This window comes from Chelmon rostratus, chromosome 2 (assembly GCF_017976325.1).
Source record: "Chelmon rostratus isolate fCheRos1 chromosome 2, fCheRos1.pri, whole genome shotgun sequence".
NCBI lineage: Eukaryota > Metazoa > Chordata > Actinopteri > Chaetodontiformes > Chaetodontidae > Chelmon > Chelmon rostratus.
This window is the reverse complement of record NC_055659.1, coordinates 23,591,314-23,698,478: the sequence shown is the minus strand read 5'-3', so window position 1 is coordinate 23,698,478 and position 107,165 is coordinate 23,591,314. Positions and strand designations below refer to the sequence as shown.

Here is a 107,165-nt window from a genome sequence, read left to right as displayed (position 1 = left end):
TAAACACCAAGATTCATTAGTACAATGTGGACACACTAAATCAGATACGTGAGGGAGGTGTCCTCATTTTAAAGTCGTTAAACTTAATAACAGGATCTCAGTTTTATGTCTTATTCATGCTAAGTGCCTCATGCAGCAATTCCCAAATGAAAGCAACTCAAAGCAATAAATCCGTAACATACTTTCAGGCAGTTTTGCACAGTTGTTTTCATGTGATTTTTGTTGCAAGTAATAACACATGGTGCTGTAAATAAACTGAAAGACTGGATTATCGATCCAGTTACAGTTTGCACACAGACTGATCGTGACAATTTGACCAATTTCTGCCACAGAGTAATTTAACTCAAATAGGCCATTTCTCTCCTCCTGTCTCTCCTTGACTGTTAACCGGTTTTATAGATAATTGCTAAAGTTATAGGGCTGAATCACACAGAGCAGAGCAATTATCAAGTAATTACTAGTTGAGTCAATTATTTATCTCTGCTTGCCATTGTTAAAGTGAGTGTTCCTACATTGTATTAGAGTCAAACTCAACTTGCATGAAAGAATGGCAACACTTTGAAATATGTGCTAAATACACTTTCTGACCATTAACACGTGAGACAGAAATACAGTCTGATATAATCTGCAGTAGGTATTCCCGGTAGTGGGTTTGCTGTATAGCTGGGCCATACAAAAATAATGGGTAAATGCTGCCACCTGTTAGATCTGTGGTGTACTTGCCGCCTCCAATGCTGCGTTCGGAACAATCGGAAATGTTGTAATTCGGCTAAAACTTCATTGGTAATGCTAGGTTAGCTCACATGCCTTTTATCTTCTGCGGGCAACTAGCACGACACAGCACGTATGTAGTTGTCAAATTAAAACAGCGTTTAAATATTTGCCCTAGGGACTATTTTATTTTATTATTATTGCATGAGAGTGTTTGTATTTACTACTGCTGACTTCGGCATCTGAAGGCAGATTAGTAGCCAAACATGGCGGGCATGGATGAGCCGTAAGTAGCTGCCGAAGAAACAAGAAACACAGTCATTAACTGCCGGAAAGATGCTTTCACATCTCATTAACCTACGAAAGCACAGCATGAATGAACCTTCTTTTATTCCCTCCTTTTAGGGAGAAGAAAAGAAGGAGAGTAGTGGAGCTGACTGAGAAGTTAGTGATGAATTGGTAGAACTGTCGGAAGGTTTGAGGTTACGAGACAGAAGGAAGGTTAACGTTAGCTAGCTGAAGGAGCTAACCTGATATTGATTGCAAACAGAGTACACTGACAGCTAGGCTACGGACAGAACCACTGACCAGTTGGTCGTAACAAGCTAACACGTCTTTACATAAAAGTGATGTATCATTCACCTCTATGCAAAGTTAGAGGTCTTGACTGTACCATGTCGCTGTTGACATGCTACATTAGCTGTTCACCTAGCCTAGCTCCGAGAGCAGGCTAGAGGCAGGAGGGGAACGCCAGATGACCCGTTAAATGTCAGAGGATCAGAAACGCCCACCTGCCAGGAATATGTAGTTTTACTATACGTTCACGTTGTTAGACAACAAAACGTTACACATGTTAAAGCACACGCTGACACAGGGCAGACATCAAAACACAAGGCAATGTTACAGTACTTATCGCATGATCTCCTTGGATTGCAAATAGAACCCTTACTATGTGACATTTAATCACAGTATTGAGTGTAGGTCTTTTTTTTTTCTCTTTTCTTGCATGATCTCAGTAGACGTAGAGGTTTTTGTGTAATATCAAACCATCCAGTGTCACGTTTGCCATCCATCATTAAATACCTTGACAGTGGCAGAGATGCTGCTGATGACACCTCCTAAATGCACATATTGTTGTCTTCAGGATGGTGGTTGATGGAGGCAGTGGACACACCTGTGAGTGGGAGGGACGATGGAGCCATGTGAAAAAGTTTCTGGAAAGGTCTGGGCCCTTCACGCATCCCGACTTTGAACCCAGCACAGAGGTAACAATTACAAGGAGTGGAATGATTTAAGGTTTTTTTTGTTGCATTTGGTCTGTTATGTGTCGTCTTGTATTGCTCTAATAAATGGTGTCTTTATCACCTCTCACCTCAGTCATTGAAGTTTATGTTAGAAACCTGCAAAATCCTGGTCATTGGTGCTGGTGGTCTGGGATGCGAGCTGCTGAAAGACCTGGTATGAGCACTATTATTATGAATATTTAGAAGGTGTAGTTAATGAATGGCTAACACTATGTTGTGTGTTTGTTTTTTTTTCATGCCGTGGCTCAGGCTCTATCAGGCTTTTGCCACATTCATGTTGTCGACATGGACACCATCGATGTCTCGAACTTGAATCGTCAGTTCCTCTTCAGGTCAGTGGAATTGTAATGTAAAAATTTCTACGCCTAATTTCTGACCCGTATTATCAGTTAATGTAATACTTGGAGCAAGTAGATGTGTTTTTTAAATGTGTGTATAATGTTGACCAGGCAAAAAGATGTAGGTCGGCCCAAAGCAGATGTTGCAGCTGATTTTATCAACACCCGCATACCTGGATGCTGCGTCGTCCCGTATCCTTTTGATTGACCAACTATTGCAAGATTTCACATGCTTGATTTAAATGCAGTTGTTTAAAATTCCCGCAATCTACCTAAATAATGTCATAAATCACAATTTAAAAATGTTGGCGTAGACACCATACAGTTTGGTGAAAGTAAGTGAGCATTCTGTCCAAATAAGAAGTTTTCCTAAATTCTTTGTGCAGACATTGTAAGAAAATTCAAGACTTAGATGAAACATTCTACAGACGTAAGTATTTTTAGAATTATTAATTCCAGATTTTCCTAATGCCAGGTTGGAGTATCATGACTTGGTTTGATACACTTTTCACTGAAAATAAACTACTTGAGACCAAAACAAACAGACTAAAAAGCCATTCCAGCAGTTAACAAGAGCCAAATATTCATTCCCTTGCAAATTGCTTGTTATTTTGAAAAACACCGGTTCCATAACTAAAACGCCACTTCACAGCACTCCATCCCCATTCTGCACCTCTCACAAAGCCATTGATAAGATTTATATGATATCGCGTTCCATTTTTCTGCTGTACAATACACACATTAGGTTTTTGCATGATGGCATTTTGTTACACGTCCATTTCTTTGAATGTGTCATTATCAGACATTAGATTTAAATTCATCTTTCTGTTTTCATCTAGAGTTCCATATAATTGTCTGTGGACTAGACTCTATAGTTGCCAGGAGGTGGATGAATGGTATGCTGGTGAGTTATTCGTCTTCACTGCACTCTTTGTCACAGAGAAAGAAGGACTTTCTGCCAACTGTTTCTGCTCTATTTTGTCTGTGAAATACTTGCATTTAGAAATGGTAAAGCCGGAAGATGTTTTGCGTAATCACATGCAACTCCTCTGTCTTTCTGTGCAGCTGTCTTTGCTGGTTTATGAGGATGGTGTCTTGGACCCAGGTTCCATCATTCCTTTAATTGATGGTGGGACTGAAGGCTTTAAAGGCAACGTCAGAGTCATTCTCCCCGGCATGACCGCGTGCATCGACTGCACCCTTGAGCTTTACCCTCCTCAGGTGAGGGGTAGCCTTTTTCTTTTTTTTTTTTTTTAAATAAACTAATGTACAACTTAGTGGCCTTACAAAAAACAGTTCCTGGTCAGCTTGTTGTTAAAATACACCTGTCTTTATAGGTCAACTTCCCCATGTGCACTATAGCCTCCATGCCTCGTTTGCCTGAACATTGTGTTGAGTATGTCCGGATGCTGCTGTGGCCCAAAGAGTCACCCTTTGGAGGTATGAAATCACACTGCAGTTACTATTATTTCTGTTGAGGGGTAATTTGTCTGACATACAATGACTTACAAACCTTTACAAACGAGTAAACTTCAATTATGGTTAAATTCTTGTTTGTGTGTGGATTAGATGGTGTGGACCTAGACGGGGACGACCCAGAGCACATCCAGTGGGTGTACCAGAGATCTCTGGAGAGGGCAGCAGAGTTCAACATAACAGGAGTCACATACAGACTAACCCAGGGTGAGCACACATAACACTGCCACCACTGTCACCACAAGAGCACAGCTAAATTTCTCGCAGCTCTGCTAGGAGACGAGCCAAAGTACATAAAAAACATAGCAAGCTGTTGCTGCCCTACTGACGGCGATGGAAGTTTGGTATCTTAGTCTGTGTCTCTAAAACAGTTTTTTTCTCTGTGTAAGACAAATGGTAAAATAACAACATCTTAAGATGTTTGCTCTGATCAGCAGATTTGTAAAGCTTGTATTTCTATGATCATCCGTTTTTAGAAGTAAGCAAAATATATTTTCTGTATCTTATTTAAATATTGCAGGTGTTGTAAAGAGGATAATTCCAGCTGTAGCGTCTACAAATGCTGTCATAGCTGGTGAGTAGCTAAATGTGCAGGTGCACAGACCTGTGGATTGATGCCCTCATGAAATATATGCCCTGCCATATGAGAGTTGATCAAACAGTTCTGAGTATATTGACTTCAATGTAAACAGACATGTCTACCTGGACATAACAGTTTTTTTCTGTTTCATTTGACCCAGCTGCTTGTGCAACCGAGGTTTTCAAAATAGCATCAAGGTGAGTTTTCAGGTTCTGTTTGGCAGCTATACGCACAAAGTGAAGGTTTGTGCATTTCACCGATTCTCATGAAATTACCATTTGCATCTGCAGTGCCTCTATACCTCTCAACAACTACATGGTCTTCAATGATGTCGATGGCCTATACACATGCACTTTTGAAGCAGAACGGAAGGTTTGTCCCTGAATTTCATTTACCAGTTCATGGCAGACGGCCAGATAAGTTTTCTGCAGTAATAAAATTACCTTTTTGTAAAATATCTTTATGTTCACTTCTAATGCAGGAAAACTGTTCAGCCTGCAGCCAAGTACCTCTGGACTTGCACTTTTCTCCATCTTCCAAACTCCAGGAGGTGTTGGACTACCTAACTGAGAGTGCCTCCCTGTAGGTTTAGCTGCCGTATCTTGATTTATTAGTAGTTACTACACTATACTTAAGGTCTGCTTATGGTCTTATTTATTTGCTGTTGGATTTTTATTTTTGCATTGTTTTTAATAACCAAATATAATGTGTTTTTTAAGACAAATGAAATCACCTGCTATAACAGCAACAGTGGACGGAAAGAACAAAACATTATATTTACAGGTAATTAACCTCTGGTTTCACCCTATTGTGTGTTTTTCAGTCTCATGATAATGACTGTGTCCTGTTGATGTTATGCAATTGTGCAATTTTTGGTTTGGGCTGACGTTCAGTTGGTGTTTTGTTTTACAGTCTGTCGCTTCAATTGAACAGAGGACGCGGCCAAATCTGTCCAAAACGCTGAAGGGTGAGGTGCTTTATTTACCTGAACATGTTTCATAGAAATGGCGATGCCTACACTCTGAATTTGTCAGATGAATACACTGTGAATATACTGACTCACTAATGAACATGTTTTTTCCAGAGCTGAGGCTGGCTGACAGGCAAGAACTGGCTGTAGCTGATGTCACCACACCCCAGACCATGTTGTTCAGACTCTGCTTTACCTCATAGGATGAACTCAGGCACTCCCCCAACCAGTTGTCATTCTTGTTTCTTGGCCAACCATGACTTGATGCAGATACATAATACTAAAAATGGCCTAAACACTAGAACAATTTACAGTCTATTCAGTCACAGTGTAAATGATTGTACTTAATTTAATTGTTTTAATGTACTTATTGACTAAAGCTGATGTTTTCAACTGAAAAGCCAAATCATAATTCAACACCTGTCATCATACTTTGTCTGCATATGTTCAAGATTTCTGCATTAATGTGTTATCTGCACTACAACCTAAAATGTGCTCTGTGCAAAGAGACACGCATTTATTACTCCGGAAAAGATTATTCTGTACTTTTTGTGGTTTTAAATATTTATTTATTCCAACACAATTTTTTAGTTGCAGTAACCACTCAAGTGGTAATCAACAGACACTGATAACGATGTGTGAACTGGAATAAAATGTTTTTCTTATAAAGTTTCTGTTTTCTTTATATGTACATACATGTATTTGTGGAAGTGAAATATTATTTACCCAACAAATTTAGTGTGTTGAATTGAGAGACCTTACTGTATAAGATCTACTTTGCTTTAGAGGCCATTTGGTCACATGTATCAATGCAGGCTGGACGTTTTGTTTTCATGGTATTTAATATCTAAAAGCAAAGGCTCAAAAATAATGTAATAATAGTAATGTGTTCGTATTGGAATTTTGTAGAAATCAATGATCCTCTTGCTGTGAGGTTAAACATTTAAACGGTTTAAAATGCAGACTTGTGTGTTTTGGAGAGCCTTCCTCTGCTGACGAGACTACAGGCTCTCAGGCCGCGGTCAGACCGGATCATGACGTCATGGTGCTACGTGGAAAGGAAGTCGGGAGCAGGCTAATGCTAGTTGGGCTACAAGTTGAAAGCGACCAAAACAAACGATGACGGCCGAGCAAAGGAGCCGAAAAAAAGCCTGGATTAACCATGAGGATGCCTTTGCTTTGAGTGTTGTAGAGTTCTAGATACAGTGTTAGAGGTACCTTTGTTTCTACATGACTGACTTGTTGAGATTACGCGATTTTGAGTGCCAGCTAGCCAGTCTGAGCTGTAGGTTAACTGCATCTGGTATTGATGCGGTTCCTGTACCCTAACGTTATGCGTTGGCTAACTCATAGCTTTGCTAACTAGCGGTGGTAGCTAGCTGTCCGCAAAGCTTTTCTGGACAGAACAATATTTGAAATTGCGAAACATTGCTCGCACCAGGTTATCGTTGACAACGAAAAATGCAGAGACAAAAGTAACTGTACGTCATGCGGCAACACCAAGTTTCCTTTAACATCTGTGTTAACAATTTGTGAACTTGATGATAGCTAGCTAGCCTAATAGTCAAAATGAGTTGGTTCAACGCATCTCATCTGTCTAGCTTCGCTAAACAAGCTTTAACATCAGCACAGAAGTCAATCGACCGAGTTCTCGACATCAAAGAGGAGGACCAATGGGGTGACACAGCTGTAATGCCCTATGATGGTACGTAATGTAACTCAGGATGGTTAACAGCTAGCTAATGTTGTCATATGCAAATGTCGCATAACTGCTATAACTTGTACAAATTCTTTTCTACCAGATGTTACATTACCTGCAAAGCTGTCATTAAGTGGAGGGTGGGGAATGACGCAGTGGGAAGCACCCCCTGAAGAAAAGACCATCACTCCTCCTCCTTCTTCCGAGGCCATCACTACCCCTGTCACCCGCACAGTTGTGGATGAATCCGAAAACTTTTTCAGTGCCTTTCTGTCACCTGGCGATGTACAAGGTGTGACCAAAAGCCAGGTAGTGTCTGTACCCCCTACTAAGTCTCAAAGGCGGCCTCAGGAGAAGGAGAAGAAAAGCAAAGGAGCAGTGGTCCAAAAAGAAGTGGAGACTCAAAAGTCAGCACCTACTGTCAAGAGTCATGAGAATCAGACAGTTCCTGAGAGCCAGCCCCTTGAGCCGGAGTCCACGCTGGCAGCACCTTATCCAGACACTGTCCTCCTGGAGCCAGTTTCTCCTGCTGTGGCTTCTTCCGATGATCTTCCTTGTACCCCTGACAGCAAAACGAGCAGTGTGAAAACAGATGTTGGCTCAACACTCTCCGTAGACTCAAAAACAGAGCAGTCATGCACTCCATCAGAGCACCAAGTTGAACAGGATACCACAGATTCTGCTGAACCTTCTACTGTCACTTCTGAACCCAAGAGCTCTACCCCTTCAGATCCTTCCCCCTCCTCTTCCTCTAAAGAAGTGCTTATAGAGAATAAAGACTCAAAGGTGGAGGACCGTCAAAATGATACCCCCTCTCCCCCAGTCAGTGCTTTTTCCTCAGGAACCTCTACCACCAGTGACATTGAAGTGCTGGACCATGAGTCTGTGTTGAGCGAGAGCTCAGCCAGCTCCAGACAAGAAACTGGGGAGGGTAAGGCTGGCCTTCACCTGATGCAGGGCTCCTTCCAGCTTCTCACTGCCTCCACCTGTGGAGATTTCCCCCGTCTCGAGGACTATTCCAAACTCACGGAGAGCTGCGGCTCCTCCTCAGATGCATTTGAGCGCATAGATTCATTCAGTGTGCAATCACTCGATAGCCGGAGTGTCAGCGAGGTTAACTCAGATGATGAGATCCCTGGCAGTCGGACACTGGCGTCTGTCACTGCAGGCCCTGCTCCTTTAACAGTGTCATCACCTGTCTGTCAGAAACAGGAAGATGGCCTGGTGGAGAAGGTAGGAGAGGAGGAGGAGGAGGAGGAAGAAGAGGGCTTTCCTGAAACAATGAGGGAGCAGTCGCTGGATGAGATGGAGGAGAGTGGACGGAGTGCGACGCCTGTTAATAGTGAGCAGCCTGAAGAGTTGACAGAACAGGAACAGGGTTTTGAGGCTAATGTCACACTGTGCGATCTCACCTCCAAAGCTGAAGAACAGAGCATTCCACCAATCACAGAAGAGATGAAGAGTTTCTCAACAGTTCAGATTTTGGAGCTTCAAAAGGTAGCAGTTGGTTTTGTATTCCTTCTGTACCTGGTAGCATCACTTGTAAGGATTTGTTTTATGGACCTGTTATACAGATGTGTATGAAATCAATGTGTGGATCATGTTGAATACACTTGAGTTTATTGTTCAGCTTCAAATCACCCTAAACCCAGTACATACTGTTTGTCTTTTCCACAACACCTTGATAAACAAATATGAAGGATATTAGTTATAAATTAGTTGTGAATATTGAACCATACGGAAGAAATAGTAGACAAGTAAAGCTGTTTATCTGAGCACAAGTAATTAATTGAAAAATATCTTGCATAACTTTGCAGTAATCACAAAGCAACATTTTATACATTTAATAGGTAACAACAGATGTGTTTAGCACAACTCCGTATTTTACATAGCCTTCCTTAGTATGCAAAACAGAAGTAAATAGCTTAGCTAGACTGACATGTCATATTTCCATACTGTCTTGCAAGTTCTTCAGAGTGTGTTGTCCAGAGAAACACATTGTCTTTCCTGCCTGACAGCTTTAATCCCAACTTTGCCATGTGTTTGAAGACCTTTGCACACTATTGTATTTTAAAAATAACTGCCAATGCATAGTTTTGTGAAGAAGAGTTCGGTCAGGAATCAGTATTTCCCCCATCAGAGAAATTGTTATACTTCATGAAGAATGCTACAGGTATATTTAAATACTACTATCCTGCTTTTTTAGGCTTTCCTGTGCAGCTGCTGTTGTAAACACAAAAAGTGTTGTGAACTTGTTGTAGGTCGTTGATGAGCTGTCAGGCCGCCTTGAGAAGAGAGAGTCTCAGCTGCTGACAGTCAGCAAAGACAAGGCCAGGCTGGAGGAGGAGTGTGACAATCTCAAAGAGTGAGTATATGGCACACACACACACACACACCTTGTTCATGATGGCACTGTAAATAATGTTGATAAGAAAGCTGTTTCGATTAAAGGATAACTTTCGTTTTTTACAACCTGGACTTTATTTGTAGCATTAAATACGGCCATTTACCAGCATATCATGACAAAATATTGGAATATGAACGAGTTTCGCCGCAGATTATGCGTTATATAGAGGCTGCACATGGATGCCCCGAGTACTCGCATTATACGGATATACGCGCCGCTCCTCTGGGGCTAATTTCTTCAAAACGACTCCAAATGCCACCAAAGTTGTCTGGGTGAGTAAATGGGTGTATTTAATGCTACAAATAAAGTCCAGGTTGTAAAAAACAAAAGTTATCCTTTAAGAGACTGATGTCCTTGTTGAGATCCAGGTCAGACAAGGCAAGGTAGTGCCACTGTATTATGTTGCTTCTGTGAAAATAGCAAATGCCATACATTTGTTGGGCTCTTAAGTTCAGCTACAAAAGTGTTTTAAATAGTCTTTTAATAGTTTGAGGCTGTATAGATTTTGACAATTAGCTCTCACACTAATGACTGTGTTCATCCTCTAGTGAAGTGCTAAGCCTGAAGGAGGAGAGCTCCACTGTTCAGTCCCTAAAGGATGAGTTCACCCAGCGCATAGCCGATGCAGAGAGGAAGGCTCAGCTGGCCTGCAAAGAAAGAGACATAGCCAAGAAGGTAAATGAAATATTAGTGATCTGAGCCTCTACTTCTACTGTTAGTATATATTTGCGTTCCAACTACCCCGGATTTATTTACTCTGATGGCAAAATTCAACATCTAACATGTCCGAGGTGTCTGTGTCAAAGACAATATTTTTCTGTGCTGCAGGAAATAAAGGGCTTGCGAGAAGAGCTCTCTACAAGACTTAACTCCAGTGACACAATGGAGATCATCAGAGAGAAGGAAGAGCAGATCCGAGGCCTGCTGGAAGAAGGTAAGACTAATCATTGTAGCAGACTCTTATTCTTCCCCTCAGGAGAGGCTGTTCAGTTGAGACTGTTTGAAGTGCTTTTACTTTGTCCAACTTCACACAAAGTTGCTCAAGTAGCACATGAGGTGTTGAATGAAGAGTCGGCATGATTTGGGGTTGTGGCTCCAAGAAATAACAATAAGAAATAACTGAAATTGCGTAAAACCTCTGAGGGTAAGCCAGAGATCCCTCATTGTGGGACAGCAACAGGAAGACTTGTATTTTGACAAATGTAATGAATGGATGGAAAAGTGTGACCACCATGCCTTCAAAGTTATAGCAAATGATTTATTAGGGCTCAAGAAAGCATGCATAGATTGATGTTGATAGAGTCGAGTGTGGACAAACTGGGTATCGTCTTCGCATCTGTTTTTAACTGGACCTAAGTTGGCTGATTGAGTGTTGATTTTAGGTGAAAAGCTGTCGAAGCAGCAGCTGCAGCACAGTAACATCATCAAGAAACTGCGTGTGAAGGAGAAGGAGAGTGACACCAAGATCACCAAGCAGCAGAAGAAAATCAAGGAGCAGGATGAGGAGCTCAGGCAACTGCAGCAGGTCAGATTGTAGTACAATTTAACAACAGAAATCATCTCTACCCTGCCATTGTGAAATGGCAGACTTTCGAGTTTGCTGATATGGGCGATCTGGTCAGTAGTTGTCATTTTCTTCATCAGTTAATGTCAGGTGTGCGATTAAGGAACTTCTCTAACAAAATGTCTTTTTAGTCTTCTTGTTGTTTCAGTGTTTGACTTTTTGTTGTTGTTGTAGCTTTTCATTTGAAAAGGCAGGATTTAATGTCACCCGATGGGGGTTGATTTAAAAATCAATGTAAGCCAAAAACTGTTTTTCACACAATCACTACACCACTTTCTGAAACGAGTAAGACACGTGTACCATACTTGGTATATGAAAACAATGGTTTGCAAATTGACGCGTAAATTCACAGCTCAGAACTATATTACTGCTGCTAGTGCTGGTTTTCTTCAGGATTATGGAAAACTTTCAGGTTTAACATGAAGATGGGATGAGTAAATGTTGTGTACCTGTGCCTTGTTATTGATTTACCACAATTCATTACTGTTATCTGTTAGTCATAAACCTATGTAAGCCATAATTTGATTCCCCTGCCCCTTCCTTAATTACCTTTCATAATTATAATGTTATAATTAACTTAAATAACTATTTTTAGTATAATCGTGACAACAATCCTGTGCGTGTTTATGTGCTTAGGTTCTAGATGGGAAGGAGGAGGTGGAGAAGCAGCACAGGGAGAACATCAAGAAACTGAACGGCGTGGTGGAGCGGCAGGAGAAGGAACTGAGCAGGCTGCAGACAGACAGCGAGGAGCTGCAGGAGAAGAACAGGAGCCTGCAGGCTGCTCTGGACAACTCTTATAAGTAAACACTGACACACCCTGCTGCTAAGCTCCTGATGTAAATCTAACCCAAGCCAGCTATTGTATTTGTACCACACATTTAATTTTGCTTGACAGAGTATACAGCGCAGGCTAAGTGTTTGGAAAGTGACATATTTATTGTGTGGTACTCCACTGGTTTTTAGATTTCAAATGATGCAGTGAAAAAGAGGTTAAAGTGTCGACTTCCACCTTTAATTTGAGGGTGTTTTCATATACATTGGCTGAGCAGTATAGGAACTGTAACCGTATTTATACGCACTCCACCAGTTTTAAGGGGACAGCTGTCATAGGGTTGGGTGGTGTTGATGGTCTAATTCTACATCTCTGTTGTCAGAGAGCTGGCAGAACTTCACAAGGTGAATGCCAGCAGAGCCAGTGAGGCAGAAGAAGCAGCTCTTAGCAGGGACACACTGGCCAAGGAGCAGCTGAGCCTGGCTCTTGAAAAGGCCCAAGAGGAGGCCAGGATTCAACAGGAGGCCCTGGCCGATCAGGTAACATGGGCTCATGCGGCACACACGCACCATTGAACGATTTGTTTGCTCTGCATCTAAGTAAAGCGTTAGAGGCTCATCAATCAGAAGCACACCTTGCATAAATTAATGTTAAGTTTGCACCGTGGGTGGCTTTAGTGCAGCCTCAATAAACCTTAATCTTCAAATAGGATGCAGCAGTGCAGCTGTTGTTTTCACCATATTTGTATTTCCGCAGTGCAGTGGGTACTTACTCAGGCATGCAGTGACGATGTGTGATTCTTTCACTATAACCAGAGTGCTTTCATTCACAAAATCACCATCTGTGGAGCACCACCAGGGCTGGACGATGTAGTGAATTTTTACCACATGTTCTTGCTAATTTTGTTGAATAAAAAATGCTACAAGAAATAGTCAAGTAGCAGTGTCAATATAACAGTGACGTAAATATGTTTTATGTACACATTTGTGTTATTTAAACATACATGAAAGTAAGCCAGTGTCTAATGTATCGTTCCACCCTTTTCAGCACTAGACGTTCATTGAATCACTGCCAGGTTTAATAGGACATCCTTTATTAACTCTTTCTCATGTTGTGTACAGGTGGCTGACTTGAGACTGGCTCTGCAGAGGGCTGAGCAACAGCAAGCAAGGAAAGAAGATTATTTGAGGGAGGAGATCAGTGAGTTGCAGCAGGTAACATAATATTCTGTTTATAGGGTACCCATGAAGCTGGTTTCCTTTGACAAGAGGCAAATATAACCATCATTTGGACAGGGACAGGATTTATTTTAGGCATTTTCTTGTCATCTTCCACAGCGGCTTCAGGAGGCAGAGACAAGGAACCAGGAACTCAGTCAGAGTGTCACCTCTGCAACACGGCCCCTACTGCGCCAGATCGAGAATTTACAGGCCTCACTCGGCGGCCAGACAGCATCGTGGGAAAAACTGGAGAAGAACATCTCTGACAGGCTCGGTAAGAGGCGGGAGTTTAAGTGTATGTGTAAAGCAACCATCAAAAGACATTGTTGTGCAAAGTGCAAAGCTCTCCCTTTTAATCCTTGTTTTCTTTTCAACAGTGGATGCCCAGGCACAGCTGGCTGTTGCTGTGGAGAAGGAGCGATCAGCAACAGAAGAACTGCTGTCCATCAAGTCACAGCTGGCCTCTCTGGAGTCCCAGAATTCCCTGGTCCGCCAGGAGAAGGCGCGACTCCTGGCACAGGTGGACGCTGAGAAGAGCAAGAGAGAGAAGCTGGAGGATGAGAGCAGCAGGTAACAGATTACAACTTAAAACTCAAGCCTACAGGGTTGGGAGTGATATGGTGCATCCAACTGTCTATTCTCAGTGTATTTCGTTATGACTAGAATTTACAGGGTTGAATAGATAAATTGATGACAGTTAGTTGGTTTATGGCTTTTAATATGCTAATTGCTAACCACGAGACCGCCAACAAAGTGTGCTGCATGAATGCAAAGGAAGGAGCATCAATCATTTTTGTCATTCTTTCCAGAACCTTTATTTTAAATCACTAGTAGATAACACTGTGATATTTACGCTACATTCAGTTTCTTCCTTTTGCCTAGATTGTCACCCTAAATATTTAGTATTCTATACATATGCTGCATATGTGTATGTGAAAATTATTGGCATAGTTTTTCTGGGTATGATAAAACATATGATTTTTGTCACCACATCCCTCTATAATGCTAATGCTTCCTGGGGAGAGTTTTCTTTTCACAACAAACCCATTTGTGAGTCAGAGGGTAAAGCGGAGGCCAGGGGGGACCCCCTCCTGACAGAAGCATTCATGCGTGTGTACATAGCCTTTGTGCCACAGAGTGATCTTCTCTGAAAAGGCCAGGTATTGTGTCTGGGCCAGTGGCGCAATGGATAACGCGTCTGACTACGGATCAGAAGATTCTAGGTTCGACTCCTGGCTGGCTCGGAAGAATTTTTTGCTTTATGCTAAAAGCTATGACTATATGTATGAAGCACTGCGCAGGCAATTTATGACAAGCGAAGAAAAGATATCCTCATACTACAATAAGATTCTTCTACAGTCTCATAACTACATGTGGCTGTAAATAAATGGCAGAAATCTGATCAGTTAAGCTGATGTTGTATATAGCTCTTGACTACTTAAGGAAACATGAAGTTCCTTCATTATATTTCACACGATTATGCTGATTTCATTGAATTATAAGCATGTCAGAGGGGTATTTCACTGGCACTGAGTCTTGGATACTGTTGATTGTAGAGACATATTACTGGTTTTCTCAATGCAGGGAGCACATTGAGCTGGAAAATCTGCGAGGAGAGCACGTACGGATGCTTGAAGATGCCAAGAAAGAAAAGGTACCATAATTCTCTTTCCTACTCTTGTATCTTCTAGAAACAGCTTCCTCATGTGCATCTTTCTGCTTCTTCCACCAGCTGCTGCTGACCAATCAGTTAGAGATGGAGAAGATGAAGGTGGAGCAAGAGAAGAAGAAATGCTACTTGGCACAAGAGGCACTCAGGGAAAAGGTTTATGAGAATTTTAGAGATTATTAACACCAGATTTTATTTTTAGTCTTTTTGTTTAATCCAGATTTCTCTATTTAAGGTGTTCAGATGTTTTCACTTTGCTTGCTAACGGTTTGGATGTGAATTTTTTCTCTATCAGGAGCGAAAGGCCATGACCCACTCTGTAGGAGAGCCCCCAGCCTCGTCCACACCCTCCCTGTCCCGCTCCAGCTCCATCAGTGGGGCAGACAATGCTGGTCTGCACACCTCTATTCTTTCCCAGGTACACGCTGAGGAAACATGTTACAACCTAGAAATAAAGTTCTTACATGCTTGGATTTGTGCAGCTTGACTGGTCTTACACCTCGTTTTACTCGTCCACAGGATGACTCTTTAGACCACTCGCTGAGTACCATGACCATGTCCATGAGCGGAACCAACCTGTACGAGGCCGCCAGGCTGTCTGGAGGCTCCAGCATCATAGAGAACCTCCAGTCTCAGCTCAAACTCCGAGAAGGAGAGATAGCACAGCTGCAGGTAGCAATTCAGAACAAACTCACATAAAGCTGCTTCATTATCATTTTGATGGTGCTGCTACATGTCAGCACCACCTGTCTGCAGACAGAACGCTGGCTAAATCTACAATGTTTTCTTATAATTAAAAATAGGGCTGTACAGCTTTTTGTTTTGCATGTCTATTCATTCTGTTTAAACTGTATTTGTGGACAGTTGCATATAAAAATTAGGTTACACTAATATTATTAGTATCATAGTATTTGTAGAATTGGATTAGAAGCTTCAATCGTAAAAAAAAAAAACACATTCGGTACAGCCCAAATTTTAAAAATAATATATTTAATTGTGAAAAAAAACAGCATTTTGATAGTGCAGGAGATGGCTGTTTTTTTTCTGAGAGGCAGCTGTGTGCCAGTGGTTTATACTACCCTCTTTAATTTCTCCTGCTGTTGCAGCTTGAGATCTCCAATCTAGAGAGGAGTCGTTCTGTGATGGCAGAAGAGCTTGTACGACTCACCAATCAAAATGATGAGATGGAGGAGAAAGTGAAGGAGATCCCCAAGTTGAAAATTCAACTCAAGGTAAGGTTTATATAAGGAAATGGAGGACGCATCACTTATTTATTTGTTCATCAGTTCCTGCTGAGAGGTGCTGTACTTGCAGAGGTTCCTCTAATTTGGGCGGCTGTGCATTTCAGGACCTGGAGCAGAGGCACAACACCATCCTGCAGATGTATGGAGAAAAGGCTGAAGAGGCAGAGGAGCTGAGACTAGACCTTGAAGATGTTAAGAACATGTACAAAACACAGATAGATGAACTGCTGCAGAACCAGAAATAAAGTTTTTATTGCCCTGTGTTACTTCTGGGACACTCACAAACAAATCAGTTGACCCTCAAAGCCACATGTGCATTCACAGAAAAAGACCAGGCAGAGAATCTTAGTTTAATCACTAAAGAAAATTCATTTATCTTATTTTAATTAATTATTACATAATATATTTAAGTGGGGTATTGGGATTATGCATAATGTACGATGTATTATTACAGAACCAGTATGAAGGATAGCCACAGTTTGTGATTCGGGTGTCTATTTGAAATCTTTTGGACTTCCAGTAGTACAAAAATAATTGGTCATGATTGAACCTTTCTCATAGCATTGTATAGACAGTTTATAACTGTAGGAGATGGTGAAGGTTTTTTTTGCACTATACAAATTCATCCTTATTTCTGAATGCATTACAGAATTGAGGAACTATATGACAAAATATTGTACAGAGAAATGTATGTATTGTTATCTCCTTACAAATCACAGAATGTGGCGTAGACCTGAGAGTAGTTTGTGACTGAAATCCTTAAGATTGGATGTTGAGCCGTATAAATATGTAAATGAATAAACATTTATTTGGGTGGTGGAAAATACGATCATTCTTAATTTGAATTGTGTGGAATCACACTTTAGAGAAAAGTAGTTTCACTGCATTCACATTATATACCACATGATCTTAATAATGCACTAAACCCTTTAAATCTCTTTATATGTTCTGAATGATTTCATGAAGATGTTCTATCTATGTTCTTATGCAAGACTAAATGGACTGATTAAATTTAATTAAAACTGACCCATGTTTTATGTGTGAAACATGCTACATAATCTATGTGGGAACAGATGTTATTTTAAAAACATTTAATCACATTGGGATAAAGTTCTATAAAAATATATGAATGGTTGGGAAACTCGTATAATTAATGTTTCTTTGATGACACCATTAACATAAAATTAGCCTTAAAATGAGAGCAGCTGCGGTGATTGGGATTGAGTGGAATGTAGAGAATATGTGGTCCTCAGCGCCACCCTGCGGCTGTCGCCTCATATTACACGCCGGTGAGGTTTCCGGTGTTATGGCGACCACTGGCAACATCGTCGCTTCAGTCTGGAGGGCAGCAGGCTGTGCATTCAGGTAAACTACCGCCTCTCACACAAACTCACACCAACCTTATGTGAACGATCACTGATAGTGAGTTTCTTGACCGTCGGAAGTTTCAGAAATGTGAAATATATCTGTATTTCCAGTTCTTTTGTTATCACATCGGTAACGTTAACGTTGCATCTTCAATTAACGTTAAGTGGTCTCGGCTTTGTCAAGAACTAACGCTACACGTTAGCCACCACCTAAACATGTAAGACATTAGCCTCCAGACAAGTATCCCCATGTTTAACCGCCCACTGAAGAAAAGAGTAAGTAATACGTTGTTACCTCCACATATCCTCAGTCTTCAGATCTATGTGTGAGCGGTCCTGGCGGCTTGTAACGCTATCGTTATCCTTAAGCTCAACTAGTGCGTTAACTAATTGTCACTAGCTAAAAGTTTAACAGTAACTTTACAGTTGATTAGCCGGCTATAGTCAAGTTTGCTTCTTCTCTGAGAGCACACATGTTACAAGAACATGAGTATGTGCCGTAATTTAACGTAGGGGACATACTAGAACTCCCTAAAGAAAACCCTTTGCCGTACAGAAACAATTAAAATTAACCTTACGATAATAATTAGCTACTGCTAGTCCCATCATAAGACGCTGTGCCGCTTTGTGTCTCAGATATGAAGCTGTTTTAAGGCAGCACGGTAGTTTCAGGCACTGTTTTTCACCGTTTTTAACACTCTTGTAGTATCTCCTTGAGAACGTGTGTAATTATTTACTTGTGATACTGTTAAAGACATTTTCTTTTTCGTTACAAGTCGTGTCAGTAGCATCAGCCCCTCTCAGCTCCTTCACATGTGCAGAGACTTGGGAGCCATTGTTAGGCAGCACTATATAACAGCCGTCACACTAATGTGCTTTTATCATTAATTTGGGGAGTGAAGACTGTCAGTGACTTTGGGCTGTGTAAGCACACGCATTCTGAACAAAACTGCATGAATCATGGAAATATGACTGGCCGTGTTGTGTGTTCATACTGGCTTGGCCACCTGGAACTGTACAGGTCATATTATTAGCAGCCAGCAGTTTGCATTTGCCCTTTCAGCCTCGGTTTTGATTGCTCAGACAACAGTCGGAAAAAGGGTCAGTAATACTTCCTGCAGCGGGACCTTTTCCTTATGTGGTGCTTAGATCCGCCTGTAGCCAAGTTCCCACACACTTGCTTGTGCCCACATGCTTGTATACTGTGGTGTTAAGCTTTCAACCAAGATTACAGAGTGCAAGTCTGAGTCTGTGTCTCCGTCTCTCTTCCTCCTCTGCTTTTTTCCTCAGGTTGCTGTGAAGGGAGACGGCTATCTCACATGTCCCTGTGAATCTGACTATGCTGCTCGTGGTAGCGCTGGCCTTAGTTTTTTCTTTCACTGTGGTCACCGCTGAGAGGGCAGAGAACACCAACCACAAACCACCAGCACCGCTGCTCAACTACAGCAGGATCTCCCTGCCACCAGAGCACGTACCCCGCTACCTCTACAACAACAAGAGGGTTGCCAAGCAGTGCCGTCTGGACCCACTCTGCCCTTTTAAAGTAAGATATGCACTCTGTCGTCTTTTCATTGTTCAAATTTGTTTATAGTGTAGCGTCAATGTTAGCTTGTTTCTTTGAGTTTTGCTGTACTGTGAGGAAAAGCTCTAACAAATCCCCAACAGTTAATTGTCTGTCAAGTGTGTTAAGGTTTAGATCATGACTAATACCAACATGAAACAACATAGCAGCATTATGATGAGTGTGAAAAGGCAGCACATCATTTAATGAAGATTGCACTCAGTTGCAGTTTTGAGTGATGTGATTTCTGCACATTGATGAGTGGACACTGCTGTCCTGTGGCTAGTAAGAAGACATCAAAGACTGTTCTGGCCATGCTCCATACAGGATGATTTTTAAAGTTCAGAACTATGGCTTTGGCGCTTCACATAGACAGAACATCAGAATTATTGTTTGACTATAGCTGTTAGCACCCTTGTAACTTGTTAAAAAAGTACTTTGCTTGACTCTAACTGAAGCAATGAATGAGTGGCGTTTGATCTGGGGTTTAATTAACAAGTGCAATTGCAATTGTAGTAACAGAAGTACTAGAGAAAAGCATGTTTTAGATACTTATAGTCCTGTTGTGTATAGGTTATTTTTTGTTCTCCATCAGTTTAGTTGACTCAATAATTGGATTAGCAAATATTCTTGATCTAGTTTTGGTCTGACTTTGCTTTCTTAGCACATGAAAATGATTGTGTGTCCACAGAGTCTGCATTGTGTCCATAGTAAGGCAGGGAACCCCCGCCCTTCCTCACATGCATGTATATATTCACACTTTTTCTTTTACAACAGGATGGACTGCAGGATCTGTCTGCCTGCTGGGGTTATGAGAAGAACTGTGACCCAGAGAAGCGCTTTAGCTATCCAGTCTGTACCAAAGCTGACTCTGGATGGTACTGTTCCTCACTTCACATTCTAACACACTATGTTCTCACCTAAGTTCTCACTCACATCCTTCTCAGAAGTATAATGCGGATTCATAATTTACTTTTCACATTCTCCTAGCAGCCATCCATGATGTGTCAGGTGCTGCATAATCTGAAGTATAACAAATGATAGCAATCTTTTATTCATAGGTATTGGATTTACTGAACCACAGTCTCTGTTATTTTTCCTAAGATAAAGTGTACTCATTCATGGCATGCGTCATTGATGAACCATTATGGTTCTGGCTTTGCCACTCTGCCTAAATCTCTGATCTGTCAGGGCCCGTTCTCTGGAGGCAGCCCAGGAGCTTTTCTGGAAGCAGGCTGATTTTGGCTATGTGAAGGAGCGCCTCTCTGAGCTCAAAACACTCTGCAAGGCCAGCAAGCCAGTAAGTCTGCTCATTTCCTTAGTTCCCACAGGCCTCCCGAGTCAACAGGAAGAAACAGCAGGTAGAAACAGACACAGTTTTAAACAAAAGTCCACAGACAATAGGCCTGAACATAATTTGCAGTTCCAAAGCAGTAGTGTAGGGAGAGTATAGCAAAGAGACGGCTCTTACAATCCCCAAAGGTCCAGACGCTATTCATGTCACCTAATTACTAAATATTTCTGCTTTTCCAGGGGGACTCATCATTAAAATGTAGTAGCTACACACGCTTCTGCAAGGCAACCAACCTTTACCTGGACTTGCGTAAGCCTCGCAGAAGTCATGAGAGGTCGGTATTCTTGAAAGTGACATGGACATGAAAAAAGCACTACACTGACACAGATGCCTGTGTTTTGAAACTCATCCATGTTTATGCTGTAGATACAATGAGGACTTCATTCAGAATGGTGAGATCGGCGGTTGTTGCAGACTGAACAAGCGAGCACTTGCTGCAGAGGGAGAGCACAAGAGCCCCTTACAATCCTGGTGAGGAACTACACACGCATTCACACACCTACTTACTGAGCTTTAGCCAATGACTTTGGTATGAGCTCTTGTGAATTGGTGAAAAAATGGGTTTATGGCTACAGATTGAGGCCAAAAGAATGTTTCCTGACTGGGAATTGAACCCGGGCCGCGGCGGTGAGAGCGCCGAATCCTAACCACTAGACCACCAGGGAGGGGCATCTGTGACAACTGGTTGTCTGAGATTTTTGGGCTGTAGTAACTCAGAATGCCACTAGATGGTGCTTTTCTCTCACACAAGTACTCATTTTGCTGACCATGTGCCTGTAGGTATTAATGTAGCATAAAACTTTATTAATCTCACAATGGAGAAATTTACTCTAACAGAAGCCCTTCAGAACCTGTTTTTTGAGCTGTTTCCTGATTGTCTAGTTGTGCAACATATTAACAATAGTTTTATATTGACATTTGGCAGCAAATTAATGAAGTATTGGCAGTTAATGATGGTTATAAGTGAAAATGGCAAGGACCAATCCCCCTCACAGAAAGCTGATAGACGAGTATTTTACAGACGTGATGTACAGCAGAATTACTGATGCAGTATTAAAAATATGACATTAAGAATTCACCCAATCCGTTAAATACAAATGTACCTTTAATTTGGCCATTTTGTCCACAAACAGCTGTGAAGTAATTCATCAAAATGTATAAAAAATAAAGAGATTCAGTTAATGGAAACAAAGTGCTGCTGCTTACAGGCTAAGTAATCAAACTAATCTAAACAACATCAGGGGTAGTAGGGTACCTTAGAAAACATGAGTGTCTCACAGTTTTTCTTTAGAGTAAATCTCACTGTAAATCTTTAGAAGTATAAGACATTCAATTGCTTTCAAAATGCAAACATGTAAACTGGACATTTTAAACGTGAACTGTAAACTGTCCAAAAGTCACATCAAAGCTTTAGTGCACATGCAGCGACATCACCAAGACATCATGTCCAAGTCCACCGCCGGACCACAACAGAAAAAACTTAAGGAAGCTCTACAACTACCAGCTAGCTCTCTTCTGTTGTGGTCCGGCGGTGGACTTGGACATGATATCTTGGTGATGTCGCTGCATGTGGTTCCTGAGGTTGGTCGTGTTTCCGCAAAATTTTATCTCCATCTGGCATATCTTGCAAATTGCTTTGCTCCTGTCAAGTTCCTTTTTTGCCTCGACATTTCTAAAACCGAAATAGCTTTAAGCTGGTCTTTTCAAATCTGCAGCTCGGCTAACTTCGCTGCTACCGCCCGACGCCATGTTGTTATGAGAAGTATCTTCATGCCGTGCCTGTGCGAGTCACGTCCTTATTTATACAGTCAATGGTCATGTCACTGGTGGGGTTAAAGTTAACCCAGGAAAAAAAAAATTATATATATATATATATGTATAAAAAATTGATCTTAGGACACGAAAATCGATTTTTTTTTAATAAAATGAGAATCGATTTAAAATTGGCGGATCAATTTTTTTCATCCCAGCACTACATTTGAGTTGTACAGTCTGACAGCGGTGGGAATGAAGGACCTGCAGTAGTGCTCCTCCCTGCACTGAGGGTGTCTCAGTCGGCCACTGAAGGTGCTGCTCAGCTCCTCTATAGTCCAGTTCAGTGGGTGAGAGCTGTCCGTGATGGCTGTGAGCTTGGCCAACAGCCTCCTTTCTCCACAGAGTCCATTGGGCAGCCCAGGACAGTTCTGTGCTGCCCAGGGCCCAGCAGACAACAGCATAGAGGATAGCAGAGGCTACAACAGAGTCATAAAAAGTTCTGAACAGGGGTCTGCACACTCCAAAGAACCTCAGTCTCTTCAGGAGGTGGAAGCGACTCTGGCCCCTCTTGTACAGGGCGTCAGTGTTGTGGGACCAGTCCAGTTTATCGTTGAGGTGAACACCCAGGCACTTGAAACTATCCATTGTCGCAATGTCCTCCCCCTGGATGTTCACTGGTGAATGTGGTAGTGTCCTTCTTCTGAACTCAACTACCATCTCCTTTGTCTTACTGGTGTTCAAGCACAGGTGGTTGCACTCACACCAGTCCATAATGACTGACCTGTACTCCAGCCGGTTCCCCTTTGACACACAGCCCATGATGGCAGAGTCATCAGAGAACTTCTGAAGATGGCAGCTGACCGTGTTGTAGGTGAAGTCCGAAGTGTAGATGGTGAAGAGGAAAGGTGAAAGGACGGTGCCCTGGGGTGCTCTGTACTGCAGACTACCACCTCTGACTCACAGCTGCGCATTTGCACGTACTGTGGATGGTCAGTGAGATTGTCGATGGTCCAGGCAGCCAGATATCTATCCACTCTTCTCTGTCCTCCAGCTTCTCCCTCAGCAATGCCGGTCTGTTGGTGTTGAAAGCACTGGAGAAGTCAAAAAACATAACTCTCACAGGGTATCCGGCGGTCTTCAGGTGGGTGAGCGCCCGTTGCAGCTGGCAGATGACGGCGTCCTTTATCCCGGTGTTGGGCCTGTAGGCAAACTGCGGTGGGTCCAGGGTGGAATTGACCACGGAGCAGAGGTGGCTGAGGAGGAGCCTCTCCATGGCCTTCATGAGGTGGGATGTGGCATGTCTGTAGTGGGCTGGTTCCTTGGCGTGAGTTATTTTAGGAAATGTGTGAAGAGGGGGGGAGCAGGAAGGGGGACAGAGGGGGTGGGGGGAGAATCAAATTTGTTGAAGTAACAGTTTAATTCATCCTCCAAGCGCTAGTCTCCATCAGCTGTCCCTCTGGCACTCCAAATCCAGAGATGTTCTTCAGTCTTCTCCACACGTCCCGCGTGCTGTTCTGGCCCAGCTTCTCCTCCAGCTTCTTCCCACAGTCCTTCTTGGCCTGCCTGATCCTCCATTGGAGCTTGCGCTGGACTCTCTTCTGCTCCTCTTTGTCCTCTGAGTTAAAAGCCCTTACCCTTCAGGAGGACTTTAAGCTCAGGGGTGACCCAGGGGTGGTTGTTGGAAAAGCACTGTACCCTCCAAGTTGGCACAGTGCTGTCCACACAGAAGCTTATGTAGTTCGTGATGCAGTGTGTGGCCGTCAATGTCATCTCCGTAAGAGCTGCAGAGCATGCTCCAGTCTGTGGTCTGGAAACAGTCCCTCAGTCTGCCATTAGCCTCCTCCGTCCACACTTTCACAGTCCTCTTCTGCCCAGCTTCCTTTCGCACCCTGGGTGTGTATTGGGGGAGCAGATGGTGAGAAAGTCTCTGATCCAGTGGCACAGTGACGCAGGCAGACCCACTGCGTGTAGCTTCAGCGCCAGCTTGTCTGGGATGACAGTGTTGAAAGCTGAGCTAAAGTCTACAAATAGCATCCTGACGTAAGTGTTGGGCTGCTGCAGGTGGGTCAAGGCTGTGTGCAGGGTGATGGAGACAGCATCCTCTGTGGACCGATTCCCTCTGTAGGCAAACTGAAGGCTGTCTAGGTCCGAGGGGATGAAGCCTCTGATGTACCTGAGAATAATCCGCTCAGAGCACTTCATGATTACCGAGGTCAGAGCAACAGGCCGGTAATCATTCAGGCAGGTGATGGATGTGTTCTTAGTTACGGAATGATGGTGGAGGACTTGAGGCACTCAGGAACCATAGACAGCTGCAGGGACAGATTGAAAATGTCCAGGAACACTCCTGCTAGCTGGTCAGCGCATGTCCTCAAAGTCTTGCCTGACACCTTATCCGGTCCTGTAGCTCTGCGGGTGTTGATCCTCCTCAGGGTGGATGTCACCTGGTGCTGCTGCAGGATGAGGCGCTGGTGCTGCTCCTCCAGCCGGGGTAGGTGTGTAGCTTCTCTGCTGTCTGATGTGTTGAAGCGGACAAAGAAGCTGTTTAAAGTGTCAGGCAGGGTGGGATTGTGGCTGGCGAGTGTTTGGCTTGTAGTCTGTCATGTTTCTGATGCCTCTCCATATGTTCTGTGGGTTGTTGTTCTTGAAGTGATCTTCAATTTTGTTTTTGTACTGGAGCTTGGCCTGCTTGATTAATTTCTTCAGCTCTGTTTGAGCCCTGCTATAAGCCAGCCTGTCACCAGCTCTGTAGGCAGTATCCCGGGCTTTTAGCAGGGACCGTACTGTGCTGTCCAGCCATGGTTTCTGGTTTGGAAACACTGTGATGGTCTTAACAGGGAGGACAGCATCAGTGCAGAACTCAACATAGGACAATACAGAGGATGTATATTCCTCTAGGTCTGCCTCTTCTCTGAACACAATCCAGTCTGTCAGCTCGAAGCAGTCCTGAAGTGCAGAGGAGGCCTCCTCAGTCCATATCTGTACTGTCCTGGTGGTCGGCTTTGTTCTGCAGGCCAGAGGCTTATAGGCAGGAATGAGTTTCACTGAGATGTGGTCTGACATGCCCAGGTGTGGAGCTGCTACAGCCTTGTAAGCAGCAGCGATGTTGCAGTAAACCTGATCCAAAATGTTACTGTCTCTGATAGGAGACTTTATGTATATTTATGTAGTCCCCCGCCACAATCACAGCTGCCTCCGGGTTGTCGTTCATCTGATCATCTGATCAGGCAGTACAGCTCCTCTAATGTGGGATGTAGGCGGCATCAATAACAAGGGACGAGAGTTCTCTAGCCAGCTTGAACGGTCTGCATTTCACCACCAGGTATTCCGAATCAAGAGAGCAGAACATGCTGACGGTGCGTGTGGCTGGACACCAGGCATTGTGTACACACAGCGCCAAACCTCCCCCTCTGCTCTTACCTGAAGCTGCAGTCCTGTCCACCTGAAACAGAGAGTGCCCCGCGACCTCCACCGCTGCGTCCGGGATGTTGTCGTCCAGCAAGGTCTCTGTGACAATGGTAACACAGCTGTCCATCCGGCGAGAGACTATCCTTAAACAGACCTCATCGATTTTGTTGGCGAGAGACCTGGCGTTAGTGAGGAAGGGACTGGGGAGAGCCGGTCTGTGAGGGTTAGCATGTAGCCTAACATGCAAGCCTGCTCACTTGCCCCACTTTTGTTTACGGTGCCTCCTCTGTCTCCTTGGCAGCAGCGGGGGGATGGTGGTGGGCTCTGGGGTCCGTAGCAGCTCCGGTAGAATAAAGTCCAGTTTAGGGGGTGTGTGGAGTCCGAAAGTTCAACAGGTCGGACCTGCTGTACTGTGTTAGAGCTTCCAGAAGAGTGGTGAACGTGAAAAGGAGTAAAAACAAACAAACAAAAACGGAAACACGGGAGCTACGAGCTGCTGCGTCTGCACGCACCGCCATCTCGGTTAATGCGACGTGTCTGCTAAACTAAAACTCTGACTTTAGAGGACAGGCCCTGTCTAGCCCTAGTATTATTTTAGTTGCATTTAGGGATGTAGAGCGGTCGTCCGCTAATCAGAATGTTGGTGGTTCAATGGTTCGGGCACTCTGCATGTCGATGGGTCCTTGGGCAAAAGGCTGAACCCCAAGTTGCTCCCAACAGCTGTGCCGTTGGCACCTTTTGTGGTAGCCTCTGCCACTAGTTTATGAATGTGTGTGAATGAGAGAATGTTTGATTATGTTGTAGGGTACTTACAGTGGTTGGTAGGACTTGAGAAGGACCATATTAATGTAGTCAGTTTAGTAAATAGGCTAAAGGTAAGTTCCCTGACCGGGAATCGAACCCGGGCCGCGGCGGTGAGAGCGCCGAATCCTAGCCACTAGACCACCAGGGACCTGCCTATGTGCTTTTGAGCATGGATTTTTCTAATGTGTGAAGTGCATGAATAGGTCACATGTGCAGGGCTTATGCCGCCTAATGAGGTTCATTTGTACATCGCTTACGTTGAGGCATTAATGACTCTGAATGATCTACCTGAATGTCCACCCTGTATGTTCCTCGATATGTGAATTGAACTGAGAGCGGTAAGTGCTTTAACGTGTCTGCTAAACTAAAACTCTGACTTTTTAGTCTCTGACTCTGTCTAGCCCTAATATTATTTTAGTTGCATTTGGGGACGTAGAGCGGTCGTCCGCTAATCCGAATGTTGGTAGTTCAATGGTAGTTCAATGGTTGCAATGGCTGCACTCTGCATGGACCACCAGGGACCTGCCTATATGCTTTTGAGCATGGATTTTTCGAATGTGTGACGTGCATCAATAGGTCACATGTGCAGGGCTTATGCCGCCTAATGAGGTTCATTTGCGCACCGCTTACGTTGAGGCATTAATGACTCTGAATGATCTACCCGAATGTCCACCCTGTATGTTCCTCGATATGTGAATTGAACCGAGAGCGGTAAGTGCTTTACCGTGTCTGCTAAACTAAAACTCTGACTTTTTAGTCTCTGACTCTGTCTAGCCCTAATATTATTTTAGTTGCATTTGGGGACGTAGAGCGTTCGTCCGCTAATCCGAATGTTGGTGGTTCAATGGTTCCTGCACTCTGCATGTCGATGGGTCCTTGGGCAAAAGACTGAACCCCAGGTCGCTCCCAACAGCTGGGCCTTCAGTACATGCGAATGGTTGTCACACTCAGTGAGCCATTGGCACCTTTTGTGGTAGCCTCTGCCACCAGTATATGAATGTGTGTTAATGGGAGAATGTTGGGTTGCATTGTAAAGCACTTAGAGTTGTTGGTAGGACTTGAGAAGCACCATATTAATGTAGTCAGTTTAGTAAATAGGCTAAAGGTAAGTTCCCTGACCGGGAATCGAACCCGGGCCGCGGCGGTGAGAGCGCCGAATCCTAGCCACTAGACCACCAGGGACCTGCCTATATGCTTTTTAGCATGGATTTTTCGAATGTGTGAAGTGCATGAATAGGTCACATGTGCAGGGCTTATGCCGCCTAATGAGGTTCATTTGTACATCGCTTACGTTGAGGCATTAATGACTCTGAATGATCTACCTGAATGTCCACCCTGTATGTTCCTCGATATGTGAATTGAACTGAGAGCGGTAAGTGCTTTAACGTGTCTGCTAAACTAAAACTCTGACTTTTTAGTCTCTGACTCTGTCTAGCCCTAATATTATTTTAGTTGCATTTGGGGACGTAGAGCGGTCATCCGCTAATCCGAATGTTGGTAGTTCAATGGTTCCTGCACTCTGCATGGACCACCAGGGACCTGCCTATGTGCTTTTGAGCATGGATTTTTCGAATGTGTGACGTGCATCAATAGGTCACATGTGCAGGGTTTATGCCGCCTAATGAGGTTCATTTGTACATCACTTACGTTGAGGCATTAATGACTCTGAATGATCTACCTGAATGTCCACCCTGTATGTTCCTCGATATGTGAATTGAACTGAGAGCGGTAAGTGCTTAAACGTGTCTGCTAAACTAAAACTCTGACTTTTTAGTCTCTGACTCTGTCTAGCCCTAATATTATTTTAGTTGCATTTGGGGACGTAGAGCGGTCGTCCGCTAATCCGAATGTTGGTGGTTCAATGGTTCCTGCACTCTGCATGTCGATGGGTCCTTGGGCAAAAGACTGAACCCCAGGTCGCTCCCAACAGCTGGGCCTTCAGTACATGCGAATGGTTGTCACACTCAGTGAGCCGTTGGCACCTTTTGTGGTAGCCTCTGCCACCAGTATATGATTGTGTGTTAATGGGAGAATGTTGGGTTGCATTGTAAAGCACTTAGAGTGGTTGGTAGGACTTGAGAAGCACCATATTAATGTAGTCAGTTTAGTAAATAGGCTAAAGGTAAGTTCCCTGACCGGGAATCGAACCCGGGCCGCGGCGGTGAGAGCGCCGAATCCTAGCCACTAGACCACCAGGGACCTGCCTATATGCTTTTTAGCATGGATTTTTCGAATGTGTGAAGTGCATGAATAGGTCACATGTGCAGGGCTTATGCCGCCTAATGAGGTTCATTTGTACATCGCTTACGTTGAGGCATTAATGACTCTGAATGATCTACCTGAATGTCCACCCTGTATGTTCCTCGATATGTGAATTGAACTGAGAGCGGTAAGTGCTTTAACGTGTCTGCTAAACTAAAACTCTGACTTTTTAGTCTCTGACTCTGTCTAGCCCTAATATTATTTTAGTTGCATTTGGGGACGTAGAGCGGTCGTCCGCTAATCCGAATGTTGGTAGTTCAATGGTTCCTGCACTCTGCATGGACCACCAGGGACCTGCCTATGTGCTTTTGAGCATGGATTTTTCGAATGTGTGACGTGCATCAATAGGTCACATGTGCAGGGTTTATGCCGCCTAATGAGGTTCATTTGCGCACCGCTTACGTTGAGGCATTAATGACTCTGAATGATCTACCTGAATGTCCACCCTGTATGTTCCTTGATATGTGAATTGAACCGAGAGCGGTAAGTGCTTAAATGTGTTTGCTAAACTAAAACTCTGACTTTTTAGTCTCTGACTCTGTCTAGCCCTAATATTATTTTAGTTGCATTTGGGGACATAAAGCGGTCGTCCGCTAATCCGAATGTTGGTGGTTCAATGGTTCCTGCACTCTGCATGTCGATGGGTCCTTGGGCAAAAGACTGAACCCCAGGTCGCTCCCAACAGCTGGGCCTTCAGTACATGCGAATGGTTGTCGCACTCAGTGAACCGTTGGCACCTTTTGTGGTAGCCTCTGCCACCAGTATATGAATGTGTGTTAATGGGAGAATGTTGGGTTGCATTGTAAAGCACTACCCGGGGACCGACAGACTGGCTCCCCTCCTCCAATCGCCTCTCCCCGTTTCCATCTTTCGCGGGCCAATCGCGCCTCGCCATTTCCATCTTTCGCCGGACGGCCAATCGCGGCTCGCCATTTCCATCTTTTCCCCCGGCCAATCGCGGGCCCTCATTTCCATCTTTCGGCCGGCGGCCAATCGCGGCGCCTCATTTCCATCTTTTCCCCCGGCCAATCCCGGCTCGCCATTTCCATCTTTCGGCCGACGGCCAATCGCGGCGCCTCATTTCCATCTTTTCCCCCGGCCAATCGCGGCTCGCCATTTCCATCTTTCCCCGAGGCCAATCCCTGCCGGCTTCCGGCCAGTACGAAAATAAACCCGGGAACGGGAGCCGGCCGCGGTATTTACGGCTGAAGCCGCTTCAAGTGTCCCGGTCCGCTTCTGCCGCTCTCAGGTTTCATCCGCCGACATAATGAGGTGAGCTGCTGCTGCTGGCGAACTTATTTTACGCTTATTTGGTTTTGACGACGAGCTAGCTAGCTTCTTTACGCTGTTACGCTATATGACGAGCGCTATATCGGCATTAATGCCGTTGCATAACGTTACTGTCTTGGTGCACGTCGGTGCAGAGAGAGTCGCTGTTAATTACTGTCCCTGTCTGTGTAGATTCAGATAAAATCACATAGAGCGACGCATAATTATAACCCTCATATTAGCGTGCGATTTCAGTCAAGTTAAATTTAGACTTTATGCTGGTTTTCCTCAAAGAACAATACATAAACTTAACGTTTTATTAGCCTCAATGTTCTTACAGTAACGTTATAATGTTAGAGCATGTTCTCTTGCAGTTCTTCTTAATATCATTATTGTGCTTATGATGATGATGATGATTATTATTATCATCCTGGAAATAGTGACACAATGAATGTCTTTTAAATGACCAAACACACTAAATTAACCTACAGTTATTGATCACATGGTTACCATCTGAAGGCAACAGCCTGAATCTCCAGCTGTGGCTCCGGAGGGCCTCCATAGATGAACCAGGACTGTTAGGCTGCATCCCTGGTAGTGAAGCCCCCCTCACTGCTTTCAGCCACTCAGGGGACCCTTTTCACTGTGTCAACATCGACAGCGTCAGGGTGCTCGGGAGGAAGCGGGGCCTCTTTTCAGCCGCCTGCTGTTTACTCTGGTCAGTTATCATGATGAGGTTATTTTTCTTATCCAGAAATACAATAATCTGATGCTGTGAGAAGTTACACTCTGACAGATGTGTTATTTGTCTGTCTGTGATATTGTGTGTTTTTGATTTTGCTGTACTCTTATATTTATCAGGGTGTAGATGAGCGCAGTGTCCCAGGGATGGACCGAGTGGACAGCCTGGCAGAGTATTTGCTGGGGCTGAGGACTCAAACTGGACAAACACTGAGCAACCAGCAGGCCACCACCATCAAAGCCCTGTGGCAGAACCTTCTGCGTATGCCACCAGCAGCGAGTGGCATACACTGCATGGCACTGCGTGTGTCTGACAACAGGACACTTCAGGTGTTGTAAAAAAGAAACCTGAATTTAAACCAGGTGTGGAGAGCATGACATGTTGTGTCTGAGCATCAACAGGATCCCCTGCCAAGTGGCCAGACTGTTGTCGTCTCGTAGAGTCCAACTTTGTCAGACTCTGTAACATTAAGAGCCCTAGAAAACAGGCAGTTAACCTCTGACAAGATGGACTCAGATTCTCAGAGACTACAGCAAGATCAGGCAGCTGGTCCTGGGTAATGGTACGGTCATGCACAACACTACTCTGCAGTTGTTTGATGTGAATCAGACGGTGGCACAACAAGCGACTGACGAGGCAAAAATGTAGTATTCTGCTGCGAGGAGTCAACCTGCCCGCTGCCTCTATTCCTGCTGCTCCTGTCCCTCTCCCACCTGTACAGCCATGCCCCATAGCCTGCTTCTTCTATCAGCCCATTGCTGTAATAATTTAATTATCATCCCATGTAACAGGTCTGGTATTTCAGGAAAGTCAGCATTACAGAAATAACATACTGTATATACTGACAAATATTGTGTGTTCCTGGCAAAGTCTGTCGATATTGTGTTTTAGTATATGCAGTATATATATTGTAGAGCAGTGTTTTCTAGCTTTAATTATTATACTTTGTATTCAGTTTATTTATACATTTTCTTTCATTAATTTCTTTGTGTGTGTGTGTGTGTGTTATGGTTACAATTGTGTGCATGAGAGAGAATTAAGGTGTATATTTTCTAATAAAATGTATATTTCTACAGCAGGACTAATAAATCATTTCTACTAAACATATCTGTAAAAACAGGAGTCAGGTAAAGTTTAGCTTTTTGCAAACTCAAGCAGACAATGAAATAACAAGAAAGGAACCAAAAAGTAGTTCCACATTGTACAGTCAGCTAGACAAGGCAGCTGCATTGTTGCAGTGCTTTATTCCATTAGTTGTTAATTAGATTGTATCCTTAAATTGCATCTATTTCTAAAGAAAACGCACAAAGTTACATGTGTGTATGTGTGGTTCTCAAATGTTGCTATTCAAAATAACCCATGTTCCTATTTGCGTTTCATTTTTAAGTGATTTTTGAACGATTCATAACACTTTGTAAGAGTTTGGGTTTGTGGAGATATGGTCCATGTTGGGATTGAACCGGCGACCTTTGGAACCAGAGTCCCCCTACTGTACGCCAGCAAAAATTCACGTTTGGACGTATTTCTCAAACTATCACCATAAAAACTCACTCCTATAACTTCCGGCGGGCAACAGAGTCGATAATCACTGTCATTTCACTTCATTTCCTCCTTTTTTCTCTCTTTTTCTTCCTTTTCCTCCTTCCCCCCTCCTTCCCCCTTCTTCCCCCGGCCATACAGACTATTGTTCCCCAGCTTTGGCGCTTAGAGTGGTTGGTAGGACTTGAGAAGCACCACATTCATGTAGTCAGTTTAGGAAATAGGCTAAAGATAAGTTCCCTGACCGGGAATCGAACCCGGGCCGCGGCGGTGAGAGCGCCGAATCCTAGCCACTAGACCACCAGGGACCTGCCTATGTGCTTTTGAGCATGGATTTTTCGAATGTGTGAAGTGCATGAATAGGTCACATGTGCAGGGTTTATGCCGCCTAATGAGGTTCATTTGTACATCGCTTACGTTGAGGCATTAATGACTCTGAATGATCTACCTGAATGTCCACCCTGTATGTTCCTCGATATGTGAATTGAACTGAGAGCGGTAAGTGCTTTAACGTGTCTGCTAAACTAAAACTCTGACTTTTTAGTCTCTGACTCTGTCTAGCCCTAATATTATTTTAGTTGCATTTGGGGACGTAGAGCGTTCGTCCGCTAATCCGAATGTTGGTGGTTCAATGGTTCCTGCACTCTGCATGTCGATGGGTCCTTGGGCAAAAGACTGAACCCCAGGTCGCTCCCAACAGCTGGGCCTTCAGTACATGCGAACGGTTGTCACACTCAGTGAGCCGTTGGCACCTTTTGTGGTAGCCTCTGCCACCAGTATATGAATGTGTGTTAATGGGAGAATGTTGGGTTGCATTGTAAAGCACTTAGAGTGGTTGGTAGGACTTGAGAAGCACCACATTCATGTAGTCAGTTTAGTAAATAGGCTAAAGGTAAGTTCTCTGACCGGGAATCGAACCCGGGCCGCGGCGGTGAGAGCGCCGAATCCTAGCCACTAGACCACCAGGGACCTGCCTATGTGCTTTTGAGCATGGATTTTTCGAATGTGTGAAGTGCATCAATAGGTTACATGTGCAGGGTTTGTGCCGCCTAATGAGGTTCATTTGCGCACCACTTACGTTGAGGCATTAATGACTCTGAATGATCTACCTGAATGTCCACCCTGTATGTTCCTTGATATGTGAATTGAACTGAGAGCGGTAAGTGCTTAAACGTGTCTGCTAAACTAAAACTCTGACTTTTTAGTCTCTGACTCTGTCTAGCCCTAATATTATTTTAGTTGCATTTGGGGACATAAAGCGGTCGTCCGCTAATCCGAATGTTGGTGGTTCAATGGTTCCTGCACTCTGCATGTCGATGGGTCCTTGGGCAAAAGACTGAACCCCAGGTAGCTCCCAACAGCTGTGCCTTCAGTACATGCGAACGGTTGTCACACTCAGTGAGCCGCTGGCACCTTTTGTGGTAGCCTCTGCCACCAGTATATGAATGTGTGTTAATGGGAGAATGTTGGGTTGCATTGTAAAGCACTTAGAGTGGTTGGTAGGACTTGAGAAGCACCACATTCATGTAGTCAGTTTAGTAAATAGGCTAAAGGTAAGTTCCCTGACCGGGAATCGAACCCGGGCCGCGGCGGTGAGAGCGCCGAATCCTAGCCACTAGACCACCAGGGACCTGCCTATGTGCTTTTGAGCATGGATTTTTCGAATGTGTGAAGTGCATCAATAGGTCACATGTGCAGGGTTTGTGCCGCCTAATGAGGTTCATTTGCGCACCACTTACGTTGAGGCATTAATGACTCTGAATGATCTACCTGAATGTCCACCCTGTATGTTCCTTGATATGTGAATTGAACTGAGAGCGGTAAGTGCTTAAGATTCAAGATTCAAGATTCAAGAGTCTTTATTGTCATTGCACATGTCAATGAAATTTTCATTGCAACCCCCATGTTAGATGGTAAGAAAGATAAGACTAGAAAGAGTGAATAAAATTAAGATAACTACAATAAAATAAAATAAACCAACATGCAATAAAAAAAATATTCGTGAAGCAATTAAAAATATAACAGAATGAAAATATACTTAGGCAATAAAATATACTAAACAATAAACAATAAAATATGGAAGTGAAATGTGCAAACAGAATAAAATATACAAGCAGAATAAAATATAAAATATACACAGTGAAATGTTCCGACAGAATAAAATATGCCAATGAAACTGAAATGTGCTGATATACTAAAATGTATATAATTATAGTATATGTGTGTACATAAAAGTCAAGTACACAGAAGGTGCAGGTGGAGGTAGAGGTGTAGGTGTAGGTGTCTGCTAAACTAAAACTCTGACTTTTTAGTCTCTGACTCTGTCTAGCCCTAATATTATTTTAGTTGCATTTAGGGACATAAAGCGGTCGTCCGCTAATCCGAATGTTGGTGGTTCCTGCACTCTGCATGTCAATGGGTCCTCGGAATTGAATTGACAGCGGTAAGTGCTTCATGTCTGCAAATAGATATATAACATGGCATGATTTTAGAGGGCAGGCCGCCATCCAGTTTTGACATTATTTTATTTTGGTTTAGTTGAGTGAATGAATTAAAGATCAACAGACATCTGGAGTCTTGATCTTACTTTGAAATGTTAGACAGACCTAACTAAGTTAAATCTTAGAACCCAGCATATACATTAGCTTATATCGCATATATATTTGATCTTTCAAATGGTGCAGCTAAGTTGTCCAATTTTGCATAGTATCTGAAGTCGCTGTAATTGTGTTCGTGAAAAGAGTTGAAAACATGTTGCTCCTTCTCAAAGCAGTCCTGAACAGCAAGGAAGGGCCTGCCAGGAATGTGAGGGTGGAGTTTCTGCTCCATTCTTGCCTTTTGTAGGCTCCTGAAACAGTGGGCCAGTGGCGCAATGGATAACGCGTCTGACTACGGATCAGAAGATTCTAGGTTCGACTCCTGGCTGGCTCGATTTTCTCTCTCTCCTCATTGATTTAGAGCTGTGCTACAGTCAGCTGTGACAGCTTGACCGCATATGTAAAATTTTCTCTTTTCCTCATTGATGTTGCTCAGAATGTCCACCAAATGTAGCTATTCTTAAGCACTTATTCTGATTGTTAAACATGTTCTCTCTGCTATTAATTAGTAATGTCACTATTAGTGGACACATTGAAGTGTTTAATTTTTGAGAACATTTCTGAAGGTTTGAAATGAAGTGAAGTGAAGTGTCTCTAAGTTGCCTATGATGGCCACATCACTTTTTTTCCCTTCTCAGAGATGATAATATGTGACCTACCCCTACCTGAAATGAACTGTCATGCAACTTGCCCTCTGCAAATGATGATCTCAGTAAAACATGCATTTTGACAGTGTGCTAGTGGCACAAAGGTGTGTCTGATGTGGGATCAGAAGGTTCTAGTTTTGACTCCTGGCTAACCACTGTCAAGAATTATCATCTCTGATCGATGCTGTATTCACTCACGTTGATTATGAAAGGAAAATATATTAAAATTCCACCAAAGAAAAAGATCAGAAATTCAGATTCAGATCAGAGCCCGAGTTAAACACTGCAATTTGTCAAAAAACACAAATTTTCTTGGGGACCCACTCAAATGACCACTTGTGGGTCCTGGGGACTCACTACATTGAAAATCTATCAACATCACTGATCAGGCCTAATGTAGAGATCACTGTTGAAAACTATTCTTAATGTTTTTGGATTAAATTTTTTGTTATTTCCATGGTGTGCCACTTGTACCATGTTAAAGCAGATTTTTACAGTTCTAGTTACAATATTATATTAACGTGCTGTGCTGTTTTTGTAGGTACGCTGAGCTGCAGGCATACACAGAGCTGGACTTTGATCCCATAGAGAAAGGACATTGTGACATCATCATTAAAAAACCCACTGTTTTCATGAAACTGGATGCTGGTAAGTAACAAAGATTTACACCACAAAACCTTTATTCTTATTACAAGTTCAATACACATGCTCTGTTCCATGTCTGCACATTCAGCTTGTTTGAGGCCAGATACTGGGTGAAGATGTTTTCACAGTCAGGTTGTGTTTCTAGTATTCAATAGTAAGCATTGTGACATGATGACAAAAATAATAACTGTGTTTTCTAATAGGGGTGAACATGTACCACCACTTCTGTGACTTTGTCAACCTCTACATCTCCCAGCACATCAACAACTCCTTCAGTTCAGATATCAACATCATCATGTGGGACACGGTGGGTTCCCTATGCCTCCCACTACAGTTACAATTAAGAGGAAGGTGTAGATATTTCTGAATGTGTTGTTTCTATTTAAGGCTTACCGCCACACACCGTGCAGTTTGGGAAACATGTACAAATTCAGGTGACCATGCCTGCTATCCTCACTGGAAATGACAACAATTCATGAGCTATTGACTTGTTGTAGGAATTTCACCCTTCATTACTATCCAGAGTATCATGAAAACACACAGGTATACAAATATTCAAAGGGTTTTGTGTCTAAGACAAATGAAAGTGCCTAAAAACTGAGATTGATTTTGGGCAGTACAACTGAGTGAGAAAGCCAAGCAATATTTTTTCTGCAACTACTTCAGCCAAAGTTTTGTTTAACAAGTCAGTGGCACATGTGCCCTATGAACACATCACGGGGAAACAGCAGTTAAAAAAACAGTGCTTTTACAGAAAGCCTCATCCGGCCCATTGTTCCCTCCACTGTGCACAGAGGTAAAGAGGAAAAGGGAGAGAGAGAAAGTGAAATGGGAGGGAGAGAAAACTGTCAGGGAGAAGGAAAACAGTGACCTTTCAGCACAAACTGCACACTGCAATCCAAACAGTGGCAGGCTGACAGATAATAGTGTAATAGCAGACTTTGTACAAAGCATCAGAAAAATACAGCAGAGTTTGAAAACAGATAAATGACTCTGGCACGGCTGATGGCTGGACTTTTTTTTTTAAATTTTACAGCTTTGTTTTTAATTTCAGATGTAACAGTAATTTAGTTAACATTTGTTCCCTTCTTCTTATTTTTTCCCCCAGAGTTTTTATGGTTATGGAGATCTGTTCAGTGAAACATGGAAGGCCTTCTCAGAGTATGACATCATCCACCTGAAGACCTATGACTCGAAAAGAGTAGGTACAGTATAATGCCCCCTCTGGGTGGTCTTTGTAGGCTCCTTTGAACTCATCAGTTACTCAAACATGTTTGTTTAGGACTACAGACCAAATTTGTTGTTTTTAGTCAATGGAAGATGATTAAAGGCTTGAGCATGTTGTTACAGGCCTCTGGTTGCGGGTTGCTTTTTTACAGGAAAAATCCTCTGCTGCTCTGGAAATGCTGTGTTAAATGTGTCCGCAAGCAGCAACTCGGGTCTTAATGAAATATTATAAGTAAGAAAATGTAAAGTTAGTATTTCCAGCCTTCAGTGATCTCTGATAACAGCAATTTAAAAACTCCACAGCAACGAGTAGGTTGTAAGATGAGATAAAACAATACTTTTTTAATCTTAATAATAAACAACAAAATAAGTAAAACAAGGCAATGGTTGATTTATATTAATATTATATGCTGCCTAATTATTCATGTGCACTGAAATCATCATTTAATTGTTTTTTAAAGTACTTGAAGGTGTCAAATAAGTATGCATGTGCGCACAGCACCATGACATATACACAAACTGATTTCTGTGCCATGCTGTTTGCTGACTTCATTGATTTATTCACACTTGTCCATAGGTGTGTTTCAAAGATGCCTTCTTCTCCCTCCTCCCAAGAATGAGATATGGCCTCTTCTACAACACGCCTCTCGTAAGTTACCCCTCATGTATATCTGCGCGTGTATTTGTGTGTGCAGCCATTAACCTGATGTACTTTACATATGTGTCTCATACTTTCAGTGCTTCCTTGTTTGTGTCTTCTTTTATTTGTTTTTGGCATTTCCTGCCCATGTGCACAATAATACCCTGTTTAATCATAAACACGCAGTTCAGGTCAAATACTTATGTGATGTATTCAGAAGCTCAGCAAGTGCTTGTGTTATTTAAATGATAATTCCAAGGAGATTACTATAAATATGATACCATGTAAATATGTGTCGTCCTGTGGCTCCAGCCTTGAGGTGTGAAATATTGATAGGTCAGCCTCAAGATGATGCTTTTGATTGCCCCTGCACCACATGTCATGTTTATATTCATGTGCTCACATTTCCAGGTGCAGTGCAGCAGTGTATGTGTGACATTCTTACAATTGAGAAATGCATAGGCTCATATGATATTCATTCCAGGGGGATTAGGAAATATGTTTACAATTGTCATATTCCCAGTGTGTTACATATATTTTGTCACAACCAAGTGCAGTGCACTAGTGGCTTCATTCCATTTGCCTTCAATTTATTTCAAATCAGAGAGTAGGTTGTCTAAAAATGCTTATATTCTTAATTCTTTTGCATGGCTATATACAGCCTATAACAAAACAATTATTTTAATACAAAATTTTGAGTTGAATGGATGAAAAGTAAATAGTATATGTGAGTGAAACTGACACGGTCCCTTTTATGTTGATGGCAGATCTCAGACTGCTACAGTGAAGGAATGTTCAGGGCGTTCTCCCAGCATGTCCTCCATCGACTGAACATCCCGCAAGATGGACCAAAGGTAGGAAGAATGTCTAATAGGAAACACTAATTAACATCTGCTTCATTCATATTAGAAGCTTGTTTATATACACAGGGTGGACACAGTTTCATGAACACCAATTTGATATTTGATATTATTAAATCAAATTGTATTAAAGGTAGTAACAAACGTAGTGAAGCTTACAGTGTAAACTTTCAGAGATGAAGACTGTCTCAGTGTTAACTTTTCAGAGTGTTGTTGAGCAACTGTCTGGTCAGTATTGATGGCAGCAGTTCTCTTTGCTGAGGCAGTCTGTTATTGGCAACATGACGCCAATTCAAATGACGGTACACGGTCAAGTCGGAAATCATTATAACTACCCAAGCAGCTCAGCAGCAGTCACTCACAAGGTGAGCATTCCCTGACCGGGAATCGAACCCGTATTATTGTGCCCGGGCCGCGGCGGTGAGAGCGCCGAATCCTAGCCACTAGACCACCAGGGAGCTAGTGATGTGGTTTTTAGCACAGTTTTCGGAATCTACGGTGTACATGTGTTCATTTGTTCATTTGAGGTTCATTTGTACATCTAGTTTTGATTTTATTTTCGGTGCAGTTGGGGAGGTAGAGCAGTTGTCCACTAATCAAATCCATTAACTTGACGTGTCCTTGGGCAAGATACTGAAGTCCAGATTGCTCCCAATAGCTGTGCCATCAGTGCGTGCGAATTAGTCACTAGGATCATAACTAGTACACCAAAACCACCTATATCCATTAAGTAGTGGCAGGTATACAGACACACATTTTTGCTAATCATCACCATTTATCCTCTTTTACTTTATTCTTTCTTATCAGTTTAGACATTGAGACAATAGTAACCATCAGCAAGTGTAACAGCAACAACTCTCTCGGCTAACTGGAGGCTAAATTGCAGGTTTTCTTCAGGTGCAACCACTATATGGATATATTTAATGGGTTCATCTTTGGCCCTTGCAACACCTCTCCACCAACTTGCATGGAAATTGGGCTAGTAGTTTTTTCATATTCCTACTGACAAACAAACCAAACTGAAAACATACCGTATTTTCCGCACGATAAGGCGCACCGGATTATAAGGCGCACCTTCAATGAATGGCCTATTTTAAACCTTTTTTCATATATAGGGTGCACCGCATTATAAGGCACATAGACAGAAACTACCGTACTATGGTGTCTGGGGTTGCGTTATGCAGGGTCAGGGATCAGGGGTCAGAGCCGCATGCGGCTCTTCCATCCCTCTGATGCGGCTCCTGAAAATAATTTATGAGCATTTATTTAAAATGTATTTTATTTTAGTTTGTTGTTGTAGTTATGCATGGGATGTGCATATTTTCAGTAACGCCGTTTTAATTCGATACAATACAATAGAGTATTAGTAGTAAGAGTTGTAACAATCTTAGTGAAGGTTACAATGTCAATTGTCTTCAGAAACTGTCAGGCAGGATAATTCACATCACAGTGGTCATTTTTCAAGAAACATTTTCTACAGTATGCTGATTTCATTAGTGAAGTTTACAATGCAAATTTAGGCATAGACTGTCAGAGGTGATGACTGATAATGAAGAAGGTAGCCCAACACTATGTGTTTTTGCAGGTGATTTCCCAGATAGTTCTGTGCGAATGGAAGCATGTGGTGTGTTTGGTTAGTATGTTTTCATCCATTCTGAAATGATGGTACACAAACAAGCCATCAGTTATTGTGACTTCTCAAGCAGTCACATAGACAAAGTTTTGCATGTCACACACAAGGTGAGCATTCCCTGACCGGGAATCGAACCCGGGCCGCGGCGGTGAGAGCGCCGAATCCTAGCCACTAGACCACCAGGGAGTTACTGATACCTGTTTTAGCACAGTCTTTGGGCAGGCCCCCATCTAGTTTTGATTTTATTTTGGTTGCAGTTGGGGAGGCCCTGACATTCTCCATCTATAGAACAAATAATGTTTAGTGACTGTACTATACTCCATGTGAGACCAGCTGGTGCTATGAAAAGACTGACAGCTCCCTCATGGTAGCGATGAAATTCATGTTTTCTAAGAATTTCCCCTTGCAGTTAAGACTAGATCCTGGTAAAGAAAAAAAGTTATTCACAAAGCATCTTAGCCTTTAAGAGAGCTCCTGAGGTGAAAACTGTGTGGAGTAGGGAGAAGGACTTCTAAGAGGCTTAAGTTTCTTTTTCTTAAGTGGAGAAGAATATAGTGGAAAGAAGAAGAGGTAGGAGAAATATTCTCCAAACGCTGTTAATGAAACGCTACAGATTAGATCGTGCAGGGATAATGTTTGGGGTCGATCTCATTCGAGATACACTCACTCCTCCTACCACAGCAATAATGCTCTTTTCACCAGAAATGAAAGAGAGCATAACACTAAGATATTTGGCAACTGGAAAAATGCAGCAGTGCAGCAGTGATGACTCAGGCCTGTCGCAACCTTCATCAGCAGAGTGATCACAAAAACAATTACGGCGCTTTCACAGCCTCATATTGTGGTGCAGTTCATCTCATTTCCACTGCATGTCTGCACTTTGCCGGCTCACTTTTTTCTCAGATTATGGTTTGGGTATTGAAACGTAAATACACACGTATAATGCAACTAATTATACTCTTACCCCAAAAGTTCATCATCTGCAATAAACTTTACCGGAGATTTTAAGGAAAAATATCTTAACTTTAGCCTTCAAGAGAACATGCACATACATAATACTGACTATGAAGCACTTTCTTTCTTGTGAAAAGATGTTTTTCGTAACAGCTGTTTTTGATAACTAGCTGCCATGTTCATAATATATATGTATTTTTTTCATTTACTTTAATAATCCCAAACTGGGAAATTACTCTCTGCATTTAACCCATCTCTGATTCACTGAAACACACACATGCAACATGCGGTGAAACACACAGGAGCAGTGGGCTGCATTCAAGCGCCTGGGGAGCATATTGGGGGGTTAAGTGTCACAGTCTTTGGATCTATGATGTACATTTATAGGTTACATATGCACGGTTCACGAATGAGGTTCATTTGTACATCTAGTTTTGATTTTATTTTCGTTGCAGTTGGGGAGGTAGAGCAGTTGTCCGCTAATCAAAATGTGGGTGGTTCTATGGTCCATTAAGTTGACGTGTCCTTGGGTGAGATACTGAACTCCAGATTGCTCCCAATAGCTGTGCCATTGGTGCGTGTGAATGGTTGTCGCACTTGATGAGCAGGTGGCACCTTTTGTGGTAGCCCTTGCCGCCACTATATGAATGTGTGTGAATGTAAGACTGCTGGTTTGTGTTGTAAAGCACTTTGAGTGGTTGGTAAGACTTGAGAAGGGAAATGTGAATGTAGTCAGTGTAGTCAATCAGCTAAAGGTTAGTTCCCTGACTGGGAGTTATCTCGAAGCTGTCAGAGATGTGATGATTCATCACGGTGGTCATTTTTCAGGAACATTTTCTGCCATTTGTTTTTAGTATGCTGATTTCCATAGAGAAGTTTACAATGCAAATTGAAGCATAGTGGTGTGTCTGGTTAGTATGTTTTCCATGACATTGAGAGTGGTAAGTGCTTCATGTCTGCAAAAAGTTATATAAAATGACATGATTTTAGCATAACTTTAGAGGGCAGGCCCCCATCTAGTTTTGATATTATTTTGGTTGTAGTTGGGGAGGTAGAGCAGCTGTCCACTAATCGAAATGCCGGTGGTTCGATGGTCCCTGCACTCTGCATGTCGACGTGTCCTTGGGCGAGATACTAAACTCCAGATTGCTCCCAATAGCTGTGCCATCCGTGCGTGTGAATGGTTGTCGCACTTGATGAGCAGCGGCATGGCCGCGGCGGTGAGAACTCCGAATCCTAGCCCCCAGACCACCAGGGAATTACTGATGTGCTTTTTAGCACAGTTTTTGGAATCAATGAAGTACATTAATAGGTACATATGCACAGTTCAGCACATATTTTTGGTTTAGTTCATTCTTTGTTAGTTTAGACATCAGGTGTCCGTTTCACAAAGCAGGTGTACTGAAAACTCTGAGTATGTTAACCCTGAAATGAGGGAAACTCTGAGTTTTCTGTTTCACTTAGGAAGGTAAGTCAAACCAGAGAAAGAGGGGTAACTCAAGCCTGTTTCACAGACAGAGGTAAGTTAAACTCTGAGTCAGTTACCGTTGTAACAGACTCTATGAACCTAACCTGGTCGGGACCAGGTTTTACTCAAGGAACCTCGAGTTTCTCTGTGTCTCCGCCCTCTTTCAACCACACACCGTATTTCACTTCCTCATTCATTCATTCAGTCAGCAGACGAGTTTTGGCGTAGTTCTGCCGTCTGTTATTAAAAAAAAATCATTTAAAATATCAGTCAGTGGAAGTCCATTAGGCACAGTAGGTGGTGACTTTATTTCGTTAACATGGCATGTCCTTTTGATCATGATCCCGTGGATGAAGGTGCAGCAATACTGCGCAGAGAATGAAATATTCGTCAGGAGATAGTTATCAGACCACGCATAGATGTTCTTGCTTTTCCAGGCAGTTGTCGGTGTTAGGGCACCACCCGTTCTTCATGCATCTGCCTTCTTTCTGTTGGCTGAGTAAAAGTCTGTGTTAGTTTAAATATAAGCTTAATTATTTAACATAACAGGATATAGATGAGAACACTTTTATTTCATTCGTTAACAAAAAACAAAACATTATATGAACACAATATACCCAATTTTACAATGAAAGGGAGCCACTTAATATTTACTTTACAATGTAAAACATGATCAAAATGAGGTAGATACCTCCATGAGATCATGCCGAGGTCTTACCTGTTTTGAACAGTGTTTTTATATTTCATTTTAAGCTGCTGCCTAGTGCGCTTCTCCCCCGCGGGATTGCACCTAAATGAAATAAATTAATAGACAACCATTCAAGCAGTTTTGCCCTGTAATATTATTGTGATTTCAAAGGACTACATTTATACTCACGCATTGACCCGGGCAGCAATGTTCTCCCACGCCGTCTCCCTCTCCTTCGCAGCTGCAGCGGTGTTGGACTTCCGTCTAAAAACGTGTTCATACTCGCTGTATGAGCGCATTAAAATGTCTAAATCCAGTGGCGTGAAGTAGGCAGCCGCCTGCTTCCCCGTTGCCATGGTGACTCCTCAAATCGGGGTTCCATTGATGCTGTCTTTTTATAGTTGCGGTGCACACGCTTAACTCGAGGTGAACCTACTCATCAAGTTAATCAAACTAACTCAAATCTGCTGTTGTGGAATCGAAAACTCAGAGTTTCTTATCTCAGAGTAGATCAACTCAGAGTTCAGGGTTACACTCAGAGTTTGTTGAACCTGCTTTGTGAAACGGACCCCAGGACAATAGTAACCATCATGAAGGGTAACAGCAGTGTAAGAAAAGAGGTTAAGAAAACTGACAGTTCATTCAAACTGAATGGGAAAATGAACTGACTATCATAGATTTGAAACCTCTCCAAGATGCCTCTCTGAAAAAAGTTGTAACAATCTTAGTGAAGGTTACAATCTCAATTGTCTTCAGAAACTGTCAGAGATGTGATGATTCATCACAGTGGTCATTTTTCACAGAACGTTTTATACTGTTTGTTTTCAGTATGCTGATTTTCTGAAGTTTACAATGCAAATTGAAGCATAGACTGTCAGAGGTGATGATGGTGAAGAAGGTAGCCCAAAGGTGTGTGTTTTTACAGGTGATCCCAGATAGTTCTGTGTTACATGTCTGGTTAGTATGTTTGCATGACATTTTTAAATAGTGATGCACAGACAAGTGGCACATACACATAAGGTGAGCATTCCCTGACCGGGAATCGAACCCCGGCCGCGGCGGTGAGAGCGCCGAATCCTAGCCACTAGACCACCAGGGAACTGTATAAATGCATAAAGCTGTGATACCGTATGGATGCAGTCTTAATGGAAAATGACTTAATACGTGTACAAAATCCTACGTGCCATTTTCTCAGCCCTCAGTAAAACACAACATAACATGAGTAGAACAAAAAGGAACATTATGATGCAACTCCCTCAATTTACAATGAATGTTTATATATAGAGATCATAGATTTACCTGGACAGGTGACTTGTGAACATGCATTTATGCTGGCCGTCACACTCCTCATCTATAGAAGAGGGAACTCTGCGTAGCATTAGTTCAACTTTCAGGTCAGTAACGCAGCTAGTGTGTGTAGCATGGAGAATGAAAAAAGATTCAACTGTAACTTGAAGCTATTTATGTTCAGTTATTTATCCACTTAAGTCTTTCTTGTACTGTACTTCTGTGGTAGAGTAGTTGTTTCTGCTCGGACGACCAAATCAATCCCTTCTTTTGAGGCTTCGATAAAACACTCACTGTAGCCATCTTGACTTGTCAAGACTTTTCACAGCTTAGCAATAGCTTGGAAATTCATGTTTTTCAAAAAGCCAGCAGTGAATTTGAGTTCACAGTGAAAACATTTTTGAAACGAAATTGCTCAGTCAGGGTTAGGTACGCTCTGGTCTATCTGGCCCAGGGGAAGACATTTTGATGTACAATCAATGAATCCCTGCTCAGCTGCCACTAAAGTTTCGGACCTGTGATCCCAGTCCCATCAGGAAAGGCTTTTGGACCGATTGCTTTGTATCGCCATCTGATACACTTGGGATCTGGCATGGGCTGGAAGACAGAAGGAGTTCAAAGTGCAGACTCCAAACCACCAGACCAACAGGATGATACATGGCTGCCTTTGAAGGATTAGACCCAGTTGCATCGTGTCTACTTTTGTACGTATATGTCAATGTATGTTTTTGTCGTGCCTAAAACTGTGGCCTCTACATAAGGACTGATTTCATAATAACAAAAACAAGAACTACAGTTTTTTAAGACTGTATTTTGGATGTGCAGTTTTGAGTTTGGAAACTTATTTTACTGGGGCTGTTCATGCAATTTTTTTTGGCAAAGATCAGGTTGTTAAAGTAAATTTCATACTGAATAACAGAATCAGCAGCCATGTCAGTACAGTCACAGCAGCCAGACTTTCACTGACGATCCCATTACTACGATAAACTCAGGGAAACAGCTCCTCAGTGGTATGAGCAGCCTTCTAGTTTTTGAAAGAGCACATGCGTAAATACCATACGTGCACTCACATTGACATGCCGTCGCAGCCATGCACTCACCCCCGTATTCATCTCTTTGATCTATAACTCAGCAGCACACCTCACAGGTGTTTTATAATCCCAGGTTTGAAGTGCTTGACTGTATCTTTATGACCAGCAAACGCCGATAACTTCTTCCTTCCCGCGGAGCAGCTCATTGGGTATTCATGGCCTTCACTGGAAATATGCTAAGAGGCTTTTCAGCGAGACATGGGGCTGCTAGCGATAGCAGGCCGGCGACTGAATGAGAGGTCTTTTCGGCCCTGACCCTCTCCCCAGCTCCTCCTTTCATCCCTAGATTAATGGCACAGCCAGAGACTCACACTGCTGCTCTCCTCTATTGTGTCCTATTCATCCGCCTCTCCCTCCCCTCTCCTCCTATCTCCCGCTCGTCATAATTTGCTTCGGTCTGGTCTTTTTCAATACTTTTTAAAACATTTTTTAAGTGGAAGAGAAGAAATTAGGTCTGTGAATGCATTCATACCCACTGCTTGTAGTAAGGTGTTAAGACATAGTCTGGCGGGTTTATCATGTACAGCAGATTGCACATGTTTTAAGTTGCACTAAGTGTCCTTACTTTGATTTCAGGATTGTAAAGTTATGATCCTTATTGTTTATTCCCATATGTTACAAATGTATAAATTCTCTTTCAGAACACAAGGTGGCAGCAGCAGAATATAGAAAAAGAAGAATCTTATTAACTAATAAGAGCACATCAGAGAGGAAAACCTTTATACTTAATGTAATAATGTGATTTTAGCTAATGTATCCTATCCATGCATATAAGAGGCACTTGCAATAGAGGCTTTTAAGTTAGTTTGAATGAGCATCATGTTTTCCCTGCCGCCTATCTTTTCTGTCCTTGGCTGATTGATTATTGGGTGCATTGCTGTTTTCAGGAGGGGCGTGTTCGTGTCACCCTGCTGGCTCGCAGCACGGAATACAGAAGGATATTAAACCAAGTGGAGGTGAGTCCAGCACCACCCTCCCTCCCTCCCTCCTTCCTTCTCTCTGTCTCTTACTTTCTTGCACTTGCTTTCTTTTCCCTCCATCCTGTTCTGCCGCCTGTCCTCCTTTGTCTTCCTCCTTCCCACCCTTTGTCTCCCTCTCTTTCCTCACTCTGTACAGCTCTCCCACTCCCTCAGCTCCCCTTTTCCACCATTGATTTACTGCCCACATCTGCTAAGTGCCTATTTAAAATCTTATTTGCTATAAACACTACAAGTGAAAAAGGCTTGTGATTTATGTGGCCTCTGCCGATATATTTGTTTGCTCTCTCACTGATCAGAGAATACGTACCTCTGTTGTTCTCACAGCTGGTAAATGCCCTCAAGACTGTGCCTTTACTGGAGGTCAACGTGGTGGACTACAAATACAAGTGAGTTATAGAGTGCTTGCCCCATTACCACAGGAGGGATTCAGCGCTGCTTAGCATTGGTCAAGGATGTAAAGTGAAAGTGTTTAGCTTTTTAAATTGTGTAATAGTGACAGTGTTCACACACTGAAGATGAATGATGTATGACTCCCTGTCTGTCTTTCAGGGATGTTCCCTTCCTGATGCAGCTGAGGATCACCCACAACTCTGACATCTTTATAGGCATGCACGGGGCGGGTCTCACACACCTCCTCTTCCTCCCTGACTGGGCTGTCATCTTTGAGCTGTGAGTGACACTTTGTGTCTGTGTGTGTGTCTGTGTGTCTGTGTGTGTGAGAGTGACAGACAGAAGGAGACAGAGAGAGGAAGCAGGGAGAGCGATGGGTTTGGCAGGGTGCTGTGCCTGAAGTGCCCCTCAGACACTTGGTGTATGACTGTGAAATACTGTCTAATTAACCAGGCATTCATCACACCTGGCTACCCTGTGTCGAGGAGCTGATTGAAGAGTGTGTGTGTGTGTCAATGAGCATGTGTGGGAGAGTTTTGTGTGCATTTTGGTGAATGACACACAGCGAGTACCACAGTGTGTACACAGTGAGTGAGAGAGAGAGAAAGATGGAGCAGGAAAGAGTGAAAGTGAGGCAAACCGAGAAGAGCAAGAGATAAAGTGTCTGCATCTGTCCCTCCCAGATATAATTGTCAGGATGAGAGCTGCTATCGAGATTTGGCTCGGCTGCGGGGCATTCGATACGTGACTTGGCAGAAAATGGACAAAGTGCTCCCACAGGACAAGGTAGGGGAAACTCCCGTACCAGCCATTAGCCCGTCACCTCGGCGGGAGCTTTCTCAATTCATCTCACCTATCTCACATATGCCCCCACTTACACTGTCATGCACACGTTTGATTATGTGCAATTATAGGCACAGCAGAACAAATGTGCACACTTAATTTCACTTGTGTCATCTCATGGACACGCCCACATCCCTTTGCTTTTATGTTGTGTTTTTACATATGCGCTGTTCTCTATCACTTCTCACAGGGTCACCATCCAACCCTCGGGGACCATCCCAAGTTTACCAACTACTCCTTTGATGTGGGGGAGTTCATGCGCCTCATGCTGGAGGCGGCTGATTACGTCACGCACCATCCCAAATGGCAGAGTCGGACCCTTCGCGATGAACTCTAGAGTCTCTGTGAATGTGGGACACAGACTAGTGGCTGCTGAAGAATTTCTAACGTGAACCTGCCGTTTGTTGCGATCTGCAGGCCTCTTTATGTCAGCAGTCATTTTTAAAGATTTTTTTAAATTTAAGTTACCTCATCCACCAGTGGATTTCAGTGGTCTGATAGGGTACTTGTCACCTGTCACATTTGTCCGCTGCCTTGGTATGTCTGGATGGGCGAAAGCAGTATTATATAGCTTCCCACCAGCTCCATTAGTATCAAATCACTGAAAGGACGAGGTGCGTGCAGTCGAAGCATCTGGAGGGCGATAAGATGTGTCCTATGTTTCTTCATTACCTCTGTTGCGTCTGCTTCATTCCACGCCGACAAAGTGAGCTAATGAGCAGCTGTTGCGGCGTCCCGTCACATGCAACATCTTGTCACATTTGATCAGAGTCACCTTGACGCGAGCCTCCTCAGAGCGGCTGACAATCACGCCAGAGTTTCTGAGCACATCTAACATACACCAGGCTAATATGATGTGCAGTATTCAACATGCTGGATTCACGTACGTACTCGCAGACTTTGGCTTTTTTGCATGCAGTTTCAAGTGGTTTTAAGTTCTGTTCATTCCAAGCACTAATAACTAAAAGTAGAGACAGAAGGTCGCTCCTACTGCCAAGAGGGACTTTCTTTTATATCACTATTAGCATTTGTATGTGTGCAAGTACAGCAATACTTTAATAGGAAGTACTGTGAACCACACATTCAAGTATTGGTCGATAAAATTCAACACTCCATTGTTTCATGCAACATAATGAAAATGATGTAAGTATCAAAAACATCTGGCAGGCTTTTTAAATCTACACAATTTTCTTTTACATTGGTTAACATTAAATATTTAAACATACAATATGTATGTCCTGCTGGTTTGATGGAATACGCCATTGATGCTGATGCCTATCTTTATTAGGAATTCCTTTGTATTTTACCAAAGGAAATGTCGTCGGTATGGTCAAAGGATGAGGGTGCTGCTGTTGTCTGTTACCTTTCCTAAAGCCTTTTGAATGCTGTTAGTTCTAGATTTGATAGTAAATTAGCCTAAAGTGGAATGAGCACAATTTACATGCAGTCTGATGCAATGCACAAGAGCATTTTGAGCATTCAGCAGATCATTTTCATGTCTCTTGGCTTCTCCGTGAGCTTGATGTTTTATTTATCAATGAAACCATGTTGAACTCAGCCAGGCCTTTTTGGTCAGGGCTTTGCTCGCCTTGTTGGTGATTTCATATTCAAAAGCTGTGTAATATTTTGAAATAAATAATTCTAAAAAATGCTGAAGCGTGTCTTTCTGTCTGTGCCGGCCATATTAGACTTCAGAGATATAATTCATCTTAATTTAATCAATCATCTTTTGAAGTCTGACCTTGGAGGGGAGAAAACTGAAGCCTCTGTGTTGCCAGTTCTTGCTGATACCAGACAGCTCTTTGCTGTGGCTTTCATTATTTTAGTGCGTTCGGGTCTAAGGAGGGAAAGGGCTCTTCGGAAAAGGGCACTAGTTCAGTTTTTACTGTCACCGTAATAAATCTGGATGACCTCAAAAACTACCTCAGGTAACAGTGACGCATCATAGCCACACGGGGGCAGTATAACACCACACATGAGACCCAATGGTGATCCTGCGCTGTGTGACCGTCTCTGACAGACTTATGGCAGACTTAAAACAGTGTAGACAGTGAGAACAATTTATCCACAAATATATCCAATGCGTCGTCAGGGGATAATGTTTGTTTTACATGTATTTGCTCCGATATCACAAGTTTGATGTCAGCAGTCGTGCCCCTTGCCGCTCTTTGCGGATGTTGTGTCTGAACTTTCTGAGTATTGACAGACACCGGGCCTGTCTGGGGTGGACACTATTTATGGCCCTGCTCAGGTTACTGCCAGTGACCTCGTAAAGAAATGAAGAATCTCTATGCGGGGTGGGGGATCAAAAGCAGAGGAACCAAGATGTCTGTTCTCATTAACCTTCATGGCGGCTCCAAATCGATGACCATGTCCTGTTTTTTAGCGCAAAGCTGGATGTATCCAAAATGGAGCATCTGAGTGGAAGAGAAGACGTAGGGACGTGGGGAACGCACGCAACCAGCACTTCGATTTAAAGAGTGAGTCATGAGGAAAGCAAAGTCTGAAGTAGAAAACCTTCTCCATTGTGTGTGGCGTGCGCCGTCGTGCGCGCAGTATAACCTTACACTCGCCCCATTGGCCGCCAGGGCGCAGCATATGTGCACTTAGTGGCGTCGCAGGCACACTTTCTCTCACCTATCATTACTGAACAGGCGCCACATTTTACGGCCTCAGGCCGCTGGAACTTTACCACCCACAGTTGCGCAACACTCGTGCTTGGGTGGCCTTATTTTGTCGTGGCCTGGAGTCTGTTTTCCTCCAGAAATGTTAAATGACTTATCTCTGTCGCCCGGCCTTGCGGAGTGAAGAAATAAGCTTTCGAGGCATCGGGACAGGAGAGCTGATTGCAAGCAAAGGCTGAGGTTTAATCACCGAGAGCGAGCAAAGCCATTAGATCACGTCTGAGCGCCGCAGAGTTTGGAGGGCTTTACGCATTTGGTTTTGGAGCAGGAGATGCCCCCGCTGGCCGCTTTGTTCGACTGTTAGTGTCTTATTTTAGTTTGTCTGACATTTCCAGTGGAGCAGGCACATCAGCAGGTGTATCCTGAACTCTCTGCTCCGTTGTTTACACAACCGCGCGTCCCAGAGCAGCAGATATCGGCTTTATTTCTTTAATTATTGTCTAGCGCTAAACTCACAGCCATTTATCTTAGTGTTTTACAAAGTGATCTTCAGCATAATCTAATTTATCCTGAAAGGCAAACAATTCTCACCACAAAACTCAGACAAATCAATCACAATCTGCTCATCTTACCACGCGTCCCCTCACATCAGGAAAACTGTGTCTTTCGGGGGAGATTAATGCAGGAATATCGATTTAGGAGGAAAAAATATTCCTCAGGTTGTGAGAAGATATTTCCTTAATGTTTTTTTTTCCTCTCCTGGGCGATGATTATTGGGGGAATAATCCCAGAAGAGATCCTATAACCCCGCTCCTCTGATACCTGATATGACAAGAGGGCTTCAGCCTATATACTCTTACCTTCACCACCATACCACAGTGTATAAGGGCGATTCTGAAAGCTTTCACTCGCCATTCCTGCTTCAGACTGAGAGGGATGCGCACGGTGAAACAGGTTAAGAAAACTGACGGCCTTGTAACAACAGGAAACGTAATGGGAAGAGGAAGTAAATTAGATTTCAAACCGTTCAGCCTCACACTCTGAAGTCCGCGTCTGCGTCACATGATGTCTTTCCTCTGATACTTTCTGCCCCCTCTGAGGAGGGAGAGATGAGATAAGTGCTACGGGCTGTTGCATCCATTAGTTGCCTCACTAAGATAAAAGGCCTGCTATCCCCACTGCGACGCGCAGGTTCAGAAGTGTAGAAGCAACCACTCGCTGCTGCAGACAGGATATATTATGTTTGATCAACTTTCTGGTGTTCGCTTACACTTTACACACTTAAACTACTTTTGTCTATTTTGTCTGAAACCTGGATTAACGACTTGACAGCAAGGTAAACGCAAAGCAAAGCACCGTGACAGGCCAGTCAGGAGCTGTCCAACCTCCTGAATTCATATGCAGCGCCTGTGGTCCTGTCCATGGGGCTGAAAGAGTTTTGTTTTTATTTTTTAAACTTCAGTTCTTCATCTGAATCCTGCAACTTAAGGGCTGCAGGTACCTCAGTCCTGGCGAACCCACACGAATGACTAATCTGTTCTCAGCTCAAACTCAGACAGATCGATTTGTGATAGATTGGAGCCTAAACGAAGCGCTCGAGAACAACACGCGGCGCTTTCTCGCTCGTGTACAGGTGACCAAACGGTCACAAGGGGTTGAGGACGGCACAGACGAGGACGCTTGAGACTGCTGCAAAGATAAATGCTTGTGCTCCATGTCGTAGGCCTGAAACTCATTACATTTCGTGCTGCGTGGCTCTTTTCTTCTTCAGAGATAAGTTCGAAGGCGCGTATCTTTAAACTGCTCCCAACTAAGGCGCCTCCAGTGACACGGGGCTCACCGCGTGGCCCGGCAGCGCTGGCAGCAAGAAAACAAGGAAGACGTCGGAATGTATCGGATGCTCCTCAACTTGGGTCGTTAGCAGACATCGACCTCCTCTAAGTCTGAACGACTGCAAATACAGCGCAAGGCAATCAATCGCCATCAACACACTACAATATTCTGGGGATGGGATAATTGATAGGCTGTCTCCTGGTGCGTAACGGAGAGGCGGCGGTGATTAAATTCTGTTTAACATCTCGCTGTGGGGGTGGGCGAGCGCACAACCAAGTATTGATATCCAGACACCGTCTGTAACATGATCGAAGTGTAGAGGCGAGGTGGACTATTATGTGATGAGGAGGGCTCATCGACTCGTGCACCTGTCAGTCAGGGACCGTGACTGTCACAAGAGCCCCCCCTCCTCGCTTTAACACGCGCGCACGCACGAGCTGCGCACAAGTGGTGACGGGTGAGACATGACCTCCAGCCCTGCGATCGTCATTAAGCAAAATCCTCGCAGAGACTTTGGATTCTTACTCTGGGGAGAACATATCGCATGTAAGATTTTTGTCAGGCTTAAACGGTGCGCCCAGGTGTGCACCCTGAATCGTTTGATTCTCGTTATTCATCTGTTGTTGCAACTTGTGTCACGAAAATGCAAATTCGCTTAAATAAACTATAAAAAAGTGTTTCACGATGACAAAAAAATGACACTGAATTGCTCTTTGGATAGCTCTCATGTACCACATCTCTCCTTGGACATACAGGCACTGAATTGTCCCCCCTCCCGCTTCCCCTGCACCCCAACAGTCCAGGCTACTTGTAAACTACATGACATCAGTGAGGAAGAGGGGGTGTACTTGGGAGCTGGTGAACTGGGCGGGCGCTGTTGCACGTGTTCTGAATGGGGAAGACGGGCTCGCATCGCTTTTCTCATGTCCAATCGATCCCTGCTCGGGAGGAGCGACGGGAGCGCAACTATCACTCCTGCATCACTACACCATCACTCTCATCAGCATCTCTCCGGCGAGTGGAACGCGTCCGTGTGACAGCCGCGCGCACGGGGATGAACTTGTGCGGAGTGTTCGCCAAAAACACGAGCCCGATGTCTCTCTGGGGGGATTACGTACTTTTTCCGAGTTTCTCCTCAGCGTGGTTTTGAGACGGGACGCGGCGAGATCATGGCAGGTCGGATCACATCGCTCTGCTTCCTCGCCCAGCTCCGGAGGGCTGCTACTCTGGCGTGGCAGTAGCCTTCCTCACCACCTGCTTCAGCGCGTTTGTGCGCGGGGGTCCGGGAGCTGGACAGGAGGCTCAGAAGGATTGCCCCGTTCAGTGGAAAACAAAATCAGTGGAGTTGAAGCAGAAAGTGGCAAAGCGCTCTACTACCTCTCTTGGATCCTTTACAATTCCCTGTGATCATGCCATCGAGTTAATAGATTTGGGTAAGGTGCTGTTTGTTTTTTTGTTTGTTTTTTTAATTCAGATTCAATTGGTATAGATTCACATTTTAATTCCCTGCGTGTGTTCGTGACGCACGGTCAATAGGCTAATGAAACGAGGATGGGGTCAGGGGGGGACTTTGGCTGTAGAGATGTGTAACATTTTTTTCCATGGGCAGCAGGGAGAGAAGGGGTGGTGACTGGCTGACTGACTCACTAAATGACTGGCGAGCTGAAAGCAACTTTGATGTTCTTGGCTCAGAGCGCAGCGAACACGTCTCTCTTTTTTTTTTTGCTGAGGAACGATTTCTTAAAAGAACAGCGGGATTTCCGTCGAAAAGCTCCCTGATCTCCAAGTAACTCCGCTCCCTCTCGGCGCGTGATGGCCATGCGTAAAAATGGAACACACGATGAGCCGATTCAAACGGCCGCCAGGTCCGCTGGCCGTGTGTTGCGCGTGCTGTCGGTGAGCGCAGGGGAGGCTGAGGTGAGACTGATGCAGTGTTTCACCGCGCTGAGGTTAAATAAGCGATCGGTGGGAGCTCGGCGCTGCTTAGTACCTATTGAGTGATCTGCGGGGCTGATCCGCTGACCGGGCTCTTTTCACGCGCCTTTCTAATCGCTCTGCATGGATCGTGATCGGCAGGGAATAGAGGGGGAAGGAGAGCGCGCGGAGCTCAGACATATGGGAAAGAAATGAGGTGCCGCCGGGTTCTCCGGGCAGATTGCGCACGGAGGCAGGGAGGTGTGTTGCAGAACATAGTAGGCACACTCTATTGGACGCGCACGCACGCACTCAGCACGCACACACACACACACACACACACACACACACACTCACTCTCGCTGTCTAGCGCACACACACAAACTGAGAGGGGAAAATTACTTGGTGCATGTTAATGGGCGCAGTAATGAGACCCAGCCCCTATCGTGTTGTAATTGTTAGTCATCCTTGTCTCCACCCCTCCCTCTCCCGCTCCCTCCTTCCCTCCCTCTCCCTTTGCTTATATCTTTCGCTGTCCCGCCGCTCAGGTCTGCAATTTGTACTGTATTGAAAGAGTGTATTGAAAGAGTGTAATTATTTCCCCATTGTTTTTGGCGCGCGCGGCATTGGCACTCCACAGAAAGTGGTGTCATTAGTGTGACAGGGCGGACAGGAGAGGAGAGAGGGGGGAGGCTGCTGGAGAGGATCGGTCCAGGGACTTAATTCTCATTGACAGTCACATTAACACAGGAGCAGCACTCTTAATCCTGGGGAGATTACTCTCTCCAACCTGACCCCCTGTCACCCAGCAGTCCTCCAGGGGCACACACACAGACACACACGCACACACCTGTATGAGGGTGGCACTCTGACGTCTGGCTGTGCTGCTTTCTCTGGCTGCAGTGAATGACTTCTCCTCTGTCTTTGTCACCCTTTTCCATCTCCTCACCCTCCCTCCCTCCCTCCCTCTGCACTTTTGGCAGATTCACACTCACACTCACTCACTCTCACACACACGCAGCAATTGCTTCTCTCTCCAGGCTCATTCTCATCTGGACCCTTCCTCGACACCCCCTCCCCACCTCCCCTATAGTAGCTCCCAGCGGTGGGACAGCCGGCATCCTCAGAGGGCCGTTCGGCTCTGCATGTCTCAACATCAGCCTCCTATCTACTTACCCCACAGAGGGCTGTTCAGGATGACTGGCTGGGAATGAGGGGGAATGGATTGTGTGCATTCGTGATTGTGCACGAGGACACGGCCAAGCGGAGAGGCGACGGACGAAAGGGAGGGGAAGGGAGGCGAGAGAAATGAGGTGGAGAAACAGAAAGAAATATTTGTGAGAGATGAGGCAAGGGAAGGAGATAGTGTGTGTGTGTGTGTGTGTGTGTGTGTGTGTGTGAAATGGAGAGACAGCCTATATGTGAAATGACCTGTGTGTATCTGTGTGTAAGTAATTGGAGGAACTCTGCACAATGGAATCTTGTGAATGTGTGTACTTGTTCATGTGTGATGGAGAGAAAACCCTGTGAGATGATGATGATGATGATAATGGTGTGCGTGTGTGTGTGTGTGTGTGTGTTAAAGGCGTTTCGGGTGATATGCTAGATGAATAAGCAGGGATCAAGCATGTAGGACTGTTGAGGTGACAGCAGCACGACAGATTGGAGATCACCTCCACACATACACACACAAACACACACACACACACACTGGCATTAGCAGATTGACTGTGATGAATGGATACTTCCCGACTGAGAGGAGGAGGAGAGGAGAAAAGGGAAGAGAGGAGAGGCATTCTTTCATGTCATGGGCAGAAAGATGGAGAAAGGCCTCTCATTTGTAAATGACAGCGTCCTGGACAGCTTTTCATCTCGGGAAGTTTCTGGGTGTATTGAGTCAGAGAACATGAATAGGTGTCATTCAGAAGCAGTGGACAATAACGCCTTCACTGGAGAAAATGCACCCAGGGACTGGGAGATCCATGACCCTAATGGAGGACAGAGAGATATTAAATCAATGAGCATGAGCGGGGCGTGTATCTGTTTCTTGTCTTAACCACAAGACCACAGCTGGGCAGAGGTCATGACCTAGGGTTAAAAAAAGGCATAAAGTTCAGATGCTGCCAACAGATCAGAGCGTTAACATGCGATACCTCATTAACAGCGTGCAGTGGCTCAGACTGGATCTGCTGAGTTCAGACATTCGTGGATAATATGGGCCCTGAGATGCTGCAAGGAATGATTATTAAAAAAATCTCATTGGATTAAAGAAAAGCTCTGTTCACCTCTTTCTGCTGCTAACACACTCACACATATCCTCTCTGCTGCTGTGTATAGCGCAGTCTTTAGCTGAGTTCACTAACATGAGGTAGTGAGGTAGTCTCATCTACAGTGTGCAGGAAAAAGAATCGAAATGTTTGATTGTCATGAAGTCATCTGGTGAAGCACTCGAGCTAGCTAAACAACAATTTATTTAGTCCATTTTGATCTCAGTTTGCTTAATTTTCTTAGTCTTTACAGCCCTAATTGAGCACTGGTTTAAAAGGAGCAAAGGGAGATCACATTAATGTATTAGATTTAGAGCTAGACCGACAAATCAGTTAGGCCGATATATCAGCACCATCATCTTATTGCAGCTGTGTGGATATCTGTGTATATGTTGGCTGATAAATAACAACATTCGCTGCAGAAATGTCCATTTAGTGTTGGGTAATTTAGAGCCAGTGGCTACAAGTGCATGCACACTAATGTTTCATTATTATTCTGATCGTGACAACACACATTTGATATGTGTCATGTGAACAGCATATTTCGGTGTGATTTTCTGATTGGGTTTGGATTTTGAATGGAGCATTTTCTGTTTAAGACATGTCAAGCATGCTGATATCATTCAGGTTTTGGGAGCATTCTTTGGACATGTGTGCAGCGCGTTTGGAACATGCGTCTCCGCTGGGGTTTTTACCGCAGTTTGCGACACACGGCCTCTTGTCTGTTTGCAGTCAGCAGCTCTGTGTGCTGCCTGTAGCCAGCAGTTTGCAAGGCTGGGGTAGAGACGCATGAACAAAATAAAAGCCCACATTTCTGGCTGGAGGGAGAAACACACCTACTTTTAAACGTTAGAAAAGCCTTCACACACACACACACACACACACACATACACACACTCAGCAGGTTTTTGGATATGCACAATTATCGTCTTTTCAAGAATGTGGTTAAACGAATGAAAGCGGGAGGCTGTGTTCGTTAATCGGCGAATGCACGGCTGCATGTGAATGGGAATATTTCTGGAATTAATGCAAGCAGATCAGTAGGAAATTTTTTTGGAATTGGGGCAAAAAAAATGAAAAGATTTTTTTAAAACTGTAAAATGTTTGGCTTAATATGTATCTTATTTACAATTCTTAAAAACAGTATACAAATTCAAATATAAATGATCAAGATTGATTATTTCTGTTAAAAATATATTACCATTGATCCAGTTGGGCCATAATTAAAATTATTTTATAATTTATATTTTCCCTTTTATTTGAGTAGATTATTCAATAGTAGTACTATCTATCAATCTATCTGAAGACATCTGACATATATTCATCGTCATCTGATTATAGTTTACAGGTGTACATACCAATAAAAATGATCTAAAAATTGGTTGATCCACTCCCTAAAGTGTCCTGTGGTGTGGAAGATGATTCTAACGTTGGGCTTTACTCTCACACGGCGATCATTTTGTAAGAGCACGTACCGACTGCTCCAAACAGTGGAGGCCTCATGTTGGAGCTCCACAGCAGTGCGTGTTCCCTGTCTTCCATTCTCCCCTCTGTCAGTCAATCAGTGACAGCAAGGCCTCGGTCTCCTGTGTGGCGCCATCACACCCTCCAAGCTCTCTCTAATTCCATCTAACAGGTCCTGCTTTGACTGACAGCTCACACTGCCAACATGGCCTCCCCCCCATCCGACCCAGAGAAGACGGTCAAAGGCGCAGCAGCCACATCCAAACTTACCCGTCTTATTGCTTGAAAATCGTTGACAGACTGTGGGCTAGTGGATTATTGTTCTTCATGTGCCAAGTGCTTTTGAGGAGTCAGTCGTGTCCCGTTGAGGGATTATTTTCTAAACATCTGTCTGGAATTTTGGAGTAATTAATTTATGGCTAATTTTAGTCATTTGCAATTGGGGGCGAGTTTTGAGGACGTCGTAACCGTTTTGCAAAAACTGAAAATAACATCACCTCACAGGCCTCAAGGTGATTTCTCCACAGCTCCAACTCACTTTGACCATGACAAATCTCCCGAAGTGATAGTAATGATTGTAATTGAACAGGCGCAGTTCCTTCCCACAGTGCTCTATCTATCACCTTGGATGCAATCTGCTGCTTCCACTCTTGTGTAGGTGTGTGTCCGTCTGTGTGTGTCCCTGCGCGAGGCAGCGCGTCCCTGTTCGCTCCCCTCTGGCAGCTGGCAGATGTGCCGGTTACCGAGAGCGACACTGCGAGTGTGTGGGAGCGTTAGTGTGTTTGTGGGATTATGAAAAGCTCCCAGCGTGCTCTGCAGCGTGGGTCCACTGTGAAGCCGCAGTGAGGAAACGGTGCGGTGGTGAGCCCGGGGCGGTCATCGCAGCAGCCCTCAAACAACACAGCGCCTCATGGGGGGGGGGGGGGGGGGGGGGGGTAACCCCGTGGAGTGCAGATCATGACGACGGGGGTGGTGGAAGGATGGGGGAGAGAAGAAGAGATAGAAAACCGCAGAGAGAGAAGAGGGGAGCCAGGGCCCGATGTGGGTTTTGGCTGAAAGGAGAGCTGGATTGAATGGATGTGTGAGAGAAAGGCTTTAACAGTGAGGAGTATCGGTAGTCAGGACTGAGGGGAATTCTGTCAGTGGAGTGAGTGAGTGTGTAAATGTGTATGCCTGTGTCCCTGTGCACAGTTTATATGTGTGTGTGTGTGTGTGTGTGTCTGCTGGAGGTGATGGCTTTGTAATGAAAACAGCAGGCAGCCAGTGGTCGAGGGTCCCTCTTGGTGGCTGACTGATGTCAGTCGCTAGTGGACAATAACCTCCCTGAGGGATGGTTGCTCAGATGAGGATGAATCATTATTTTCTGTGAGTTTGTGTGTGTGTGTGTGTGTGTGTGTGTGTGTGTGTGCACTCATATCTGTAGCCAATTCACCTTTGCTGTAAATCATCCAGGATTTAACACTTGAACGCAAAGTCTGCCCCCAATGAAATAACTGAGAATTGATGGTTTGCCATCAAGCGACATCGTTCAGTTGGATTTCACGTTACTGAAGGTGGATGACATGACAACATGCACATGTGTTCTTGTATATTTAGGACATAAGAATCTGTTCACACTCACCTCCACTTTGGGAACAAAAAAGCTGGTCCACACCAGGAAACTCGTTGATATTTGAACTCAACAGCCAAACAAATGCACCCCTCCCTTCAGCGCTCCTTTACAATGTCTGACCGCCAAATTCATGGATGCGCATTCCCATGGCAATGATCCTAAGTACTGGGCTAGCTGACCAAAAGAGAAATGTGGTGGAATCCAGAGTGCCTGCTGCCCGAGGGTAAGTTAGCCTCAATACGGGTGAAGACGTGTATTTCCAAGGGAAAGAGTGTGAGGTCTTCTGTAGCAGGTTAAATATTTTTAGACCAATTTGGCAAGTTAATAAGTCAGATGTCATTCATGTTTCATTACCATCACGGTGTCGCTGCGGTTGTCGTGGCTGAGGCAAAGGCAGAGCGCAAACAGCTCCCATGTTACTGACTGGCTGGAATAACGCTGTGTGGCTCAGCCCGATCCATTTACAGAGGCAGGGCTGTGCATGAACACCAGATATTTTTACATGCACATACACAGAACAGACAGCAAGCCGACCGCGGGGAGATGTTTGCTGAATTTGGAGTATACTGCATTAGAATGGTTGACTTGTTTTTTTGTTTTTTTTTTGGGTTAGTTTAGGGTTAGACTTGCAGTGGTTATGGATAAGCTTTGGCTTGGTCTCCAGGGAGTTAAATAAAAGTCACTACAGCGCCATCCCAAATAACAAAAGAACAAAACAGAATTGTGTGTGTGCTGAGAATATGCATCTAAGCATGAGAACGTTTGCGTGAAAATGTTTTTGTGTCAGTTTCTGATATCCGTGTATGATCCTTGTATGAAATTGCTTTGTAAGCTTGTGTGAGTGTCTGTGTGTGTGTGTGTTAGAAGGTTAGAGGCCCTGCTTGTCTCAGGGGAGCAGAGTGATATGGTGTCATGCTCCAGAGAACCACAGACAAATTAATTCACTTATTGACACTGCTGACACGTCTCAGTGACTTTGTAAAATGAACAATTGATCAGGCTTCCTCTCTCACCCTGTTCTCTGTTGATCTCTCTCTCTCTCTCTCACACACACACTCTATTTTCCTGACCCCTCTCTCTCCTTCCCTTCTTTTCCCCCTTTCTCCTGGTATCAAGCTCTGGCTTTCCTTTGGCTTGCCAGTTGACAGGCGTGGCACGTACGGTAATTAATATAATTACGCACAAGCTGGTCATTACCAGCAGAGGGGACTGATATAATCAAGATGTCGGTTTGTCTCCATATATGAGTTTCTGTGTGTATATGGATGTGCAGAGATAGCAAAAGACAACGTGTGCGTGTGTGTGTGTGTGTGTGTGTGTGTCTGTGGGTGCGTGAGAAAGAGAGGTTGTGAAAGCAGCTTCTTCATCTGTGAGCCCATTGATTCGAAGCTGTTGCGTGAAAGCGCCGTGAGGCCGAGAGTTGAGCTTCGCTGAGCGTTTGGCCGCCGATTTTCCCTTGGCCAGAGGAGTAGCTACGACCAGAGCTGAGACCGAGACCAGAAAATCAAAGCCGACTCCACATCAAGGTTGTTTGTTTTCCATTAATCATAATTTGGGCACAAAGCACAATGAACGTCCGCTGCTCTCCGGAGACTCACTGTCAGGGCCTCGGCCTGCTTTTGTTTGGCTCCAGGCCGCCATTCGATACCAGCAGCCACAGAGGAAGGGTCGGTCTGCACACACACACACACACACACACACACACACACACACACACACACTTTGTTCTTGTCTGTTTCTTTCTCTTTGTACAGAGAGGACTGGCAGATGTGTGTGGAAACTGCTAGCCCAGGCTGTGCTGTGTCCCTCCTGCTCTGCCGCGGTTCACCACTTCTCTCCACCAAACCTTTTGATCCCTCCACAGGTTGGGAAGGGAAACTCGGGCACAATACGAGAAGTGGTGAAAAGAATAGATGCTTGCAGTGAAAGTTGAGAAGGAAGATAAAGAAAGAAAGGAAAGAAACACACTGGAGACAAAAGAATAAGGAAGAGCATCCTTCCAGAAAATGCTAAATTTTGCATTATTGTCCTCATAAATAATCACACTTCCAGTCCAAGTCTGGCGTTGCTGCTTAGGAACTGGTAACAAACAGTGAAACCAGGATGTGAGAAACAACTTTACAGCTGTGCAGCACAGTGTGAGTAAAATGTGTTAAGTGTGTGTGTGTGCGAGTGGCTGCATGCGCATATAAAACCACTGTAGCGGGAGAACTTAGCGGTGGACCTCGCAGGGAGGAAGGCAGATCAGTAGCAGAGACAGAGAGCTTACTGAGTGAGCAGTACAGAACAGAACAGTACATGAAGATAGCGCTTCGCCGTTCCAGATCACAGTGTTTACTTTTCCTTCATCACGACAGCGAGCTGCAGCCAGCGAGGATAAAAGAGGAGTAACAACGGGAGAAAGGCATCAATATTGCAGATACCTAGTTCGTCTCGAGCGGAAGCAAACCTGCCAAAATTTGTGTGGGTGTGCGCAGCCACCTGAAAGTGTCTCCTCTGCTTTCCACCTTTCCATCCATCTTCCAGAGCTGAGGGACACTGACTTTTAATGGCCTTTTATTGCTTTATTAGAGTGCGGCGGATTTACGGGCTGGCCCCTGCCTCCGTCTGTCAGCGGCTCTGAGGAGGGTTGCTCTGATCTATGTCGGCCCATGCCGGCTGTCTGGGCTTTAAACGACACACTTGTAAAGAGGAAACCAGGGACTGGGCCGTGCCCGCAGACTTGTTGTGTTAGCGAACTAATGTTTATTAGCCTGTTAGTGTCTCCGTTTTTTTCCTTCTCCATAAAACAAGTAGCAGCCTACATATGCACCCCCCCCTCCGCCTCTGCTTTAGTGGCAGAGGTTGTTAAAGGACTTTAATAAGACTTGCTAGAAATGTGTGAATGTGACAGGTACATCCAGCAAAGGCTGACTGTGAAACAACAGTCTGTCTGAACCGTGTGAGGGGAGGGATCTGTATTGGTGCGCCCAGAGATGTGTGTATTAGTGTGTTTGTCAGTCCGAAGCTCAGGTATATATAAGAAGTTTAGTGCGATATGTGTGTGAATGAGCATGAGTGTTTTTTATGCGTGCACCCGCTGGAGAGGTGGGTCGAGACTCCCTGCTTTGACACATGACACACACACACACTGGGGCTCGGATCATTTCTGACTTTTATCCATTCAAGTGGGGGGAGGGGAGAGAGAGAGACGAAGTGAGAGGAACACAAACACACACACATATACGTACTTCGTGGTCACCGGATCCTGAGACGATGGCTTGTGCAACAAGGTGGGATTTGGACTTAAGTGCAGGCCGATCAATTGAGCTGTAATGGTACCTTAGCGCCATGGCCATTCTCTGAACTCTGCAGTCAATACCAGAGCCAGGTAATGGTCCTGAATTCAGGCTTCCACTCTCAACTTTCTCTCCCCTTGTTCTCCCCACCTGACCATTTCACCAAACAGAGGATCCTCCACTTTATTGCTTGTTGGTTTATTGGAGGAAACAAGACAGTGGAGGGGATGTGGCGGTTCGGATGGATGGCAGTAAACAGGTGCAACGTTATTATGTGTCCCTCAGATGACTTCTGACCTTTTCCTCTATAAAAAATACCTACAACAATCACATGTTATACAATGAAATAAATGCACAGTTGCTTTGAACCTTACAGAGGAACACAATATAGTTTTTATCACACAATTACAGACATCTACATGCAGATTCCAGATGAGATCATGCCTAAATATTTGTTGATGCTAGTGTAAGAGTATATTTATGGCACATACTGTACAATGCACCCAAACTATCATGTGCAAATTATCGCAGTGTGTAGTATTAGTAGGAGGTGAGTGATGAGAGGTTTTAGTATTATGTCATATGATATCAGCAGAAACAAGGACATAATTCAAAGTAAAGCAGAGTCATTTATGAGCATATATACAGCGTGCATCAGTGTGCATACTGTACATTTCACAATGCACATGTCATTTGTTTAAATAGTCGGATTCCACATGGATGTAGAACTGCGATTAGTTGGGTTTGTTATATGTCTGACTCACATGCAACATGTCCAAGATTTCTTCTTCACCTCCTCCGCCTAATGCTACAGTCAAACGAACTTATTTCACAGTCACACACACGCACACACTGTGTCACACACAAACCCGCCTGATGACGTGTTGGTTTAAAAGGAAATGGAAAAAAAATAATGATGGGATATGATTAAAACTTGCATTTGTGGCGTGCTGATTGTGTGCGTCGCTGACAGGAAACAGTGGGAGAGGAGAAAGCCGAGACGCTCATCTGCACGCTGACAAAGTGTGGAGCGGGGAAAAGAGGGGGACACCCACACATGCGTGGTGGCTCGGATACTGTAGAGAGCAATAGTGAGAGACATGAGGAGGAACAAACAAGAACCAGGAATATAGCGGGCTGTGGCGGCTGAACATGAGGGAATAGAAGAATGTGAAGCTCTGGCTTCTGAATACATAGGCCTACTGCTGTGTTAATTTAAGTTAGTGCTCGTCTCAGTGTGTGAGAGTGTGCTTTTCTTGTGCCGGCACACACCCGGTCTGTCTGCCCAGTGACCCAGAGGAAATGGCGAGGAGCAGACTGTTGTAATGGTTTAGAGTCGGAGGCAGACAAATATATAGAAGCAGAGCATTACACACCCTAACTGAATGTTAATACTCTGCATATCGGCAGAAATCTGAAACGCTTCACATAAGATTCCATCGGGCTTTGTGCTTTCGCCCGTTTCATTTTCAATATCTCTCTGCCTTAGGGAGATGCACTTTGTTTTACACAGATATGCTTTTTGTCTGCTCGGTCTGCGTCTGGGCACAGAAAATCAGCATACTGAGATACCGGCGTGACGCTTGTGTGGTCTTCAATCTCACTGGCTTTCTATTTCTCACTCATGCACACTGGAGTTTAAGCAAAGCCCACTCTGACATTTTTGTTCCCGTGTCTGGGATCCACGCATTCATTTCTCTTTATTTCTGAAAAATTTCCATTTTTGTTACTTGTTTCATTTATTTCATTCATAGTTAGTATTTAGGAAAGCTATTCTAATTAAAGCATCATGGGACAACAAAAGTAGAAACACAGACTAAATCATTTCAGCTGCTGTTAGGATACATGATCCGCTGTTTCTGTTTTATGGTACTGAGGAAATTTCAAGACACTACTCTGGCTCTCAAGAATTCATTGTGAAGCATCACTGGACTGAACAGCTGCAAATGGATAAATTCAATATACAGAGGAAATGAAACTGCAGGTTGACCGACTGTTCTACTGTAAGGTGGTCAGGCAGGTGCGTGACAGTGTTACGTATCTGATATTCAATTAAAGGCCGCTATTGGTTCATTGAATCAGCCAGCCCATATGTCACAGTCCTGGAAATAAATAACCAGGATTAAAGGACTGTGGTGTCAGTTACGTCCCATAGTGCAGAAGTGTTGGACAGACAGGACAGGGGGGCCTTTTGTCCACTCCAAGAGATGCTCAGAGGCTCAGGACGGAGGACAACAGGGCCGTTAAGATTTAGAAGAGCTGATCTTAATGCGAGTATGAATTGCTCATGTTCATTTCACATTAATGAAATGTAGCAAACAAAGAGTTATTATAGATTCGTACTTTCAATGTGTTTTTATTTCTATTTAGTTTTTAATTTTTGATTTCTATTTATTTTACTGTCAGTTAGCTTTCAGACTGTTTGCTTATTTCACTTAAGTTGTTGCTGTTAAAAAATGTTAAATCTCAGTTTGGCTTTTACTAGTTTCAATATTTAGTTTTATTTTTTTATTATAGTATCTGTGCGGGGCAAGATTTAAGAAACACTTTGACTCACAGTCATGTGGACATCCTGTCTCAGTAAACATGCACCAATGCCTCCTCCTGCAAACTGACAATGACTAAAACTAAAAACATTTCCTGTGTGTTTTTATTTTATTTTGGATTTGTAAGCACACACTATCTTTTCAGTTAATTTTCTCTTTTTTCCCCTAAGGCCTGTTTTTTATTTTTATTTTAGTTCACTAAAATGTTTTTTCACACCTAGTTTTAGTTTTTTTCTTTACTTTTAGTTAACTTCAGTTAAGCTACATTTTTGACCTATGCATGTGTTAGACCAAAGGTCAAAGGTCATGAATCTCCTTAAGAAATGCAGCAAATTGCCTCATAGCTGTTGAGGACTGCTGCTCTTGACCAAAGCTCAGGTGGACAGTGAGGAAAAACCACTTATAGTCTGATGATGAGACTATCATGTCAAATAGTAGGAAGTGCAATGATTCCAGTGAGAGATAACGTATTCACAAAAAGATGAGCACCGTTACACACTAACCAGGTGACACGGAGGTTATCAGGTGTTTACAGGAACTTCCTGTACTGTGTAATCTCAGTGGCTAACAAACAGCCGATCGTCACTAACGTCCCCATCCTGCAGAATGTGACTCGCTGTTTTTTTCTTGATGACACACGCGCTTCCTGATGTGTCAGATAAGGTCACGCAGATTTTATGTACACGTATCATTTGGCGGATTCACGTGCATATGTTTGCGACTGAGCACGTGTGCTCGCTGGCGGATGACGCTGTTTGGATGCAGGGCAAACGGGTGTGTTTGTGGCCGAGGTGGGATTGTCTCAGTGCATGTCAATGAGCCCCTGTGTCACTCCTGTGTGATTACTGCAAGAAATGACACAAATCAGCCCTTCAGCCCACGGGGACAGACCGTCAGCGAGAGAGAGAGAGAGGAGGTGGAGGGGGTGATATAGGAGGACGGATCACTTTAGAGACGTGATGTTCTCAGATAATCTTGAGCATGTCCGTGCTCTGTTTGTTCACGTGTCTCCTCACAAGCCTGATGACCAGCTGAGCCCCCCCAATACACAAACACTTCAACATAACGTCCCCAGGGAGACCGGAGACTTTTTGGTAACATGAACATTTTGAATAAAAATGTGTACGTATGAGATTGTGCCTTAATGCACATTAGGAGAGATTTTTTTAAACCTATTTATTACTCCTCTATAAGGCCATAATCTGTGTGACCCAGTAGAGGTGACAACATCTCTGTGACTGATGGAACGTTTTGTCCCTGAAGTCTCGATGAGACTGAGCTGCATCTGGAGACCACACACACACACACACACACGCACACACACACACACACGCACACACACACACATACACACACACGGGCACTACTGTGCTCTTTTAATGAGTGTATCAGAGAACAAAGCTGATAAAAATGCGTGCCATAGCCCAGCCTTTAAAAAGAGAATAAGAAATGGGCTACTGTGCTGCCATGCAGCATGCCTAATCACACTGCACACACAGCACATGCACCTTGCATACTTTCACATACTGTACTGGAGTCACACACACACACACACACACACACACACACACACACACACACACACGCACAAATACATGGACACAGCCAGACATGCTACACACATACACAAATTTAAACTGCACAGATATATAAATACAGTGCATGTCAATGTGGGTTCAACACTTCACTCCATTGTACAGCATGGTGTTGACACTTGCATTTGCATTCCACTTCCTCTGAAGGAGTGCAGACTCAAGAAGCACTCAGCATCCACAATCGAACGCATCCAATTTTCCACAGGTTTTTCTGTCATTGCCTCTTCATTTTCTGCCCTCTCATGATCTCTTCCTTCTCCTTTCCCCTCCCCATGATCCCACCTCTGTCCCTCTGACCCATGTCGCCTCTTGATGTTGCCTCGAATGGCTAGTCCTTAATGTTAGCGGTCACAAACAGCAGCCATCAACTTTGTCTCACGTTCACTGCCCTGCTAGTATCTGCCTCATGTAGAAATATACGCTTGCTCCTCCTGTGTCTCCTCTCCATCTCCTGCGTGACCGCTGCCGTTGCTTTGTTTCCCACCAGGGGGCAGTGGCGCTACGCTGATGGCTGAGTGGAGGCATCAGGCTTGGTTGGAGCTGACACGTTCCCGGGAAGTTCCTGAGCGTAGCAGCTGACTGAGCTGCATATCAATGAGTCATGATGAATAATGAAGGTTCGAGGAGGGGAGAACATTTTGTTATTAATGTGAATCTGTTGTCTTTCATTTAGATTGCGGAGTTAGTCCCTTTGTCAAAGAGAGGTGTGTTGACACACTCTTACGGCAGGATGGTAATTTACTGCCTGCGTGCGTGCATGTGTGTGTGTGTGTGTGAGAGAGAGAGTGTGTGTATAAGTGCACACGCATCAGAAGCTGTCACTCAGCAGTAATTAGGGAGTCTCTCCTGCTGTCCTCCGACACTGTTTGAATTTACCTTGCAAACACACTGCAAGTGCAAAGGTACCGCGTGTGCATGCGTATGTGTGTGTGTGTAGAACGTCAACTTGTGTTTATGGCTTGTTTGATCATCTGATTTCCTGCCAGTGAATGTTTCAGCTATGAGGCTTTTCTGCAGGTTTTTCTTATGTGCACGTATTTTGGAATCAGTTTAGGTTTTACTGTTGTGTACACTATTTTAGTGTGTCCATCGTTGTGAGTATGTACATGATGCATGAGGGAGTGTGTGTGTGTGTGTGTGTGAGAGAGAGAGAGAGCGGGAGAGCTGTGTGTGATGTCTAGAGTGGGGATCACATTCAGCCTGGGGGTAGGTGAACCTATTGTAAACAATGGATCTGACAGAATCTAGGCCTTCACATCTCTACCCCTGTGTGTGTGTGTGTGTGTGTGTGTGTGTGTGTGTGTGTGTTTGTGTGCGTTTGTGTAGACCTTCACACAAGGCTATCGGAGGCCACTGAGGAACCCCAGGGCAGGCTGGCCTCTCTGACCGAGTGTCTTTGTGCCTCCTCTCTTCAGGGGCTTCTTCTGTTTGAGGTGAGGAAGAGGAGAAGGAGGAGGAAGAGGAAGAAGAGGAGGAGGGCTGAGGTGTGAGTGAATGCAGCCATGGCCTGTACACCCCATCCATAGAGGAGCTACTGAGTGGAAGAGAGATCAAAGAAGACAGAGACGACCAACAGGTGAGGCGGCATCCTGTTCAGATGCACGCGATGGCAGGAAAGATAAACGCAAGACAAAACATCAAGTACGAGGTGATTAAGTAATGATCATCGATTTGTCTATAAAATGATCACCACAAGTTCCCAGAAGTCTATAACTGACATCTTCAGAATGCTTATTTTGTCTCGCCGGCAGTTTAGAATCCAAAGATAAATGATTTGTATGGATATAAAACAGAGACAAACAACATATTTTCACACTTTAAGACCCAGAACTAGCAACTGTCATTTAAAAATTAAGCAACTGGTGGTTTCAGCCACATCAACATCCAAACCACAGTGGAGCTGAAACACTGAGTTGATCAAGAGAAAATCAGTCAGCGCTATGTTGATGATTGATAATTGGCTGTTTCTATTATTTTTTGTCACATATAATAGTTCATGGAATATCTTAGATTTGGACTGTGGTCGGACAAAATGAGCAATCTGAAGACATCACCTTGGGCTCTGGTAAAGTGATGTGATGGATGACTTTTACTATTTTTTGACATTCTATACACAAAGATGATTAAATGATTAATCAAGAATATCATCTATGGGATGATCACTGATGAAAATCATGATTAGTTGCAGTCCCAATCAAAACATTGTTATTTCTGGACTCAGCCTAATGTTTCTTTGTGACCCGTCATGACTCATGAAGTCAGCCGTTTCTTAATTGACTTCTGCCAGAGGAAAATGAGAAGAGTTAATCCTAATGTGATACTAATCGGCACAAACAGACGCTGGTGAGTTAGCTGTACCCACAGCATGTGTGTCCGTGCTGGAAGAGTATTTTCCTCAGGTCTATTCTGCGCTCGGGCTTGTCATTTTTTCTTTTGACCTTTGCAGACTCACCTCTCACATTGTTTCTGCTTCTTCAAAAAGCAATATTTTTTGTTTGCTCTGCTGTTCTGCCTCCTATCTCGTTTGGGTGTGAGGTTCCATCCTCTTCTCATGCCCTCTTCCTCCTCCTCTCTCCCCTTTGCTCCCGCCTCGCCCTCCCCTCTCGTCTATCCCTCTCTCAGGATGAAACTGTGGGGGAGGTCAGCTTGGCCTTTGCAGGCGGCCTTCCTCGTTGCTTTGGTGATGCTCTGCGTTGACCCGGTGTCCTCTGGCAGCCGTAACCATCGGGGACCGACAGGTACACCAGGTCTTGCCTTCCAACACCATGAGAGGTTAATTACACTGTCACTGCAAAGGTAGAACACATGTTCCCTGAGCCTGTCGCTGACTGAGTCATCCCGATCCAGCAGGTGGGGGCAGAGCGGGGACAGTTTGCTCCGTCCCTCAGCATGACATAATGTAATCTAGACGAGACCAGATGCAAACACACCCCTATTTGAGTGATCGAGCCCATACAGATACAAATGGCACTTAAGCTGTCAGGAGCTGTCAACACAAATAGATCAGTGTGGGTGTGATCTGATCTATGCAGAGTGGTTGCAGACATCCAGCAGTCCAGGGCTGATGCTGTTGTTCTCAGGGTGGCTATGAAATAGGGTACATGCCTCATGTGGAAGAGGCCATGTAGGCTCATGACTTCTAATCCTCAGGCTCATAATTGCTAGTGCCTACATTAATATGCATAGCTCTGCAGTACCCCCTTCGACCAAAGCACCACTTCACTTATTCCCTGAGCAATCCATGAAAAAAAGATAGAAACCATAGCCAGCGCTGACTTAATTGAGGCCCACAAGCTAAATCTATTCTCTATCTTTAATTTCCATAAGTCATGGAGACAAGCCCCCCCCAACCTTAAAATGACCAACACAGTCTTATTAATATTTCATCAGGGCTGGCAGCAGGGACAGTTGTGCTGAATCACAGCATCTTGCGCCTCGACTTGTTGGCGACAACCTCCCAAGTCACCTCTTCCTCGCACTTAATTATGACAATTTCCTTAATTATCTCTATTCTGCGCTCTCAGTGCCCGTGTTTTGCAAGGTGACCTTTATGTGCCACACAAATGCTACCAGCATCCAGCCTGTGCAGCGAGCGATTGTATTAGTTTCCTGTTTGACGAAGACGAGGCAGCCTGCTTACGGCAGGGACACTACTAATTGCAGGCCTTGTGTATTGTGAAGGTCAACACGGGTGCCCGCCCCCTTCTCATTTCACTCTCGCTGTGAAACAAGATGACTCGCTCCCAAACCGACTGGTGCGCTTTATTAGAGGGTTTACTCTAATTGGTGGAAGTTTAGGACTTGTCGGCTGTGAATACCAACATGACACACACACACAGCGGTTTGAGGCTGAAAAATAATTGGCGGTACGTTATGACTGCTAGATAAGTTTTCTGTGTTTTCTGCTCAAGTGTTTTTACTGCTGTTTTGTTGGCAGGTCAGTGAGGCTTCTGTTTGATCCATGCTGCTGGTGGTGTACCATTTGCTGCCACATGGTGGCTCTAGAGGTCAAAAAATGCTCCGCTGGAATTGTGGCATTAATTTTTTTTAAATCTTAGTCTCATTTGCTCGGTGTTATTCTCAGCCAATCAATCATTTTACAGGAGCGCACCTCAAAAACAAATCTTTAATGGAATGAATGTCAACAAACCATGCAGACCTGACAGTTGTCACTTTAAATAAATGTGGGGGAAAAAAAATCCCATCTGCTTTCTTTATATTTTCTGACAGCACTCTCATGGGAATAAAAGGTGTAGAATGAGCCACCAAATGTGTTCCCGCTGACAGCTATGGTGTCTCTATAGCTTCAGCACATGACCACCTGACAGGCGTCACATAAACTATTTTTGTTGCATTTCCTCTGACCTGCAGATAGCAGAAGTAGCAGATACAGCTTAAGAAATATAGAAATAAAAAAATGCATTCTGAGAACTCTCTCAGGGAAAAGCTTTCGCTTCTGCAGGTTCACATTTTGCAGCGAAACATTCAGCACACAGACACTATCAGTTCATCTATTCATTACTCTTACGGCCATTTTCACAGTTGGCCCTCTTACAAATAGATCATTATGACACCCCAACACGCAGCAACAAATACTTTAGTAACATCTTTAATGCTCTTCATTGATTCTTTTATTATGTTTCATAACAATTAAACTGAACCTTTCATAAGCAGGTCACACAATAAACTGCATTCCAGGCCAACGCAAAAAAAGCTGCACTCCTGCCTGATCTGCTGTTCCTTATTATGAGACTTTGTTTGTTGAGATGATCGATTGTGCTCTTACAGTTCTGAGCAACGCTCTCCTGTATTGTTACAATTAAATTTCAGGCTTTGAGATTCCATTACAGTCTTTTTCTTTTCTTGTTTGAATGCTTGAAATTCAGTTATCTGAGACCAGTCACCAGCTTGCAGAAGTGATATACTTCCATGTGCAAAACTAATAGCTTGTAATAGCGTGCGTTGCAAACTAAACAGTGTTTCTTGGCTTCCAGGACAAATCGCTAACCTCTGGCACAATGTACCGTGGATCTCAAACTCCCAGAAAGACATATTTCTTCATGAATTCATTGAGTGTAAGCTGGACCTGGTTTGCCCTCCTTGGCTCAGCAACACACAAGGCTCATTGTGCATGAACAGGGCTACAGTCAAGGCTACCGTGCGTGTGGGAAAATAAGCAAGCTTGTTGTGGACACAACTGTGCGCATCCATGCATGTTTATAATTGAGCATTCTGCAGAGGAGTCAGCATGTCCTCATCTGAGGCTGCTTATAAGATGTCCCCTTAAAAAACAGCACTGGCAAGGTCTTAGAGAGCAGGTTTTATTGGGGATAGATTTGTTGCGCAGGAGTACTCAGCCGTACCAGCGACCTGTTATGATAATTAGCATAAAGCCTGTGGGCCTGTTAAACACTGATAATGTCAGAGGGATTGATGGGCTGTGTGGGATCAGGGTGAGGAGGAGATGGAGCAAGTGAGGGAAGTGGAGGAGAGGAAGGGAAGGGCAACGAGTGATCTAAGAGGGCAAATGAAGAAAGAAAGGAAGGATTGGAAATGAAAAAAAAAACAACATCAGGATCCAACAACTAGGTGTAATATGTAAATATGTAGATTTTTAGCAGAGAGGATATGAGTTGATGTTTGACATGGTTGCCCACCTTGTTCCACACAACTGATCGCTGTCATCTTGCCCTCCTGAAACTTGTGTTCCGACAGAGACGTACAGTATGTCCCCTCAACGTTGATTTGCCAGATATCTGGCCTTTCATAGCGGTGGACATGCTTGTCAGGTATTGACAGGGGAAGATACAGCTTTTTGATAAATTGCACAATGCTCCTGCTCGCCTGTGTCTGTCAGACTACATCAATCGCCTGACTAACCCATCAGTTCAAGGTAGCTTGGTTTGTTGGCTGCCCAGCCACTGTTGCCACCCCCACCCCCCCACCTTCCACCCACCTCCCTTTGCCTGCCGCGGGAATAGAAGCATTTAGCCATGCTTGAGAAGTCTTTTCATCTCAGCGTGTGCTGGGCTCTATTACATTGAGATGGCCATAACAGAATGGTTTAAAGGCAACATTGAGACATTAGATACACTGTTATTATGTGTCTATAGCTGCAGGCGGACTGCTCAACACATGAATCGTAAGTAGATGAGGGGTGAGAGGCAGCAGTGCTCTGAACCTGGGCTGGAGGAGGTAAGGCAAAACTGAAAAGGCTCACACTTCTTCAGGCGGCACTCCGGACCGCTTTTCTGATGTCTGGGACTTGTCCTGGTTTTACACTATTTCGGTTCAGACTTCTTGGTTTTCGGCCACTGCTGCAGCTAGATATTGGCCCAACTTTATGTTGCTCACTGTTGGAACTTTTTGAACATCTTCTGAAAACTCACTTTCACTGCAGAAAATCATACATTCTTCATATGACAGCTGTTCTCGTAGGTCAGTGTGGCTGCACTGATCATGACACATTCATGAACAGCTTGTTCTTAATGAAAGAAATTAAATTTGTGCTGCAATTTGGCAGCTTCCATCGTTAGCCATGCTAGAGACCAACGATCAGCCTGTCCCTTGTTCTGTCTGTTTGTCTGTCTGTCGACCCACCACTGTGTATTCAGCCCAAAGCGCCACTGTGCCCAAATACAGACCATACAGTCCACGAAATAGCTGCCAGCATGGCTGTAGGCTCCTAGAATTGTTAAACTGAATATGAAATTCTGCAGCCACATCTGTGTCCTGCCATTCACCACAAACATAACACAGTTACTTCTTTATTGTGCACTAAAATGATTAACATGACATTTTCTCTTTGTAGATTGTTTGCTGTAAAGACGAGGAATTGCTTTACGCTTCTTGTTTCGGAGCAACAGGCGTGAGCGGTTTTGAGGTCATTTCTCCCACATTAAATAGATTTTGGCTGTAAACTCTGTGTGGCTCTGACCTCTATTGATTGATCATATACCTTGGATGCTAAAGGGTACAGTTCATAGTTATGCTGCTCCCTCACAGATGCACAACTCAAAAACAGGCCCACACTTACAAACTCACACAGTGATGCATCCGCCTACTTTTATCATATGTTTCAGAGCTCCAGCACGTTCTCATTGGTTGCAGCGTGGTAAAACTCCTTTATAACGCCTCACTAATGGAACTAGGACTCACTCTGTGGTTTTATTCCTTCCTCACATTTCTGTGAGACCGCATAGAAATATTACCACCTCCTCATTAGACTGAAGGCAGCTTTTCTCTGTCAAATAGTTTGACTTTACTCTTGATTCAAAAGCTGAAAGCTAAACCACCAGCTAGTGAGACTTTCATGCACTTGAGTTGTAGCATATTTGATTTTTTGTAAGCACTGAGGTTAAATAATTCAGCATTTTGAGAGACGCTGACATATAAGTTGAATGTAGCTTATTTGTGCAGGTCAGGAGAAATGAATAATTTGCTGGGGCTTTAACATGCATACACTGTTAGTGATAATGTCTGCACTCACACTTGAAAAGAAAACTGACCTCACACACAGGAAGTGGAAAATAAGACGACTTCAGCTCTGTTTTACAGCCTTTGCTGGCTGCATTTACTTTACATTTTCAGGCTGATATTAGTATTACTGGAGTCACTAAATTGTCAGGCGAATGTGAAAGAAATGCCAACTGCAAAAAGAACCTCGTGTTTGTCACCTTTTTATTCCAGGTAGAGGTAGTTACGAGGCAACAAATCATCATCACCGTAGAAAGTGTGTTTCTGAATGCAGTTTGTTGTGCTGCTCCCTGATGATACTCCATCTGAAACACACAGCGTCCCGATTAAAGGCTCTTTAAAAACATTTACTTGGACTGGACTTTTTGTTCAGCTGTAGCTGTAAACGGCAAGAAAACCCAATGGAGGCCCTCCAGTCTGTCTTCTTTAAATAACAGAAATCACTTTGAGATTAGCATGTAGGTTTTCCTCATACGCCGGCCTGAATTTACCCCATATTAACATATGCTTCATTAAGATTTAAAATAAGCCTGCAAAGCTGGACAGACGCATAAAAGAGGCATAAATGAAGTTCGGCTGAGTTTATCTTCCGCTGCTCACACACACCCTCAAAGCTTTACAGTTTTAAGATACAAACAGCCCTGGCCCCGGTCTGACGTAGGCAATAAAGAGAGCAGACCTGTGAACCTTCTGACCTCATTATGCCGACCGGAGGCGAGCTGCTCTTTGTTCTCTCCGCTGCCTGTGACACCACATCTCCTCCTCCTGCGTGACTCCCTCACCCTCTTTCTTTCTCACTAACAAGCTGCCTATTTCTACGATTGGGGCAGCCCATTGACTAGTCTTACCCAATCACCGCTCTGCACAAACAGCGGAATGAATTCTCAGTACGGACTAACGATAATGAGGCCACGTGTCTGATTAAAACAAAGGCAATTTGTGTTGAATTAGAATTAGACTTTCATTTTTTTTAAGCATTGTTACTCTGTGATTTCATTGTGATTATTGCTGTTATAATTACAGCTGCACTGATAGCTCTTGCCCCATTTAGTTCTGCTCCATTTTATTATATTCTAGGTTTTTATCAGTAGATATAGGCTATATGTGCTTGTGCGTGTGTGTGTGTGTGTGTGTGTGTGTGTGTGTGCGCACACGCATGGGGGTAATCCGGCAGCCGCTCTAGCCTCAGGAGAGCCCGAGACAGAGGAGTGAGGGAAATGAAAGTGGAGGGATGATAGCGGAGGGGCGCCCTCAGAGAGCCTGGGATCATTGATGGGGCTCTCTGGAGAAGAGAACAAACAAACTTTAAATCAGAAAGGATGAGAGGGGCCATGGCCTGCAGAAATGGAACCCTCTACAGAGTGTGTGTGCGCTTCGTGCGCGCTTGTGTGTTTACTGCTGTGTGTGCGTGTGTGTGTGTGTGTGTATGTGTGTGTGTGTGCTCTTCTGCGTCTGCCTGCAAAGCTCATTGAGCTGAGCATGAAAAGTTTTGGAGTCTGGGTAAAGTCACGTACATAAATGAAATCTGGGCTTATGGTACAGTATAACCAAGGTTTTTCCAGGGCTGTAAAGAGGCTTATAGGTAGTAATGTCGCCAGGAGGGTTTGCTGTGCCGGGAAACGGTGCCAGAGACTCTCAGGAGTGCACAACAAGCTTTGAGAGCGAAGATAAGACGGCTGGAATCTGTTCAGAAGCCATAAGCAAAGATTAGATATACTAAACACTTCACCCAACATTTGTGGTTGGCGCGTTTTCCTTTAGGTGGCAACAAAACCCTCCTCCTAAGAGATTCATGGCTTTAATGTGCCGAATGTAATGTAACATTAGCATAGACATTATACAGCACACACTTCTAAACATAAACATACAACATAAGCCTATTCACACATTGTCCTCACAGCGTCCTCGTGCTGTTTGATACACCAGCACATGTCTGAGACTGTCCCTGCGAGCTCTTTTTATTGGTGTGAAGCCACATTTATCTTTTAGCACAAGGAGTCCAGTCTGTATAACAAAACATATTTCCCTCAGGAGGGGCGCGGATGATAAAGGGAGAGTTTGTTTGAACTGTGACTGAACAGAAATAATTCTGATTAAAAGCATATTGTTTCAGTAACATCACACGCTCACATAAAAACACATTTTGCCACCAGGCAGAGAGCTTTGTTTTAAAATTTACTTTAAGTTAAGTGTGCCCTTCTGTCCCATTACTGTCAAGACAATGTTATAATTAACCAGACCAAGGTCCCCAGGGAAATGTGAAGATAATCAAGGCAGATTAGACGCTGTTTGTGTGTTGGAGGTGTCAGGTGGAAAGCAATTATCCTCATATGAATTATGACTTCAGGATCACACTCACAGACACACAGCGAAGCCAACACATGCACACGGAGATAAAAAATGCAGAGATGCGCAAGTACAGGTGCAGCCATCCATATACACACCCACACACAGATATACTCTATATACATACATTTACACACTCACACGTAAACATACACTTAACAGAGATGAGTCCAGGCCAGAATCCATAAGAATTCATAGGAAGTGTATCGTATTCGTGGCTTGCTCTACCACATGACTTCCTCATAAAATGTGCATGCCTGTTCTTTGCTGAGATCAAGTGGCTTATTATGTCTGAAAGGAGCCCAAAGAAATTATTATTTTTTCAACATTTCCTGCTCTCGCTGTGTTTTCTTCCCCTGCACACAATGACAACAACCGAGCCGCCTATGTGTCTAAATTAATGAGGGCACTGGGCTGAGAATAAAAGCAAAGTATCACTAAAGAGTGTTTACTTATGAATCAAAGCATATGAGACTGGAATAAATTGAAGAGTTTATACAAAAGTAAATAATTCAGCAGATTTGTTTAATCCTCAGAGAAGCTGTTGTGCTGTATATTTGATTGTTATTTGCAGCACCCATTTATTTGAATTTAAACTCAATTTTATGGAGCAAGAAACCATCTCAACACCAATAAGCCATCATAAAAGGCGATGAATTTCAAATAACCCCCTCCCTTTTTCCTATCTTCCTCTCTCTCAGTCGCATACCAGGTGAAGCAGGGGACCTGTGAGGTGGTTGCCATCCATCGCTGCTGTAATAAGAATAGGATTGAGGAGCGCTCGCAAACCGTCAAGTGTTCCTGTTTTCCTGGGCAGGTCGCTGGCACCACCAGAGCCAGACCCTCCTGTGTGGAAGGTAAAAACTCCCCAACCCTGGATGTCTGTGTGTGTGCGTGAAAGAAACTGTAATATATAAATATCCAAGTGAAGTGCTGTATTGGCAGCCCCACAACCCAGATCACTCCGCAAGGGTGCAAATGTAACACCACAATAAGACATCGGCATTTCTGAAACGGGTCGGGTGCAGACATGCCTGTTCCCTTTATGTAAAAATATCAGTTTGTACAAACATGTGTGAGGAAAAGCTGCTGCTCATCACATATCAAAACTATGTCTGAAAGAGATCGCCTACATGACATTTATTCTGCTTGAGCTGCTAATTGACCAGAGGTCTACTGTAGGTCTGGTTACACCGGTCAGCTGCAAAGAGTCTGTGTAGCATTCAGCTGCAGCTGTTGTAACCTCTCGAAACCTTCACTTTTCTTGAAGTCTACCCTTAAGTGCACTCTGTATGAAAACATGCTGTGTATTCTGCATGAACCTGTGCCAGCACGCACCACGCTGAAGCTATATGACACCTACAGGAAAACATTCAAACCCAATATGCTGCACTGTCAAATCAAACAGAAACATTCCAGATGTCTTGGGCATCATTTTATACACGTTTCCCCACAATTCTGCAGCAAGGCCTCGGCATTTCTGCCGAACCATGGGAGCATGATTGGAATTGAAAATGATGTTTTGCAGGTTCGGACAGTGTTTGGCTGCACAACATGTTTTTGTAATGACTGACACACTGCTGAATCTGACAGGGTCATAGAGGCTAAAAATGTTTTTGATCCTCTTGCATCATTAAAGTTGCTACATGAAACATCTCACCTAAAACAAATCATTACCAGATTCATTTTGAGATATTACTCAACTGCAGGGAAGATTAATTCGCTGCATTTTACTTTGAATTGCTGCCAGGCCGGATTCTGTGCGAAAATTGATTTTTTCAGAGCACAAAAAACGGGAAGACACTGCTACTGATGTAGCACAAACAGAGCTGAACCTTTTAAAGGTGCTTGAAAATATGGAAAGCTGATGGAAAAGTCACACCCAGCCTTGCCGTCCTTCTTAAGCAAAGCAATAAAGAAACACAGAAGGGGTGAGGCAGGCGGTGGATGAAGCAATATCAGAATAAAGAATGAATAAAATGTGGTCTTAACACTTAGAAAGGAAGATACCAAAAAGTCACAGTAAATTTGAGTCATTTTGATAAACATACACCAGAACATCCTTGTTAAGGGTTTAAATAGTATGGAGTAAAACTGCATATCTTGGCCCTGCAGGTAGGACAATTTGTGTTTCATCGTGTCCTAAAGAGATCATGCAATATGAAGGGTTAAAGCCGCTAATGCCTGTAATGGAAACCCCAATCACCAGTGTCCCCCTTATTCCCCCGGTGCTGTGTGAAAGGAGAAGCAAATATATGACAGCTGTCAGCCAAGACTGCCTCAGCCGCAAGACTGGAAATTTAAACTGCGGTGTAAAAGGCCCGCTGTTATTGGGGACAGCATTCCTTTTCATATCCAGTCGGGCCACTTGAGGATACGACAGATGGTGATAAAGAAGGGATTTTCAGATAAAGAATGGTGAAGAATAAAGAACAAGCATCTGCAAGAGAGAAGTTTTGGGAAAAAAAGCTGGGTAGAGTCATGGTATGATTTTCTTCATTGTATAGACAAAGATTAATTTCAAAGGAATCCTCCTCCCCCTCGCTCTCACACACAGCATGTATGAGCGTGTTTGTGTCTGGTAATGCGTGCTGTGTATGTGGGAGTGCGCTGATGATAGACGGATGAAAGCTGCGGGACCTTTGTTCGACCCGTTTGTCCGGTCTGCGAGCTCCTGCCCAGCGAGAAACAAGCGGTGTCACTGACCCCTATCATCCACAGCCTCTCCGCTGAGATCACAAACACACACCCAGCGCCAGCCGGCCCGCTCCAATCACGCTGTATTAGCCCCCTACCAGAGGAAAATACATGGGTGCCTCATATGTGAGTAGAGCCAGTGAATCTCCGAAGCGCTCGGGTTATTCAAAGTGTTGAGGTCAGCCAGGAGGGGTGGAAACTGAATCCACACTCGCACGGACCCGAGCGGCTGCTAAGCCAACACAAACAGAGGCACTGATGAGACATCAGCACATTCTCACCCTGGCGCAGTAAATGGATGATCTCCTAACTATGGAGAGGGACGCCTCGCTCACGCTGCCCCAGCTTTCACTTGCTCACTTCCATCGACAGACTCGTTATAGGATGATATAGATATTAAGCTTATTTAGCTAGGTAAATAAAAACAAATCTGTTTTTAGACTATTTGGTTAATGATTTAATTGTTGTGTTTTGCTTTACTTCCTGCTTGTTTCGGGTCCCAAAGATTGCATCATTTTGTCCTTCTCTGCTGAAACTATCAAAACCCAACATGTTTGACTTCTAGACTTCATCACAAAATCATGTTTATAGGTAATTCTTATTAATTTAGGAAAAGTCATGAAGTATCAAGCTGGTAAAACAATATTACATATGTTTTTTTTGTGCTGTTAATGGGGGTCCAGAGTCTCCAGGACCCCAAAACACTAGATTTGAGGTTACCTACTATAATTATTAATGATTCTTATGTATTCTTTTTTCATTTGCACCCTAATCTGCACACTTCTGCTTGCCTCTGACTTTTTTTTAGTGACTCATTTTATTCCTTTGACATGAAACAAGCAAACCTACCGTGTTTGACTTTCTGTGCTGCCTGCACGTGCTCCAAGTGTCCAAACGCCTTCCATATTTAGTGGTCACGACTCTCCGCAGAGCACCCGGCCCTCCTCCTCCATCCACCGTGCTGCTATTCCTGCATGCGGCCAGTAGACGGTGCCTTTCCCATTCAGATGACTCCGTCACAAACATACCTGCTAGTTCACTTCAGCACTTTTTTCACTCAATAAGAAAAGTAGATTTGTTGTTTAACCTCTTTGATGAGTTCCTAGATGGGAACAATTGCTTGATAATGATAAAATCAGGCAACCATAGCAAAGATGATTGGCTTTGTAATGAAAGTTGGGATAAATAAAGAATCATGTGAAACTTTGCTAACCTTTCAGAATGGGCATTGCCCTGATGCTTTGCTTTTGTTTGTTCAGCTCTCCTTAAAGACTCGGTATAGTTTGCTAAGAGTGAGGAATGACACTGATCAGAAGCTAATAGACTGACAGTTATTGCTGCCTCACTGAAAGTCATTCAGTGATAAATCCTTTTTCATGGTCTTAATCACTCATTCTTCCTTTCTTCTTTAATTCACCCTCACAAAAGCACACACACACACTCACACACACACACACACACACTCTCTGTCTCACACACACACACACACACTCTCTCTCTGTCTCACACACACAGCTTAGTTCCTTAGTTCTTAGGTTAATTTCCTATTCAGATCTCACCTCCGTCTCCCACCGCCTCTCATTTCCAAATCCAGTGCTCAGCAGCACTTATCTCATGAGTCACGCTTGACCTCTGAGTTCACAGATACAAAAGATCTCACCTCATCCAACACTGTCTAACGCACACAGACACACATCCACGCATGCTACTCTCACCTTTTAGGCTTGGGCACTGATGCAAAGAGACAAACCCCTCTCAGTAGCCAGCCCTTGTAGAGAAGCCATAGTGTAAATGGAGTTGCATTATTGATGCTGGCTGAAAGAGGAGTAAATGGCAGCCGGTCCCATTACTGGCTGCTGCACGGTGGGGCCCATTACTGCCAGGCTAACTTTTTCAAGTGAACTCCATTCATCAAAATATTCTTTTCCTTGATTTCTCCATTAATCATGAAACATGCTTCGTTTGTTTGTGCGGTGGTAGCATTGTGTGTGAATGAAGAGTTAATGAGTGAGGCGATTTAGAAAAGTCAGAGTGTGAAGAGTTTCTGGAGGTAGAATAGATAATATCTGATTAATAGAAGTCGTCTGTTTTTAAGAACAGTATACTGGCTGCACTTGTGTGTCTGCGTCTCACTGATTTCACAGTCACACGAACTAGCTTGTCTAAGTGAAGACAAAATGTCTGTCCGCTGTTTGGTTTAACTGCGGTAGCATTCAGGATAAATAAAATGCTTTTTTGTCTCAATTTGGGCTCTGCCAAGTTTAGTTAAGCTCACAGGGTTAGTTAGGAATGTGCTGGTTACGGCTTGGGCTGGTGTGCACCTCTAGGGAATGAATGCAAGTCTCTGCAATGTCCAGAAAGAAAGCTGTCCTCACATGAAGCATGCATGTTATAACTCCTTGCTTAGTTGTGCAGTATAGCTGAATAAATACTGAATAAATAATCTTTACTCATGTAAATATCATTATAAATACAACAATTTAGAAAACTGCCTATTAAGTGACCTGAATTTAAAATTGTATATGAATAAAAGTGTGTAAGTAATAGCAGCTAAATGTACTGGAGTGTCAAAGGTAAAGGAGGACTTGTTCTTTCAGAGTGTCAGATGATCTAATTCATTAACCTGCAGGGAGCATTTTAATGTTGTAGATGACACATGCAGAGCTAAATGGAACCACTTTATACTGCCGGGTCGCTCAGCCTTTAACAGCGTGTCACATGAAAAGAACCTTTCATGCTTTTATCTGCAGAGTAACTAGTAACTGTAACTGTGAGATAAATTTAGTGCAGAGCGAAAGGTAAAAGATCCTCCTCTGACTATAAATACTCAGGTTAATTATAACCTCCCTTATAATTGGACTAAAGTACAGTGCAGACTAAGAGTAATATGCTGTGTGTGCATGCATGTACTTGCTACATAGTTAGAGACATTGTGGTCAGTCCTCATAGCTCAAAGGGTTATGTGATGGTTAAGACTTGGTTTTAAGGGTTAGGTCAGAATGAGGTTTAGGTTAGGGTCAGGGTAAGAGCTGGGGTTAGGCATTTAGTCATGGCGGTAATGGTTAGGGAAAGGAGCACAGGAATGGTTGCCCTCACAAGTATTTGTGTGTGTGTGTGTTTCTGCCACTTTTCTGAGCACCAGTAAGAAGGACTTAAAGTCTTTCCTCAGACACTGTCATTAAAGTGTGTTTGGTGGTGGAGAAAGACAGGCAGCGCAGAGACCTGATAAAAACAGTGGATGAATGGATTTAGTTTGGTGTGTGATTTGCTGAACTCAGAGACAGACAAACTGTGTCTCATCACTGGGCAAAGAAATCCAGTTTAGTGTTTCAGCACACATCAACCTGCTGTTATTTACTGTAATATCTGCTCAATAATGTCACGCTTTTGCCATTTTGTCGGCCTGCTCCTGTGTATGTGTGTAACTGTTCACCATGTATAATCTTTTTCGGACTGTTTTTCCACCGCACTTTCCACTTGTGTTTTCTCGTCATGCATACCTGGGTGTGCTGGCATGGCTGTGTGAGCCATGGCAACAGAGATACAGTGTGTTAGTAAATCATTGTAGAAAGAGATGGATGCCTCTGCATCTGCACTCCAGGATCACTGAGTGGAACAGTTACAATGCCTCAGGGTATCCATACCTCTGGGTCCATCCCCAACTTCTTGTTTGTGTGTGCGCGCGAGTGTGTGTGTGTGTGTATGTGAAGGTACATCATATTGCCTTTAAATATTAATGACCTGGGAGCAAGGGCACGGGACGGCTTGTGATTGTGCTTTTATGCCTGACACTTACTGCACAGTTTGGGCTGCATACATGTACACACAAAGGCTATAAATCTATATGTGCATAACAGGCACACACGGTAATACACAAATACACAAATACACACACACACCCACACATGCAAAGCGAAAGTAAACTCCCTACTGCAGTTTGTGTTGCTCCACTGAGTGAGTTCAGGCGGTGCCTTTGTAAAGTATTAATGGGCAAACACTCTAACAGACAAATGCCTGAGTGCACATATTGTGTTAGTATTCCCTGCCTTACTTCAAACGGGCTACATTTGAATGATACAATGGGACAAGTAGTGAATTAGGTTTTTTTAATATATCAAAGACTTATCTATTATTCTTTATCATGTGACTTGAATGACTTGAGATGAAAGGGTTAGAGGTGAAGGAAGTCCCTTTGAACCTGCATAATTGGTGGCGTATTCAATTTCAGCACATGACATACATTCTGTCTCTGATGGTAGACTAAGTCGACTTACCTGATGTCACATTTCCTCCATTAGTGCATTATAAAAAAAGACCGTATGGACATCCACAGATAAAATATTATCATTAATATTTCGTGAGATAAACCTGATTGATCTACACTGTGTTGACCTCTTAGAAGGTCAAGGTGTGAACTTTGTGTGTTTACCTTTGATGAAAATGAGAATTTTCTTCCACCTACAGAAAGGCTACACATCAAGTTTGAAGTTCTTGCATGGGGGGTCTTCTGTTCGCCTTTAGCACTTGTTAAATACTTGCGAAGGTAGAACAAGGCACACACTCTGAAAGTTCATTAACAGCCTTATATTTGATCAGAGGGGTCTGAATAATGCTACGATACAGTCTTCGTTCATGCAAAGTCACAGCATTAATATGTGGATGAGGGGACCTGCAGTTTCAACTTTGTCCACTTGATGTCACAAACATTACAATGACAATCCAGGCAGCACTGCAGGAGCATGAAGTACAGTGTGGCACGAATGCTCACACAGCTGGCATATGTGCTCGCACACACAAACAAAAATGAAAAGCTGTTACCATGACAGGCAAGAGGATGAGTGGCATTCATCAGGAGTGTGTGAGATTGACGTGTTGTGATCAGTAGGAGGAGAGACGGAGCTGTAGGCAGCCTCGTAGCGTGAAGCCTCTGTAGACCTTATTTAGAGGACCCCAGAGACTAGGCAAGAACCTGGGGAATAACATAGCCTCAGTCCCTTGTGTTGCCTAATCACCTGCACCTTAAGCAAAGCGCTGTCTAGACGTTTGCCCTCAGCGCAGACTGCGCTGAAAGTTTGAGAGCAAACTTAAATAAGAGCCATTTTGGATGCAGATTCCATTGTAATGAGCTGATAGTAACTGTGATGAAATGTATGCCTGAGCTGTAAACCTTTTTTAATAAGCATATGCACCTTTTGTGAATATAAATGTAGACTCTTAATGAGACTGATGCAATTAAAGTAGGCAGCCTGAGAGATACTCTGCATTATACACATTTTTTCCTGGAGTATATGCATCCTCTTTCTAATTCAAGTACTTTCCAGCGATTCAACTTCACACAGACCTGTTGAATATTCAGGTGGAGGTAAGTGCAGAGGAAATAAAGCCGTCAACGTCAGATTAGCTCAATCATTTTAAAAGCAACTGAGCTGATACTGCGTCTCAAGTATTTTCTGCTCTTCAAGAGGCGGCCAGTGTGACTGTGAATAGTGAACAACTTGTGTGAGTCATGGTGACAGAGCGTTGATGAGATGAACCAGTCAATGGATAAATTAATAGTTCAACATTTTGGGAAATATGCTTGTTTGTTTTCTGTCTGACAGATTAGAAGATTGATGCAACTCTCATGACTGAATAGTAAACATGAAGCTACAGCGAGCTGCCAATTAGCATTCTGTAGCTTAGCATAAAGACAGCTCTGAACAAAGGCGACAAAACCCAACTACTAACACCTCCAAATCTCACGAATGGACATGTTATATCTTGAGGTGTAGAAATGACAAGTTGTGGTTTTAAAGGACTTGTGCGTTGGATTTGAAACCACAACTTCTCAATTTTACACTTCAGTTTTATTACAAGGTATCATGAGACATAATATGCTAATTAGTGGGCTTTAGAGCAGCTGGTAGGCAGACTTTGTTATCCTTTCGACAAAGCCAAGCTAGCTAGTTTTGTTTTGTATTCAGTCTTTGTGCTAAGCTACACTAACCTGTTTCAGCATACCATATATACCATACAGAAGGAAGCATACTTCTCCAAAGCCTCAAACTGTGCCTTTAAAGCAGAATTCAAAGATGTCCATTGAGAGTGGAAATCAAATATTTTACTTTCAGAAAGTCGTGCAAAAAGAGGCTTTTGTGGACCATCTGCACAGTAGCTGACCTTGAAGGCATCACAGTTATATAGTGTGAATCCAAGTAGCACCCACCAACAGCCTCTACACGTTTGCTATTAGTAGGGTTCAGAAAAACTATGGTCCCAGTGATCTCAGAACGAACTACTGCTCACACACTAAGTACCTCTGTAATGTTGTCATCATTGACCTGCTGGGACCTGTGCGTGAGTGCTGTCCAACATCCGAACAGTCCATGACATCGCAGGCCTTGTACCAGCTCCTGTTAATTTTCTGACTTGACAGGCAGGTGCTTATGTGTCATGTCTGCCCCGCCCTCCCAGTATAGCATGAGATAAGCTGCAGGGAACGCTAACTCCATAATAGCACTCAGAGGCCATGCCCATTAGCTCTAAATAACACTCTTGCAGTGCAAAGCACCGTCGTCGACACCATAATGGCCACATTAACGAGCATTACACAGCCATTGGTTTTTAGAACCGCTTACTGCCACTGAGCTCATGCATCATATCAGTGTGTTCAACATTACGCCCTGTGATGGCTGTGAGTTTTTGTGTGGTGACTTAACTCGGTGTTGGCTCTCCTCCTCTGCCTACGTGCCTTCCTGAGTCTGTCGTTGCATTTGTGCTGCCTGTTTTCCACTCTGGTTCACTTTGTTACTCACCTTCTGTCTGTTGCCTTTGCTTAATCTGCTCTTTTCTCCTCCATCCTCAAACACCTTCCCTCCTATCTCACCCTTTCTCTCTCCCTCTCCCAGTTCCCCTCGCTGCTCATTTCCACAGTTCAAAGATGTTTTCTTGGTGAACACCTATTATTTAGCCTCTTCTTCCTCCCTCTCCCCCCTTTCCCCTCTTTTCCTCTCAGTCACTGTGAGAGGATTTGCCAATGCTTTTTTGCATTGTGCAGTTGAAAGCCCATTTTCCTGCCAATACCACCTCATCTCCTTCCCTTTTCTTGGAAACAATAGTCACTAGAGATCAAAATTCCTTTCTAAACACCATCAATCCACAAGTTTAATGAAGTTGGAGAAATGGGTGCACTCCTTTATTCCTCCCTGCCTCCACACTTGAGACAGAAGGATGGATGGATGATGAGTTTGGAGACAGGGAATTGAGTTAGTCTCAGCTGTCGGGCTGTCTCCTGTCTAGACAGTGGGTCAGATGATCTGAAAGATTTGAGTGTCAGCTGCTAAAACATGAGAAAACTTTGGATTTTGACACCAGATTAACTGTAGATCAGGCCAAGTTCTCAAGCTGTGTTTTATCAGTTTTCCATCGTCTTGCACAAAAGATGCATACAATTAACCAACTTTAATTTCAATCAGTTATTTTAGCATCAAACTCTAGAAGGCCCCTTACAGATTTTGTTTTCACAACATTGCATGGAACGCAAGAGAGCTGATAGAGAGGGTTTTTACACCTACAAAAATAGATCAACATTAGTGTCAAGTGCATGAGAAAAGAGTGTTTTAATTGATAGCGCTGCTTCACCATAATCCTGTTTTTACTCTATGTATTATGCAGTAGGAATAATACTCATTGGTGCATTGTCTAAATGTGCCTTGTGTTTTGCTGATTATACCAGGAACAATAGGGAAGTTAGGTGATTCATCTAAATTATAGGATGTGACTCATACATCTGCACAAATGCAAAAATACATATAAATTCACAGGGCAGCCACGTCTTATTGGTTATATCCAGTATAGGACTTTGTGTGACAGTGAAAATCTTGTCTCATATTTACCCTGTTCTGTCTAGTTGAATTTTTTTTTTTTATCCTTCAGATGCCAGATTCACCCATTCCGTACAGGATTTAAGATCCCATGTTGAGGGATTACATTAATCTGATTAAAATGAAAAAAAAAAAAAAGGTAACTGCTATACATTTTAGCTCCTGTGAAAATCACAGTAATCATATTATAGACGAGAAAACACATGCCTGCTCAGAGATACTGGGGGTTTGAGCAGAGCCACGGCGCTGTTCATGGTGCTGATTGTACTGGAGTCCCAGCAGTGGGATCAGCACCATGGACAGCGCTTGTAACATTTACATTGTAAAAATATGCTGCAGGCGCTACTTTTATTTTTTCCATCCTGAACTGATAGTTCATGTTGGCTGTGGGCATAAAGTGAGTTGCAATTGTACAGTCGTCACCGTGTAGGTAATGTTGTGCCCTGTTCTTTCCTTCATTAATTAATTCTGTGCTCCTAATCACATCATAATGTCCATGTAAGAAGCCTGCTCTTCTTCTTTCCCTACAAACCTCCATTTGCTGCTCCAGCCTCCATCGTAGCCCAGAAGTGGTGGTGCCACATGCAGCCGTGTATGGACGGAGAGGAGTGTAAGGTCCTGCCTGACCTGACCGGCTGGTCCTGCAGCACTGGCAACAAAGTCAAAACCACCAAGGTGAGAAGCATGCCTTTCTGTGCTCGTATGTTTTTATACATGGGCGAGTGTAGGGCCTGTTCGCATGCACATCTCTTCTCAACATCTGTCTGTGAGTGTAATTACTGACTGATTAATTATGTGTTTGTTTTCTGCATATGTCAGCTCACTCATTCTCTTCTTTTCCTTTCATTTGCTGCTTGTGCTGTTTTCTGTGCTTGCACAGTGTCATCTTTGCACATGCATATCTAGCCAACTGATTATTGCAGCGTCTTTGATAACTTCTAATTTGCAAGCAACAAAGCATGTAACCATATCAGTGTTCACATCAAAAGGCCCCTGGAGAAACACATGATGTCCAGAAAGAATAAACAGATATTACTGAGCATCTTCCAGCTTGACTAACATTTGATGTAGCTAGACTTGGCCATGATCTTCACTTGAATAGATTTCTTTTTCTATGAAACATCTCGCCTCAATTAGTGTGTGGTGTTTATGAAAAGAAAGAACTCAGAAGTGCTTACCACGCAAGTTAAAAAATAATCTTTGAAACAAAGGCTGTTTGGATTTTTAAGATGCCCACAAATGAGTGTAGTCGCAGCACCAATTTCAAACATCAATAGAAAAATTGCAAAGAAAATACAGAGCTAATCAACAAACAAGCCTCCCAGTGAGCCCTGTTTGTTAATCTGCTGTAACTGTATCTCCTCAGGCAAGGTTGACAAAACAACTGATGGAGAAAACACAAGACCTCTGCACACTGAGTACCCCCCCGCAACCACTGTGTGATGCCATGTAAACCTACGCCATTCAGATGAGATAAATTGATTTAAATGAGGGTCCTTCATGGCCCTTTGTAAGCTGTTGAAGTGTGAAAGTTAATTTGCGGGACTGACAACTGGGGTGTGTGTATGTACATGCCAGAGTGCGTGTCGTGGGATGGAGCAGGTGCAGTTTATTTACAGGTGAAATCTAAAAAAAAGAAAAGAAACAGTTGTGAGGGAAGCGGCGCAGGCGCCATAAGAGTAATTGCTCGAGAGATGGCATAACAGCACAACATCTGTCGCATTCATTAGAATGCATTATGGCTGGGGCCTTCCGCAGAGGCTTTACAATTAAGAGTCATAATTAAATTGGTGAGTGGGATAGACTGAAGAACAGAGGCACTGCTGGGCTCACTCACAGGCAGTGGAATTAATGACCCTGGGCCTAACACCAACTCTGGGACTGATAGGTGCAATTATCCTCATTCTGTTGCACGTTGCCATCTCTCTTCTTCTTCTCTCCTTTCTGTTTTGTCTCTCCCACCCTGTCTGACTAGCCGATCGGCTGAGGAGCCAGTGGCTGACTGCATCAGTGGACATTAATTGTGCATTTGCAAGGTGCTTTGGGACCGGTGAGCGGTTACTTGGAGACATGGTGGCAGATGTCACTGAAGATAGCTGCAACGAGACATCGATTCCCTGGCAACAGCTCTCACGGCCCTGCACTCTCACTCCCTCTGCGTGTCTCTTCTTTATCCTGCGCCTCTCTTTCTTACCCATGACCTCCTTTCTCCACCTCAGCGTCTCATTCACCATGATGATCTGTATCTGTCCATCTGTTCCACTCCCACACAGCGTAGGTGTGCTGTGGAAAGATGCATAGATTGCTTGACCGAGGCGCTGGAACACTCTTTAACAAGGAAGAGCAAAGACGCCACACCATGAGATGCACTTTTTTACATGTCCCATTTCATGTGCCTGCCTTTGTGGTAACACATCTCCAACATTTTCAGGATGAAAACAGGATTTTTTAAATATATGAGCATATCTGTTCATTATAAATGCACATGAGATGGGGTTTGTTGGTGGAAAACAAGCTCTATACATGTCCAATTATACGCCTTCAACTTACTGGCCAAGTGTAAACAAACCATTACAGCTCCAAGACATGTGAAATACAGCTTAAGCAGCGGAGACGGCGTTAGTCCCTGCAATCAGTCAGGGAGCGGGACTGAAAACAAACATTTGCAATCCAATGAAAAAGACATAGAGTGAGAAATAGAGATCAAACGGTTTGGTTCAGGATATTCTCCTCTGACCTCCGATTGGCTCTTTCAAATGGAAAGATTCATTCAGCGAGTGTGTAGTGGAACAGAGTAGCTCCATGTAATTACATGTCTCTGTGACACTGACTGTCTTCTCCTGTGTGTGGTGTTGCTTCTTCTTCAGGTCACACGATAGCAAGAGAGCCGCTGAGCCACGGGGAAACTTGAAACACTCCATGTGGAAAGGATGGATGACACACACATATTTACTGTACGGTGGGGAAATGATCATGGAAAGGACCGTTGTCAGGCTATCCATCACAAAACAATGGGATAAAATGTACTCATCACTAACTGTGTACACTTGTCTACATGGAGCCACACATTACGCATACTGTATACAGTATGCTGGTTGTTGACACCAATGGCCTACAATCATGGACACCCAGGGTACATCTGGACACAAACGGACTCTTATTTTCCAATAATGGACAAAGTGTGGATTGATCAAAAAATGATCAACGTCATTCACCGAGTAAGCATTTTAAAGTATATATTTCAACAAAGCATTTGTGGGTGAGTGTGAGACGTGAACTAAAAGCTGTGCTTGGAGTGCTGCTGGACACGGTCCAGACCTGCTGTCAATACGTGGGGTCTTATACTGGAGACAGCTGGAGATGATTTGGGAGAAACGAAAGAGATAGCAGCTCATAATTAGCAAATAGCAAATTAGCATCAAATTGCTCTTGTGGGTCAAGTCACTACCATGAAGATTGTTTTGCGGGAGTCATTTTGCAGTTCTAATTAGGAATTGCAGTGTAGGATCATAACAACATATTAAAAATTCATGTAAGATATTTGCACTAGTTGAAACCATTTGGGAATGTTTTGTTTTTCTAGATATCTTCCATCCTTTGCTGTGGATGTCACATGAAATTGAAGGTGAGCATTTTGTAAAATGTCTGACACTTGAAGTAGATAAATATAAATATAAATATATATATATATATATATATCATGCCCCATTATTCCTGAGTAGTTCTTGGTTAAAAATGGCTCAGACTATTGAGCCTTGCTTACATGCAGCTTGGTACAATATGAACTAGCAAAATGTGATTCATCCGTCTCATTTTTGCCCAGAAACATTTCCAAGCTCAGCCTTCAAAGTTATATATCTTTGATCTATATTATATTCAGTATGTGACATCTCTTATGTTAACTGTTAAAAGGAGGCCCATAAAATGTTCAAACAAGAAAGACAAGTTGTCTTTATGTTCTTATTTCACTTCTTTGGCAGTGCTTTCTTTTTTTCACTCTCTCTCTCTAAATGGTCAGATCCATAATCTTTAAAAGCACTGTAAATACGAGACACTCGCATGAATCAGGGTCTTTCTAACTACCCTTAGTAGCAGATACAGTATGTTTTTGTGTGCACATTGCGCATTGATTGCCTCCACAAACCTCCTCAACATCAATGCATCGCTGAAATATACTGAAAAAATTGCCACTGATAATGGCAGTTCAGCTCTTTGCAATCATGTTTTTTTTTCCCCTCAGGGCTGGATCATTACTGCACTGAATACAATAGCTCAGTGCCCTGAACATCCACCTTACATCTCTCAATTATCTCTGTCCATTCTGCCTCTCACACTCCCTCTTTACTTTGAATCTTTCCGTCCCTGTCGTGTATAATCTCTCTATCTTCTGCTACACTGCATATAATACAAAAGATGGCACAGTTAAAAGAGTTTCCATACTGTCCCGCACACTATATCTTCATTTCTCAGCTGTATGCACTAGTGTGCTGCTTTTTGCTCTCATGCTTTCCAAATCCATTTTTTCTCTCGCAGACACGCATCCAAGTGCAAGTCTTTCTCAAACTGTATCTGTCTGCCTCTCTGATATGTGAATGTGTTGGGTCAGTGTGCCCAGGGGTTTGCCCGCCAGGGGCTGCTCCACTGCGAATGAGAGCCTCTGCTTTCAGACATGCTGCTTTGTGAGCTATGATAAATCTGTGGGAGCTGAGCCGCTGCCTCTCCAGCTCCAGTGCTGAGCTCTGAGCCAGAGGGAGCTGGGGGACAGCAGGGCTACCAGTGGCAGGCAGCTCCACTCTCTCATTACTGAGAGGCCTGGATAGCACTGGGCTTCTCTCGGGACCACTGACATGGAATATTTTTAGGCCCACGGTGCAGCACTGCAGTTAGGCCAGTCACACCACAATGCCCTCTTTCCTTGAGCGGTGTCTCGGCAACAATGGTCCATTCCGAGTGGAGATGCGATGACATTCAGCAGCCGCATTCGCACGCAATCAAATACACCTGCATTCACATAAATGCAAACTTTTTAACCACTCACCCACTCACACCCACATGCACACACTGATGTGGGAGAACTGGAATCAGCAGAGACAGTGAAAAGCCTTAATTACAGCTGGCATAAGGCAAAATGTCTCCAGAGCTGTGCAACATCAAACCATATGAGGGCTCTGTTTCCTTTCCTCGCCCTATCTCCTTCCTTCCCTCCCTTCCCATCTCTATCTCCCCCAGAGGTTTGGTGTTCTGCAGACGAGCCTGGCGCCTTACTCCCTCCGTCCTACATCGCTCTCTGCAGCAGAATCAATATTTGAGGACAATTTGCGCTGTGCTGCTCCCTGGTGGCTGGGGTTTGACGCTCAGCTCCACCTTCAGTTCCAACCGCGATTAGACCTGCCAGGGACAGATTCACAGCTCGTCTCAGGTCACCGCTATTTAACAAGAAAATCTGCACCATATACGGTATATATTTACAACTGGTGTCCAGGCTGGCCAGCCCTGAAGCAGAGCAGATGCACACTCCTTCACCTTTGCCAATTTATGAGAAGGAAGATGACTGAACTCTCTAAGAGGCCTCAAAGTATCTTGGAGGGATTTTGTATTACCATATTCACCTTTAATGAGATGTTACACAGCATGCAAATTTATCAGGCATCAGTGCCTATCCACAGGTTAATACATTGTCTGTTCATTGTGCAAAAAAACCCCCAAACCCACTTCCAACATCGTTGTTTACCAGCTGCCTTCAAAACTAATGAAAGAAATCTACTCACTGTACGAAATGTGCCCATGGAAACATTCTTCAGTGTTAAAAAAAAAAAAAATGGAAAGGGATGTGTCTGTGGTGTGTCAACAGGAGTCTAACATCCCAAACGTCCCATGGAGACTGGTTGCTTTGATCTCCATGGGTTAGCAACTGGTGGGACCCAGAGGGCAGGACACACTGGAGCAAACAAACGGCATGGAGGACATGACTGCAGAAAAACATGCTAATGAGAGAGGATAGGCAGCTTGAGTGAGAATGGAAAACAGAAGAATGATGACCGACCTCAAAGAAAAACAGAGATAAAGAGGTATAGCTATAGTGTTTGAGGGAGGGGGAGTGTGTGAAGAGTATTTTAAGTATGTCTTTGTTTATACGCTAAGCCTGGGTGGCTCCCGAGAGGGCACTTGCATCGTCAAACCAAACGCCTCCAATAGTCCATCATCACACTCGTCGGCAATTCACACAATCGGTACCTAGAAAGGGAGAAATAAAGGGATGAAACACCGTTGTCTTGGCTTATGCATCATCTTTTGTCAAGTCCAATTTGTATTAGCCTCCAGCCATATCCAGGAAAATACGGGTTCAGGATTCATGTTCAGTGAGAATGGTAATCTTCAGATGAAGTGAGTCTGTCAGAGGCAGAGAGATGTGTGACAACTTGAGTCAGCTCTCGGTAAAGAGAGCTTTGCTGTTGTAGAGGAAACGGGCTCCAAGTCCTGCTGTCTGAAACTGACATTGATTTAATATAAGTCACAGGGAGATTAGCTGATGAAGAAGATCTGATCGGCGTTATCGCTGCCGGATGGCAGTCGCTGGTCTTGTCACTGTCACTTCAGAGGGAACGAATCAACTCGAGCCAAAATGTTTCCTTTAAGAGATCATATCCTTAGCCTAACAACCATGACATATAATTACTCAAATGGGCTCAGACGTGTGCTCAAACGCTCTCAGAAAATACACCATTCAAACTCCATCTAATTGTATTCAGGCCTTTTATCATCACTCAGCTCACTGGAGAGCACAATGCAGTCAGTCCCCTTCATTCAGTATTCTGCTGCAGCGCGTTAGATTAGTGAAACACGGTCACGTGAATTTATTGGCTACCACAGCTGGTTAGCCGTCAGGTGATGGTGCAGGGATTAATTGCATTAGCTCCACTCTCTTACCCAGCGTAGAATATGTGACAAAAACACCACAACACAGTCCATTAAAATTCAATGAAACCGAGCAAAAAAGGGCAAACAATCAAAAGTGTCTTTAATATTCATTTTGCGACAGGGCTGCGACGGGCCGATATTGACGGTGGAGTGAACGGGGGATTCATTAACATCTTCTCCCTCACTGCTTCCTTTCGCTGAGCCGTTCCTTGCTGCGTCGTCAAACTCACTTATCTCTCTGAAGCAATTAGCCACTAGAGGCTCCATTGACCTGAGCCTTTGTTAGACTAACGGGCTACATTAGCATGGCCGTAGCCTGGCAGTCTTGGCAATGCACGTGTCTGTGCCAATGTGAGCGGCACTGATAAAGAGGAGCCCTGCAGTGTGTGTGTGTGCATCTGTGTGCATGTGTGTTTGGGAGGATACAGGAGCTACATACATGCACATTAACTGCCTGCTACCATTGAGCCATTTCTATTGAGCACCTGTATACCTTTATGCAAATACTTTGTGTATTTGCTTACAATACTCTGTGTGTGTGTGCGTGTGTGTATGTGTGCTGTGCTCCTGTTTGCACAAGCAGGGCGTGGAGAACCAAACAGTCAATGTAAGCAATTCATATCTGTGTGTACATTTAATTTTGTCTGCCTTTATGCTATGACAGGCAAAAAAAGTCAAGCGCTGAATGCACAGCAACACTGATAATGCAAACCGCAGCTATCCGACACCAGCAATATACATTTCGATACACAATATCTCCATTATATTATGTGTTATGTGATGCACATGCAGTGACGGGTTTAATTTTGCTTACCGGCACTATAAGATTACGCACATATACACATGACAATATGATGAGCTGCAGTGCTTGCAGGGGAAAAGTGTTGCTTGCTGTCACTATTGAGTATATAACTATAGAGACCATAATGTGGTGCATGGCCTGTGGCTCTCTGCAGGCAAATACGGTATAGGAACAGTGCTATTTAAAGCCCGTTCCTAATTTGAAGAAATTGCATTTATTTTACTGTCACACTGTATTACTGGCAACCATGTAGCGAGCTTCCTGACATGTGAGAACACAACAACAGAGGGAACCATTAAGATGACATAAATATGAATTTATCTGTCAGACAAACAGCCCCTGTTTATGCTAAGTAGAGAAATAGCCTACTAGTAAGTGTTTCAGTGTTTACGCCAATGACAACAACAGCTAAGTTTGCATGCATTATTCATAATTAATTATCCAAATGTGCTACTCCTTCCTTATTTACCAAATTAATGGTTTGTTTGCATGAGAAATGTCGCTTGTCTGGTGCGTTGGGTGGAGAAACAGCGTCCTCATAAATTTCCCTGGCAGGTGAGGTATGGAGAGAGTGATGAGACAGAACAAGGGAGGATCAAACGCACAGAAACCATTAGTTCCGCTGCTTCTGTGGCCCGCTGCTGCAACTTTAAAATCATTACAAGCAGAGACCTCACAAGTTCTACAACGTTGTGGTACCTGAAGCATGATCGAGAGCCAGACTCCTTTCCTGTTGATACGTGTTTTACTTAAAACTCAACCTTTACCACAAATTTCAACTAGTCTTCCTATATAATTCATAACCTCAGACTTACCCTAACCCCAACTGCTGATCTCAGCCACACCTAACCATACGCCATGGCCTAACCTGAGCCCAAACATCACTGCACACAAGCCAAACAGGAGAGAAACACTGTTTAAGGGGAAAACAGAGTTTGACACAAGACAGGAACCTCTGGGTTCTAGTCCAGGAGCAGAAAACCTAATTCACACTGACATTTGTAATAATGAAAAACAAAAACAAAACCCCGGCATTGGAACATAACTTGCACTGCATTTCACTTCATTTGTCTAGACAAGGGTGGCTAATTTTGGAAAAAAAAAAAGCTAGCAAACAGTATTTAACAAACACACTGAGGCGAGTTGAGTGATGAGATGTGAGAGTGGACGGGGACAAGGCTGGATCAACCAGGTTCACTGAGTGTCAGGGGGTTCTCTGTAATTTAATTAACCACAAATTTGTTTGAGAATTTGTATCACTAGTAAGAAAAAAACAAGGTCCTGTATTATTAGCTGATGTTGTGGCCCTGCTTCGTAGAAAATCCTGTTTATATTGTGCCCACATGGTGCGTTTTCCTAAATAACGTTGGATTTCATTAAAAACTGCAAACTAACTGGAAAACCTGAGGCTAAATAGTGTATCAGTATAGGAGCACTGGTGGTTTTCTGGGTCTCTGTTCAAAATATAATAAAGCTTCCATCTATAGTTTAATTCGGCCTCTGCCAGGGCCGATGGCAGTTTTTTAGACAGCAGAAATTACTGTGAAGAAGCTGAAAAATGGCACGAGCGTGTTTGCAGATATGGTCGAAAAAAATCCTCACAACCATGCTGGAAATTTTTCATGGGAGCTGCAGTTTTCAATACGCTATCAAATTAATTATTGTTTTTGTTAAAATTACAAAAGGGGTTCTAATTCTAACAGCAAGCACTGCACAGTAGATAGTAATTTATCAGAAAATGGATATTAGGAACGTTTCATGCAGAAAAAACAATGAAAGAAAGCCTTGATAAGAGACTGCGTTACACAGCCATCAAAGAGGCAGGAGGACCAGCTCGCCTGCATGTGACAACAGGACTTGAGCTCTCGTTGAGGGTTTGTGTCATGCCACTGTGGTTGTATGATATGTTTCAAACAAAAGAATAGGTGAGCTTTGAAAATAATGGATGTTCAAGGTTTACTATCCTGTGCAGTGGTAGATACCCATTTAGCTGAATATGGACAGAAAACAGCTTTACAGAAAGACTGATGAGAACATTCCTCTCTAAGAAATGAGATAATGAGACACAGGAGCTATATGGACACAGGGGCTTGCTTGTCGAGGGTCACTTTGTCTCTTCATATATCCAAGGCACTTCTTGAGAAATGGCGCTCATATTTTCTGTCCACCAGCTATACTACCGGTGTTGTCGAGCAGGAATTCAGACACATATTTTCAGAGCCTCCTGAGCGTAGCCGCACATCTGCCTGCGCTGGCGGCCAGATGCCGTGCCCTCAGCCAGACCTCAGCCCAGACGACAAGCTCCACAGGCAGCGACTGGCGTCTCACATGCCGCTCTACCCTGTCCGCCCTCAGAGCTCAGGGCTATCCGCCTCTGCGGCTGCCTCGGTGCCAGCCTGACAGATGCCCCGTCGGTGCAGATGTGAGTGGTGTGGGGGTGGCGGGGGATGGCAGAATAGAGCTAAATCACTGTGTAATCAGCGTGTGTGGTTGGGAGGTGATGGGGGCTCAGCGGGCACGCAAACATTTACAATTGGCCAGGCAGTCCTTGTAAACAGGAGTGGTTGTACAAAAGAGGCAGGTTGAATAATTGATAGGATGTAAGAGGATCTGGCTTTGGGGGATTTTGGAGCATTGATTCTGGCTGAGAGGGAGTGAGCACGGGGGGAGAGAGAAAGGCTTTCCTGGTGCTAACCTTTATTAATGCTTTTCTCTTTCCTTTAGCCCTCACCTCGACCGGCTCCGGTGATTCCGCGCTCGCCAGGGATAGTTTTTTTCTGTCTGCCTCTCTCTATGTTCTCCTTTTTTAATGCTTCTCTGTGTGAAATGGTGGGTAAGCCATCATGCCGGTGCATGACAACAACACAGCCAGAGAGAAACAAAAGAGCAGATGGCTGCAAAGAGCAAGAGAGAGAATAAAAGGAAGAAATTACAAACTACACAAGAAAAACAAGAGAGAAACGAAATCGGCAAACAGGAGGAGGATAGAGAGATAGTGAGGAGGAAAAATTAGATTGTGTTGGTAAAAGGGTGAGGAGAGAGGATCAACGTCATAGCAAAACATCTCATTGTGTTTGCCTCTGGCACAAAATGTCAGAAAACAACTAATATAAGTGTGTGAGATTTCCTCACTTTACCTGAATGAAAGTCATTAATAATCCGCTCTCACACGCCCAAACATACATTCGTGTACACACACACACATAGACGCACGCACACACATACACACACAATCTCAATGCTGTGGTAACCCTTTCATCTCGCCAGCTGCAGGGCTCATAAAACGCGCTGATATAAATAAATTCACCAGCCTGGTTTCAAGCCTGAGTCTGCCAACACACATGCACACGCACAGGCACAAACGCACACACACACACACACACACTATGCAAACTTGCAGATACACACATGCGCACAAACAGAGACACAAGCACACACTGTTTCACAGCCTCTTTTGACTTTGCACACTTCACATTCACATCATGTCTGCAGACAGAGAAACAAGCTTATCTGTGCTTGTTTCACTTGAGCTGTACTTTGCAGAAGTCGGAGGAAATGTCTTGAAGTCTCATTCTCGTCTTATCTAACAGAAAAGGTATCAAGATGTGACATTTCTCTACACTGGTCACAGGTAAAAGTGCTGCTGCCCTGTTATTGTTGTGGAAGTGATGGGCACTCGCTCTATTCAAATGCAAATTCCTCTTTGAGCGAAGCTGTGCAGCTGTACCATTAGGTGCTTTGACTGTATATTGCCTGTTTTTATCAGAATACATCACAAACATTGCACTTGCATATTGTACAGTGCGACACCAGAATAATTTCCACTTCAAAGTCATACATATTCCCATTTTTCTTCGTGCCCAACTAGCCGCAGTTGCTGCAGTAATTTAAAGTCCTGGTCTTGCCTTACCGTAACACTTTGCAATTAGCTGTGATGGCTATGCTAATGCTGTCCCTCCTCTTGGCATCTCTCTTTGGTTTCTTACAGAGCTCATGCGTCTGGGGAAAGTGAATAAAGATGAGGCCTTTTTTTGGACTTTGTCTTGCTCCGGGATTTGCTTTATCTTTACTTCAAATGAAACCCATTTTTTGCATGAACTAACTGAGAGCAGTGGGTGGCTTCTCCTAGACAAGAGACATGTGTTTGTTTGGCATTGGGTGGGTGGGTTACATCATCTAGCTGTCCGCCTCATGGCCATGCGCTCCTCTGTGCCGACACAAAGACAACGCGCTAAGACCATCATCAGAGGAAATTAGCTCAGTAGCGTTGAAAGCGCTCGCTTCTCACAATAGCCAGTGGCCATGCTAAATCATTAGCCTGTCACTTCGTCGGGGTTGAGTCCAATTATTCTCTCAATCCGCCTCCAAACCAAATTGCATTATTGCAATTATATCCATTGCATGACATATTGTCGCGGCGAGGGTGTATGAGATGGGGAAAGGACGAGAGGGGTGGAAAAAAAGAGGGAGATGAAGGGGGAAAATAATTTTGGTGGCATTCTCAAGCACTGTTTGCTAGCTGGGCCTATAAAAGGGCATATTGATTATCTTTTGTGCTGTAATGGACGTTTGTATTTGCCACATAAACATCTCTCCCAATCACCCTTTCTCTCCCTTTTTCTCATTGATTAAGATGTTTCCATGTCAGACTTTGTTAAAGGACCTATTCTTGTTACTTGCTGCAGACTTTTCCCACTTCCCCCTCTCTCTTTCTCATCACTCTGTCTGCGTCTACCTGACTCTTTCCCCTGTCTCTCACCACAGCTTTTGCTGCCACAGCACTCTTTGTCATCAGGCTGTCAGAGCTAATCATGGCGCCGCTGATCATTGTGCATCAGATCATTATACAGACCTTCCACTCTGATGAAATCTGAGGGGTAATACAGCGTGGTCCCGTCAAACCTGCCGCTGGTTCTGTTGGCGTCACCTGCTTGAACTGTAGATCACAGTTCCTGCCAAGAGAGTCGGCGCTGCCACTGGGATGAGAGCATCACGCTGAGGTGTCTGACTGACTTAATACTACTGCACTCCAATCTCTTGCTTGATACATATATATGCTCCCAGTTGCAACAGTGGACTCTAAATGATGTCAGAAAATAATATTTCTGCTTGCTTACTATAAGATTAGGATCAGCACTCCAAGCGTGTGAAGAATTCATATATGCAGCAGCGGCAGCTTCGCTGTGCAGCCTCCAAGTCACTGCAGCCGGTTTAAAAGTTGACGCTGTTTAACCATTGTTTTAGTGTAGTCAAGGCCATTTTTCTGCCTCTTCTCACCCTGCGTCTTGCACTGGACAACTGTGTGTATGTGGCCGTAAATGTGCCCTTGCAGAAGTGCCTGTGTCTGTCTGCAGTGAGACCTTGGACCCAAATGTAATTAGACTTGGTAATGATGTGGCCTGTTTACAGCTTAAGCCCTCTGCTAATGATAAATGCACTTGACATATGTAGTCCAGACTACACTTCAAAAAGAGAGTGTGGGACAAGCTCCATGTCAGTTAGTCAGCCAGTGGTAATGTATCATTCACTTACATCCTGGACCTCCTGCACACAGACCCTCATCCTCAGAGACGTTCCTGACCACTGTTTTGACAGCTGACTAATCACTCTGGAATCAGGTAAATTGCAGAAAACCGTAAACTTAACGAGGAATCTGTTCTAAAAGATAGATACTCCAAATACCTGCTGTAACATGTGCTTCACAGTTGCTGTGTACACTGTACATTGCTGAAGCTCTTTAAGTTGTTAGTTTAAACTGTAATAAACAAAACTGTCTTGATCACACAGAAATTGCCTGGCGACAAGTGTAGTAATGGACTATGCATTTAACACGGGCAGAAAGCCAGGGCCTTGATGAAAGCGAGAGAGAGAGAGAGAGAGAGCGAGAGAGACATCAGAGACACCATGCTATCCAGAGTCCTGACCACCTGCTCTCCCTCCCTTGCTTGCTGCCCTGCCTGGGGGTCACTGTGGACACACTCAGCTGACCTCCACTTAAACTCCTTGGAATCTGACTGAAATGCACCTTCCCCTCATTAATCCGCTCAGCCCGCGTGTGCGCCACTGTGTGCATTCACACATGCTAGTGTGTAGGCAGCAGTGCATGTATGGTTACCTGTCCTTGCGTGTGTGTGAAGACGTCGGCCCGGCCCCCCGGGGGGGTGAGATGGTGGAATGGTCGGGGCTTGGTGCGTGGTGATGTGACAGCGCCGGGGCAGAGCAGGGCCAGTCGGTGCAGCTCCATCTGTGGCCCTTCTGTTCCTTCACTACCTGACCTTTGACTGTCTTTAGGTGTTACATGACAAGGATATCTGAGCCACGGCCCTTTAGGGCTGCTAGTGCTGCGGACTCAGTATACACAGAGGTTAGCCTGGTAATAGGAATGTGCATGAAGTGGCTCACACCCCCTGCAAAAGGTCAAATGACTGTTGGACACAGGAGCCCATATGTGTGTGTGTGAGTGCGGATGGGTGTTTGGATGAAACTGAAAGGGGGTTTTGTAGAGGCTTTGATTCACACTTGACACTGCGCTAATGAGGGGAAAAAACTGTCACTTCACAGCGCTAATTTGGGTGTAATATCCCAAAGTCAGCCAATCCGCTGAGGAGAGGAGAAAGAGAAAATTAAGCATCTGCTTCATTTCCCTAACTGGCCGTAGCCAGACTCATTAACACGAACCGTGCTCATACAGAGAGGCTCCATCGAAGCTATGGGTCCTCGCAGGAGCATGCACACAGCCGGCTAAGGAAGTAAAGCACGTAGCAGACCATAACGGCTGGATCACACCTCACCCCCATCTGCAGAATCACAGAATCAGAATCTCGGAAAATCACGCTACCCCAGCAGATTAGTGACAATGACATCAACACGAGGGAACGCTTCCTAATATCAAATGGACTGAGGTTTCAGACGTTGCTGCTGACATGTGTTTCCAATGAGCATCAACATCCTTTGCCAGCCTCTGCGGTGATGATGGTAAGGTGCAAGGGCGGCCTAAACAAAGCTGCCTATCAGGCTGTCGAGCTGCCTGGAAACATTTCTGGGTCACTGAAAGTGAGAGCTGAGCTCATAGCAAATGGAGGCTGCTGGAGCCACAGGAACAGATGGCGTTCAGAGAATGTTTACAGCCACAGCGACGGCAGCGCTTTCAGTTAAAGAGGTTAGTGAGAGTCAGAGGAATCAATTAGATTTGAATGGGGCGAAGTTCTTAAAATTCATTAGTGACAGCTTAATTACAGAGGAACAATGGGCTGATAATTACATCTGCAATAATTAATACACTTATTGTAACAAAAGGAGCGTTGAGAACACAATCATCGGCTAATAGCTTATTACTGAGTTGATAGAATCAGCAATTCTGTAATGAGAGACGACACAGCGAGAAAACTTGGCCCTGTGTGGGGAAGGATGGGGCCTGGTGTTACAGATATCTCACTGCAGAATGTATTCCCAAGAGTCTGAAGGTTGGCAAAGAAACAACAGGTCATCAGTCATCAATATCTATATGTTCATAAGCTTGATGTATGTAGAGATAACTAGCATACTTACTTAACATTAGTCGCTGTTTGCAAAGTATTTTTATCAGTTTTGCACAAAGCCAACACCTCATTGTAGACAAGCAATACAGTGTACATCATCCTAGAGGGATTGTCAGCATGCGTACAAGACCCTGAAGGCACCTCAGTGCAGACGGCGGATCCCAAGTGGATGTCATGTAAGACTTGGACAGGAGACAAGGACATCCTTGACTGCAGGTAAGTCATCTTAGTCGTCGTGTTGTGTTTTCATCTGACAAAAATGTTGATCCCATCTGCAGGTGGAATAGATGTTCATACTGGGTGGGGCTCGGGTTGGTTCGATCTGATTCTGATCTGATTGGTCAAACAAATACATGCACAGTTCACAGTGAAGAGTGGGTGCTTGTAGAGGTACCACAGAGGATGAGAGGATGGAGGATACCACAGAGGATGGAGCCTATATATACACACTACAGTGTTTTCTTATCTTTCCATATACCATATATGCAAAGATTTGATTTTATATGTGAAAAGCTATAACATGTATTCTGAAGAGTATAGTGGCTGGAGGCCCCCTGTTTAACTTAATCAGCTGGTTAAGGAACAGCCAATCTAATGAGGAGACCAATTGTCTGTGTGGTGACAGCACACAGTTTTCTGCTCTGCTTGGAGATTGAGACAAAGATTTTCTTTTTTTGTTCTGTGTTTTTGCGATTAATCATCTTGGTTCTTTTGTATATCATGCATACAGCTTGTGTAAATCTCCAGTATTTCAAACCTTTAATAAAAAAAAGTTGAAGGAAGGCATAACCACCTCTTTGATGTGTTTGCTAAATTAGCAGGTGGCAGCCAATAAAACAAGAGGAAGAACCATGAGAGAGACGGAGTACCTGCTGAAAAGTGTGCACAGTTGTCTCACCAAATGGGAGGAAGCTTATATGTACTTAATGAAGAGCAACGCCAGTCAAAGTCTTGCTTTTTGTCAAACATGCCACACAGACTTTAGTGAATCACACAGAGAGAAAAGCGACAAATCAGCCAAATATAAGAAACCCAAAGAAACATGCTCCACCAATTACTATATTTATATTATTTATATTTATATTACAGCTGCTCTCAAAATCAGAATGTGTTGTCTACTTATCCTTCAAGTAATACATAAATAAAGCAAGGGCTAAATTTATATGGCCTTTTGCGCTTTCATTGATATAATGCAGGGATGTTCACAGCATTTCACTTTCAGTCAGGAATCTGAATCTGACCACCTGTCACATAATGTGTGAACTAGTTAACCCAGCCCTTGTTGCTCTGATCTTTTAAAGCCAGTGGTTGCCTAGTGGAGCTTTTAGGATTCACTGTGTGTCCCTTTGTTTAAATGTAAGGGCTGTGTGGACATATGTGGCTGGCACCGGAAAATTTCCCTTATTTTAAAATCCCAATGTTGACAAGTTAAGTGTTGATTTTGTTCTTTAAGGAGCATAGCATTGCTAGTTAAACAAATAAGAATTGTGGCTGTTTTGCTGAGTATTTGCATTTAGTTTAATAACTGTACTAATTTGGTTATGTGCTTTGTATTTATCTGCTGTATTCACCTGTTCAGCCTCATTTAAATCCACTCATGGTATCAGTGTAGAAATACAATGCAGGGAAAGGGATTTGTTTCTTGAAGATTTATCAATGAAATTGAAACCAACTCTATGTGCATCCTTAGAGATGCTCCACAGTGATCACTATCCAGTTAACAAGCTATCCCAGACAAGATTTTGAAGCCCACATAACAGCATGACAGGACGCCACCTTGATGTCTCTATATGAAGTGGCAAAGTGAATCCTACAGTGGATACCGCTAATCATCTCCCAGTCTGCAGTATCCATCTTGCTGATAATTTAAACCCAAGAGAGGAGGGTCCTTTTTAATTGATTGTTGTGTGCTTGGCAGGTAGCGCACAGGAAACCCTGGGCCAGGATCAAGGGAACTATGACGGCTCATTATAGTGTAATAGCATAAGATGTCCAAGGGGAAAGTCATAAACCATCTCTTCATTATTACTCCTGCACACCTTTGCTGGTGTTAAACGGTGTAGTCCAGAGCAGTGTAAATGTAGGAAAAGCCCACGAGATCGGACTGTCCGCCCCGTTCTCAGCTGCGCTGACAGATGTCAACATGTGAGCTGTCCTTGGGTAAACCTCCAGCGTGGTGGGAGATATGTGCTTATATACTGTATGATGTAAGATGGAGGAAAGGAAGAGTCCTTCAGAGAGTTTGAGGCTTTATTTGAAAAACATGTCAGCACTTTAACAAACCAGCACCTTTAAAAACAATGAAAATGCCGCCCCCCCCTCACACACACACAAAAGCATGTAAATTACAACAACCTTACCATTCAACACTTAGGATTAGAATTAAAATGGGTGAGTCAATATTATTATGTGACATTTACTGACTGTACTGTAACTAATTTGCACTCCTGCTCGAGGCCAGCGAGACCTGAACTGTTTGTTGACATCGTCAAGGCTGTTTGAGCAGAGGCTAAGCAGGTCATTATGTACTATATGTAAGACTATTTATTTAACCAAGCAGTGAAAAGATCTATGAAAATACCGCTATTAGACTAAAATGTCAAACTCAGTTGGCACCTCATTCCTTTAAAGCAACAACAAGCAGCAACATACAGGAATGAAAACCATGCAAAATGCAGCATTCTTGGGTAGAAGATGCTTAGAAGCTTCATTCAAAACACGAAAGTCAGAAGAGACAGTACTGTATTAAAATGTATATTAACATATGAAAAATTAACAAATGAGCTTAAATGATTGAACATGGATTCATTGAAACAGTTGTAGAATGAAGGCCCTGGTTCGAAGTCGTGACACAACAAACAATTTCTGGCTGAAGTAAAGTGAGCTGGATGCTGCTTTTTCCCAGTGGCTTTTCTCACTCCTTTGGTCCGGGTTGTGCACATTGTTGGATTCAATATTTCAATCAAGGACACTCCAGTTGTCAGGTTTATTTCCATCACTGTAACTGTCTCAGAGGTTTTCGCAGGCTGGCATTGGACATGGAAACAAAATCACAAGCCCTTCACTTGGGCAAGAAAAATATCCAAAATAACGAGGGCACCTCGGGCAAAACTGTGAAATAAGAGAAACCATTCCACATTAAAAAAAGATAATGACAATCTGTGCTGAGTGAAGAGTATTACTAAATGGCAAAAGAAAGATATAATTCAACAGTGCAGGAGATCAGAAAATTAACAGCACCCGAAAAGAACACACATAAATTGTAAGAGCCTGACAAGGTCACAGCACAATATTTTCCTGAACAATATGACCAGCACAATGATACACAGTCTGGCAGGAGAGGGAGGCTTTGTACACGTCAGGAAGGGCAGCACCTGCAGCCGCTGCCAGGAAGAGCACTGTGCTGGTGAAGGGCTTCGGCTGGCGGCGGTGAGCGAAGAGTCAATGGCAGCATCTGCATCCACTGCCAAGCAGCGGCCCTGGCGTCCGACATGTGGAAAAGAGAGGAAAAATAGACGGCACGGGCGGACATGTTCGGCCCGGCTGATGCTCACAAGCTGCAGACGGTCGCAGCTGAAACAGCTGTAGCCTAATGTTCTGTTTATTTTCACGTCCTTACATCCTCATTTGGAGAACCAGCGCTCCTCACCGCACTGAGCAGAATTCATTGCTTATATCGACCTTTAAGTGTCTGCCGGCACATCGTGTGCATCCCTGCAGGAAGCTGTTGGAGGCAGCGGGCTGACTCATGGCTAGATCGGGCCGTGTGTCTGCCAGTCGGTCTGTCTTGCAGACAGGTGTATTGACTTTCATTCGCAGGACATGTCTCGCCGTTTGCTCAGGGTAAATGTTAGAGCTATATGACTATGCTTGACTGATGCTGCAGATCTCCCTCAAACTAAAGTAAATATTCCCCTCATGAGCAACCCTGGCCAGCTAGCTACTGGCTGTCAGCGGGACACTCACATCTCTATTATAACCGGCAGGGCACGACACAACTCAGCCGGATAGCCTGACTGCTATTTACACCTACTCACATCCCAGGTGCTGTATTTCTGACAGCTTGGCCTGTTCCGCCTCCACCTTCATCCATTTCTTGGGGAAAATATGTGGACAGACTTACAATATGTATCATCATGTCTAGTCAATACAGTTAATTATGTCCCGCGTGTGTTTTTTTTTTTATAACCTGACCCTTATTTTCCAGCTGTTGCCATCGTTTTCTTGCCTGTCAATGCCAGCCTACATGTTTTGCCGAGGTCTGGCAAGGCCTTGGGTAAATTAGCTCAAGACCGCTATCATTTCAAATGGGTTGTACTGTATAACAGGTGGAGAACACAAACCACCTGTTTGGGTGAAGCAGGCTTTTATTAGCCCTTGCATCCAGTGTCCACTAAAAGCATATAATTTGGTGGTTATTGTCAT

At 43.9% G+C, this 107,165-nt stretch overlaps 4 protein-coding genes and 11 non-coding genes across 18 annotated transcripts; 6 read left to right on the top strand and 9 right to left on the bottom strand.

Annotated features, from left to right (window-relative positions):
- Window positions 1-784: 784 nt before the first annotated feature.
- Window positions 785-6,042, top strand: uba3 (ubiquitin-like modifier activating enzyme 3). Of its 4 annotated transcripts, XM_041953111.1 has the most exons (18): window positions 978-997; window positions 1,117-1,155; window positions 1,856-1,976; window positions 2,089-2,169; window positions 2,265-2,347; window positions 2,465-2,545; window positions 2,740-2,783; window positions 3,193-3,257; window positions 3,419-3,574; window positions 3,691-3,793; window positions 3,923-4,036; window positions 4,350-4,403; window positions 4,570-4,606; window positions 4,700-4,781; window positions 4,891-4,991; window positions 5,129-5,192; window positions 5,322-5,376; window positions 5,494-6,042. In XM_041953111.1, the coding sequence occupies exons 1-18, from the start codon at window positions 978-980 to the stop codon at window positions 5,580-5,582; spliced, it is 1,389 nt and encodes a 462-aa protein (XP_041809045.1). In that variant the 3' UTR covers window positions 5,583-6,042. The 4 variants fall into 4 exon arrangements, with proteins under 4 accessions (XP_041809046.1, XP_041809048.1, XP_041809045.1 ...); XM_041953112.1 differs by lacking the exons at window positions 978-997; window positions 1,117-1,155 and adding an exon at window positions 785-844; XM_041953114.1 differs by lacking the exon at window positions 1,117-1,155 and having other exon boundaries at window positions 965-997.
- Window positions 6,043-6,456: 414 nt separating this feature from the next.
- tmf1 (TATA element modulatory factor 1) lies at window positions 6,457-16,983 on the top strand. Its single transcript, XM_041960313.1, has 17 exons — window positions 6,457-7,084; window positions 7,182-8,575; window positions 9,340-9,443; window positions 10,034-10,160; window positions 10,314-10,419; window positions 10,868-11,010; window positions 11,686-11,852; window positions 12,207-12,363; window positions 12,946-13,038; window positions 13,162-13,318; window positions 13,422-13,614; window positions 14,629-14,698; window positions 14,777-14,869; window positions 15,009-15,131; window positions 15,233-15,385; window positions 15,820-15,945; window positions 16,062-16,983. Exons 1-17 carry the CDS (start codon window positions 6,949-6,951, stop codon window positions 16,200-16,202), a joined length of 3,483 nt encoding a protein of 1,160 aa, XP_041816247.1. The 5' UTR covers window positions 6,457-6,948; the 3' UTR covers window positions 16,203-16,983.
- On the top strand, window positions 14,216-14,288 carry trnar-acg. The gene has a single exon. It is a non-coding gene; the product is annotated as a tRNA-Arg (tRNA).
- Window positions 16,984-17,251: 268 nt separating the features above from the next.
- Window positions 17,252-49,610, top strand: eogt (EGF domain-specific O-linked N-acetylglucosamine (GlcNAc) transferase). The gene is made up of 16 exons (XM_041955626.1): window positions 17,252-17,322; window positions 18,615-18,867; window positions 19,663-19,763; window positions 20,077-20,185; window positions 20,419-20,513; window positions 20,606-20,710; window positions 35,804-35,910; window positions 36,111-36,214; window positions 37,016-37,108; window positions 37,712-37,783; window positions 38,542-38,628; window positions 46,643-46,711; window positions 47,060-47,121; window positions 47,285-47,404; window positions 47,809-47,911; window positions 48,159-49,610. Exons 2-16 carry the CDS (start codon window positions 18,664-18,666, stop codon window positions 48,303-48,305), a joined length of 1,578 nt encoding a protein of 525 aa, XP_041811560.1. The 5' UTR covers window positions 17,252-17,322; window positions 18,615-18,663; the 3' UTR covers window positions 48,306-49,610.
- Window positions 20,833-20,904, bottom strand: trnae-cuc. The gene has a single exon. It is a non-coding gene; the product is annotated as a tRNA-Glu (tRNA).
- trnae-cuc lies at window positions 26,283-26,354 on the bottom strand. The gene has a single exon. It is a non-coding gene; the product is annotated as a tRNA-Glu (tRNA).
- trnae-cuc lies at window positions 27,317-27,388 on the bottom strand. Its single transcript has one exon. It is a non-coding gene; the product is annotated as a tRNA-Glu (tRNA).
- Window positions 28,334-28,405, bottom strand: trnae-cuc. The gene has a single exon. It is a non-coding gene; the product is annotated as a tRNA-Glu (tRNA).
- trnae-cuc lies at window positions 32,255-32,326 on the bottom strand. Its single transcript has one exon. It is a non-coding gene; the product is annotated as a tRNA-Glu (tRNA).
- trnae-cuc lies at window positions 32,916-32,987 on the bottom strand. Its single transcript has one exon. It is a non-coding gene; the product is annotated as a tRNA-Glu (tRNA).
- On the bottom strand, window positions 33,577-33,648 carry trnae-cuc. Its single transcript has one exon. It is a non-coding gene; the product is annotated as a tRNA-Glu (tRNA).
- trnar-acg lies at window positions 34,877-34,949 on the top strand. Its single transcript has one exon. It is a non-coding gene; the product is annotated as a tRNA-Arg (tRNA).
- trnae-cuc lies at window positions 40,382-40,453 on the bottom strand. Its single transcript has one exon. It is a non-coding gene; the product is annotated as a tRNA-Glu (tRNA).
- Window positions 44,405-44,476, bottom strand: trnae-cuc. Its single transcript has one exon. It is a non-coding gene; the product is annotated as a tRNA-Glu (tRNA).
- Window positions 49,611-69,724: 20,114 nt separating the features above from the next.
- Window positions 69,725-97,249, top strand: tafa4b (TAFA chemokine like family member 4b). Its single transcript, XM_041946118.1, has 4 exons — window positions 69,725-69,839; window positions 77,625-77,780; window positions 88,033-88,157; window positions 97,193-97,249. Exons 1-4 carry the CDS (start codon window positions 69,725-69,727, stop codon window positions 97,247-97,249), a joined length of 453 nt encoding a protein of 150 aa, XP_041802052.1.
- Window positions 97,250-107,165: the final 9,916 nt, after the last annotated feature.

Coding starts and splice junctions, on each gene's coding strand:
- tafa4b (XM_041946118.1), top strand. CDS start 69,725: ATGAAACTGTGGGGGAGGTCAGCTTGGCCTTTGCAGGCGGCCTTCCTC. Junction 69,840..77,624: donor TAACCATCGGGGACCGACAG/GTACACCAGGTC, acceptor CCTCTCTCTCAG/TCGCATACCAGGTGAAGCAG. Junction 77,781..88,032: donor CAGACCCTCCTGTGTGGAAG/GTAAAAACTCCC, acceptor TTGCTGCTCCAG/CCTCCATCGTAGCCCAGAAG.
- uba3 (XM_041953110.1), top strand. CDS start 1,088: ATGAACCTTCTTTTATTCCCTCCTTTTAGGGAGAAGAAAAGAAGGAGA. Junction 1,156..1,855: donor GTAGTGGAGCTGACTGAGAA/GTTAGTGATGAA, acceptor TGTTGTCTTCAG/GATGGTGGTTGATGGAGGCA. Junction 3,258..3,418: donor GGTGGATGAATGGTATGCTG/GTGAGTTATTCG, acceptor CTTTCTGTGCAG/CTGTCTTTGCTGGTTTATGA.
- eogt (XM_041955626.1), top strand. CDS start 18,664: ATGCTGCTCGTGGTAGCGCTGGCCTTAGTTTTTTCTTTCACTGTGGTC. Junction 36,215..37,015: donor ACATCATCATGTGGGACACG/GTGGGTTCCCTA, acceptor TTTTTCCCCCAG/AGTTTTTATGGTTATGGAGA. Junction 47,122..47,284: donor GTGGTGGACTACAAATACAA/GTGAGTTATAGA, acceptor TCTGTCTTTCAG/GGATGTTCCCTTCCTGATGC.
- tmf1 (XM_041960313.1), top strand. CDS start 6,949: ATGAGTTGGTTCAACGCATCTCATCTGTCTAGCTTCGCTAAACAAGCT. Junction 10,161..10,313: donor AAAGAGACATAGCCAAGAAG/GTAAATGAAATA, acceptor TCTGTGCTGCAG/GAAATAAAGGGCTTGCGAGA. Junction 15,386..15,819: donor GAGAGATAGCACAGCTGCAG/GTAGCAATTCAG, acceptor CTGCTGTTGCAG/CTTGAGATCTCCAATCTAGA.